We start from the raw sequence: 121896 nt of genomic DNA, 5'->3' as shown, positions 1-121896 counted from the left end.
CGTGTGAAACAGTGGGGAAAACACACCGCACACAAACGCTCTTTTCATCCCTCCCGTGTCCATCGGGTCAGTCTTGATCACAGAAATAGAGTCATATGAAAGCAATCAGCGTTTCTATTGAGTGTGGGTGAACGTGTGTGAGAAAGCAAGCGGTGGCGAGAGCGAATGTATGTCGTTCAATGCAATCAGTAGGCATTTGTGACAGTCATTAAAAGGTGTGAAATCTGTGTTCGGTTGCGGGGGTTGTGTGGGATGGTGTGTGTGTGTGTGTGTGTGTGTGTGTCAAACAAAGTGTGGTGACTGCTGGGGGGGTGGTGGATGGAGGGGGATTTCTCTTGTGTGTTTGCGGCTAGCAATGCACTGTGTGTGCCTTTGTAATAAACAGAGAGTGTGTGATGGAGAGATGCATTTCAACACAAATGTTGGCGGAGATGAGTAGCAAATCCGAAGTGTGCCACCTCATGTTGACGTTAAGTGTGACACAGTAGATGTGTCTGTGTGTGTGTGTGTGTGTGTGTGTGTGTGTGTGTGTGTGTGTGTGTGTGTGTGTGTGTGTGTGTGTGTGTGTGTGTGTGTGTGTGAGAGTGAGAGAGAGTGTGTGATGAGATCTGTCCTTTCCATGGTTAAAGTTCAAACTCCTCCAGAATCTGTTTCAGCTGTTGGCCCGTCGGCTCGGACCACTCCGTTCAAAGAAAATGTTTCTCTCCTCTACCGGACACTCTTGTCATCTGCTTTCTCCATCCTTCTTTCCTTGGGATCCTTCATCTCTCACTCCTGCCGCTTCCATCCTCCCCTCAGCTTCTTTTTCTTTAGTGTGCAATTCCTTCAGTCTTTTCTTCCCTTGTCTCCCTCCCTCTTTTTTTTTTTTTTTTTTTTAAGTTCTGCATTCAGACGCCGCTTTATTCCTCCTCCCCAGACAGCACCCTCTCTCGCCCTGTTCTTTTCCTTTATTCTTCTTTTTCATTTCATCCCCTCTCCCCCCCCCCCCCCACCATCAACCCCACCCCGCCCCTCGCTTCTTTTCACTTCTGCGTTTCAAAAAAAGCGTTTGAAAAAAAACAAAACTTTCATAGATGGTTTCTACCTCAACACTTCCACAAACGAGGTCTAAACTTCAAAACTACAGCATAGTACAAGGAGCTATAAAAATATACACAGAGTTCAGAGACCCTAGAGGGGGTGGGAGGGGGAGGAGAAAAAGGGAGGGAGGGAGTGAATGGGAGAGGGAAGAGAGGAAGAGAGACACAACCTCTGTTCGCTGGGAGAATTAAAAAAAAAAGAGATTAAATTAATATCAACGCAAAGGGAAAAGGAAGGAAACAAGGTCGTTCTAAGTTGTGAAAAACAAAAACAGCAGATAAAAAAATGTCTAGCAACAGAAGTGTAGTTTAACAGAGTGGGTAAAAATAATAAAACAATAGAAAACAGAAAAAAACATCTAGAAATTATTTACTGGATATTCATATATATAATCTATAAGTGTTGATAGCGATAAAAAATTTCACTTTTTTGATATTCGCTCACTATTTTGTGTTTTGGTATTTAAGACAAGTCTAAAGAACGCACGCGTACGCACAGTCACTCACACACAAAGCGCACACGCACACACAAACTGAACCCCACGCGCGCATATGCAAACTCATATGCAAAATTGGCTGTACTGAAGCACACTAACCGCACACACACGTCTAATGTGGAGCAGCAGCGCCATAATTATTATCCAATGTGTATGCACACTCGCACAGTCACACACACACACACATTATTAAAATATACAAGATTCTGAGTGTCACCGATTGGTCAGACCTCCTCAGGCTCAGGCCTGGGTCATGTGACCGCCGCTTGGCCTTGCTGATTGGGTGAGTCCGAGGCCCCTATTTTTCTCAGGAGAAACAATCACAAACAAACTAGAATGCTATTGGTGAGTTAGTGGCAGGGGCCGGTCTCTGGTTGGCTGATGGAGCTCTGAGGGGTGGGGCCGGTGGGCTAGGCAGGTATGGCCTCTGGGAATCAGAGTTCTCCGGCGCTAAGTGGGATCAAGGGTGTAGTTTTTCTTTTGTTGTAGTCCTATTATTTCTCTTTTTTTTTGTTTTGTAAAACATCGCAAGTCCCAACGCCAGGTCCATCCTCCTAGAAACAAAGTGTGTTGCCACACAAACTAACACACGCTGGCGTTACGGGGACGACTCTTCAATTCAGCACGTGTGGGTCTGGTTCAGCTCTGAGTTAACAAGAAGGGGGCACTCAGAGGCTCTTGCCCATTCGTGAGGGCCTTGTTAAGAAGGGCTATGTACCAATGTGCGACTCTGCCCTTAACACACACTTTGTAGCCCAGTGTGTGAGAATCGGGTGGGGAGGGATATTCAGCTAGGAACACAACTGTGGCCGGGCTGTCAGGGCAGTGAAGGGTGGTGGTGGGGGCATTATGGGACAATACTGGTAGTATTGAGGGGTTCAGGTTTTGAGCTGTGATGGCGAGCTTTGCTGTGGCTTCATTTGGAGCGGGGGATTGGTTGGTAATGGTTAGAGGGAGGTGGATGTGTCCAGTCGGCCGGAGCGGCGGCCGTCTCATACTTTGTAGTAGATGTTGGCTGGGCTCTGGGGAGGCATCTCCTGGACGATGTAGACGGGGTGTCCGTAGTCTCCGCTCACCTTCTCGTAGTGCGGGCAGTAGGCTGAGTCTGACGTCCGCAGGGGGATGATGATGTCGCTGGGCTCAGAGCCGTTGTTGTTGGAGCTGCCGAGGCCCCCGCCCCCTCCTCTCTTGGGGCTGGTGAGTGAGGACAGCGACAGCGGCGGGTGGTGGGTGTCCGAGTGCTTGGCGTGCCTCCGCCTGTAGCACACCACGCAGATCACGGCCGTCACCAGCAGCAGGAAGGCCGAGCCTCCCGCTGCGCCGGCGATGAGGGCGATGTTGGAGGGCTGAAGGGGCCCGTTCTCGCCACCGCCCTCACCCCCGAAGCTGTTCGTTCCCCGGGACTGGGTGGAGTTCCCCGCTCCGCCTGAAACAAATCACAGAACAATCTTACTCCAGTATCACAGGCTGCTTCCAGTGTTTCCCTTTGATTTATACATGCATATTAATCACCACGAATATGTCAAAGCAATAACCCAGCTTGCTTTCACAATTTACGGTTTTCATGAGCTTTTAGATAAACATACCAATCCTTATGGTTCTATCCCACAATGACATGAGTAATGGTGGTGGTTTAGTGCCGCTAGTGAAGGCTGTGGAGACTTAACCCAGGAGGAATGCAGCAAATCTCATAGACGCTCACATGTGGTCTCTTTATTGATGTAATGAAGTGGACAGCAGTGCTTGGAGAGGGAAGTCCGTATGAGTGTGAGAGTACTGCGCCGTATATGCTCATGTGGACAGCCTGGCTAAGCCGCAGTGTGTATCAAGGTAACACACTATTTCCCTAGCCTTAACAACTGTATTTACTTAGCGTTACAGCCAGCCACATGAAGAGAGCCTATGTACCGCCAGACCACACACTCCGTCTGCCTGCTGGCCCTCCTGCCTGTCCGTCTTTTTTATCTGTCTGTCTGATTATCAAACTGTCTGTCACACTATCTGTCTGTTTGTCAGCCTCTGTCTGTTGTGTGTCTGCCTGAAACCTAAGATCTTCACAGCCTCGGAGCTCACAGTTGCCTCAGCAGGAGGTTGGGTCAGAACTCAGCAGGTGAATGATGGTCTGGAGGCGTGTGTGTAAGCGTGTGCATCTGTGTGTGTGTGTTTGTGTGTGTATGGGGGGGGGGGCGGCTTAGGCTCTGGCACCTGGACCGTGTGTATGTGTGTGGCTAACTGGTTAAGGCCGGTAATGCGAGTCCCTGCTATATAGAGCCTTTGGATTGGTCTATCATTATTCTTGGCACACATCCCTTTCTTTTCTCCCTGTCTGTCTCTCTCCTGCGCCTCCTCCGCCTCCTCGCCCTCCCATCGCTCCGTGGTTCTCTCCATCTTCGGGTTATTGTAGCCGTAATGACCTACCTTGCTCTGAGCTCATTTCCTAGCAACATAAACACACGGACATACACAAGCAGGCGAGGAAATACGTGCAAACGCACCTCATCCCCCCTGCTTGCTCGGCGCCCCCCCGTCGCGCCGGACTGACTCGGAGCAAAGCACTAATGCCGGACGTCGATTACGCTCCCCTCTCCTCCTCCCGCTTTCTTCCTCCCTCCATTAACCCAACATCCCTCATTCTCCATCTCCATTATGATCGCCGCCTTTCACCGGCTCTCTTTATTATATCCTCTCCCTTCACCTCTCCTCCTTCGCCTTCTCTTCTCGCTCCCCCTATTTTCCACTTCTCACTACCTCATGTGTTTCCTTTTTTTATCACACAAGTTCAGACTTTGACACCTTTTTTCCCCCTTGGTCCCTCTTCTTTATTTCATTAGTGAATTTCACCTTGGAGAGAGACATTCAACAGGTCAAAAATGAAAGAACAGGCCAAGGTGATAACATATTCTTGTCCTTATCTTTGAGCCAGCTGTACTCCCTCTTCTATTTCTTGAGTATAACTCACATAGATGGTCTTATATATGTTTTTTTAACATATTCTTTGGAACTGTTTTATAATGCAAGAGAGTTGAGACGCTATGATTTCCCACTTAACTGTAGCACAGGTTTTATGCAAATTTCTGAAAATGTCAGAATAAAGTGTGAATCAGTGCGTGTTTCCATCAACAACCTAAATGAATACATTAAAGGAGATCCGAGAAGATTAGATAATTAATGGAGCACCAGTCACTCTGACGCATCGTGGCATTTCATTGCTGCCTCCCACATAAGACTACTTTTTTTTTTATAAAATGATTTTTCTCTATCCATGTGAATTGCATACAATCCTGACACCTGTGCTCCTTGTATTTCTTAGTTGTTGTTTTTGTTCTGGTGACAGCTTTACATGAACACCTGGTTTTACAATGGAAGATGCAGAAGCAGTGTTTTAAAAAAAACATGAAAAAAGATTATTATATATTACATATTTCTTTCCTCTTACGCGTCTACTCGTGGATGAGAGGCTCGTGTTCGTGACAGCACAAGATGTAAACATTAATGGCACCCAGCTGAGCTGTACTGTTAGCTAGCTCAGTGGCGCTAGGTGAACTAGCTGTATGGAATGAAGATGCAAGCTGTCTTTATGTCTTTATGACTGGCGGGTGTAGTTCGGCAGAAAGAAAATAGTTGCTTCAGGAAACTTTTTCACTTGAGTTACCGGGTCATGATTTCTGGAAAGAGACATTGCTGTTGAGTTTTCAAATGTAATTTATTCAGACACTATCAAGTGCTGATAAATCCAACACTCTGCAACTCACACAGAAACAATCTAGATTAATATATAGCACTGCATGTAAGAGGGAAAAAAGGGATATTTTTTAATTGTTTATTGTCCCTTTAAGAACAACTATTTTCCATGGTTTCCAAACAGATTTATGATCCATTTATCCTAATTGGACATCTGAGACCCTGCCACCACTTTAACGAGTGATTCAGCAGTGTGTGTATGATGTCTTTGCATTTTGATTTGACTCTAGACTCTGAGAGGGAGGTTCAAATAACCCAATAATGTATTAGTTTACATCCCTGGAGGGGATCAGATGAGACAAAACGATTGTGACTAACCAGCAATATTCCAGTTATTAGTTGAGATGATTCATACATTATTGTCGTGTCAGGAGTCTAAACAATCATTTCAGATAAGTGTGTGCTAATATGTCCTTTTGTGAGCTTCAAAAATGTGTAAAATCCCTCATTATGTGCGAGATGTAAATCAGTCTTGTAGTGTGTCCATTGTCATCTGTCTCATTCTAGTACAAACAATGCATAGTATTGTTGCTCACTTCACACATGCTGTTCTCACCTAGGTGAGGTATAGACAAGTGGTTGGACAATGTGTGAATGTCCTGATTGACACGTTTGGTATAGTACACATATTTACCACCAAAAGCAAAAAGCAAAAATAAAGAGAGGGAGACATGAACGCAACTGAGAGCAGATTATTTCTCTTCTGCTGAATGATTTTGAGGTAGAGTTTGAATCTAGCCCCTCTCCATTACCATCTCCTTGTTCTATTCCCTTCTCCTCTTTGCTTTTCAATTATTCTTTTCTTTTTCCTCCTTGTGTGCCTCCCTTCCTTCCACCCACCCTGCTCCATCACTCCCCCGTCTCTCCTTCTGTCTTCCCTCATCTTTCCGTAATTCTCATTTCTTTCTTTCTCCCTCTTGACGGAACTAGAGAATCCAGGCCACCTAAACTAATGACAATATAACTCTCTGAAATGTCGCCGCCGGTCTAGCCCTCTCTCCCTGCTGCCCTCTCCCCCTCTCCCCCTTCTCCTCCCTCTCTTTTTTCTCCCTTCTCCCAAGGTAGCTATTAGCCATCCATTCCCCGCCTGCAGCACTTAGCTCGGAGGGGCCGGGCGCAGAGACCGGGAGGAGAGCGATATAGAGCAGTGGAGAGAGAGAACGATGTGGAATTAAATAGAGAGATCCACACATGTCACCGCTGCACATTCTCCATCTGTCGCCTCCCTCCCTCCCTCCCTCCCTGCCTCTCCCCACTGCCTCTCCTTTTATCTACCATTCTTTTCCCTCCATCCATTTTGTGGAGAGATCTGCTGTGGATTATCGTCATTTGGTCAGCCTGCTTACCTGGATTTCTGCTGGTGGTACGTCCTGCTGGCGGCTCCTTCTTCGGGGGCAGCCCATATTGGCCTGTGGAGGAAAAAAAAGGGTGGAATATGAGCAGGGTTGGTATAAATACCAAGACTACAACAGCCAAGGCTCTCGGAATTGGAACCAATAACATCGGCAAAGAGAGAGCAAGAAAGAAAATAGAGACGGAGGAGCTGTAATAAAGGCTTCCCTCCCTTCCTTACCCATTATGAGAGAGCACGTATTGATTGGGCTTCTATGTGCCGTGTATGAGCACTTTTCCATTCGTTTGAATGAGAAACTAAGGAGAGGCCGTTTGTTGTTTTGGCCAGAATTAATTTACACAAGGCCATAACGGCTTGTAATCTGTAGTCGCTAAATCAGGCCATCTGTCTAGCAAGCCCTCAGTAATGGTGATGGCATTAAAGTGCGTTTATGTGACAAGTACACACACACACACACACACACACACACACACACACACACACACACACACACACACACACACACACACACACACACACACACACACACACACACACACACACAGCTATTGTACAAGTGCCACTCCTCAGCGCTGAAAGAGATGGTTCAGAAAATACTAATTTAGTTCGCTTTCTGAGCCATCTGGCCAACAGTAGGCTGCAAGAATAGAGTTTTATATCGGGATACATGAATACTCTGCTCTGCAGTTTATGCAACATTTTAAAAAGAAAGTCCATTATTGGTCATTGCAGCAGCAGGGGGAGAGCAAAAATTGATATGACCATGGGGGTTCTTATGGATGAAACTGTACAGTAAACCCACGCACACTGCATTACGCTCCATGTGCACAACTGGTGAATGTGTGAGTGCGTGCACAGCTGTCAACCTATACATGCTGACATTTAGAGAAGTGTAAAGCTAATGGCTGGCGGCTCCCTCATGACAGTCAACCAAACAGAAGTTAGGGGCGGTGCTGTCTGGATCAATAGAAACTGCTGTGTGGTCGGCACGGAGGGAGGTTCAGGCTGTGTGTGTGTGTGCGTGTGTGAGTGTGTGTATGTGTGTGACAGAGTGCAAGCAAGATAGATAAAGAATGAAATAAGAGAAGACAGGTCAATGTATGTGTGTGGGGCAGGGTGCAAGTGTGTGTGTGTGTGTGTGTGTGTGTGTGTGTGTGTGTGTGTGTGTGTGTGTGTGTGTGTGTGTGTGTGTGTGTGTGTGTGTGTGTGTGTGTGTGTGTGTGTGTGTGTGTGTATGATGAAGCAGAGTGGCATATCTCATCAGAGATCACCATGAGGTGGCACGCCGCTTATTTAGATGACAAACAACACAGACGTGACCTTTCAGCCACATAGCAGATAAGACAGGAAGACAAAGGAAGAGTGGAAATAACAGAGAGGGGAGACTCGGAAGGAGAGGTGGTAAGCATGCAAAGTGAAAGGGAAGTGATGAGAAATGGGAAAAAGGGAATTTGAAAAGGAAGACAGCAATGTCGCTTAAATGAAAAGGGGTTAAATAGAAGGGGAAAAAAGCTAATGCTGAGGGAATAGAGAAAGGGGTTGGAAAGATGATAAACAATAAGATGTGTGTCTTAGAACTTCATAGAGTTGTGCAAAAGTGGCTGAGGGGTTTGAATACGTTTGTGTGGGGAAGGCAGCGTTTCTGTTGCCCATGTGGTGAAAAAAGCCATGGAATAGTGTGTGGTGTTTCTATGGAGCTGAGCTGACTGTGCTGATCTTATTGGCTGATAGAGCCACATCAGCGCCACTTGGCTCATTGCAAGTGCACCTACAACACACAGGGGCCTGAAAAACGGCGTATTGTGTACGAGCAGGGGGGTCGTGTGAAGGACAGGTGCCTATTATGTGTAGGAATGCGCAGGTCAGTGAAAATGCTTTAATGGGCCTTTTTTGTTGTTTGCTAGTTTTCTGAAAAGCCTGCATGCCAGGGTCATTACCTGTGAATATTTTTTTCCAAACAAATTAAAAGTGTGTGCAGCTATGACTCATTACAAATCCCTGACTGTGTGCTTCAGCGCTGAATGGAGCCATTTTTGTTATCGTGCTCTCGCTGGCAGGTCAGCTGTGTGTGTGTCCTGCTGTGTACGTGTGTGTCCGCTCGCCTGCATGACATGTATGTGCTCATGTCCTGGCATGCATGAGCCTACTTTTATACCTGTAATGTATATGATGGGGGAGTTGCAATGTGTGCGTTTGAGTGTGTGTGCGTGTGTGTGTGTGTGTGTGTGTGTGTGTGTGTGTGTGTGTGTGTGTGTGTGTGTGTGTGTCTGTGTCTAGCTTGAGTCGGTAGTAGTAAAAAGGGAGAGTGAGAAGGGAGTCAACAGGGCTCATTAGAGCTGACTGATCCCTCACTTCTCTGCTGTTCTCACCACTTAACAAGCCCTAATATGCTCAGAGAGAACACACACGCACAGAGAAGTGAGTGCGCACGCGTTTCTGTATGTGTGTGTAAGGAAGAGGAAGATTATAAGGATGGTTTAAAAAGTGAAAGAGGCTGCAGATCATATGAGGAATGTGTATTGAAAAGTGTATTACCTACAATAGATGGCGGTCGGCACGTCTCCAGTTTGGAGAAACAGACAGGAGTACCAGCACAGTAGCAAAGCAAAGTACTGCTGTGTTCAGAGCCAAAAGACTCCTGTGTTCAGCGAGGTTGAATTTGTGTTTTTTTCAGTGAAGTCTGGTTGCTTTGAAAGGGACATGGCTAACAGCTTCAGATCCTCGTCTGAAACGTAGTCTGTATAGATGTCCGATGTAAAAGTAAAGCAGCAAAAATATTCTAAATATAGTGTACATTTAAACAGATTTTTATTTCTTTAGATGTCTAAAACATGTTTTGCTGCTGCTCCCGTCCACAGCAGTACACTGCTTTGCTCCCGTGATGGTACTCCTGTCTGTTTCTCCAAACTACATCTACTGTATGTAATACACAGACTATGGACAAGTACCTCATACAATCCCACTTCAATTCACCCGAACTATCACTTTTAAATGAGCGATTGTGTGTGATGCATGAATAACAATGCGTGTGTGTAATGAGTGAGTGTGTGAAGAAGAGTGGTTGACTCCAGGAGTTGTTCATATGAGAGAGCTTGTGTGTGTGTGTGTGTGTGTGTGTGTGTGTGAGAGAGAGAGAGAGAGAGAGAGAGAGAGAGAGAGAGAGAGAGAGAGAGAGAGAGAGAGAGAGAGAAATGTAGGACAAGAGATTTGAGAGGACTTACTCTGTCCCACTTTCAGGACCACCTTCATGCCTTGCGTGGCACACACTCCGCCTCTCATGCTATCCAGGCCTTGACGCGTCCCATCTGACGTAGCTGGAGGGATGGAAACACAAAATAACACAATTAGCTAAGTACCAGGGTGGTACACACACACACACACACACACACACACACACACACACACACACACACTCAAACACACACACTCAAACACACACGGTGAAAAAAACATTAATTAAAGCCACACAAATTTACTTTCTCCCAATCTATAGCCGACGCCAACAATGGCCTCTATTCATATGGTCAGCCTTTCCAGAGTCAGCGAGTGACATTTGCAGAGGCAGCAATTTTAAACTCCACCAGAAGCTCTGAAATGTCAAACTACACAGCGGCGGCACTTTAATAAGTCCTCATTTAGCAGTCCACTGGAATTCATTAACACCCCCGCCACACTGCATGGTCCCAACCGCTTTCTGTCCAGTGCAATTGCTGCCTTGGCTGGGGAAATATCCGGAGAGGGGGGTAATCTAGAGAGCCATAGACTGACTGATGGAAAAAAAGGGATGGTAATCCAATCAAGGGCGCATATAAAATAAAGTGGGGCCCCTAAAAACACTGTGTGTAGAGAGAAACTGGAAGAGAACAGACTATGAATGAGTTAAAGCTCCAATGTTTAATACCCCATTACTGTCACTCGTGCTCATGTTTTAATTAAGCGAATTAGAAGACTTTTTCGATTTGAAATTGCGGGACTGATGTGTTAATACAGGAAATGAGGGATTTACCATGCATTTTTAAGCCACGAATGCTTTTTGTTACACTGGAAAAGAAAAATGCAGCAAATTAAATCAGAATAACTAGAGATACAGCAACACACATCAAATCAGCCTCCTAACCTGTTCTGGAGTCAAACGCTCTACAGCGAAGCTATAGGAGGGAGGCCAAAGGAGGTCAAGCAGTGCTGACTAAGTGCACAGGCAAGAGGGTGTGTGGGCATGATTCCCTGTAACACTCTAACACTTCTTCTTACATAAAGCATGTCTGCGATGCATTAAAGATCACTGGTCTGCAGGTCACTGAGGCTGGAGGAGGAGGAGGAGGAGGAGGAGGAGGACGGAACACACAGTGAGAATCCGAATGGGGGGATCAAACAGTAAAAGTGGAGGGACAGAGACATGAAGACGCAAAGTATAAGAGGAGAGAAAAGAGAGGAGGGGGTGAGGGCTAGAGAGATGAGCATCAAAATCATTCGTACACAAATTTTCTCTCATCGCTCCAGCCTTTCCATCACATGATAAAGAGTTCTTATGCCACAGTAGCTAGTAAAAAAGACAGTAAATATATTCTTCTTCCTTCCACCAACCTGTCGTCCAACACCCCAGCACCAACCAACTGTATTTTTCCCTCTATAGCCCCCGGGGCCAACTCTCACCTTATATCCTTAAAGAAATATAAAAAAAAATAATTTCCCCCCCTCCACTCAGCTCCAGGCTATAGATTAGCCTGTCTGAAACGAGGAAGAGAGGGAGGGATGGCGGATGGCTCAAGAGAGAGAGAGAGAGAGAGGTGTGAAAAAGAGGCAGCTTTACTTCTAACACCTCCGTCACTCTCTCCCTCCATCTCTGCAGGACACAGAGTGTGAAAGCAGGAGGAGGAGAGAAGCAGGCGGGGGTCAAGGCGAACAGCAGTATGGTGGGGAAGCCAGGAGACAGGGATGGATGAGGGGATATTTAAAGAAGTGCTACGAAAAAGTTTGTATGCTACTTCAAGTTATTCTACTATTTGTTGTGTTACCAAAGCATTTTAGATCATAGTATTTTTTTTGTTTCTGTGTCATATATATCCTGTTACACTTACGTAGGAGGAAGATTGAATCTATTTCAATGAAGTTCATGTGATTGGAAATTAAGTTTGTGCTAAACTAAGTAAGCCCTAGCTTAAGTTTCTTCAGGGCTTAGTTGTGTCATTTTGTGTTGTTTATTTGTTTTCATTTAATTTGGCTGCTCAGATGTCACATTTAACCTGTTTTTGGAATTCAGATATACTATTCAGAAAAGATTGGGCCTCAAGCAAAAAACCCTCTTATGAAAAAATATGTTCTTACACGTACAACTTTAGAATTTTATCCCTAGAATGTTCTTATTTTAAATTTAGTCGGATTCAGTCATTGTGTTAATATACAATAGGAAGCAGATTATAAATGGGATTTCTGTTTGTTTCATTTAAATAAAATACGCAAAAATATTTGTGAAAATATTTCCTAATTTTACATGGGACTTTCTGCATTTTAAGTGGATAAACAATGTCAATTTTAATTTAACAAAGTAATTGAATGCAACTGAACCTAAAACACATTTTTACTTAATTAATGGTCCAGTCATTTAATAAATGATTAAATAAATTATTTGAAAAGTGAAAAGTGAGATGCTAAAAAGACATCTCAGGACACGTGATGAAGATGGTTGGAGGATGGAGTCGACTAGTCTGAGAGAGAAGGGGCGGAGGACTACGATTTCTGAGAGTAATAACTCCTGACACACGAGGGAGGATGAGAAGGTGACAGGAGACGAGGGAGGTGAGGAAGACGAGGAGAGGAGGATGAGGCCATGCAGGGAAGCGAGGCGGGGAGACTGATTGCCTGTGACAAGCTGTTGGTGATATGATGGGGACAGGAGACTTTGTGAGATGCTGGAGATGACCCATGCAGAGCCCAGTGGACACAGGGAGGAGGAGGGGGGAGGAGGGAAGAGGAGGAAGGAGGAAGACAAGATTCATGGAAAGAGGGGAAAGTTGTAGAACAGAGAAAAAGTAGAGCAGTTAAAAACAGAAACTAAGGAAGGAGTTTAAATGACATGATAGATAGCAGAGAGGTAAAAGACTCTAATGTCTCCATTATGGAAAAGTGCAGCGGTAATGGATACAAAGAAGAGGGAGACAGAGAGACTGAGAGCCAAATTGAACCAGGAGAGCGAACCACATATGTGATTTTGCAAATGCAAGTTTTTGGGTTTTTTTTACATCATAATCAACAGGTCACAAATATCACAAGGGCAATTTTTGTTAAAGCAGTGAAACGTATTACGAAAAAATCCTCTTAAATCCATCAAAAATGTTACAGGTGCACCCTATTTCTGTGAATCTCTATTACACAGGAACAAAGCGGACAAAGAGATCCAAAATATTCTCCACCACCCAATCTTGGTTGCTCAACACTGGGAATGCTGAAAGTAGATATCACCAAATCAAGGTCTAAATAATCAGGGAACACCTGTGAAATCCAGATGAGAGACGAGAGATGAGAGCGGGAAAGATGGGGAGATGTAGGAATGGCGTGCCGCAAATCTTTCCCACCTCACTTTGGGAGGACAGAGAGAGAGAGAGAGAGAGAGAGAGAGAGAGAGAGAGAGAGAGAGAGAGAGAAAATAAAGAGAGTTAGGAGGAGTGTATAGAGCAATTTGGGATGAGATAAGAGGAGAAAGGAGGAAGAGCAGCGAGAGGGATAGAGAGGCAGACAGGGGGAGGGATGAGTAATTGAGACAATGATCAGCAGTGATGGGGGGGGATGTGAAGCGCCAGAGGACGGAGGAGAGGAAGGGCGTCGCTCCGCCACCCTCGTTTCGACAGGAAGACAGGAGGGGAGAGGCGGAGGAAGTGCAAAAACTTAATTAATGAAATAATACCGCAGTCAACCTCGATCAGACTGCACAGCGCCGGGGCCCTGCACACAAGGAGGGAGGCAGCCATGCAGGTCGGGGGGGGAGTGTGTGTATGTAGTCAGTGCTGGGCCAGACCTCCTCTCTGCCGCTATTCTCACTGCTGAACGTAAAAAGTGGAATCATATCTCGCATCATTCGTTCATTCAGGGGCTGAATGCCTGACATGCTCCATGTTGACTGTCACCCACTGCAGTGGACTATGCAAAGCAACTTAATTTGCATTAAGACGCAGCCCGGACCTCAATGTTTGCCCCCCCCCCCCCACTCGATTCCTTCCCCCTCCTGTGGTGTGTTTTGCAGCCCTGGTTATATATTCCACACATGCTGAGTGACAGCCGGCCTCCCGCAGCAAAAACACTCGCTCCTGTGTGAGTGATGTGAGTTTGTGTGCACGCCGATGTTGTTATTTCCATCACGTCCTTCTGTCTACTTTGGGACACGACTCACATTTCGCTTTGCTCAAAAAGTCACAAGAAGTGCTGTTTTATTGCCTGATTTCAAGAAATCTCTGGTTGAAATGGGATTTTGACATCGCATATACATTCCAGGTTTTAGTGCAATGTGCTGTGTAAGGAAATGGAAATGGTTTGGGGTGGGGATTTAACCATTATATGCACTGCACCAGGGCTGCATTATCAACAAGGGAAAAGTGGGCAGTTTCTCCAGGGCCCCGCAACAACAGGGCCCCCAGAAATGAAAACATTGTTTAAGAATATCAACAATAAATGAGAGTATCAAAGACAAGTGGCTATAACTGGGTCATTGTCACTTAATCCTGAGGTCCTCTCTTATTGAGGGTCCCTGTCCCAACGGCACCGGTAAGTTATCAGCCTCAAGCTGGTTTGAGATTTTTAATTGAATGTTAGTCTAACAAAACAAACAAAAAAAAAAATTAAATGCCATGCACATTAATGTACTGTATTATTGGGATAACACCAATAACAAAAATCTAATTTTGTTTTCATTGATAGAGACCTCATACTTTATAATGAAAATATTTGCATATCTACTTCAAACAGCTGCGTCCTTGTGTTCAGTTAATGTTTAATACCGCAACTATTTAGAATACTGGCTGGAAATAAAATTGAATGAAATGTATTGAAAAAAATACCAAAAAAAATATGTATTTGTATTTTTCAAATTAAAAGTAGTTAGGCAGTGACCTGTATTTATCCTGAAAGGCACAACGTGGGGCAAAAAAACAAATACATTTAAATCAAGATGTTAAATCAAGATGTTTTTGACACATACTGACGCTTGGTCACTTTTTAACATGCTAACTATCACGGTCCATTAATGTCGCAGTACAAACACATGGTTAACGTTGTGAATTCAAACACTTGGTAAGGTTTAGGACTGTGGTTGGGCTTAAAATAAGTACGTAAACTAAGTAAAATGTAAGATAACAAAACATGTTGTAAGATAAGTAACATCCCATAACTAACATCTCTAATGTAACCTCCAAATAACTTAAAAACAAAGAACACCAGTCTCCTGGTTAAAAGTCCTGTGATGTTTGACACATCCATCTCCCCTCCCTCATACCCTGTGTCCGTTTTGTCAGCCTTTATATTACGTCATCACACTCCCAGAGCAGCTTCTCCTCAGAGTGTCTCATAATGATGCGGATGGGTTTACATTGTTGTTACTTGAAAGCCCGGTGCGTCTCGTACAGATGGTGCCTTGTGGGTCTGAATCAGACGCAGAGGAGCCAGACAAAGTGTCAGTATTTGACAACATGGGAACAAGACGGGCTGGTTTAATATGTTTCACTTGAAGATGACAGGATATATAATACACTGGGAGGGAGGGGGGTCACCAGGGCTCCCAGGCAGATTAATGTCACTTGAAAAGTTATGAGGCTGCAGGTTTTTTTTATGATGGATTGATGTTGACCTCTTCAAGAACAGGATGTGTGGCCAAGCTATTACAACAGTCCAAGCTTGCTACTGTACCATACACAGCTAAATTACACACACATGCTTGGAGCTTGATGTGGAAAACATCTTTACTGATGACAGCGAGATTAAAGGGAGCAAAACTGGGAATGTGGCGCGCAGCAAAAAGAGCAGATTAAACAACAAACGGAATGAATAAACAAGCAAAAAAGGGCCAGGGAGGAACAAAGCTCGCTCGCTGTGCTCTCTGACGTTCAGTGAGCACGGCGGCACCCCCGCTCGCCTCTGGCGTGTGATGGCGTGGTAGCCGCGTCATGAGTGTCAGGTTCACGAACGCGATGATCATGATTGCAAATGCAACACGAAAGACAAAAACGCAAGTGGGTGTTTTTTGCTTTATCCTCGGGCACACTGGCGCTGCATGTTAAGGCTGGAGTGGATGGAGTGTGTCTCTGTGTGCGTTTGTGTCTATGTGTGCGTTTGTGTCAGTGTGTGTGCAAAATGTTCCCATCTGTGCAAATCAACCTAAAACCAATGTGTTGCTTCACAGCCGCTTTGCCTTTAAAATCCTCCTTTTAGCGCCACTTGTTTGGCTTTTTGGACCGCATTCTGCAAGAACTGAGTCGGTCACTCGTGTGGGCTGGGAAGTGTGTGTGTGTGTGTGTGTGTGTGTGTGTGTGTGCTGTAGGGGGCCATGGGTACTTGGGGGTGGGATTTACAGTTGCCTTCCTATTAAAATTTGTAGTCCTCACTCTCCAGAGGCTCTATGAGCTCCATGTGTGTCATCGAGAAGATGAAGAGCATATAACCTGATCCCCTCTCCCTGGAGGCCAAGCTGAGGGATTCATTCCCTCCTTTTCGTCTTCTCCCAACATATAGCACTCCCCCACCCAAAAAAAAAAAAAAAAAAAAAAAAAAAAACAGAACCCTGTATCTCGGCATCGAAATTCCCTGTAACTTAAAGCGTCTTCATAAATCTACTATGGCGTTTTTATAACCTGGCTATGACGCATTAACGAAGCTATCACAAGCCATTACCTCGTTGCGGCAGCAAGGAGGGGAAAAGGCATTAAGTTGTTTACTGAAACAGAACGGGCATTATTTTAGCTCCCCCTCAAAAAAAAAAGCACACTAGGCAAGTATTATTTTCACATTCCATCTCCAAATACAAAACACACTACATTACTTCCAACATAGCATGAGGTTTTCCAAACTTTTAGTTTCCGCAAAGAGTGCAGCTTTCTTGTTCTATTGTTGCAGACAAAGGCCCACTGTGGACTGTTGTGGTGGTAGCACTTGATCCACAAAACAAGGACGACTCAAAGGCGTCTGCGTGTTTGGCGCCTCTGTTGCACACGGTTATGTGCCGGTATGCGTGTGGTTTGGAGAAAGTTGATGATGTGTTTGTTGCATAAGGTAATGCGAGAATGGGACGAGATTCGTGTTGATAAAGACTTTGAAATGTTGGCTTGTTAAATATTGAAAGCATCCACCGTTTTTCCTATTTTTCCCCATTGTGATCAAAGTAGGTCTTGTATACCATTATATGTGCTGTGCATTTAGCAGAAAGAGCACTACAATATGGCATCATTGTGGTTATTATGGTATTATACTTTTTTATTTAGTTGTTTGATTCTTTTAGAGAAGAAGACATTTATTCTGACCCATGCAATACTGAAAGGGTAAGATAAATCTAATTACTTTACTACCTAAAGTGCATGAACAAATTAAAGCCAAATTCCTGGCTGGCAACCAATTTGACTGATTCCTGATGGGAACTCTTCATTTCCATTTTCATTTGTACTCTGGAATAATGTGATTTAAAACGCACACAGGTATGACATTCGTTCTGGGGGGAACTGGGGCATTACAAGGTTTACAAAGTAAACCTTGTAATGCCATCCAGGCCTTTTTAAACTGCTTCTTAGAGGTTTGTGTGAGAGATGATGGGACCTGGACAGGCCTACATTGGGAGCCAAGTCATGGTCACAGGTTGATCTCACATGATGTGTCACATGCTGACCAAAAAGACACGCACACACACATTCACAGAGAATCTCACGCAAGCCCCCAATTTCACACATACCTCGACAGAGGACACCATTACCTCAAATCCTCGACATGTCATACAAGCATCCAGCGCACACAAAAACACACTAACACACACAAACACACACAAAATCCACCAGGGGAAAATGATCTCGGTGTCTTTGTTTGCGTGCGGTTGATCTCTCCTCTGTGCCCGATGACATTTTAATTCTCAGCAGTTATTCTCTTTCCATCCATCCTGTTCTATTACGATCAAACCACACCACCTCTTTATTTACTCCCTCCCTCTCTCTCTCCTCTACCCCTCCCTCCCTCTGTCTCTCCGTCTTTCGATGTCCCGTGCGCTTGGAGGGTGGGCGACTTGAAATCACATCGTATTAACCTCCAGCACCAAAACACACACAACAAACTGGGCCACGGCACAGCAGCCTCCACCTCCCCCTCCCCTTCTTCCTCCTCCTCCTCCTCCTCCACCCACCGTCCATCAGAGTTCCAAAAAAAGGAGGACTAGATTGTGGAACGCACCTGATCTCTACATCTGACAAACACACACACATGCACGCAACCACCGCTGAGAGGGAGTCTGATTGCTTGTGACAGATCTGCTGCCATTTCATGCTTTAGTACGGAGGCAGTGAGTAAAAAAATACTGTTGGGGGTCTGAAAAATGCTGCGGTATTCTGTCAAAGTGTTGTTTTTGCTTTGACTAAATCCATCTCATAATTCATTGAGTCACTAAACTGATAATCAAGTTGGGTATTATCATGTCCTATGTGTTTGACCTTAGATTCTTGTACATCTAAATGTTTCATGAATGTGTGCGTAGGTCATTGAGTGTGTGTGTGTGTAGGAGACATCCCCCAGTTCATAATCTGGTTTGATGTACAGCAGCGGATGACGGCTGCAACATTAACACAGTGTGGTCACTGTGTCTCTACGCATTTATAAACAATCTGCGCACAACCCCCTAAAGCTGCTTATAGTCCCTATAAGAGAACTATATACGGGGCTGAGAGGGGTCAGAGAGAGAGAGAGAGAGAAGGGGGAAGGGGGAGTCATCAGTAGGCATAAACACAGATGCAGGTTTTCTTCCCATTCATTCTCACGTTAATTAAACGACCAGAACAGAATCCTGGACAAGCAAACGTAATAAGTCTGAAAATAATCTGCGCCGAGTGAATGTCAGCGCCGGAGCATAGACACGCATAATGGACCAAACAGAAAAGAAAGAAAGACAGGCACAAAGCAAAAAAAAAAAGAGGGAGCCATTAAAAAGAGGCCCAGTGACTGGCTGGATGAGCCTTGTGTAACGTCAGTAAAGTGCTAGCCATGTAGGACAGTCACGACCAATGTTCCTTACAACTGGGTCAATGTTCCCGTCCCGGGGCAGCGAGGGCATTCTGTGTGCAGTATCTATCCGTTAACCTCTATCAACCTGCTACATACTGCTATCCCTGCAAACCCTGTCAAGTGCACCTCTGAGTGGACCTCCATGCATATTGAATGAATACTTCAATGACTACTTATCAATTCTTAATGAATGCTTATCAGTGAATCCCTCAGTGACTCTTTCAGCACTGATTTTTTTTAAAGGCTTTTAAAAAAAAAAAGGCATGCAAAGCCTTTTTTTAGATGTGTCTCTGTAGGTAACGCAGCCCGACACCGGCTGAGCGTCCCGATGAGTTCACAGGCGCGTCAGAATGTCTGAATGTGATATTATTTCACAGTGCCGGCTGAGATGATTTGCAGCTGTCGCACAGAATGAGAAGCAACGCATCGCGAGGAGGCTTCGACTGTGTCCTCCTCTGCCGGCATCAAGTGGCATGTGTCCGTCTTAAGGTTTTAGCTGTTCTGCATTATATCAGCCGCTCCATTGGAGGCCTGGAGAAATGGGTCAGCGCCAGCCTCGTCGTTCCCTCTCAATGTCTCTCCTGCTCCTTGCTCATGTTTTTTTTTCTTTTATTCCCAAGTCGCTCCCAGAATAAAAACGAAACACCTCCGGTTGTCCACTCCTCCTTGCGGCTGCCTGGATCTGGGTTAAACCAGCGAAGTCCATCACTCACTTCCCTCTTTCCCCTCCTTCCTTCCTCTTTTTTTTTTTTTTTTTCAATAACGGTGAAAGACTAGCTGTCTCCTGCCATTAAGATTGAGTCATGAGCACTTTTCGAACAATCTTATGGTGATTTTGATGAATGTATATTTGTCATGTCGCTGAGCCGTCTTCCATGTCTCAACTAAAAACATGTCACAGTGAATTTCCACCATGCGTTCTCCCTATAGCTCTCAGGTCCTGGTCATGGGGACACACACGCACACACCTGTTGTATAAGACTGGGTGAGACCTGACACAGGTAACAGGATACCATATCATGACTAATAGTACAGGAGATTTTTCCCTCTCTTACATTAATGCTCCCATCCTTCATCCTGTTTCCTTTTTTAGGCCAGTAAGGTGCCCTCAAACCCCCCAACCCCCTCCAACTAATGTACGCACACACTCCCACACAAGCACACACACACACACACACACACACACACACACACACACACACACACACAGAGACACACACCTGTGGGAGCACACACACCTGTGGGAGCACACAATCACTAAATAAAAGCCCTCAGTTTCACATTAGCCTGATTTACCGTCTCAATTTAAGCATGCATTCAGTGCAGCGAAGAGGAAAACGGGAGACAACTAACACCTAACTCGCAGTTCCTCGTCTCCTGTCACTTTGTCATACTTTCATCACAGGGGAGGAGGGAAGAAAAAAAAAAAAGCCTTCTGTTGCAGCAATCACTCTCTCTTCCAGTAGCTGTTGCTTCCCCTCCTCTCCAACATTTCCCTCTGCCTCTCCTTTCAATTATTGCCTTTATGTTTTCCAGCCTTCCTGCCGTCCCACTCTTTGTTGGGGCTTCCTCTCAGGCAGAACCTAGCTGTGACATTGTCTGTCATTGCCGGATTACAGCATTGGCAACTCGCCACAAAACATGCCGAAGACGCTGTGGAGGCGACCCTTCGCCGCGTGCGTTCTGCTCTGCCACGGGGTACAAACCCTTTGACGAGAAAAACAGCTCAAGAAACACTGTATGTATCTGAAGCCAAAACTTCCCTCTGGGACACTGAGCTGTCGGATACAATAATATAAGTGACTTTGAGTCAACTTTGTAGCTGATGGTGACTCTTAGAAAATAAAAATGATGCTGAGGAATTGGCATGATAGTGTTTAGGGAGCGATGAGAATACAGCATGACCCTCATATTTAGACTAATTTATTGGCTTATATTTTCTATCAATCAATTCCTTTTACAATCAAAAAAAATCTCAGGATGCAGTGTTGAAAAACAACGCTTCCGCTTCATGTCCATCCAATTTTTATTAAAAAAATTACAAAAAGGCATCATCATGTTGAAACATCAGAGGCCAAGTTATTTTGAGATTATACAAAACCTCTCTGAAGGACATGGCGGTCAAATGACACCGGGCCTATTTCTTGCTTTTGGGTATCTGATATCTGGGTTATGCTTTGTTTGGTGAAATAGAGAAATTGGAGGAACAGCGAGGGGAGAGAAGTTGCTCGGCTGAAGGACAAACGTCTGGTAAAACAGGAAGCTCGGAATGATGCAGGAAAGAGGGAAGTGGGTCAACGGTCTGAAGGGAGGAACGTGACAGCGATCTGTGACATGTAGCAGGAGAGAAAGAAGCCAAAGCAAGTGGGAAGATGGCGGTGGGGAGAGGGGAGAGGGGAGGTGTTTCTAAATTAAGAAGAAGGGAAGCAGAAGGGTGTGAAGGAGGAGGAGGACGACGAGTGAGGGTGGAAATGTAAGAGAAAGATGGGAGAAGACAGAGTCCATGGGCAGTGGGAGCCGTTAGAGAAAATGGCCTCGTAAATGTCACTCCTTTCTGGGTGATATTAATGGCAAATGTCAAAGACCCAGAACTTAGAGTAGGTTAGGCCTCCTTAATACGCACAAACATGTATGAACGATTTCACACAGAGTTTCTCCCTCCAGACAAAGACTTTTGAAAGAAGGCAGTGAAGGAGTGGGCCTGCCGAGGAGCTGTACATCTTAAAGACTGTAATTACACATAACTGTCAGTCTAATTAAGGCTTTTAATGAACTTCACGAGTGCCCAGAAAAGGACAAAAAGCCACTGGAACACGTGCGCGTTTGTTTGCGTGCGATAGTGATAAATGACGCGCTCAAGGAAGAACGGGTGAATAAACGGCAACACAATCAAACATTTTAATGAGCCTGAGTGCAGCTTTCAGGTCCAGCGTCTAATAAACATGCATACCTGGGTCTCTCATCTCCTATTGCAACGCACACGCACAGAACTAATTATTCCTGTCACACTTTCTCTGGTGATAAAGTGTTAAAGCCCTGCCCACTGCAGAAGCCAGACTGGACCTATAGGAAAGACCTTTGAAACAATTGGATTTGCCATTAAGGAAAACTTTATTTAGGATTGTAGCTAAAGTACTTCCCAACAGAGTGCTAATCTGCATTATACATCATTCAGCTCTTGGCTGCACTCTGTTGTTGGCTGGCCAGCTATAGGAAAATAGATTGCACTTGAAGCGTGGAAAATGTTAGGTCTTGATCTAGTGGCAGATAGAGAGCAATAACCAGAGTCAAATCTTGTTTGATTTTGGGTGGGCGAGCTAAATCATGTATAACCATGGCAAAGGGTACACTCTTTGTTGTGTTAAAGTAATATAAACCCTGGCCACAGGATTCTGAGTGCCAGCTGTATGGAACATTAAAAATCCAGGCTGGTTCAGAGATATTCTGTGCAGGAAAATCTGATTTGGACATAATTCAAAATGGCAGAAAATCACTATAGACGCAACTGGGCGTGGCTTAACTGGATGGATTTGTCTGGATCGACAAAATCCAGGAAAAAAATAATTCTGTGACTTTAGGTTCAAAAGTTAAAGGCCAAAATGTAAAGTTCATTGTGCCACCATCTGGCCAATTGAACCACATTTGACATTGCATGTCGCACTGGTTCCCTTGACAAAAAGCCAATGGGAAAATAAGCCCTGTGGCAAAAAAATGTTTCTGCTACTTATATATTTTGTTCGGCAATATCATCTTTACAAACGAACACCACTTTTATGAGTTTTCAAGATCTCATAAAAATCACATTACCGGCTTCACAACGACGTGAAACAACGGCTTCACGTCACCATCACTAAACTAAAGGTGGACTTTTGTTAGGTATGATGACATTAAATTGTCTCATTTAGCCTGTTATTAGCAACCACCTTTTTCAAGACATGTAAATCTTCAAAATCACAACGCATTTTATATCATACAACAAAACGTTAAACACCCTCTCTCAGGCATCTAACCACAAACCCAATCAAAAAGCCCTTTGACTTTGTGACAAGGAACCAAAAAATACAAAATACAAATGCAGGTTGATGCAAATACAAGATGCTGACTCATTTCTGAGTTTTAGGACTCATTCCCTCAGCACAGTACACCCAAAGTAAGCCTAGTGTGAAGTCGAACGCATGAACGATTCTTGAGATATGCTTAGAACATTCCCTCAAACCCACAGACAGACAGAGATCCGTGCTTCATGGTTAGATGACATAAAGAAGATCAGTTAAAGGCAATGACACAGTTTAACTATCACTATTATTATTAATATGTTACTCTAACTTTTCTAATTTCTTTCCATATCAGGAGCCACATGGGGCCACCATCCATTGTAAGGCCCCAACTCATAGATCAAGAAACACTGCAGACATAGAAAGCAGTCTCTCTTTTCTTTCTCCCTTAAGTTTCCTTCTTTCATTGCGTGCCATTCTTTCAACCAGCAGCTATGTCATCGTCTGTAGACACTGTGTATATACGCACACACTCACTTACACACACAGAAGCACTTTAAACCTGGCTCACTTCGAGTGTTTAAACGCACCAGCCAAGACTCAGCTATAACACAATCCTGACGAGCATGGAGGTCCTTCTAATAGATCAACAATCCAATTCAATGCTCCAGTGTGTGTATACTTGCCTTAAATGTCCTTGAACCATGACTGTAATACTTGAATACAGAGTGTGTGCTCTTCTCCTTGTAATGTATGCTTTAGCCTATACAGGTATGTACGTTGTAACACAGAAATGTTTGACTAATCTTTACCAGTACGGCCCCCTTTCCTTTTCCTCACCCCCCCCCCCCCCCCCACCGTTATTCTTGTTTCCAAAAGAGGAAACACACACACAGACACACACAGACACAGACACACACACACAGACACACACACACACACACACACAGACACAGACACACACACACACACACACACACACACACACACACACACACACACACACACACACACACACACACACACACACACAGGAGCAAGCCAGCCGAAATAATACATCCTGACATCTGCGCCTGCACACTGCTCGGGGGAGAGATTGGAGAGAGAGAAAGTGGAAAGAAGAAGGGTTAGATATGAAGGGGAAGATGATGGACAGCAGAAAGCATAGGGCAATTATATACTGTTTGTGTGTGTGTGTGTGTGTATGTGTGTGGGTGTATGCTGAATGTGTGTGCCAGAGTATATTTCTATATGTGTGCAACAGTGAGGGAAAGAGAGTGATGACAGTTGTGTTTGTTTAGCTCCTCTGTGATTAAAGCAGCCTGCTAGAAGCTGTGTGCTTAGCTGTATGGCAGTCTGTCTGTTTTATATCAAGTGTGTGTGTGTGTGTGTGTGTGTGTGTGTGTGTGTGTGTGTGTGTGTGTGTGTGTGTGTGTGTGTGTGTGTGTGTGTGTGTGTGTGTTTGTGTTTGTGTTGCATGCTTGTGCTTGTCTGCTTTTTAGAAATGTGGGTGTATTTGCTCTCCACATGTGTCAGTCTGTCTTCAGTTTTGGAGTGTGTTCATGTGAGCGTCTTAAATTTTATTTGCACGTCATGATTCTCGGGGTTGATGCATGCGAGCGTTGCAGTCCGTCTGCATCTCCTCCCCAAATGTGTGTGTTTTAACGTCTAATCTCCCGCTCTCGTTTGCTTAAGTGAAATCATCCGCGGCTGCCTGGTGCACGCGGGACTGGGAAAACCTGTGTGCTCATTAGTACAAGGTTTTTCTCTCAGTGCTGTCGCAAGGTTTGTTTTGAGCTCCTGTGTGCCTGATCTGGGGTTTATTTAATCTGACAGATGAAAGATATCTGTCAGTCTCTTTTTCTGTCACCTCAGTTTTCAAGTTCAACAAGCTTTATTAGCCCGATAAGATCATCCTCACACCGCCAAAGTAAACTTCACAACACTGCGTCTGTCAAGGTTGATAAAAACAAGTGTGGAAAAAAAAACCTGTGTTGAAGCTGTGACTGTAAATTAAACTGAAGCTGTGACTGTAAATTAAACTGAAGTTCATGTCACAAGTATTTCTACGGATACATGCTTGTTTAACCTCTTCCACTCCTTGTGGACACCAGCGTCCTTGGCTGACTTTACTGTCTTTCAGAGGCTGTAGGAAATCTAAATAATACTTTAAGGTTAGGTGAGGGGAAAAAAATATTCCCTTGACCTCTCACCTTAAGTTTTCCAAATAGGAATGGTTTCTATGGGTACCCACTAGTCTACCCTTTACAGAAATGTCCACTTTATACTAATCCAATGCTGTTTTAGGCAATAAACCATGCAATTTTGCATGCAGCATGAATGTGTTATTCTCACCTATTCCAAAAATGGTGCATTCTAATATTTTTGCATAGTAGGGTCCCTAAACAGGCTCGGAATAGCATAAATTGGGTTCGACAGGAAGGCTGATACTCTTGTGGAACCAAAGAGCCCAATTGCATTCATGTGTGATGATGTTAGTCCCCATAGTAGCCATTTCACATGGTGAAACTTTAGGTCACTCTATAAAATGACGTGTTGTGACCTCTAGGATAATCACAGCCTCATGAAACTTTACAACCACAAACTAGAAGCCTAGGGCATTAAGAGGATGTATGGCTTTCCAAGATATTTAGAAAATAAGTGTTTTAGACAAATTGTTCTTCATGCATGTGGTGTTTGAGTGGAAAAGTCATTATTATGCTCGACCTGTTATAGCAAAGGGGGAAGCATGTACTGTATCTCTTCTTCACTGCCTTTTCGAGTTACGGCAGGGAACTGGAAGAGGATAGAGAGCAACTAAAAGAGTAATGAGTGTTCCGTGTATAGAGAGAGAGTGAGAGAGAGAGAGAGAGAGAGAGAGAGTGAGAGTGACAGACATGCAGAATGACAAAAGCAGAGAACAAAAAAAGAGAAAGACCACCTGAGTGAAACTTTTAACAGGGTCAAGTATGAGGTTCTATTGTAAAAACAGCTCAGGCTTATTCATATTTTAAACGTGCCACTGACAGCACACACACACGCACACGCACACACACACACACACACACACACACACACACACACACACACACACACACACAGCTCTTGTAAGATCACAAGCCCACAACTCTTACCTCTAAGGCCTGCTAGCAGCTCTTTCAAGGCCTGGAAAAAAAAAAAAAAAAAAAAAAGGTGCCACAGCATGCCAAAACATGGCAGATGGGAGACATTTTTCTCTCGCAAACTGACAAAATCTCACATAACAAGAACTGATTTGGTGGTGTAAGGATTGATATAAGTGTGATGTACCCTCGAAACTCAGGGAGCAAAAAGAGTGCACTTCAGCGTCAGTGTCTTCAATGAGGGGTACTTAGCTAAAAATATCAGTTCCACAGGAGCACTCGGTGACAAAAAAAAAAAGGTAGCACAAATCCCAGCAAATAGGCAGAATCGTGTTAGCATCTCATGTAACGCGCCAGCCCTAAATAAGCTATGACTAATTTGTCACCCGGTGTCATATTTGTGGGTTGAGCGACCCTTTTTTTCTTCCTGAGTGCCTCCGCCAAAACTTCTTCGATTACTTTATCAGTAATCCGTTTAAAGCGGCGTGCTCCAAATGCCATAAATCTGCCCCGCTCCTCTAATCTTCAATTCATCACACATTTCCTAATCACACTCCAAAAATAACAAACCTGGAATTACTTACTCTCTTCTTTCAGTAACAACTAGAGCCGAGCCAAATATAAGCCATCAAAGGTTTATGGCGCATGTATAAATCATTAAAGATTAACAAACTACCCTGTTCACCTTGTTATATTGTGAAATAAAAGTAAAAAAATAGGACTTTATTCTTGATTAAAGCTTCAAATAATTTGAAATGGACCTGCAGTAATGTGATGGTGCTTTCTTGGCAAGGTCAGGCTTGTTAAAACAGTTCTTAAATCTTCGCAGGGACAAACCTGGATAAATAAAGGTTAAACCAATAAAACAGAGCGAGCATTCTCCATTAAACCTTGTCTTTCCACCCAGCCGGCTGGCTTCCACAGCCAATGACAGCCGAGCCGTAGCTGCAGATGAGGTAAGACGCTATTTGCCACAACAGGGCCCTCTTCTCTCGCAGCGCCACCAAGAGAGCAACGGAGCGAGGCTGGATGTGCCAATGAATTAGTTCACTGTTTTCACTCATTATACCCAACTGACTACCTCACTTTTTCTCTGTCTTTATTTACACCCTTTTCTTCATCTCCGACTTCTCTGGCACCACACACACACACGGCCAACAAAGCCCTCGCTCATAATGAGGGCATAGCGGTGTCTGAGTGTGTGTTATTCTTTGTGTACTCAGTGTGTGTGTGTGTGTGTGTTTTGTGTGGAGGGAGGGGGATTATGGCAGTTCCAAAGCTGTGAATAGGGGCCAGGCTGGGCCTCGGCCCTGGCTGAATTAATTACTCTAATTAGCTTCTTAATTGCATATATTAAACCAGTGGTTAGCAGGGCTGGAGACGTGGTCGGGGCCTGGATCTACAGCTGGAGACGGGGGTGGGCACAGGCGGACAAAAGGGTACACACAAACACACACGCACACACACACACACGCATAGACACACAGACAGACCAGCTCCACCTTCCCCCACCCACTTGAGGTAGTCTCAAGTGGAGAAACGAGACCAAGCGCTCCTCTCCATGATGAGGATATTCAATTATCCAACCCCCCCTTCATCATCAATATATAATAAGCGTATGTAGCAGAGGCAGATGTTGGGTACTAATATGGACGATAAGCCCCCCCCCCCCAGTCCCCCAGCGGGTACAGTAAGGATTAATATTAGATCTACAGGGACTACTAGAAGCAGTCTTCATCTGAAACTCTTTACTGTATCACTTACTCAGCGCTCCGCTGTGATATTCAAGATGCCAAACCCTGCCGCTGATTTGCGAGCGTGGAGCCTCGCCCCGTCTGGCCCCGCAGCACGTCACACAGACTTACAGGGACCGTGACAACATCAGAACCATTAGTTCCACTGCTCGTTCCACTTCCCAGCCTTTTTTTTTTCTTTTATTTGGCTCATGCGTTTTGCGCATTTCTAAGCGATTATCAAAACCATTGGCTCTCTGGAGCAACATGCATCAAATTAAGCTTTTTTGGCTTGAGTTGACCCTGAAATTATGAAAAAAGAAAAGCCAGGCCAAGGGAGAGAGAAAGAGATCCTCCAGCCAATAGAGGTGGAGGCTCTTTGTGTGGAGGGGAAGGATCTGGGCTCTGACAATGAGAGGCGAGGGGGAGGCGAGGAGGGGAGGAAAATTGCAGAAAACGCCTTATTGTATTTGTGAAATGCATCCAAAGTATCTCACAACAATGACGATTAGTCGAGAGCAAGTAAACAGCCAGTCTGCTAATGATCCTTTCTTCAATAAACAAGTGGAGTACACGTGCACACACGCACACAGCGCGCACGTGCACGAGCGCAGAGTGATAATGATGTTCTTTGTGGAGTTTTTGGGGTAATTAGGGCCCGCTTAAATGGTGGTTAAAAAGGATTTGCAGCCGATTGTTTGTCCCTGTGTCTTTGAGCCGTGGGCCCTCTTGCTCCACTGAGTGTCAACACTGTCTTCTTCGTCTGTCTCCTCAAAGCAGCACACACAAATCCTCATTGATGGGCCCGTCTAAAGAAGACCTCTTCCTCTGCTTCCCCTCTCTCCTTCTGCATGCTCAAATTATTCCAGCTCGTCCGTCTCCCTGTAATTTACTTTTCCTCCTCTCCATCTCCATCTTCTTCTACTGAACAGCTGCCGGGTCCAATTGGAAATCCAAGAGCACCATAATCTCCCTCACACATGGCAAAGATCACGCCTGTGACTTATAGACAAACCCATAAAAAAGCCCCAGCAGTGTGCCTCTTGAAGGAATAGTTCAACATCATTTGTTTCTTTCTAAAAGTTGGAAGATTTATATAAATTTCTTGTCTGTCTGGATGCTAGCTGTTTGCCCCTGTCATTATGCTAAGCGAGTCCAAACACAGCCTAACCCCAGCTTTCTTCTCATCTCACCTTCAGGAAAAAGCAAGCACGGATGCATTGTGTAAATAAGACAGCAAATGTTGCTTTATTTTTTATTATTTTATTTTGGATGAAGCCAGGCTAGCAGTTTTGCACCGTTTCCACTCTTTATGCTAAGCTAGGCTAAATGCCCTTACTCCAGCCATTTTCTAATTCCACTATCAGACTAAAAGAAAAAATATAAAAGGTTGAACCATTCCATGAGGACAGATGGTTCATCCAGAAACTTTCAAACACAAAGTTTGTCTGTGTGTACAGCTACGCATCTGTCTGTGTGAATGTTTTCATTGTGTTGATACGAGGTCATGTTTGCATGAACCTGGACACTAAATCAAAGCTATATTAGCGGGTTAATGTGTTCTCCTGGTTGCAGAGGTCAGCCGAGAGGTGCGCTTGTTTTAAGCTCCCCCATGTCTGATTGCCTGGTAACACATCCTTCTGCAAAAGGTTCCTCAACAGAAGGCAGCAGCACAATGATGCCTTTGTCTGTCAAGCTGCGATGGGGAACGGGAAAAGTTTGTGTATCCGTGTGTGTGTGTGTGTGTGTGTGTGTGTGTGTGTGTGTGTGTGTGTGTGTGTGTGTGTGTGTGTGTGTGTGTGCATTTGTGTGAGAAAGACAGACAGTGTAGGGAGGTTAAATGGATCATACAATGTAAACCGGGCCCAATCCAATTAGGGAGGGATTCTTCTTGTCTGACCTTTAACAGGAGAGACGTATTCACACTCACTCACGCAATCAACCCCCACCAACGCAACTACACACACGAACTCTCACAAACTCCACAGTCAGCCATCCACACAAACAGACCGACACACAAACATGGCCTCCGCGCAAGCGCACACGCCAACACCCACGAATGCACCCTCCCGCCCGCACAGAAAGCCCCCCGACCAACATCACACGCACAGCCAATCTCACAGACAGTAGCGCCGCTCTGATTGCTGACCTAAATCGGCCGGGCGATCTGTCACTTTCTCTTACTCACACTCAACACACATCTTTTTTTTTCTTCCTTTCCCTCCCCCCCTTTCTCTTCTCCCTCTCTCTTATTTTTTTCCCTTGCCCAAATATCCCTCGCTCTCTCCCCGTGTCACTTTACATCAGCTCACTCCCGTCCCTCTTCTTTCCCCCTATTATCTCTGCCGCAAAAACCTTGGCCTCATTTGTGTCCTACGAGATAGGTGTCAAAAACAGTATGTTGCATGTTTACCGTGCTCTCACAGCGGTGTGTAAACTGTATTTAAGCATGTGTACATACTCTCATGCTTATAATGAAGTTACATATGAAACAATACAGTGCAGCTCAGGGTAATCTAATCATCTAAACCACTTGAGGTCACTATCATGCTTTTAAATAGAGTCATCTATTCTACCCTCCACATCCTCATCCATTGAGAGATGCAGATAAACTTTATCTCTAGAGGGGAAATTAGTTGGGTCTGTTGCACCAAACCCCATGCTGGCCTATTCGACTCCATTTTCCACTTTTGCACTTTATTGGAGGCAATTTTCACACATGAGAGTTTAACTGAGGCGGTTCGCCCCGAGAATTCGATGTGTTTAGTGAAGTGTGAAAAATGTGTTGCCGGCTAGAAAAGCAGTCTCATGTCCACCTCGAAAATAGTTGTCAGGGGCCAGCTTGGAGTGAACTTGAGGCATGTCCCCCGAGGGCCACAACACATGTGAAAGCCTTAACGCGCTTGAAGTAGAAAAATGTGGAACACAATTTTACTCGTGTGTCACTACAAGTGCAGTAAGACTCATGGTGGTCAGAAGAGAATGAAAATGTAAAAAGTTTGGCAGAGATTTCACAGTTCAGTTCAGGCCTTGTTCACACCTGAGGAGATATAAACACCTTTGTCAGGTGAACCAATTACAAGTGGACAGCTCTAAGTCCAGGTGTGAATGCACCAGGACACACTGAGATCTGATCACTCAGACAGTTACACATTTAAAAGAACATCATATACAGAAAATGCAACAAAAAAAACAGGGGTTTTAAAAAGTGGTCAATCACAGAGGGATAAAACTAAATATATAAAAACATTTTTGAAAATATATTATACATATGCCAGTATGTTTTTCCATATTTGAAATAACCGTTAAAAGAATGGTCCTAATCCTTAAATTAAATTTTCTAACAAATGGCCACAATTTTACAATGAAAATGTGTCGGATTACTGGTTTCTTCTTAAAGATTGGATTATTAAAAAATGAATGTTCACCCTTAACGAGCATCCACCCTAAATATATGTTTCAGCATCACTTGGATTCATTAAGACTTTTTGATAGTAGACGCCAAAGAGACCATCTGTGACTGAGATCATTAATGTAAAATAAGATTAGTAACTATTTTATTTGGGGTATTTTCAAGCTAGCGTTCAAAAAAGGTGATGCTTCTTAAGAGATTTCAATACATTTAACACAATTAAATAAATGAGAGTTAGTATTACTTGATGTTTAATGAGATGTATGACCTCTTTCCCAACACGCATTCAAGTGCTTCTCTTTATCTTTGACAGAAGCAGAGATGGGATATATAGTGCTACACAAGCGTTTAGTATTCAGTGGGATTATTCTGTATAAGAGAACCCCTACCCTCGCTCTAAGCCCCTCACTGTGGTCATCTCGTTTCTACCTCCTTCCCTCTCCTCCCTGCAGCTTCCTCCCCTCTCCCCTGTGTCGGTGGCTGCTTTAGAGCCTGGCAGGAGGCTCAAATCTGAGGGCTTAAACTTGATCAAATATTCAGCAGATATAGATTTCTCACAGGCCCTGGATCATCCACCTCTTCCACCAGCTGCTTTTCCACCGCTCCCTCCGCCCGTCCTTTTCGTTGAATCTCTCAATTTGGCTCTCCTCGCCGCAGTCGCAAAGTTTTGTGTGCCGCTCAGTCACAAACATATACACACACACTCGCACACTGACAGCCACGCACGTATGCACATGGGGAATCATAAACTTACATGGAGCGGGCGGCGAGGTGCAGCTCATTTAGGCTGCAGTGCAGTGTTTCTCTCCGCTTCCTCTCCTCCATTGTCTCTTCTCTCTCCTCTATTTCACTCTCCGTTACACTAATGTTCCCCATCTTTCTCTCCCTTCATCTGGCTCTCTCTCCCTCGCTCTCTCCCCCCTCTCTCTGTCCTCCCTCCCTCTCCCCCATCTGGATTCTGTGTCATTTATTTCAGCTTAACCCTGATAAATAAACCAGTGAGTACCTTTGCATTATTGAACACTTCGACATCGCTGTCTGCACGCGCTGCGCCGGCCCCGCGCTGTCCAACAATTAGACCACCACACACGCACACGCACACGCACACACACACGCACACGCACACACACACGCACACACACACGTAGCCCCGCCCTGCCTAAAGTTGCACACAGAGACCCCGACCAAAAACTTGGCATTAAAGACCCACAAATTCATATGAATATACACACAGAGAATGAGACAGAGTGGGAGAAGAGACAGATGGATAAACAGAGAGACAGAGAAGAGGAAAAACAATACCAAGTCAAAGAGAGAGAAAATGATTTTGCAGAAAAGACACCATTATATACAGACACACACGCATCGATGCACCATTGACTTTCCACCAAAAGACTCCTACATTTAAAGACCCACACATGCAAACATGGACAAACACACAGACTTATTTTTCTAGGTGCGCAGGCCCCAGTCAGCTCTTCTATTATTCATATTAGCGGGAGGGGCTGTTTATCTTCTGCTATTGTGCGACGGCAAGCACCGGGCTCTCCGCAAAGCCCCTGGGGCCCTGCTCCCTAAACACACCACTGGGAGTCATTCATGTGCACACAAACACAGAAGAAATACCTTCATGTCCACCCTGCATACCTGCACTTGCTGGCAGTGTGGTTGCGCACAAAACAAACGCACAATTTCAAACCACTATTCGTGCACACGCTGCCATCTGCCTGACAACAAAACTTCAGTCCCACAGCGACTGACCCGTTCACTGCAACCAATCTATGTGTGTGTGTGTGTGTGTGTGTGTGTGTGTGTGTGTGTGTGTGTGTGTGTGTGTGTGTGTGTGTGTGTGTGTGTGTGTGTGCTATTTTCAGATGATTTTTGTGTTTACAACCACAAGCCTCCTTGTACGCCAATGTGTGTGGGAGTACATATATTTATGAGAAAGCCTCTGTGTACAGCGTTGTGAGCATGCATATGTAAGTGTGACCAAGAGCACCAAGGAAGATTAGTGACGTGTGTGTGTGTGTGTGTGCGTGTGCGTGTGCGTGTGTGTGCGCGTGTGAAAAGAGAGAGAGAGGTCACTCCCATATGAGGTCGTATGAATGTTAACTGTGAGCCTGCAATCATTCACTGCTGGTGTGCTCGTTGGTGTGTGTTCAAACATATATGAGCGTGTGTGTCCCCTGACAGCAGCAGCAGCAGCCGTCGTGATTGAAAGTGGCCGTGTTGTTTTAGTGTCACCCTGTAGACGAGAAGCCGGGTCTGTGCGCGTCAACTGACACTCACATCCCATTTCCATCAGACCTGTCTCTGTCTCATCTTTAATCCATCTTTCTTACTTTTGTCTCCCCCCCCTCCCTTTTTTCCTCTCTCTCTTCCCTGCACATACATGTTCTAACATCCTCCCAGTCTGTCCTCCTTATTCTGACTCAGCCTCTCTACATCTCTCCAGCCTTCACTTCCATCACTCAATCTCCAAAGAAAAAGACATTGCTTTGACTGCTAGCAAGGCCCATTACTTATAATGTTATGTTTTAGCCCATACTAGTGCACGATGGAAGTTGTTTGTATGAACTGAACATGATCAACATTTTAAAAAAGAAGACAAAAAAGGTTGATCAAGCACAATTTAATAACACTAAAATCCACAGTAAAATAGTCATCAGGTTTTATAGGGACTATTTTGTAGATAAAACAGTTCACAGTGAGGTCTTTAGTTCAGAGTAACAAGGACAGTTATTGTGTGGAATTTTGTTTATATCAGAAAACAATTTCACAGGGAAATATCTCCAAACTGGAGCAAATTAAACTTAAATTATCTGCATGACTTGCTCCCACGAGGTGTGATTGAGAAAATAATTCCTTTTTTTGTAATTTGAGTGAACTGACCCTTTAAAAATCAGCTGATCCTGGACCAGTTTAACAACAACTCCTCTATTCTCCCTATGTGTACGCTGTCCTTTAAGTTGCAGATCAGCTGCATGGCAACGCAGTTCTAATTAAGAAAACACGTCATCAAGACCACAGTCTGATTGTGAATGTGTGTGTGTGTGTGTGTGTGTGTGTGTGTGTGTGTGTGTGTGTGTGTGTGTGTGTGTGTGTGTGTGTGTGTGTGTGTGTGTGTGCTTGTACATGCATGCAAGCAGTGTGTGTTTCACAAGGCCTTGGCGCCTGCTTTCAAAGGATTCATTAAAAGCAGTGAAAGGCTTGATCTGCGGTTTTGGGCTGATGTACTGAGCTTGTCTGTGTGTCTGTCTGTGTGTGTGTGTGTGTGTGTGTGTGTGTGTGTGTGTGTGTGTGTGTGTGTGTGTGTGTGTGTGTGTGTGTGTGTGTGTGTGTGTGTGTGTGTGTGTGTGGTGGGATTTGAATGGTGAAAGAAAGGAGGAGAGAGGAGAAACTAAAAGGGTGGAAGAGACCGACGGAGACACAGACTAACCAGTTGGAGAGAGAGAGTGAGGGAGAGATGGGAGGCGGGAGGGGAGAGAGTGTGACAGAGAAATGGGTTTACATAAACTCTGACCTTGCGTTATGAATGAAAACATCAATCAACGAGTAGAACTAATCAATTTCCCCACTCTTTCGCTCCTCTCCGCAGGATACAGAAGTAAAGAATTACATTTAATGGGATTTGAGTAATCTGATTACAAAACAGTGGCATCTGTGATGCATTAGTGAGTGCAAAAACAAAGGAAACTTTGCCCAACTTTCTCTAGAAGGGATCAAACGTGCCATGTGTTGATGGTGTCGACGCAAAAATGATGGTGTGGTAACAAAAACCCTAAAGCGTTTTTAGTATCATTCACCATGCATCACGGTGGCAAACTGTGGAGGAAACAGATTACCCAGTGGACTTTAAGCAAGTTACCGGTAGTCTGTAATGGGTTTAACCTCCACTGCCCTGTTTCTTCCTGCTGTTCCGCCATCCGACCGCCACCGCATCACCACAAGCACTCTTTCCGCGTGTGCCGCCATGGTCTGCTGCAGTGTGCAAATTAAATCACGTTATGCTATAGGTTAATTAAAAACAAGATTTCCCTGAGGCTTGCGCATACATTGGTGCCCCTCGCACACATGCACAAACATACATTTACTGTAACTGAATTGAGGGACAAACCCAGTCCGCTGTGTGTTCAGCATGCACGACATATCCACTATAAAGCCGGTTGGCACACACGAGCCACTGCAGATATGTGGCTCTAAATGAGCAGTAGATAATCAATTATCTCATAGCCTCATTAAGTACACAGAAGCTCTGGTGAGAGACTGCGTGAAATTCTTCATTAAGAGCAAAGACACACTGCACACAAGCTATCTGGTTACGTTATAGATAAGTTCTCAGCACCAAACGCTCTCTATGATCAGCTACTCCCCCGTCTCATCACCTGTCCGACTCTCCCTCCCTTCAAATGTGTGAGTACACTTGTGCGTGAGTATGTGTGTGACCTTGTGTCGCAGCCGTCATTGATTGGGCTGGAGCTGTCAATCGATCAGTCTGGTCTGTGTGTGGAGATAAAGGTGTTTCTATCTCTGGACACTCCAGTTGCCAGGTGGGAGCAGAGAAGAGAGGTGTGCAAAATAGAGACTGTGGGCCACATTTGGCCTCGTTGCTTGAATATTTCCGTGTGCCTGCAAGGGTTTTATGACGGGTTTCATTAAATTCAAGTTTAAGACGGATTTTGAAAAAAACAACTTGTTTACTGGTGGAGGTTCTCAAGTGTGCACTGGCATTGTGCACGATAAGCAGTGGAGTATGAGAAGTTTGAACCCTGGTCACATTTGATTTTTTATTGAATTCAAAAGGTGGAAACTTACTGGGCCGGTCTCTTAAAGCAACAGAGCATTGTTGAAAGTGCATAACAAGTATGTTGCTGATTTCCTGTTGGCTTGACACACAGCTACAGTTTTTTTTTTCAATAACTTTTTCCTTTTACTGCTCCTATAAATATATTTTAATGTGCAGTTTATTTATACATTTTAAAAGTTTGTGACCTGGCTGCAATGTTGAAAAAACTAGAGCCAAAACCTGGCACCGCCCACCGGGTGGAGCAAACATTCTCATTTTAAAGCTAAACAGTAAAACAGTAAAACATGTTTCTGAAAACATTTGAGGCAAGAAAATAGACAATGCAGTAACAGAATCTTGATTCATATTGACGCCTGCTTAGTTTGATAGTTTGATTGGAGTTCACTAGCTTCACAAGCAGTGATTAACAGCTGCTTTAGAGACTTCTCAGCTCTGAGTGGTAGTTTTTCTTGGGATGACTTGGAATATCGCTAACTCCTTTACCGCACTTTAAGGAGGCACAGGAACTTGCTTTTTACACAGATTACCTGTCTCATGAACTACTGTCAGGATATAGTGACAGTTGGAGAAAATATGATACAATGTTTTTTTTATTGAAGATACCAAATGTAGCTTTAATACCATACGTAATGAATTTACCTCTGACACGTCATGCAACACGGCTGCAACTCATGAAATTGAGACTTTTTGTGAAATATTGTACGCTGAGTGCTTAATGGGCTTTAAAAGATACAGTATAATAGAACATGAATGTTATTAAAATGCATGTTAATATGATAAGTATCTACATTAGCACACCATAACGCAATTTGAGGTATTAGCCCACTGGAATAATGTCACAACACAGACATAAAGATACACAAAAGCCCAATCTTGTAACATGTGTTCTTCCACATAAATAGATTTTAAACAAAGATATTTAGTTTAATTTAGCCATCATTGTGTCAGTTTTATGAATCCTGTAAGTGCAGCTATATTTGATGTGGCTGTTCAACATCTGTCAGTCATTGAATTGGGGAATCAGCAGGTATCAGATTGCAATAATTTTCCTCCCTACTTATCGTGCAAAAATTCCTGTATCATTGGGTCCCTGGGCGCACATGCAGGGCAAAGATACACACACACATACATACTGTACGGTCCGTAGTGGCTGACTGTACCACTGCATGCTATCTCACCTCCTCATATCTAATCTAAGAGAAATACTTATATGTTGATAATGATGCAGGAGAGATATGCACAGTGCCTCACCTCTCTTCACAAACACGCCGCATACAAGGACTGATAGCGGAAAAACCGAGCGCACCTGAAACCGGCGAACAAATATAGAACACAAAGAGGCATGAGGGACTTCACAGACTTCGAGAGATCTTATATTCTCTTTGTCTCTTTCTGTCTCTCCATCTCTGTCCCAGCTTCCTGCTCCTCCTGGCTCTACTTGTTCTAATGTTTTTAGGGGTTTTTTTTTGTTTTTTTTCTACCCGCAGATGAAAAGTAGAGAAAAGAGCATTTGCACACCTGAGTGAATAGAGCTTGCAGGTGCGTGGGAGGAGAGCTATGGGAATCAAACAGGGTCTCTCTCTCTCTCTCTCTCTCTTTGTCGATGCTGCTCACTCTCTCACTCCTGGGGTGTTTTTTTTTTTTTAACAGTGCTTTTGTTTGTATTGGAAACTTGTGGGTGTGTGAGAATGTGTGTGTGTGTGTGTGTGTGTGTGTGTGTGTGTGTGTGTGTGTGTGTGTGTGTGTGTGTGTGTGTGTGTGTGTGTGTGTGTGTGTGCGCGTGTGTGTGTGTGTGTGTATGCATGCACATAAGTGTGTGTATTTGTGTGCATTGCTCCAATTGGGAGCGCTGAACACTCTTGGACTGTATTTCAAAAACAACCCACAGGTTTCGGTTGACACGACCTTTACTTGCAGATTGCTCCGTCCGATACAAGTGCTTGGCTCTGGCTCGCCCTGATGACCTCATAGGGTCTTCACACGGCCATAACTCCAAACAAACCCCTCGGAGTAAACCAAAACAAACTGCGCTTCGCCATTTGCGGTCACTGCAAGGCTGGCAGTAACAACAAACAGGCCCGAGGCCAGCACAGCATCAGAGCAGGACAAAGCAATGACAGACACACACACACACAAACACTTAAAAACGACCCTGAAGAACAAATGTAACCATACTTCCCTAAACACAAAATCCCACACAAGTTGCATTGAAGGACAAATCCAGGGACACACGGCAAAAAAAAGACTAAAATGTATTTTCTTCTTTTGATGAAAAAAAGAGATATAAATTGTGTTTAAGGCAAACAAGTGAAATTAATAAAATCTTGTCAAATACAAAAATAATACCCGAAAAAACATCCTGAAACCTCATCAGGTCATTTTTTGCAAGTACTGTTCTGTCTCCGCCCGTGGCCAGGATCACATAAATCTCAAACCTAATTACTCTAAACACACCCGCCCAATCATCACCATCATCACTGGAATAAACAAACACAATCAGAAATCAGCTATGCAATCATAACAACCCCCCACACACACACACACACACACACACACACACACACACACACACACACACACACACACACACACACACACACACACACACACACACACACACACACACACACACTAAACTCCGGTTCTGCTTCCTCGACTCACCGATGATGTAGTAGTCGTGCATGCTCTTGAACTCGTGGCCCCAGAGGTTGGGCGAGAACTCCTGGAACTTGATGGTGAAGCGACGCTCGCGGGTGGGCTCGTCGCAGGTCAGCACAATGTTGGGGGGGCCGGTCACCTCGCAGCGGTCCGCCTGATCCCGCACCGACACCAGGTAGAGCTTGTAGAACTCGTACTCCGGCGTGGACCTGGCCATGTCCAGCGGAGGGCAGATGAGGTCCAGCCGGTCCCCGATCTGAGGGTACAGAACGTAGCCCTTATCGTCCCTGAACCTGGAGGGAGGAAAGGAGGAAGAGAAAGATTAATTATAGTCTTTTGTTTCATGCGGTATAAACCAGCACAGAGTTATCCGTCCTTGCTGCAGAATGAGCAACAGATGGGTCCTTTTAAAGCTCTTACTTCTCTTACTTCTTTCTTATTTCTTCTACTTCACTGGGAACAGGTGCCTTTACAGAGGAACTGCAGTGAAATCAACTGCACAAATTAATTTTTATCCACAAAATATCACGCAATTCCTGGTTGACCCAATGAAGTGGTGGAGAAAAACTGAGGAAATATAACCACCAGTTGACGATCCCCATAGGGAAAATAACAACCCCCAAAAGAACTGAAAGAAGAACTGAGTTATTAGAAAAGCATTCATTGGTGCTTTTTCTTTCTACTCACCACAACTTCCCCGCAGAAATGACTTTCAAAAGCAAACGACAGGCTCTTACAAGAGGATGAACAGGAGCAATGTTTCTACTCAAGGCGAGATAGAATTCAAAACAAAAAAGACTGCAAACAAATGTGATACAAAGCCAACAAAAAAGCTAGCAATAAATACACTCATGTGAGTGTGCATAGGAAATGAAAAAGAAACATTGCAAACAACAAAACTTTTTTTCTTTTTGGCAGAACACATTTTCTTGTTTTTCAGCTCTTGTATTTGGAAGACAGAACTGAAGCATGTCAATGGAGGAAGGTACAAACAGACAACTATCGCTGCAGAACCGAGCTGTCAAATCTCAGGTATGTACAGTTAATTAGTTTGCTAATTAACTGTTTTGATGTCTGTCATCCACATCTGATATGAATGATGTGCAGTCTGTTTGTTTATGGCCTAACTGACGATTTGACACCTGCTATCTGTTAGGAAACCTGCAGTCCCGAATCGCTTTTAATGCAACAAAAATATGCTTGAAAATGGTTTATCAGCATCATCATCATCATTACACCGTGGCTTTCATTTAGTCGACAGCTTTGATGGTCTTAATGATCTTAAAGGGCTTTTCTGGGGTTAACGCTGCAGCAGGTTTTAAGGAAAATATTTCACATGGAAATTGAAATGAATTCTGCATATCAGCAAATTTGGTCAAAACCCAGTTTGTTTGTTTTTTTTGCAATATGGTGGTCTGGCTGGCTGGCTGTGGCTGCACAGCTTTCAGAGGTCGAGCAGAGAACATGAAACACAGAAGTCAGAGGGGCATAAACTCAACAAATGACTCAAAGTCTGTCACTCCTCTCACAGCGCAGGGCCAGCTCTTGCTGATAAGGCCAAATACTATGAGTTATCAACTTAGCCCCTGAGGCCTATGATGACTTTAACGCTCCACGCAAGCACACATGGCTAACAGTGGGGAATCAGAAAGTAGTCCTCGTCTATGCACACACACCCCTCGTGACTTTATCTCAGGTTAAGCTAAATGTCACCCCTGGCAGAAAGAAGGAAAGTGTTTACAGTAGTAAAATATGAAAAGGAGGAGGAGATTTGCTGTTTTTTTTCTTCACACAGAATGTTAAGTGACACTTTGATGTTCAAGTGGGAGGAAGCAAAATGCCTGTAATGTTAAGAAGCCCAGTCTTCTGTTCCCGCGGACTCACACGCTGCTTCTGTTTCCAAGAAATCCACACGAACACTTGGGAGTCACAGCACTCAAACCGGCTTCGTTATTCTCTCTGTTCTGCTGTCAGACAACTGTTTGACCATTAAAAACTAAACAACACAGAATGGACGCACCGAGAATTATGTCGCCTAACTGTACTGTTCAAAAGAGGAAAAAAAATTCCTACTAATGTCATATTAGCGACAAATTAGACTCTCATTTAATTCGTCCAAATGGGCTGAATCAGTGATGTTTTCTTTCTGGCTTCCTCTTGAGCTACCAATTAATTATTAAAAACAAATATGCAGTAAATAAAGGAGCTAAGTTGATTTTTATTGTTATAATTTCAGCTGGAAAAACATCAACTTCCTTTGCATGTTTCTCATTAGTAACACCCATTTGTGCAAATTAAAGAAGCACTCAAGAGATCTAATATTTCCCTTTAATAAAGTTGAGGGACTTGCAAGAGGCAGATTTTTCCACATAACGGTCAGAATTGAAGCAAAAGAGGGCTAAAATATATGACTTCCCTGACGTGGGACAAGCTCCAAAAACAACGGATCCTACATTTCCCATTGTGCAACTTTATAGCACTTTTTGTCAGACCCTAACTGCCTGCTAACTCTGTAAAACTCCCCTAGTTTTTAACAGGCTTTCCATTAAAATATGGAAGTCTCCAAGCCCAAACTCTGATAGCTGATGACATCACTATGACACCAGCAGGCTTATTTCCTCAGACTTTAGAAGTCTCCCTTCAGAGCCACAAAAGACATAAAACTGTTTGCACGGTCTGTGTAGCAATGTGTAAAATCGGTGGATTTTAAAAGTGCAAGTGCTGCCCAAACTGCCGTTAAAGAAACAAAGCTCTCCAAAAATGTTGACAGTGAACAAGAGAGAGCAAGATGAGCTCAATTTTGCTGTCAGAATTAGCCTTGCTTGTATCAGATCATCTTTGTTTTTGTTCCCACATTCAACTTTTGGCTCCACATTTATCCTCCTGGTCATGCAGGTTTTTGGTTGTTTCCTTAAAGCAACATTATATGCTTAAGGTGTATATCAGGTTATACAGGACACATTACAGCTCCAGTCGGAAGAAACGGAAGGATTTTACGAGTGTAATTTCTTGTACCTGCATCTTTCTGACCACATCCTCCATTTCCATGCAGGCTACATCTACCTCTTAGCACTGCCAGCTAATAGCCTTAAACCTGCTGTAAATTGAGATGTAAAGCTTTATCTGTTGGTGTGTTTGGCTGGCGGCATATACCGGAGGGGAACTTGAGAAAGCAGACTGAACGGCGGAGGAGCTTTAGCTGAGGCGGGCCCAGAGGCCTGCTGGGAAGCCACTGTTCCACTTCTCATTACCCAGGTCACTCGGGGTTATCAGGCAATACTTAAACTGGAGAGGTAGGCACTCAGCTTCACTCAACACGTACACGCATATTTCACCTTCCTGTCGGCTTCAGACAGGCGAGCCCGTGCACTCGGGCCATTTATAGAGTATGAACTGTAAACATGGTGGAGGTTCCTGAGGCGTCTGCAGCACAGCCTAAACAGAAAAATCTATTCAACACACACACACACACACACACACACACACACTCACACACACACATACACACAAGCAGGCCCATACAAATGCCCTCCTGCTAAACACAAAAGGTTTGCCCAAACACATCCACCCACGTCCAAACACACAGGTTTAGTTTTCCCTAAACATGAATGCTGAAACCCACTGACTGACACACACACACACACACACACACACACACACACACACAAAACACACACAAAAACAAAAACTCTTATAAAAACAAGCACCTTTTGCTTCCTGCATGACGCATTATGTGAGAGTATCTGATGGTTGCCTGAGTCACAGTCGAGCTGCATTGCAGAATGGCAGAGGAAACACACGAACACACACACACACACAACACACACACACACACACACACACACACACACACACACACACACACACACACACACACACACACACACACACACACACAGAGATGATATGAGTGTTAAGGTAAAATGCCATCGGGCAGGTGCAGTGCTTGAAAAAGAAAGAAAGAAAGAAAGAAAGAGGGAGGAATCAGTGAAGTGAGAGAGGGGAGTGGAAAAAAAATATTGAACATGCAGGCAAGGTATGTAGCGACCACAGAGAGGAATGGAGATGTTCCGATTAGGATTCCTGAACTCGAATATCGGCCGATACTGAGTACCAATCCCATACCAGTGCTTTAATAACAAAGAAAAGTTCAAAAGGTCATAATTTCTTCTTTAATATCTACTTTATAATGCTGTGAAAACAACTGTATTTATTAAAGTTTCTCACCAAAAATGTTTGTACAACATACCATTTAAATTCATCATGATAAAGTTATAATTTAGCATTTTTACTAAATAGAGCTTGAACATATCATCATGTAACTCATTGCAACCTCCATCAACGTTAGCTGTTAGCGCTGTTACAGGACTGTACTGCTCACCGTCTGCTAACAGCCAACGTTACCTTTGTTCACAAAGTAGCATTTTTAGGGAAAAAATAGGGTGCACGAGATTGTTAAACAGAGGTGTGTAGTACAAGTTTGCACATGTGCAGTAGCGATGGGGCAGGATGCAGGGATTGGGCAGCCATTGACACGTGATGATGTTGTTGTTCCTGTGTCACGTAAATGAGCTGATATCTTATGCGATAGCCTGATATCAGTTCGGTGCATAGACATGCTTACTAGCCGATAACCGATGCAGGATTTTAGGCTGAATCAGAGGAATTTCTGATACTGGTAACAATATCGACACCACAAAGAAATGTGGTGAATAAGCAGAAAGGAAACAGAGAAGGGATGAGAAGGAGAGAGAAAGGAAGACGGGAAGAAGGAAACTGAATTCCAGCACATTCCTGCAACAGAACTCAATTTTCTGATAGGCTCCATGTTCAAAGTGTCAGATTTGCTGAGTTAACCCAGGTTAACCTTGTGTGTGTGTGTGTGTGTGTGTGTGTGTGTGTGTGTGTGTGTGTGTGTGTGTGTGTGTGTGTGTGTGTGTGTGTGTGTGTGTGTGTGTGTGTGAGTGATAGTTGTGTGTGTGTGTGCACTGTAAACAGGATGGGGTAGGGACACCTTGTCCCAATCACATCATGTGGTAGAGCAAGCAAAAAAGAAATAGCCTGCATTTATCTCAGAATTCACACTTTCCCCGTCCTCTGTGTGACGCCCTCAGAGTCAACAAACCCGCACTGCATTCAAACAGCAAGTATGGTGAGATACAATCACTCACATTCGGTTTTGGATGTATTAAATCCACCTTAAAAGTCCAGTGTCTGAAAGTGCAGGACAGTTTGTGAAGCTTGTGAATCTTACAGTCAGACACACTGTGATGCCTCCAGATCAGAAGAGAGGAAGGAGAAGTGAAGTGAGGTGAACTTATAAACAACTTTTAGGAGTTCGTCTGTGACGTCTCATAAGGTCTAAATAAATCATCCCATTCAGTAACAGCCCTGAGCAGCATTACGTTTTCCCTGTACTCTTTTTTTATGCCACATTTTGCTGTGAGAGAGACACTCTCTCTCTCTGTCTCTGAGTGTCTGTTTTTTTCTCTGCTACTCTCCCTCATCTCTTTTTGGCTGTCCACTCTCTCCTTCTCCCCCCCCCCCCTTTTCTCAGCCGTTAACAATAGAGCCATTCATGTGGCCACACTTTGAAACATGGCGTGGGGGGTTGGAGGGGGCCAGAGGTGACACTGAGGAGGGAAGAGGAGAAAGAGGAGGAGGAGGAGGAGGAAGAAGAGTTGGGGGGGCTTTCCTTTCTTTTCTTCTACAAGGCTCTTTTATGAGCGAAGAAACATCATTTTCTCAACCCAAGCGTCGCCCCGCCGCGACCCCCGAGCTGAGCCGAGAAGACTCAAGTGTCAGTCTGCCTGACCTCCCCCCGACCTCTAACACCTCCTGCTTCTCACCCTCCACTCTCTCCTCACCCTTTCAATGCAGTTATCAACATATAAACTTTGAAAATCTTTAATATCCAATTTTCCAATAATAATTTTACAATTCCAAGAGATTTCAAAGCTTATAAAAGCCATCAATGCCGTCGTGGACTCTTTTCCTTTGCGCTTGGTTCGTGTGTTTGTTTCTGTCTTTTTTTCTTGTCCATCTGCATGTTGTCTGCAGTTGTACCTGCTCTGGGCGGCGTATCGGACGGCTCGAACATTTCACAGATTCCACAGCGGCAACCCGAGCCGTGTCCGGACCAAAGTCGGGCACACAGGTGCAGCCGGCGGGGAGGGGGGACACACACACACACAAGGGAAGGTGTGTGTGTGTGGCAGTGTGTGTCTGTGCGAACATGAGAATATGAAGGGGAGGCGGGGTTGAGGGAGGGCAGACGAGTGTGAGCACCGAGTCCGTGAGAGAAAAAAATCCTACAAAACGAACGAAGAGATGGAGAGAATGAGGAGACGAAAGAGAGAGGTGGGATTCAAAGTGATAGAAAAAAACAAACACATACGGACAAAGAGAGAGCAAGAAGTCGGACAGATTGCAACAGAACACAATGTGGGAAAAGTGCAAAAATCAGACAGAAGGAGGATGAAAACAAAGGGGAGAGGGAAGGACACTGAAGTTGGCACCAAATAAACTACAATGAAATCAGCGTGGCAGATTTACTCCAAGCTCCACATCAACTTTGACCTCCTCCATCCTCTGTGGGGGGTTTTGTCCTTGAGGTAACCACAACCTGGTGTGAGCAGGAAGCCGAGGAGAGACAGCAAAGGGCCGATCTATTAGGGAATAATAAACGACGGCGGTATTCGGTTCTGTGGCGGGGGAGATTTATGGCGGGCCCGGTGCATAAAGCTGTCTGCACTAATCTCATGGTATACACAGCGTAATCACACACACAGGGCCCGGGCCCCCCCCCACCACTCTCTTTTAATGTACACACGCTGTCAGACGCACGGCAGGGGAGCACGCACACTAAAGAGTGGCGAACCGATCGGCTACGGGAGGAGAACACACTCTATAGGACAAGCATGCACGCACACACACACACACACACACACACACACACAAACACACACACACACACACACACACACACACACACACACACACACACACTCTCACACACACACACACACACACACACACACACACACACACACACACACACACACATGCTGAGCTGCAACACCTGCAGGCCATCTAGTAGCTGTCTCAAGTAAATCCACTGGGTCTCATTTGCAGAAGAGGTGCTTTTACAAAGAATGCCCCAACGAGCAAACGAACGCACACACACAGCGGAAAACGTCCATTTTGAACATGTCATTTAAGCCCACATGGAAACCATACTGTTGAAGTTAAAGCTCTGTGCCACAATTCCCTTTATTCCAACGCACCTTCATTAGCTTTAATGAATTTCCTTTTAAACAAATGTTAAAGCCTCAAAAGAAAGAATAAAAAACAATTTAAAAAAAAACTAGCCTCCTCTGGTATGATGAAAATGATTCAAGATATTTGGAGAGGTTAAATTATCTCACTCTACTGACAGACTGTTTTACCTAACTTTAAGAAAAATATTATTCCAAGCCTCAGCGCTGGATTAAATCACATGCTGCGCTGGATTTTTTGCAGAGCAGCCACACAGAGAGGGGACTGCAGCGGCTATCATTTTCCACTGTTCTGCTGTAGCAATCAGTACCCCTATAGGCTGTGCAGCCCCGAAACACCGGCCATATATAATGTAAAACACATGGTCGGGAGTATATAAAACATTCTGTCTTTGACAAAAAAGATTCAGGAGCTTTTAAATTTGATTCATGCTGGGGTCTTTTATCTTGACCTCATCTTTGATCCGTTCGGTAATCAATGCTGGTACAAGCCAGTGTGAAGCCCATTTTGCAGGTTGAACTTGCTATTACCATCTGTAGCTGTGTGAGAGTGTGAGGTCATCCTCTGAAATATTACTGAATTAATACTTTGTTCATGTTGTTACAGAATTATTTCAGTCTGAAAGGATTAAATTGTTCATTTAACATTCATAAAGCACCTTAGATCTTAGGAAGCACACACTTAAAGGACATTTTCCAGTTCCTGTGTCATCTCTGACACAATATTTGTCATCTTAAGCTGTTCTTGTAATTAATAATCAATGATCATGATTTAGTTATTTGAAATTCAGCATCATGCACTGCAGCCTTTGCTTCCATCAGTGCACAGGGCAGACAGAGGGTTTTAAAATATCCATAATAATTATTACTGTCTTCATTAAAGAACCATATACCCTGGAGAAGAGCTGCAGAAAGTGGTCTTTGACTGTGTGTGTATAGAGCTGGAGAGGGAAAGAGATACATTTGTACGAGACCGAGGGAGACGGAGAGGGGTTAGGGAGAGACAGAGAGGGGGGGGAGAGAGAGCTATAATGCAAATTGATGAGAGTTTGAGTCTCTAGAAGGCATGGCCCAGATACCTCCGAACATTTCTATTATGGATGAAATGATGGAATGGATGCTAGTTCAACGGGGACAGATGGGGAGAAAGTCGAGTTACAAGCTAGGTTTCCATCCAAGAACTTTTGTTTTGTAAACTAGCATCCGTTTAGCTAGAAAAAGGTGGATGCAAGAAGCACATTTTGAACAAATTTCTTCAATATAAAAAAAACAAGTTTGCAAAATAACTTGAGGAATATGAGGATTTAATGGAATGGTACAGCTGCAGACAGAAACATTAGCAGCTAGCTAGTGAACATAGTGAAGCATCTAGCAGCTAAAGAGCTAAAGAAAACAGAGTTCCTCCCTTCACCCCCTGGTTGCTGGCTGCAGTAAAGGTCTGACGCCCTCCATGTTTCACGCTGATGAATGTTCAGGTGTTCATTTTCTAAACTAGTTATTTAATGAAATAAAAAAGATATGATTGACAGCTGGGATTCTCACTTTCTAACTAGCTGTGGCCGTACTCAGCTGGTGATTGGTTCAGGCGGATGTATGGGCAGGACCTTAATGCGGCTCCACTGCCTGATCACTATTGTGGACTCTCTGGCTACAAATGACATCAAAAGCAAAAGACGGCAGCTATCGTATCTGGGATACTTTGGCTTCACTTTTGTACAGTGGGAGGAAAAGGGAAAATGCATCCTCCATATTGTTGGAGGAGACCAAAAATGAGCTAACACAGCAAACATGACTCAAAACTGATCCTGAACATGGCTTAATTTACAACAGTTTGCCAATACCATAACAAGGCACTGATATTTCAATGTTTTGTTTTCACGTTGTTATTTCAAGGAGCAAAAAAAGCAATTAGTGCAACTATAAATCTACATAAATGGAAACAGAAGGGGAAAGCTGGAGGTTGAAGGGTTAAAGAGAAAAATTGGAATAGAATAAGAGATAAGCCAACAATGAGGAGCAGCGTGAACATGGGAGAGAGGAGCGCAAGGTTGATGTAAAGTCAGTGAACGCTGGAAAGCCCTCAGGAATGTTGGTGGTGAGAAACGACAACTGCGGTAATAGTTTCCATATGGTGAGAGAGGGAGGTAAAAGAGAGTGAGAGAGAGAGAGAGAGAGAGAGAAAAGGTGGTGGAGGGAAAGATGGGAGGTGGTAGTCAGCAGGTAGGGATGCAGAGGATGTTTGAATAGTTAGATGGCATCATGGGACTTTGAAGGTAACTGTGTCCTTGTCATCACACACACACACAAACACACACTCCGGTCCAGAGGCGGTCCAGGATGCTGCAGCGTCTGTGTCACATCCAGTACATATCACATCCAGCGTAGCCACGGAGACACGGAATGGAGGCAGGCTGGATGCCTTGGCATTTAAAAGGAGCACGTACACACACAGTGGGTTTGTCTCTCCTATAGACACACACACACACACACACACACACACACACACACACACACACACACACACACACACACACACACACACACACACACACACACACACACACACCTTCATCCCCCTTGTTGCTGCGCTCCTGCTGCGTTCAGTACAATCCATATGATACAATGCAGCAGATGAGCGTATCACATTATGTTGAAACTTGTGGCTGCACTGTGAAGAGAAACCAGAACTAACTAACCGACTATGGAAGAAGACTTCTCCTCTTTGAACAAAGCTGAACAATGCATCCATATTCAGGTCAACCGAAAACTTTTTCTCAAGCAAACATCTCCCTCTCTCTTTTATCTCCCTCTCTCTTTTTTCTCCTCATCTCTCTCTCATTTGCATCCTTGTTCCTGGTTTTTTTTCTGCTCCTGTATCTCCAGCTCAGAGCTTTTGTTCGTGGCTTCTTTTGACTCCTCCAAACATTCACTAGAAGTGAGTTCTAGACGCGGCTCTGTGTTCAGTCCCGTGTCTCACTGAGCCTCCCCCCCCCGCTCTACTTCTCATTCCTCCACCTCTCCGTACCTTTCTTCCTTACCGTCTTTCTTTTCTCTCCAACCAAACCTTGTCACTTTAGATGTTTGCAGCTTTGCTTTCATTCAAGTTTTTTCAAAAACACTTACAGAAATGGAATTATGAAAAAGAAAAAAACTATTAGCCAGGATGTGGGGTTTAATAATTGCATGTTCATTTCAAGCGCACTTTTGAATCTTGGTGCATTTTAGGAGCATGCTTTTAAATCTCAGTGTTTTACATTTTCTTGCTTTAGCTGAGTGGTGTCTATTTTTACATATTTTTAATATTAATATTAAAATTAATAATGTTTTGCTTTGTATTATAATCTGTATTAAACCTTGCTACTTTTACTCTCTTAAAATGCATATTACAGTATCTTTTTACATACTAGTCTCTGGGAGATCTCGAGGCTGTCACTGTCCTGTGAAAACAACGTAGCTCCAGAACAGCAACTTTACAATATTCAATAAAACATCTCTGTTTTCAGCTGTGTGAAATATTATTTTAGTTATTTTTTTACTTAGCCTTATTAGTACAATTAATCTAAAAAACACATTCTGGATTTTCATTAGACAGCAATGATATATTAATCTCTAAATCAATAGTAAAATATTGTTTTCCCATGCCTGCCACTGTCAATAATGATTACTTTCATTATTGATGAATTAATTTATTAATCTTATCTCTTAGTCAATAAAATCCCATCCAAATTCCCCAGAGCCCAATGTAATGTCTTCAAGTGCTTATTCTGTCTGACTAACAGTCCAAACCCCAAGATATTATTTTATATTCTATATTCAAGACATTGAATTGAAAATTATATCAAGCAGGGAAACCTAACATTTTACAAGGTGGATAAAGAGAATCTCTCTTGCTTTCATTCATCCATTATCAACATTGCTGTCTGGTATGTTCCTCCTGTCTGAAACTGTGACTGAATATTTTGCCATTTTTCAACAGTGACAACAGAGTTGGCAGTATTTCATGCTTCTGTCTGAAATCAACCTGATGACGTGCACTAACCAGCAGCGGAGAGAAGCCCCAGTGGAGACATTAACAGTCCTACCATGAAACCGAACCATCTCTCCGGGGATCAAACAAACCTAAAACAGTATCCTAGATCGCTTTCTCTTTCTGTTCTCTTTAACCGTCTCCAACCACCATTTCCTCCTGCTCCTGTGTTCCCCCCACACACACATTTTCAGCATGTACTCTGGATGATTTGCAGTAGTCTGGATTGGGCCCATTAAGGTCGTCTGGTGGAGGTGTGTGGTGATAGAGCACTGCAAGTCCTGACAAATTTGTGTGTGTGTGTGTGTGTGTGTGTGTGTGTGTGTGTGTGTGTGTGTGTGTGTGTGTGTGTGTGTGTGTGTGTGTGTGTGTGTGTGTGTGTGTGTGTGGGGAGAGGAAGAGATTGAGAGGGCCCCCAGTTCACAAATGGATACACCTACACATGTGAACCCCTCGACAGGGGCTGAAGGAGACCCTTGAGACGGACACGAACAAACATGCGCTCCAGACCCCCTGTAACTCCCAGTGAGGTCTGCAGCGTGTTTAAGAGTATAGCTCATGATGACATATATGCACACACATACATTGATGGTGGCAGCTGGTGTTAATGCCTGGTGTGGGAAAAGTCTTTGAGCTTCGACTCATTCACTCCAACCACCTCGCTAATTTAATTAGGTCACACAGGGCTCTGGAGGACTGAAGGTTATAATGCATGCAGTGGCTCTCATTCTCTATGCTTCACACACACACACACACACACACACACACACACACACACACACACACACACACACACACACACACACACACACACACACACACACACACACACACACACACACACACACACACACACACACAGAAAGAGAACCATCCAAGGGCCGTCCCTCTGGGAGTGAAGGAGTGAGGTGAGGCACTGACCTGCCACAGTGGGGGTCACCTACATCTCCAAAGCTATGCGTATGCGTGTGTGTGTGTGTGTGTTTCCACATGCGTTCATGCATGTAGGCGAGGGTCCCCTCTCCCCATCTGTGACCCCGAAGGATGTGTGTGTGTGATTGTGTGTAAGTGCTGGCTCAACTTTGCTCCGAAGAGGCCACAGGGTGCAGGGAGTCTGAAACTTTAGCTAAAGGCGACTCAACTTAAGCTCAGTCAGGCCACAGTGTCAGGAGAGCAGTGTAATCCATAGGGGGCCCCTAGGGGCCACCAAATATGCAGGGCTCCTGGGACATGGATTTTCTTTCTTACCAAGCTGCTGAGTGTGTGAGCATGCAAGTATTATATCCATGTTTATTTGTGTGTGTGAACCATACCTCAAAAGATAAGGCTGGTGTTAGTCTATATTTTTATTAATTTCTACAAATCACATGAAAAAATAAAACCAACAATGGGTTGTCACTCCAACTAAATGTTCCAACTCCTATACCCTGTCAACTCAAGTTCCTACACTCTTAGAAATACAAGGGCTATGTAGAACCATATTGGGTTCTTCCCTTTGTCCCCATAAGTGAACCCTTTCTGGTTCCTGGTAGAGAATTGAATAAAGGTTCCAACTGGAACCCTTTCGAAACCCACATAAAGAGTCACGTCCAAAAATCAAGAACATAGCAGCCAGCTCATCAGTGTGGCTCAATCATTTATTTCTAATAGTTTCTGGGGTCTATGGCACAGGATATTGATCCACCGACTCGTAATAGAATTAACTTATTGTGGGGATCTGTTGGTATACAAAGAAACATATTACAAAGTAATATCTATGTGTTTAGGTTCAGGATAAGGTTATGGTAAGGGACTAATTATAGTCAGAAGAAGGTTTTCATAAGGATGGAAGTCCAAGGATATGTGTGTGTTTGCTGTGTGTATCCCAACAGGGGCCTTGTGTATCTGCAGCAGTGCTTAATCCACCATTGGAAATGGGAACCTGGCTTCCATTCGGTTTTCCCCAAAGGCTCCGAGCGGCGCTACCTGACTCCCAGACTCTCAGCTACTCCGACTCCAGTGGAACGCATCTTGAAGCGATTTGGGGCTCAAACCCTCTGCTGCTGCCCCCCCCCCCTCCCCCCCTTTGGCTCTCCAACCCCACACCCTCCCCCTCCTCCCGTTCCTCGGCTGAAGGAAGCTTTAAGGGCTTAGGGGAAAGCGCTGGAGCGGCAGTCCCGGCTCGACCCAGGGGTTGCAGAGCCCCGCGGTAAAATCAACAGTTAGCCCGCCGCAACAGCAGAGAGTCCGAGCAGTCAGGGAGGGAGGGATGGATGCGTCCATGAAAGTAGGACAGGGTCCAGGGCTAGCTAGGGGCTGCCTCAATTGCAAACAGACACACATAAGTGCAATCACACGCACACACACGCGCAAACACACACACACACACACACACCTGCACACAAACATGCTGAAAGAGAAAGCCTCCAGGTCATCATAAATCCTATTCACTCACGTCAGGATATTGAAGTGTGTCATGCCAATATTTCAGTGCTGATAGCTTTGCCAGAATGTGTGTGTGTGTGTGTGTGTGTGTGTGTGTGTGTGTGTGTGTGTGTGTGTGTGTGTGTGTGTGTGTGTGTGTGTGTGTGTGTGTGTTTGAGCAAGTCCGTGCGCGCACCTCGCCACTTCTATCCCACTTTATTTTCTAAAGAGTGGCTTTTTCAAAAGTCGCCCGGGTATTTTCAAGGGGCCTGTCTAATTCATGCAGGTGAAGTGTTTTAAAGTTCCATTCCCAGTTTACCTGCGGGGCCTGGAGCACACACAACAGAGGTGTTGAAATAATACCTCTCCCCTCCCTCCCTCCCTCACTTTTATCACAACTTCTATCCTTTTGTCCTTCACTTCCCTCCACACCTGCCTCCTCCTGCTGCACTCCTCCTCTTTCTTTCCATCTTTTCCTTATCCTTCCTTCTCTTCTCTGCTCCTTCGCTCCCCACCTCCCTCTCTGCTCTCTCTCTCTTCTTTTTTAACCCACCCATCGCTCAACCTCTCTCTCTCTGCCTCTCACAGTGTTTGAAGCAGAGTGTTTGTCTCTAGGGCTGGATGATTGACAGCTGAGAGAGAGCCAGGCAGCTCTCTGGTGACAGATAAGGACTTTGGCTCTATTACTCACTGGGTCTCACAGACACACACATACATACACACACACACACACACACACACACACACACACACACACACACACACACACACGCACACAAACACACACACATAAATTCTCACCGATCCTCCCACATGCACGCATATTCGTCTGTGCGCACACACGCACACACACACACACACACACACACAGTGAAACACTCACTCCAGGTCCCATGCTGCACCCACAGTTCGGCAGGGAGCAGACAAACCTATTTGCATTAGGAAGCAGCGTGTAAAATAAATAAAGAATCGGATGAATCGAGGAATAAATAGACAGGAGGCACGGCTGGGGATGAGTGTGACTGATTTGCAGGGTGTGTGTGTGTGTGTGTGTGTGTGTGTGCATGCTCTGCTTTTCAACCTCTGGGCTCCCGAGTGAGGAAAGCAGCAGTGCAGCAGAAGAGACACCCAGCACACCCTGTTGAACACACACATTCATAAACACATGCACACAGTCGAATACACATGAAAAGCTTCTACAAAGCCCGAATCATTATGGTAATGGAATATGAAAGGGTCTAAAAATACTGTTTTATTCCTCCCCTTGTTTCGGGGGAACTCCGGAGAGACCACTGGCTAACAATGAGAGAAGGAAAGAGGGAGACAGAAAGAAAGAAAATAGTTTCTCCTCCTGTCTGCTTTTCCATGAACATCTCCCTCTGCAGCCACCCAAATCTCTGGATTGCAACCCTCTTCCTTTCTTCAAAGAGAGAAATTGGATTGAGCGCAACTGGTTCAAATTGGGTGCATGTTTATGTGTTTGGCAAAAGAAATACCTCAGTGACTAGTTGATTGACAGCTAAAAGTGAGAGTGAGATGGCGAGAAGGAGAGGCAGCAGGCGCATAAACAGGTGCAACATCAGATAGGGAGAGAAAGGAGAGCAAACGTGGAATTAGACGAAAACACGGAGAGTTATGTAAGTAGTGCAAGAGTGAAAAATAGGCTTCAAATAAAGGAGAAACGGAGCAAGGAGGAGAGAGCGGGGAAGATGAGGAGGGATGGATGAAAGCCTCCGAGATGTCATGCTGGGTTACAGGTGTGTATGTCAGGGAGTCGTAGGGGGGGAAATGAAGGGAGAGATGGAAAAAAAGGATGAGTGAGGAATAATAAGGCCGACCCCCGGCAGAGGAGCGTGGCAGGTGAAAGGACAACTGGAGGCGAAGCGAGGTTGGAGAAAATGGATGGACGGCGGGGAGATGAAGAAGAGAGAGAAAGTGTTGAAGGCAAGGACGCGGTGATATAACAGAAGGAGAGGGAGAAAGAAAAGAAATAGGCTAAAGGCATGACTAAGGAGATGGCAGGCTCAGCGTGAGAGAAAGGGGGAAGAAAGGAGAGGAGGGCGTCCGGCGGGGACAGAGGTTTAAAAGTGAGCGGAGAGAAAGAGGAGGTGGTGACAGAGATAGACGCAGAGCATGAAAATGGCCATTGTCATCTCTTCTCAAACACACAGACGGGAGACAAAGGGAGCTCGAGCGCGAGCTGCTTTTTCCAGCATCTCTGAGATGACAATAGCTATTTGTCTTCTCATCAGAGAGCGCAGAGAGGAGAAAAGTACAGAACACACCGTTCTTCATCTCCGTCCTCCTCAATCTCCCTCCTCTCCGCCCCTCCCCCCCTAATCTCCCTCCCCATGCCATGACACACAAACACCCTTAAACACAGTTTCTCTCCCTCAACATGCCATAGATCTAAACAGCTCTAACTCTCTGTTAATGGGAGGTGGGTGCCAGGGGAACCTCCGCACCCCTGTCCTCCCTTATTTGAGGTTAGAGGTTAAGGGTCACGCTTGGCTGCTGATGGTGCATCCTGCCAGACAAAGCAGATTAACACACATACACACACACACACACACATACAGGGCGAGCAGTGGTATGTCACCCCTCTGACCCTTCCCCCTCCCAGCTTGTTCCAAAGCCTCGGCCTCATTGGGTGAGATAACATCATATGTTGCAGGTTGCACCAATGAGAGGTCAAGGCCTCGATTGTGCGTGCGGTCAGCGATCAAACCGCCTCTTGCCACAGGCGCTGATGTCACTGTGGAGTTAGTATTCATAGCAGACAAATTGCGGATAAACACTGGCCGCCATTTGGTTTCGTCCTGTGTGATCTTCCACATCTCAGACGGTCATGTTTGCCAATTAGTGGGCGCTTCGACCCGCCAAAGACACATTTATCTTATTATTCACACTTAATATAGCACACCTGGAGTCTGAACCCTGTGCTGATGCCATGCTCCACTCACTCATCTATAAGATCAACTCAATTCAGTCTCTAAACTCAATAAGAATCAGAAGAATGTTATCCTGGCAGTGTTTAACTCAAAATTAATTTCATTTAGTCTTTAGCCTGACCTCGCTCTGGCTGGGAATTTAAGATAAGATTAATATGCAAACTCAATTTATGCTATCGGCTTAAATAATGTCATATTTTATATCTCCGCAGTGGGAAGTTGTCCTATGGCCTCGCCAACCCTGGACCTCCACCTCAAGGGTATTTTCCCTAGCCACAAGGACTGAATGTTGCTCCGCAGGCATTTTACAATGTTATGTAACTAAAGATCATTTCAGAAAAAAACTTTATTAAGTTATTTCTATCTAACTCTGTGTTTAAACCTTATGGTTTTAAGACAATATGTATTGCCTCCATATGGCTCTCAACATGGCAACGGCTGAGCAGGAAGATGGGCACTACTCTCAGAAATGAGAATATTCAAACCAGTTTCCAGAAGAAATCAACATTTTAAAAATGCTTCCAGAATTTTAGAAAAAAGTAAGAAAAATAAGCGAACAAGTAGATTGTTTTGGAAACCATTTGAAATAATCTTGCTGCACTGACAGATCTTTTCACTTGTACAATAAAAGAAAGACTTTAGGGACTGAATAACGAGATTGTTCGCTGCGTAAATAATTATCTTCAGCATAACAAACAACAACAGATCAGTGTTTGAGGTCCTTCACTCCCCTGTTGATCCGTGTGTGAGGTCTTCCTCCTGATCTGGAATCAGTGGGCAGCTCTTCTAGTGTGTTTAGAAGTGTTAAATGGCCCCCTGACCTGCTGCAGTCTGTTATTAGGCCCACCGAATGCCAGGCCTGCTAACTCATACTGGCATCAATGCCCACGCCTGGCAACACACACATCAGTCAGATGCACTAACTTACATGTGCAAACTCTTAGACAGACACACAAAGACACCACGGGCACGCAACAGAGGGTGAATCGCCAGTGATCCTCCTCCTCCTTATCGGTGGGTTGCGTTCCGCCTTAGCCGTGCATACTGTACAGTCATTAATCATGATTCTCATTAATTATCTATGCACCCGGCTGGCTAATTAACACATCAGCTCAAGCAGAACTAATGCTGCATGCTAGTTCACCTCCCACTCACACCCAACACTCCAAAACCCCCGACACACACACACACACACACACACACACACACACACACACACACACACACACACACACACACACACACACACACACACACACACACACACACACACACACACACACACACACACACACACACACACACACACACACACACACACCTAGAAACTGACTCCAACCCTGTTTCTTCCAGACTTCAGTTCCTGTCAGCTGCAAGGAGGAAACAAAGCTTTAATGTGACAATACAGTCTTGAAGAGGGCATGAAGACGAACCACCGGCTGCAGATTAAAGCAACATTCTGCTATACATTACCAGCTTGTGATGTTTAATGTCTTGTGTGATGTGTAATTTACGTCTTTGGTGAACCCATTTGCTCCTCTTGTAGTGTCAACCTAAGTCAGTGGTTTGTTCCGGAATGTATTTAGACAGGTCCTAATGAATGGCCATAAAAGTGTCACTTACTACAGATGAACGCAGTAAAACTACCATTACAACAGAAAAGTACAGGCTGAATGAAACTAGAAAATCCACCACCACCCTTGTTGTTTTCTCTTTCAAAGCTCACTTTTCAGCACACCTGTATGCTGTGCTGCTAAGATATTGATGCATAAATGCCAAATGACAGTAGCATTTTAAAAGAAAGGGTGAAGTAAAACCACGTCAATCTTTTGTGTTCTGCCCAACATTGGTGACACACAAGTTTATGCCAATGACCTTAAGAAATAGTATTTAATAGAGCTGACCCTTGAGGGAATGGAAAGCCAGAGAGTCCAAAAAAGAGAAAGCTAATGGAGTTTTTAGCTACGTTGTAACATCAACTTTTAAATAATCCTGCTCTGCTGGTGTGCGAGCTTCTTCACAAAAGAGGCATGAAACTATTGCGACAGGAGATGATTCCATAAATACAGTATGTCCCCTAAATAAACTCTGTAGCATTATTATCCCCGCTAGCTTGAAGAGTTGTTGTTACTATATAGCATTAGCATATTCCTGGCTGTCTAGCATTGTAGTGGTTAGCCAGGGTTGCCAACTCAGATGTGTCATATTCTCAAGGTGCCCGATGTCACACCCATTCAAAAAGAACAGGAGTAGAACAGACATTGAACTGTGGTTGTAAGATGTGCAACGGACAAAAACAAGATGGCAACGGCCAAAATGCCGAACTGAAGACTTCAAAACAGCAGTCCACAAACATCATGGGGGCTATGTCCACTTCTCAGGGCCATAGCTTAGTGTAGTTATGCATGGGTAGGATTTTCAGTGTAGAATGTCATAAATTTAAGAGAGCTCTTTGGGGTAATGTATATTAAATATTTGGGGGTTTAGTGTGTGTGGTTTATCCCACAATTGGGCATCTATTTAGCATTTCAGCACAAACTGGATCTGGATCTTTGCAGTCTGCAAAAGCTCTTGTTGTCTTCGATGTCCTGGGGTATATTCGCTGTAAACCTATAAAGTTGCCAACATTTCTCTGCAGTGATATTACGGGATATTTATACCTATTTCAGAGATTCCCTTCTAAAGGAGCCCAAAATAAGCTCCATCGGAGGAGAGGGACAGGCAGTAAATAGCATCCCAGTGAGAGGACACTGCAGTAATTGAACTGGATGAATTGGAAACACCTCCGGCCTATACTCAGTGGGAAGTGCGGGCTTGAACCGCCTGACACCAATCACAAAAAGGGGCCTGATTTTAATTTGGTTATTTCTTCTTGGTTAGGGCATGTGGGACACTTGGGAGCAGACAGAGATAACAAGCAGTGAGATGGATTCAAACCGACTCCTTTCAGAGTACAGCCGAGGTGCCACGTCCTGCTGGGATGTATGTGGTTTATATGCTGGTCCAGATTCCATAGTATTTACTTCCTTTTATCTCCCATGAGGCCTTGGGCTAGAGTGAGATATGTGCCTGGGGGTAAAACGGAGGGTAATTCACACTCAGACATGGAATTATGATGTTTCCATGCATGAAGCCTCTGAATAATTTACAGCTTTCAATGGCTTAACATTACTCATCCCGCGAACATACACACACGCACACACATACACACATACACATAGGTCTGGAAGCGCCCAAGCTGTGGTGAAGATTTAGTCATCGCCCTCGCCTCACCAATCTCTCAGTGGTGCATCACTAAATACAGCCCCCCTCATCTCATTCGTTCTGACAGCCTGTGCGGCATATAATTATGTCCCCCCTGAAACCAGGGCAGTAATCTCACACACTTGTCTGGCCATTATTATGGAGGCTCTGGCTTCTCTCTGCCCACACCCTGCCTTTCCCCTCAACCTCTTTCATCCAGCACTTGTTCTTTCAGCTGAGCTCTGAATTCTCCATCTCTACTTCTTCATATCTCTCTCTCTCTCTCTTGAATGAGAGAAAGAATGAGAGAGAAAGAGACGCTCTGACATTAACGAGATTGCTCGTTAAGAAAGGAGGGAGGGGAGAAGGAGAGAGGGAGGGAGGTGGAGAATGGAGTGGCTGTAATTGGGAGGGTTTTTGAAAAGGAGAGAAAGAAAAGACAGAATTAGGTTTCCATCCAGGGCCTGTCTGGAAGTGTGTGTATGTGTGTGTGAATCAGATACAGAGGGGACTAAATATAAGGTGAGAGAATGACTTGTTGGATTTCTCAAGAGATGTTAAAGGTCAGACACACCTATCAATCAGGTTCGTACAAAGGGCTGGGTCTGGGCTCCCCCCCACCCCATCTCTCTTCAGAGACAAAGAAACACTTTACAGTAACATGCTGCTGCCGGAGACTATTTCCTCCCTGTGCTTGTAGCTGCTGCACTGTCAGCAGGCCCAGAACAGAAATGCATTTCATTGGCATTTCACTTCTTGTTGGGCAGGGAGGCTAGAAAGCTGCTCCACAACAGCAGACACATCCTGCGGCGACAGCTCGGTTTATAGCAACATAAAGCCGCATTGACTTCCCTCTGCATGCGGATATATTTACTCTCCCTCCAACCTCAAGGAGTGATGAACACTATCTTTTGTGTCTTTATATTTTCTTTTGCAAGGGTTGAACTTCCCTTCAAACTTTTTCAGCTCATAATACTTGCAAATAAAAATTAAGAGAAACATTTGTATGAATGAGCGAGCCACCCCAAATGAGTCCGTGTGTGGCTGAAAGCGCGGGGCTTTGCATTTCTTAATGTGCAAAAATGTGCCAATAAATGTGAGTGTGTGTGTGTGTAACTCGGTGTAATCCCTCGCTGTGGGACGCCCTCCCTTCTTCCCATGCCAGATGAGGAGATATTCTGCCAATTTCAACGGGCAAGTGGGCTGCCAACTGCGAACATACACTCTCAACCGAAATCGTACGCTGGCATGTGACGCATGCATATAGGACACAGAGAGCCGTGTGTGTGTATGGATGTGTGTGCAAGAACAGACACAAACCCAATCTTGGCTGCGTGTGGGCAGGTTTATTCTAGTCTATAGGTCTGGAAGAAACGTTGGAGGATTAGGGAGAGAGCCCACAGAGAGGTAGATGGAGGAACTACGGGAGGGATGGAAGGAAGGAGACGAAGAAGACAAAAAAAATGAAAGTAAGTACGTAAAAGTAAACGAAAGAGAGACGGAAATTAGATTGAGAGGCATGATGACGGAGGAATAAAAGCAGGCCAAGCTGCTGCTATGAAACAGTTAACTCCATGGTTTATACAGAGGGATGGATTATCTACCTCTCTGTTTCCCCCCCCTCCTGCTCCAATCTCTCCATTGTGTGCCACTATAGAGCTCTATGGAAGCAGCGGTGTAGGGGGGGATTGAAAGAAATTCCCTCTCTCTTTCTCTTTCTCCAGCTAAATTAATAATATGAAGCTCTCTATCCCTCTCAGTCTGCTTTATCCTTTTATTCGCCCCCCCTCCTCCGCTTTATCTCAGAGTATTCCTTGATTCTATTATTCCCTTGGCTGTATGCTAGAGTTATAGGAGTATATGCTGCAGTGTATGTGTGTGTGTGTGTGTGTGTGTGTGTGTGTGTGTGTGTGTGTGTGTGTGTGTGTGTGTGTGTGTGTGTGTGTGTGTGTGTGTGTATTCAAAGCAAGCTTGACAGGCTGCACACCAAACTGAGCATGAGAAGTTTTTCTTTTCTTTTTTTTTTTTTTGCTGGTGAGAGACTGCAGGGTATGAAAGAGAGAACGAGTGCGAAATAGCGAGAGATAGGTACAAGTGGAGGGTGAGAATTTGAGAAGCTGGGAGGGAGAGGGAGAGTGAGAGAGAGAGAGAGCGAGAGTGACGTGCACAGGCGAAGGTGTGAGATGAGACTGAATAGATCAGAGCCACAGTTTCTAATAAGAGGTATTACACATTCTCATCTTTTACCTTGCTTCCTCTTTTTTCTTTTTTTTTTCTCCACCTTTGCTCCCTTCATCCTCAGTGCTTGAACTGGAGTAAAAAAAAGCTGCATGCACATGCGTGGGCATAAACAACGCAAATTAATTGTTAATTTAAGGGTATAAATTACTAATTCTCCATACGAAACACTAGCACAATTTACCTGCTGGGCTCTGTGCATAATATTTATAGCCAGAGGGTTTTGGAGTAGCGAGCAGAAATCTAAGCTCTCATCCAGCAGCTTACTGACTGAACCAGACCTCATATTGTCTCACACCTCCTCTCACCTCTCCCCTTTCACCTCTCTGGGCTTGTTTGAGCAGGAAACCAGCCTATTTTTTCTGATGCTTATATTGCTTTTTCCTTTTGCCATGGGCCCAGGTAAGCCCACTTTAATTGCGCCAAAGTGTGCCGCTGCTTCCCATTATAATTTTTACAGCGGCGGAACCAGTGGAAGCCCCGTATTGGAAAATGGAGTGTAGTATTTGTATTAGTGTTCTTGGGTTAGCTACATGCCTATAGTAATCCATTAGAGAGTGGTGGTCCAGGCTGACCACTAATGGCCCAGTTCAAGCCCCGCTCCTCACCATATTTTCCCGTCCCTCTCTCCATTCTTTACCCTCCTTTCTCAACTCCCTCTCTCTCTCTCTCTCTCTCCATCCCTCTGTCTCAGCCAGTGGATGTCTTTAATCAGAGCGTCAATCAGGGTGCGACGCGCGTGAGAGAATGAAGCTTAATCCAATATAAGATACACAAGATAATACAGCTGTTAAAACCATCAGCCGCCTGCTAGATAACAACCCTGTCACCCGCATTAAGTCTCACGCTATCTGCCTCGTCTCCCATCTCCGTCGCTTTCCTCTTCGTCGTTGTCGAATGGCACTTTTTTAAATGGTGAAATGAATGGTTGTTAAATGTCAGCGTCTCCTCATCAGGTTTTTTCCAAGTCTCTTTGCGTCATAGTTTCCTTCAGGGTTATTACTGTTAACAAGAAGTCTAAATCTAGCCGTGAAAACAACTGTTGGATAAATTAATTAGATTTAAAATATGGTAGGAAAAAAGTAAATCAAATCTTGCCCATGAGGATATTAAGTAAAATCACAAATATAAATGTTTCTTTGCCAAAATACAGAGATATTCCATAAATAACTGATCCCAAATAAAAAGGACTCTTTGGGAATGTTTTTAAAGGGGACATATCCCGAAGAACTCCTTTTTTCAGTTCTTGTGTACATACATTTGGATATCTGCAGTCCCTACCAACCCACAAATGAAACAACCTAATCCGTTTTTTTAGGGGCTGGCTAGATCAGAAAAGATGTGATTCCATTTAATCTCCCCTTCCTATTTCACATACAGGTTCATTAAACTATACCGCTTAAGGATTGAGAACTACCTTAGTAAAGGTGCGCCATATTTTTCTCGCAAGCCAATCAGAGCACACTGAGCTTTTCCTGGAGAGGGGCTTAAAGGGACAGGCGCTAAAACGGAGCGAGTATGACAGTATGAGAAAAAGAATGAGTTGTTTTGAACATTAAAGCATGTAAACATGTTCTAGTAGAAAGCAGAAATACAAGTATGAACCTGAAAATGAGCATGATATGTCCCCTTTAACTACAAAAATAACTTTCAATTATTACATTGAAATAGACAAAAACTAAACCTGTAAATAAATAACGGCCCTAAAAATGTTGCACCAAACTGAAATTAAACTGAATTTTAATTAAAAGTTAATGTGAAACTTTAAAAACCGTGACCCTAGTCTCTTTCACTACCAAAAGAGAGACCACTTTTCATTTCTCTGATGCAGGCTGACTGCTGGATGAAGGATTAAAGCAGTGAGAATATTCATAGGATTGTGGCCAATTAAAGAAATCTACTGGCCAAACTGGTCTCACCACCAGTGAGTGGACAAAGAGAGATAGTGCATGCAAAATAGAGAGGGAAGTTAAAAACAAAAGGTGACGGCTAGAGATTAAACAGGACCACAGGTGGGCGAACCGGTTAAAGGAGGTGAAGAGTGAAAGCTCATTGGCACACTGACAGACCTTTAAACTAAACGGACGTTTAACAGACAGACAGATGGAGTGATAGTCATTGAGGAAAACTGGGAATTAATGGAGGGTGACTGCTGGAGGAGGGGCTTCTGTCACCACCTGCAGGAGCCGGTGGAAGCCGTGGTTAGGTTTAAAAACAGCATGGTTAAGGACTGCGAGATAAGATAGGACTGCGAGCTATTCATCACATTTATGGGAGAGGTGACATTTAGCCAGACAGCAGCTGGGTGCATGTATGTTTTAAGGGTGCACAGGCCACAAAAAGGACTGAAAGTTTCAGGTGTCGATCAAGGCTTAACTGCAAAAAGAAGGAGGTGTACTGTACAGAATGCTGCATTCAAAGACTTTTGGAATGCTTAAATGTTTCTTGTAGAATGACAATGATTGTGATGATAAATTTGAATGGAAATGGTGAGAATGAGTGGATTATTTGCTCATCTCAGCTTGTTTGTCTCGTTCTTTAGGTGCTGTAACTATTTATTTAGGCTGAGTATGGGACACCTGTCACCTCCTCAAAAAAAACAAGACACACACACACACACACACACACCTGTCTCTTGTCTAGGTGAGGCATAGCGCACGGGTGGGACGAAGAGATAGAGGAAGAGCGGGACGGGCTTTAGAGAGAAAAAAACAGGGCTTATGGAGGACAGAGGGAGGACGGATGGAAAGCTGAAGATAAACTAAGCTTCAGACAGCAAAGCAGAATGTGTGTTGGGAGAAAGACGCACTTTGTTGTGAGGGGACAGTGGACAAGGGGACTGACAGGCAGGTTTGAAGGTAGAAAACAGGGGTGGGATGCAAGAGCTGGGCCTGGGTGGAAGAGGGAGGAAAAATATGAACGGAGAGAAGAAGAGAGGGGAAAAGGCAATGGGAGGAGAAAAGAGAGGGGTGAGGGAGAGGAGGGAGGGTCCGTGGGTTCATAATCCCCTTACAGACAGCTTTGTTGAGTGATTGACAGCCCAGCACGCCACATTAGAGCCCGAGCACACGGAGGCCGCTATGGCTGCAGGGATTATCTCTCCCCTGGTTTACAATCCCCCCTACACACACCACCTCATCACCACCTCGTCGTCATCCCCCCCCCCCCGCGCTCCCTCGATGGGGTCAAGTGGTACAGGCCAGTTCCTGTTGTTTCCCACTCTTTTTTCATGCTCGCCCAGAAACCTTGCTTTGTCTCACATGATTGTGTTGTTTTGCAAATAATGCTTAATGCGGTGATGAAGGGACCGGGGGTGGGGGGATGGTGGATGGTGGATGGTAAGCAGCGGGGGAGGGCGGGAGGTGTGTGCACACAAACCCACGCAGGGCATGTACACAAGTGCAAGCACCCACGCATGACGCATGCCTGACATCCACACAATCACGCTTGCGCACACACACACACACACACACACACACACACACACACACACACACACACACGCACACACACACAAGTCTATTCAGCATGCAAGGGCATCATGAGGGTGCAAGAGCACTTAAACAAGACCTTCAGTGAATTCTTTTGTTCTAGCTAAGTACCACCATAATAGAGTTAGCTCGCCCGTCACAGCAGTGATTACATTTAAGAGGAAACATAAGGAGAAAAGCAAAGGTTTAGATTCAAAGGAGATACTATTTTTGGAATTACAGCTGCTATGCATGATCGCGCCATTGTTTGGCCACTCTGAAACAGCTATGTTAAGGCTTTGATAAGTCTGATAATATGTGTGATTTACCAACTTTCAGCTAACAGACTGGATGCGTTGCAATGCTCAGCTGTGTACATACACGCCACACACACCACACACCACACAACACACACACACACACACACACACACACACACACACACACACACACACACATATATAACGGCCACCCAGGACTAAGGCTCCAGATGGGCTATAGGCCTAACTGGGACCAGTGGCTTTACTGAAAACACACAGAATGGGGAACGAAATACAAACACAGCAGCTGCGTGTGTTAGCTTGCAAGAAAGCACACACGCGCATACTTTTCAAACGCAAAGAGGACTATACAGCCAGAGTTATCAGTGCCACGCAACGGGAATATGCACGCACAAGGTACGGGAGTGCACGAGTTTCGGCACAGTGAACCACAGTCGTGCCACCCATCCATCAGCTGAAAACTAAAAGGACACAAGAGAGAGACTGTGGAAAAGTAAGGCTTTTGTCCCATTTCCCCCCTTTCCCCCCGGCTCACCAGCATTCTTCTGGCTTGATTTGCTTTGTGGGGAAGTAGGGAGAAAGCGAGGAAAGAAAGGAAGGATGAAAGAAAGGAAGAAAGGACGGCGATCCATCTGTTTTTCCCCCCACTCCTGTGGCTGGGGACCTGCAATACAGCTGCACTCCGATGGAGAGCCAGACTGATAAAGAGTAAGAACGATTTTTGGAAGGGAGGTTAGAGGACGGGGCAGCTAATGAGGAAATGGCTTCCTGATTTTGAGGGAGTGGTACATCTGCTCATATATATATGTGTGTGTGTGTGTGTGTGTGTGTGTGTGTGTGTGTGTGTGTGTGTGTGTGTGTGTGTGTGTGTGTGTGTGTGTGTGTGTGTGTGTGTGTGTGTGTGTGTGTGTGTGTGTGTGTGTGTGTGTAGGCCGAGCTCCGGCTCACAGTCCCTCCCAAATTACTTTGACACCGCAGTGATAGGCAATCACGATTATTCATCCTGTCTTCGCTACGGAGGACCTATTTACTGCTGGATAGTGATGAACGAATGAGGAGAAACAGAGATACACATCAAAAAAGCCACCCACCAAGAAGAAAAGAGTAAAGCTGGAAGCAAAAAAAAGAGAAAAAGAAGAAAGAAAATCTTTTTTTTTTTTTAAAAGGAGGGAATACATTTCTCTGTCTGCCAACTAGCTGTAACATGATAACGGCTGGATATGCAGAGAAGGAAATGTACACTGGTGGTGAGGCAGGCAACGAGAAAGAAAGTGAAACGAAAGACAAAAGAAATGAAGGGGGGATTAGTGCGGAGAAGTGGACCGGTTTTACAGACGAAGAGAGGGGTAAGAGTGCGTGTGGAAGAGTGCGAAGCTGGAGAGCTGAGTGTGTGTGAGGGCTTTCAGTGAAAGTGCTGTGGGGGGGGGGGGGGGGTCTTTTGTTCACGGGGAGCGGAGGGAGGAGGATGAAGTGAAGGAGGGAGAGTGAGAGAGTAGAAAAGGAAGGAGTGAGGGATATGCTACTGATGGGGAGAGAGAGGGGGGGGGTGTACCTCTGAAGAAACTCAACCCCTCTAGTTGGACTTTTTCCAGCACTGAGAGCAATAACATTTTTCATCTGTGCATGCATGAGTGCATGTGTGTGTGTGTGTGTGTGTGTGTGTGTGTGTGTGTGTGTGTGTGTGTGTGTGTGTGTGTGTGTGTGTGTGTGTGTGTGTGTGTGTGTATATACAAGCCCTCCACTGTGTGCATGCATGCCTGGCTGTGTGTGTATGCCAATGAAAATGAATGCTGGTGTGTGTTAACGCTGACTGCAAGTCTTGGGGACAAAGGCACGAGAGACAGAGAGAGAAAGAGGGACAGAGAAAGAGAGCAAAGGAGGGTAAAAACGCTAAAAAGCAGCTCTGTCTTGTATTAAAGCCATTGCCGGGGAATCAGATGAGGCCATGTGGACGGGGTTACAACAATCCACTTCACCCTTTTTCTATACAAGATGGATCGTGTTAGAGTCAGTTGTCCTAAACAACAAAGCACATCCCTGCACTCCATGTACTGCAAAAAAAAGAAAAAAGACCATTTGGAGGCAGTTCGCTAGTTTACTTCTGTGCTTGGCCTTAAATCATTGCTTCAAGTTGAAATTCTTTAATCGGCAAAATGCCGCTTTTCATGAAGTGGAAGAAACAGCCTGGTTTTAGTTTAAAAGCCGTGCATTTCGGAGTTTATCTGATGCAGTTTTAAAAGAGGTTCAGGAACCCAGCAGGCTGGATGTTGTTGGTCTAAAGAGGTCAATGTAATCCAACTAAAGCAGATGTCAATGGAGTCATATCTCCTTAACCTTCTCTAGTTTCTCTAACTTCTGTGGAGGCAGAGGAAACACCAGATGGTACGTAAGTGAGGGAGGAAGTCTGCAAACCACTATATTGTTTACTATTGTTCTTATTGCTCACTCAAGTGCATTTTTTCAGCCACACAGCATCAATTTTTTTCAGCAACAAAGTAGCCCTGTAAAGATCTAATTTACTGATATAATATTTCAATATCCATATGATGCTATGACAAGAGGCTCATGCCAGCCACCAAGCTAATACGCACTGTGACGTTATAACGTCACAACATCGTTAAACAAGCGTATACATTTTTTTTCAGTATGATTACGTTAATAAAACTTTTATGTATTAGTCTGTCCGTGAACATTTACATGCTTTTTTACTTTGTTGTTTATGTGCTGGATAAAACAAATAGCATACAATATGTTGATACTGAAGTTTAGGTGTGGTGGTGGGTGGATTTTTAAAAAGCCAGAATAACAGATTCCCTCTGCTTCCAATCTTTATGCTAAGCTAAGATAACTGCCTCCTGGTTCCAGCTCCATACTTTACACAAAGACATGGTATTGATATCCTCAGCAAGAATGCAAATTAGCACATTTCCTGAGTTGTGGAACTGTTAATTTAGGAGAATAATATTCTGAGGGTAATGTGGAGACTGAACTAATATTGTTGCGCTCACAGTAAACCAAGCAGGAAACCTGAAGACAAAAGTTTCCTGGGCTCAAGCGCAAGTTTTGAAATCGCAAAAGCAATTTAAATGGAAACACTTGGAATGTGCTGCCTTCCATCGCAGTATGTGATCTCTGCACACTGAGTTACACTGACAACATCCAGTCACAACTATAGCTTCCACACATGAAGCCCAAACTTTCTGCATCCAAAACTGAAGAATCCATCTCAATCATACATTTTTGTGAACGTCAATCCCACTTAAATTCTATTCAATGCAGAACCCAGAAAAATGGAGCAAAATTTTTTCCCCCGCCCAGCTAGCCAAGGTCAGTTTCCCCATAGACTGTAACAACGATTGGCTAATGCCAATGCCAGATGGACTGTACGGTATTTTACCTCCTAATTAGAACTATGCATATGTTCTCACACACACACACACACACACACACACACACACACACACCAGAAAAGAAGAAAGCGTGAAGCCTGGGAAAATAATCAAGGTGCTGGGCGTTAGAGATGGCTGATATTAAAAACGATCTGAGGTAGAAACCAGGCCGGTGCTATTATGGGGTAATACATGTGTTTGTTCAGAAGTAAGCCAAGATGACTGGTCGTTATACCCCACCGAAGCCTCTTAGCACGAGGATCATCTCTGACCCGTTCTAAGTCCATGGGTAATGACTATCTTAAAGCTAAGATGCTTTGGAGTAACAGGTCTCGCACATCTCCCACACAAGAGACCAAACATCTAGTGCAACAGCCAGAGGATCCACACCCCCTCTAACCACCCCCGACGCAAATAAAAGCCATGTACTGTTTTGTAGTTGAGCACTGAATGGTTGCTTTGCTTTGTTACCAGACTCCTTGCAGGCAGGGTGATTCATGTTAGCTTACTTTTTGCGGCTCTGTGTGTTTCTGCAAATCTCCGGGTAACAGCTTCTCGTGGCAAAAATATGAATGTAAAATGAGTTATTTAAAGAAAAACGCCACCTGTTACCACTTCATCACTTACAAAAAGCAACTCCCGGCTGTGTGCCTCGCATTTCTAGGTCCATTTTGTCATTTGACTGTGTTTTTCTTGTTATTCCTGGCATGACTTTGTGAGATTGTGTTCCACCTCAGCTACAATGGAGCACAACAAAAGGAAAGCATCGAGGCGAACGTCAGGTTTTTTTGCAGTGCGTTTTTTGGAATCAAAGAGCAAGGACTCCTAGACTCACCAACAATCGCACAGGATGAAATCCATCAAAGACGAGGCAGAGACACCGTTTGACGTTAGCCTCAATAGACTGGAACCAAAGTTGACTTTTGAATAAGACTCTTACACAAGAAATACTTGGGCGTCTTGCTATTGATGTATTACTATCTCCTCTTCTCCCCCCATACACAACACAGCACACTCTCTTTTACGATATGAAAGGTGGTAAATTACAACACTTCATCCTGGAGTGCAATGAACTTCTAATATTGATTATACAGTGGAACACTGGAGCTTTTCTTTTAAAAGCAATTGATTTAGCTTTTGGCAAATTAAGTCTATCAACACATTGTTCTGCTACGAGGCATTTGGCATCGGTTAGTCGCGCAATACTGTGTGTGAAGTTGAAGCACAAAATGTGTGTTTGCGGCATCTCATCACATGAGCTTTAGTAAATACAGAGAGGGGAAACAGCTGCCAGTCTCTTAATCGCTCCACGGCAAGTCGATCAAAGAGCCCATTCTGCCCAAAAAGTCAGTGAATTCCTTTAAGGCTTACCAGGTTTCATGCTGGACTTCACAGGGATAAATATTATGGGACGTGTCAGTAATGAGGAATGAGGGGCCAGCTCGGTTGTATGTGAGCAGGAAGCAGCTAGTCATGGTGCTGACCTATAGCTCATCAGTCACTCTCCCTGTCTGGGCTGTGTCACATCAGCCACTACCACTGTCAACCATCCATCTCTCTCTAAATAACTGGCCTTCCCTTGCCGTCTTTCATGCCTTCCGTTCCCGTCTCTGACCCTGCTCTCCTCTCTCTTTCCCTCATCTCACCCTGACGACTCCCACCACTTCCATTTCTGCCCTCTTGCTCATGTCGGTCCAAGATGTTTGCCAAAACTTCAGCTGTGACAAGGCACAGCTGTCCAACAGCGAACCCCCTCATTTGTCTCTCTTGTTTAGACACACTCTCTCTCTCTCTCTCTCTTTAGCATTCGGTTACAAAATCATTTTGGGCCGGCGTCCAGTTAAAGCGGTGCGTTGACGTCCACTACAAGACGAAGAGAGTGATGGAGTTTCAGTGCTGATGAAAGTGACCGTACACGAAGGTTAAAACTAGAATGAACTCTGGCTGCTGAAGAACAAACATTTGTCTTATGTTTTGCATTTTACAGGTTCTGTGTAAGCGTGTGTAGGGCTATGCAAAAGAGGGAAGTTAGTAGTTAGTGGGTGTTAGTGGGTTTTTTAATCCAATGGGAAAGGGACTTTATAAGAGTCTTAAAATCCTTATTTTCTTCAAATAAGAGAAAAAAAAAACATTTTGTCCTGTTTCCAGTCGGAAATCTACGTCTTTCAAGAATTTTCCAGAGCGCCTGAATCTTGAACCAAGTGAGGATAATGCAGGTTGCTGCACTGGGATTCAGACATTTTCAATTTAATCGTGGAAAATACTTGAAACAATCAGATTTTCTTATTGGAAACAGGTTGGGGAAAAAAATCTTATTAAAATGCAAGGTTTTGGCGAGAAAACAAGGCTTTATGACTCAATTACAGACAAAATAAAGAGACTTTTTCTGCACATGGCATACATCAGAAGGGCTTAGAGCCTGGAGATCCTAACACACCATTTAGTATTCATGGCACAAACACACACATACCAGCACATCCACTGTCACAAACCAGAATCCACACACACGCACACACACACACACACACACACACACAAATGAAATGACAAGAGCTTCAACTCCTTCCTGCTGCTATCCTATTTATCTGGAATGATGCCGAAGCCACGGTATAGCTTCTAAAAAACCAGCCCAAACCCATGTTGTGGATGTGCGAGGCAGCAGCGGAGCGGGGAGTCTTGTGATACGGAGCCTCAACAAAACAGAGGAGCGAGGAGGGGAGGATGGAAGAGTAAAGAGCTGCGAGTAAAAGAAAGGATAGAGGAGGTGATGAGCATAGTGACAGAGGTTTGCCTCTACATTGCACTCCTGTCTGGCCTAAAGAGTCCACACACACTTTCATACTGGCTCCTCGTGTCCGCTTCTCTGTGTCACCCGGGGGAGGAGGATTGACCTGGCCTAGTCCAAATGCTGCCAGGAGGATTGGATGATCCTGCTTAGGCAGGGTGTGCTGTGAAGCAAGCTAATGAGAGGCCAGTGTGTGTGTGCGTGTGCATGTGTGTGTGTGTGCTGTCTGGCTTTGCTGAGGGGCTCTGGGTTCAGTCACCCTGGGCAATCTGCCCAGTGATGCTGGGACACATGTGACCTCCTCAGACCTATAGGCCTGGATTACTGTTACCACCGCTGCCATTGTGAACGTGTGCGTGTCCGTGCGCGCACTTCCAGGGAAGAAAGTTGCCGCTTGTTTCTGCATGTGTTCCAACATTCTGAACTAGCTCAGCCAGCCACACGCTTTTAATCTCCTTCATCCTAATCATCAGCACTTTTAACAATTACCAAAATCCCAAAGTCACTTCTCAAGCTCCAGGGACTGGGGGAAGTAAATTAGTTCTTTAGCTAACCCCAGCATATTTACAACACCGCTTTATGGCTGTTATGATGTTGATGAATGTGCACTGCCCCCTGCCAAATAAAGTTATAATCGAGTGATAAAATAATGAATGAATTCCGAGTGAAACAACAGTCCGTGACGCCTACTAATTCCCTCACCTCTCCTTTGTGTGTTTTTGTATGTGTGTGTACGTGTGTGTGTGTGAGGGCATATCTGCCCTCCTCTTGATGTGTGTGTTTGATGCGACAAAGGAGATACATCGGGACCACACACTCTTTACACATGTGTCTGACATAGATGGGAGGGGAGGTCGAGCCCCTTGAGTCTCTTTTATGTGTAAGTGCGTGTGTGTGTGTGTGTGCAGGCGTGTGTGTGCATCTGTTGAGAACATGCAATAGATCCGTCTGTTCGTGTTTCTGGATTTTCACAGTCAGACTGCATACCTGTGTGTCCATCTGCCTGCATGCAATGCCCCAAGAAAGAAAGAATGAAAGAAAGAATAAAAAAAGGAAGAAAAGGATTCCAGCCTCTGGCCAGATTGGCTGCCTTTTCCCTTTCTCCTTCCCCCCATGGCCTTTCCATTCTGCCACATCAGCTGAAACCTCTTTTCACAGCTCCTGTTGCTCTCAGCTCGTAAACTTACACACACTCCTCTTTTTCACCGAGGGAGAAGGGGGGAGGTCGGAAGAGAAAGGGAGCTGCTGCCGGTTCGCTCTAACAGGCAGCACAATGTGGTTCATATTCCTCCCTTCTCCTCTCCACTACATTCCTGCTCTTGTTTTTACACTCCCTTGCTCTTGAAATAAAATAAAAAAAAACTACCCAGTGGATATTCTCTAATCATTTCGCCTAAGGATGCGTGTAGGCTTACCAGACTCCTGCTTACTTATCCACACAGCCCAGAAATGCCTCGGTGCATGCATGCATTATTCATGACGGGGAAACCTACGGGTGGAGTTTACGGGGGGGTGAAACTGGGTGTGGGGTTCCAAACATACAAACAATCAATAAACGGGTGGAAAGCTGCTCCTTTGATATGACACCCTGTTTGACCTACTAACACTTATTATTCCCCTCTCGGTCCCAGAATGCCCCCGCCAGGAAGATTTCCAGTGATTTTTTTTTTTTTTTTTTCTCCAGATTTTTTTGTAGTTGAAACACTTAGCCCAGTTAGCTAGTCTTTTATCCGGCGCCAATTAGCCGGCGATTAATGAATTATTGAAAACCGGGAAAGGGGGGGGGATTAAATTTTAATGTGGATCTTGGGGGAATAGTTGTATTACAAGTCACCGCGAGCGCCGAGCGAGGAGATGCCCACCCTCGGCAGCCGTTTACAATAATCTACAGCATTTTACTGAAGTATGGAGAGGGAGAGAAGAGGGAGGAAGAGAGAAGCTGTGAGCGCAGGGAGGTGGGGGGGGACAGGACAGACACTGAAATCAAACTCACTAAAGGGCCAAAGGCTACAAAACTCCATATGCTGTGATCAGAGGAGTGACCAAAGCCAAAGACGCACTGCTACCTGCATTCATTTTCTTTGTGTGTGTGTGTGTGTGTGTGTGTGTGTGTGTGTGTGTCCACCACTAGTGTGACCTCTTTGATCCCTCTGTGTGTGTGTGTGTGTGTGTGTGTGTGTGTGTGCGCGTGTGTGTGAGCAGTGATTCGATCTTTCATTAGGGCGGCCATGTAAGGCCGATAATAGGAGATGCTGAGATAAGGATAATGTATGTCTTGAGTGGGGGGTGGGGGGCTCCTCCCAAGGTGATCCTTCTGGTTCGGTTCTCTCTTCCTCAAGCAGAACCTGTATTGGCACTTGAGACTTAACTGGTATTGATTTACTTAGGGTTAGGACTGCCTCTACCCCCCTCTGCTCTCTCTACCGCTCCCTCTGTTTCTCATTCACCTCCAGGCACCTGGCTCTGCTTATACGGCTCCCTGCACACCACTGTCTCTTTTCTTTCCGGCGGGCCGTAGTAATTTCAACTGATGGAGCAGTCAATAAAAGGGTGGATGCAGCACTTGATGGTTGTAAGCATTTCGATACTATTATTTTACTGCAACTTACGTCAGCCTGATCTTTATATTTATAAACATATTCCAGGAGCTATACAGGTCTGAGGCATGCGTGTCCTCCACCCATGGGTGCCTCCTTTTCCTGTTCACCTCTGTCACTCCTAACACATCTTCAGGTCCATCGGTGGCTGCTGTAGCGCTATAATTAGTGGATGGATGTGACACATGTTTCCAATTTGCTACGTCTGGTCACTGCACCGGAGGGTGGGTGGAGTGACGGAGCGAGGAAGAGATAGAGACAGACGGAAAGTGACAGGAGGAGAAAAAAAAAAAAGGAGGAGGGGGGGAGATGGTGGAGGAAGGCGGTGGAATAGAAACATCACGAGAGGGGGAAAAATAATAAGAGGGTGAGGAGGGCGAGGAAGAGAGGGAGACAGAGATTGCTCGCAGAGGCGGAAAGGAAGATGGGTGGAGAGGTGGAGGGAGGCTGCAGGTGGACGGTCTAAACTTCAAAGCACAACAACCAGCAGAGGTCAAGAGGTTAACAACGTGACAGTCCATTTGCAACACAGACGAGACGTGAACCATACACGCCTGCACCTGATTGATACAGACTGCTGCTCCTGCTTGCTTTGCGCCTCATTTCAGAAGTACAAACTGCCTGTGTGTGGGCTCTGGACTTTGTCTTTGGAAGAAGCACACTATTTGGACAAGCATTGGGCTCTCAACATATTTCAGCCCAGGGCCAAAACCTATTTTGCCCCCAGGCAGCTGAAACTTAAGTAGTCTACTGCTCTTGTCAGGTAGGGACGAGGAGAAACAAATACATGGAAGTGTGTAAAAAAAAAAAAAAAAAAAAAAAAAGGGGGTCCAAGAAAATAAACAGGAATGACTAAGCTGATTAACTATGAATAGTCAGCTTCGCAAATAAGCTCCATAGCATACAATAGGCTTTGTATTTTGAATATATGAATGAGCAAATCTGTGGGAATGACTTTAGAGCCACCACCCCACTAATTGCCAGCCAGGCCCATTCACTAAGCCCTGACACCCACCCGACACCAAACTCCATTAGTAGACAATGGCGTAGAATCACCTGTGAGGCCTCAAAAGCCCGAGCTGTTGGCTTCTAACTGAGAACTACCCTCGCGTGTCCAACTCTACTCCCTGTTGGGTGAATCCACCCACTGCTGACAAAAAGCCCTCATTAAGGGCTTCATGCCTGGCTCCACAGCGGGGCCCACGCACAGTCACATCTGTGGAGTAACTGGGCAGGCCATGGCCTCCAGCACGTTAAAACCTGTTAGACTAAAAAAAAAAAAAAAAAAAAAAGCCCCTGGCATGGGTGTGATCTGAGGATGGCAAGGTTTGGTAGGCTGCTACAGCACGCATCAGTGAGTCTGAATCTGCTTTTGTTGCTTTTTTTTTTTGCTTTTTGCCATTATAAAGTGAGTCATGTAGGCAAATGTTGGAAGAAATTGGAGCAGTGACTGTGATTCCCTTGAAGCTGATAGTTTGGTGATCTTCATGTATTTATTAAGATAAGAAAATAGAACATGTGAAAGCTCCAGAATTGAAGCCTGGTGTAACTTTAAAAAAAAAAAAAAAAAAAAAAAAAACTCCATACATAGAAGCCGCCTTGTTATTCCTCCACCCCCACCCCCACCCCCACCCTCACCGCGCAGCCACCGGGCGTCTATTCAGACACTGGGAAATTAGCAGAGGTGTGACAAAAGTGGTGTCGGTCGTTAAGGCCCGGACGGCCAGAGGTGTTTAAAATGACATTTCCTCGGCTAATGCCTGACACCTCCTCCCGGGGACGGAGGACATGCAAATGAGGGAGACCGAGTGGGTGTTTGAGAGGCCTGCGGGCCGGGGCCTGGACTTTAAAATCAAGGTCATCCAGCAACAGCAATTAGAGCATCTCTCTCTCTCTCTCTCTCTCTCACACACACACACACTCACACACACACACACACACACACACAGCTTCTATCTTTTACAGCTGGAGCAGCCACTGTAGTCAACGCCAATGTGACAAATGAATAACAGCTGTGAAAGAGCAGAGCAGTTGGAGGTGCATATATTTATCTAACTGCACTTGTTTGGATTCCACCCGAGCTAGATAGATGCAAACAAAAAAATAATAGAATTGTGTTATTGTGGAAGTATTTGGATAAACAGTAGTGATTTGCTGACCTTATCGAACTTATTGTGCATTACTAGCAGTCACTAAAGAGTTACTTGTATTCATTAAACGGTGTCTACATCACCTCATCTCCGCACAAGTTGCATGGCACACTTGGAAACAGGCTTTTAAAGTGATTACTCGATGCGTTTAAATGCTCTTACCTTTCGTTCAGGGAATTCCAGTAGATGGGCTCCATATTGCTGGCCGTCGTCGCCAGTAAATCCAGTAAGAATATCAGCAGGATCCCCAATCCATTCCCACTTCTTCGACACGCCATTTCCACCCTGACACCCAGCAGATGCAGCCCCATTTCAGAGGAAAACGGGGCAATATTTCTATTTAGCTTATTCTGAGTATTCAATGCTGTGATCGTGGAGATTTCTCAAAACAATGGAGGTGCGACTGCAGCCGACCAGGCTTATAAGGTAGAGGCAGTTAAAGTGTGAAGTGAAAGCATGGATCCTGCGAATCCAGCAGATTGGACCGGGTCGAACCGAAAGAGGACTCTTGCAATGTGCAGGGGAAACTTGTTCAATCCAAAAAAAAAAAAAAAAAAAAAAAAAAAAAAAAAAAAAAAGCGACGGGGATTCTGCGCGTCCACGGTCGTAGTCTACTGTTTCAGTGCCAATCCCATGACTTTCCCCATCAATTTTGTCGTTAGTCCTCCCCCCACCCACCCCACCCGCCAAGCAGTGCTCCTTGGCTCAAATATAACTCCACAAAATCGAGTTTTCTGACATTTATCGCCACCCAGCAGCTATTTCTGTCGCACTAATTGTCTTTTTCCCGAACAATGTTCCCTTGTTCTCCGTGCCGACTCTGTGTGATTTCTCTCCCATTACCTTGTTCTCTCAAAAGAAGATCTAGCATCCAACATATCAGGCCGGTGCTGAGAACAAATAGTGTCGGTCCGTCAGAAGCAGAGCAGTAGTGAAGGTAAAGCGTTTAAAACGGAAAAGATGTCACTGGTGTGTCCACGGCTCCATCCTCATAAAGACATGTTGATGCTCGGTTAGTCAATGCGCACTGCAATCCGTATTCTCCTCTTTGTATGACACACGGGGCTGTGAAAATCGGAAATCCTTCAGCAACGGATCGTTGAAAATGAATATAAACAATAATAAAAAAAAATAAAAAAAAATCAAGATCCGAATTGATGAGAAGTCCAATAATTAATTCAACACAAGCAAACTGAGAGAAACAAACCAAAGAGCTAGAAAAGCATCTCCACTCTCATAGTGTCACAAAAGGCCAACGTGAAACTTGTAAAGTGATAATAAAAAATAAAAAATAAGATGTGAGTGGTGATGATCGGTCCCCGGGTTGGAAATCGACGCCTTATCTGATGTAGCGCATCATTTGGATTCGCTTCTCGGCCGGAGGACAGCGCTTCATTCGTTATCTCATCCGTCTCTCTGCCTCAAAAGCCCACTGGTTTGACTTGCCCTAATGCTCGCAGCACATTGACAGACCGACTGGCTTGTTTGAGAGGAGGAGGAGGAGGAGGAGGAGGAGGAGGAAGCAAAAAGGGGACGTGGATGAATAGAGGGGGGGGAAAATCCCCATCCTCCGACTGGCAGGCAGGGCGCACTGACGGAGCGCAATTCTTCCAGGCTTTTTCGGGGGGGGTGTGTGTGTGTGTGTGTGTGTGTGTGTGTGTGTGTGGGGGGGGGGGGGGGGGGGTATCGAGTCCCTCTGAGCGCCTCCTCTCTGCTCCTCCTCTCTGAGTTTCAGGCCCCCCCCCCCCCGACTCGGACCTCTGGACTCCCTGGCGCTCTATTCTGCCTCCTTTCAAACGCTAAAGAAGGAACCCCCTCCCTCCCCACACCACACACACACACACACACACACACACACACACACACACACACACACACACACACACACACACACACACACACCTCTGTAGAAGCTCACCAAAGTGCGTGATGGAAGAGCAAGAGCGCCCTCAACGCATTCAGTGGGCATCACATGTGGCACTGCAAGAGGATTGTTTTTGGAAAGATCCCTCTGGACTTTTCTAAGGATATTATACAAATGTCACAGCAAAGCTATGAGTTCCTATAGGAGACTTTTAAAGTTGACTAAAGATAGAGATATACCTCAATGTACAGCATGAGCTCATAATAGATGATATGACAATATATATATATTTTAAATAAAGTAGAAGTTTGCTTTTGTATGAGTAACATGCATATTTTTGGAAAATGTTGCTACAAAAAATACTCCCATGAGAGGAGTGATGTCACGCATGATCACCTCATAAGTCTGCAGCCCAGTCTAAACAAAAAGAACACCCTCTCTCTCTCTCTCTGTGTGGAGGATGTGCTGCCCCCCCCCCTCCCTTTCTCTCTCCCTCTCCGTCCTCCCGTTGACAGCAGGGGAAGAGTCCCAGCGTCCAGAGGCAACGCTTCTAAGTGGTCCCTTCAGCTTGATGTGGTACAGGACGAGCCGGGTAACAGACCCCACTTAGGGCCCCACACACACACACACACACACACACACACACACACACACACACACACACACACACACACACACACACACACGTATGTATTTACACTGAGGAAAGAACACTGACACTTTTACACTGTTACACACACAGTAACATGTGTATGATGGGGAACAGAGGAGTGTCAAAACTGTGACTGTACTGCCCCCATGTGGTAGATTCAGAGTGTGACATGACTGCACTGTAAGTCAGTGATAATGTACTCTGCCAGGGCCACTATTATTAAATCAAATAATGTTATCTTACAGTGTTACAGTTCAACATACTCTCTATCAATCTCACACTTTATGATTTTAAATCGTTCCACAGCTGCACATGAGAACAAATGTGTTATATTGCTTACACACACTGTTGTGCTGAATTAAGACATAAACCAAAATGTCCTTGAAGGAGCACTCCACCAGTTTTACAAATACAGTTCAGTACTAATCATTCTCTACAAGCATTTATATAATGTCTTTTGAAGCTCTGAAGGGAACTTAAAAAAGATATATATATATATATATTACATCATAGTGACAGAGCTATCTTGGCTTTTGATTTGAGATTTAAAAGTGTGTTCATTTTCAGGTTCATACTTGTATTCAGGTTTCTATTAGAACATGTTTCGATGCTTTAAAGTTAAAAAAATGTTTTTTTTCCTCATACAGTCGGTCTGAATTTACCTCCATTTAAGCACCTGTGTCTTTAACCCCCACCCCCTCCCAAAAAGTCTTAATCTGCTGTGCTCGGTGCACAAATATGGCAGTAGTTCTCAAACTGTGGGGGTGACATACTCATTACATTACATTACAGTCATTTAGCAGACGCTTTTATCCAAAGCGACTTACAATCAGTAGTATATTACATATCATTCACCCATTCACACACTGATGACAGGCTACCATGCAAGGTGCCACCATCAGACTCTAACTAACATTCATGCAACATCCAGTCCACACCGATGGCAAGCCTTCGGGAGCAACTTGGGGTTAAGCGTCTTGCCCAAGGACACATCGACTGCCGAGGCTGGGTATCGAACCACCGATCCTCTGATTGGAGAACTACCTTGCTCTCCACTACGCCACAGCTGCCCTCAGATGGGGGGTTTCTTCATATGTCCCCTTAAAACTTTTAATAGCACGTCTGCTTTAGTAATTTGGAGGAGTGGAGTTTGAAAGAAGTTGGCATTTAGGAGGTTATTAACCCAACGTCCGAGTTTGACCACTGCTAAGAAAAACAGGATATGTTGTCTTTGCTTTTCTGATTTTGACCACTTTTTTTATCTGCTTTGAAAGTCCTGAAAATATGTAAAAGAGCAATTCCAAAAAAATTTGAGTACCCCTTTAAGAATTATAAGGGCCATTGGCTCCTTTTTTTCTGCACTCATTTATAAAGTGAGTTTTAAACTGACACAACACTATTTGTGTGCCATGTTAAGGTAAAACATTTTTTTCAGACTTTGCAATTTTACTGTCTAAATAGTGCCCACATGGTAGGAAATTCATCCTGTGTAAAAGCTCAGCACCCAGTCCTGCCCGCAAGGCTTCATTGTAGAAATCCACGAGTTCCTCAAACTGTGGCTGAAATACAACACAGATCCAGACACAAACACAAAGAGAGAAACAAAGAGGAGAAAAAACCTTTAATACATTTCATTGAAAATATTTCACTCAAAAACAAGAGAGGGAGGGAAAACTCAATGCACCATGAACACCTCCTGCTGTTCCCACCACCCAGGGAGAGAAAGGAAAAGAAAGTGAGACAGAGATAGAGGAGAGCAGACGGAGGGGGGGAAGCAAAAATGATAGAAAAGTCTGGCCTGCCTGAGCGGCAGAAGCTGGCAAGGATTTAGGGTCTTGCTCAAGGGCACCTCAGAAGAGCAGATGAGTGATCTTACAAGGGCTCAAAGCAGGTCTGCAGGCTGAAAGATAATCTGCAAGTAAACATGAATGTGCAGGCATTTCCTCTGCAACGCAAAATTACAGCATGCTTTCAAGGAGAAATGTAATTGCAGGTTCTGAGATCCAAACAAGAAACAAATGCAGCGGGGAGGTTTTATATAGATGGTCAGAGGGAGAAGGACAGAAAATGGGAAAAAGATGAGACGTCTCTGTTGCGCTGACCTCTTGAGACCTTGGCAGGTCAGATGACAGAGCCAAATGTAGTGGAGGAAGACAGAACGGTTTAGAGACAACAGTAGTTCAGAGGTGGAGCTGGCATGAAAAACAAACCTTCTGCTCTGTCTGGGAATCTATCTGTGTGGGGAAAACTGGCCGGTTTGTGGCTCTCGCTCCCTCACGTTTGTGTCGAAAGTGACTCAGTTTTAAAAAAGTGCAGAGCCATACCACCTACATCCGATCTGCCATGGTGCTGAATAACTGAATGTACTTTCTGTGGCGATATGTGAGCTGAAGGAAGGAGTCGGATGGTGTATTTGTATTCTTCATTTACACCCATAAATGGACTGTCAGTGTGTATGAGGGCTTATTTATTCATGCTGACCTCATTTACTGCACCGACCTTCAACTCTTCTTCATAACCTCTCCCTGGTGACTCTGGCTACAGTCTGCTCCAGCTGCCAGACCTCACCACACATATTATGTACTATAAATACAAACACACACACACACACACACACACACACACACACACACACACACACACACACACACACACACACACACACACACACACACACACACACACACACACACACACACACACACACACACACACACAATCAAGCAACACTTTCACACAGCATGTATAGCTGCAAACATAAGCAATTACAGTGAGGGCATGGGTAACAGTATGCATGTCGCGGTAAGGGTTAAGGGTTAAGGTTTAAGGACAGACGCATACACAGGCACCCATGGTGGCGGCAATACAGAGACCTCAGACAGGAAAACATGCACCCTGGTGGGAGTGAAATTCACACTGAGGGTGGTACAGAAATGTGTGTATGTGCATGAGGATGTGGGTCGGTGTCGGAACACCCTCGCCCACCTCGCAGTTGATAGATCTCAGCTGCACGTCTTTATCCTTCAGCATCTGTCTGTCCCTGTGAGCCTCCTCCTCCTCCTCCTCCTCATCCTCCTCCTCCTCCTCCTCCTCCTCATCCTCCTCATCCTCCTCCTCCTCACACACGCACAGCTGCAGCAAACACTTATCCGCTGCCAACACACACACACACCGTCGTATCTTCCTGTTACAGAGAGATGGGGGGATGGAGGGGATTAAATGAGTGGAGGTGATGGGTTGAGCAGCATGTGATGAGCAGATCACACATAAAGATAAGGACGGAGAGACTCGCTGATTCTGCATCAGTAAACAATTAGTACCTGAGAGCTGATCGCGCCCCCACATACACCTACAGTTGCATACTTAAGTAGTCTGTGTGTGTTTGTGCTTCTTCAGCAATACTTCTGAGGGCTTTTCCAATGTCAGCCCTTCTCCTAAATTACTGAAATGTTGTTGTTCTATCCTTAACCTCAGATCTGAACCTGACAATGATTACCTTTACCTTGCAGCTGCACATTGCAGGATTACACTGTGTGATGCAGGTGCAACTGAATGTGTTTCCATAGTCACAGGTCAGAAATCCTCTGTACAGGAAGGGATCAATCTCTTTATCTCAACCTTCCTTCAGCTACTAAGAAAAATAAGTTTGGATTTAAGATAAGAGTGCAGCTCAGTTTAGTGGCATCATGACTCATAGTAGGTCATTTAAAGTTCATTCTATATAGCAAACTTTTGGCTGGCAACCCTCTTAAAAAAGATGTGTGCGCTTGCAACCATTCCATTTGTTTCATCTGAATAATTGCTAGATGCCTAAAGAGATTAAATGAGAAACAAAACATCCAGTATTTCACAAGAGCAAAGGAAAATAATCTAAATTGAATTAGCATAATTTTCCTCATGTCCTGTTCAATTGATCTTCTTGTAATCCCTTAGATATATCATGTGATCTTGTATCCACTGCTGCATATGATAAGTAGTATGGAACTCAGACACAGCATGGCTTTTCTGTCCTGCCAGACATAAAGAGTGATAACAGTAACCAGTCAACAGGCTTGACGTAAAGATAGATTTCAGGATTTCAACCCTGTCTCTCACAAAACTGCATTCTCGTTTCAAGGGAAATGCATTTAGGTATCAATGTACTTGTGGTATGTCAAAAACAAACGGGAGAAAAAAAATAAAAAATCCAAACATAATTAACAATGTAGTTTCGTTGCATGTGAACATATTTTTTGGGAGACCAGGCTGAGGATTTAGGGGGATCTAATAGCAGAAATGGAATATAATTAGGTTACCCAACTAGGTTTTCATGATAGTAAAATTATGGAAACTTCAGAATCATTGTGTTTTTGTTAGCTTAGAATGAGCCCTTCATAGCGGGAAGCAGATCATGTTCACGGGGTACCGTAGTTCTCAAACAGACTTGGAAAGGGAGGGGTGTTCAGTTGGTTGCAATCTTCAACCCCACCACTAGATGCCACTAAATCCTACACACTAGACCTTTAACCCCAATACTTGCTTTAATCCCTAAATTCTAACACTAAATAATCCCCTCATGAAGTGCAGGCTATTTCATGCAAGAACACACTCGCACACAAATCCACACTTGGACTTTTGGCTTTCATATCCTCTGCGTGTCTTCATCCACCCTCCTCTGCCTCCCTTTTCAGTGGATCAACAGGGCGCCTCCCTGCTCCTCCTAATCTCCTCCTCCATCTGTCTCCACAGCCCCGAGCAGAGTTCCTCTGACCCGGCCCACTGCTCCACCTGCTCCCCCTGACACCACTCCGCCTCCAACCTTCTAAACCACTGACTCCTCCATAAACCTCCCCCTCCAGCCACTGCACAGTGGAGGGAATGAGGGAGGGAGTGCGGTTGTGGAAAGGTGTGAAGAACGGCCAGGCGCTGGGACGAGAGTTGTCCATGCAGCCTGAGGGCATGGTAGAGGGATGAATTTAGGCCTTACTGCTTCACCTTTCCCCAGAGTGCAATTATGCAAGCAATTACTCTCCCTGGGCATCATACACCCCACTAAACCGCCAAGATCACATCCAATCTGCCCGGGCGGGCCGGGATACTAGATGCTTAATGTACTTCAATAGGCTCGCCCTCATGAGAACTAGCTACAGGGATCGCCAGAGGGAATGTGTGGAGAGCAGGAAGAGGAGATTGGGAGAGGATGAGTTGATGAGAAGAGGATGAGGTGAAGGATAGAGGGACGGTAGAGGCACACATGCGAGTACATATCTTAAAGTTGATATTCCAAGCATACACATCCGTGAGGGAAATAACAATGCAGAGCTACTCGTTTTCTACCTGTCAGCAACAGTGGAATATGATGATACAACACGTCTTTACTCTGTATTAATCTTCACAGCTATTTCAGATAGATATCTGTGTGCGTGCCTCCACATCTGGAGTGAATAGGGGGATCAGACTCCGGAGTGAAATGAAACCTCACGGTGCTGTGCTTTTTCCCTGGCTTCAGAGCATGTGGAGGGAATACAGGTGCCAATTATTTTTCACATCTAATGTAAACCAGAGAACAAGGACGCGTCAATCACCGCTGCCGCCTCTTGGAATGGAAATGGGATGTATTCATAGGAATTCGGCTATTTTGGCAGCTGATGAAATAGGTCGGTTGGGGCTTATAAAAATATCCCTGCAGAATCAAGCTTTGGAAGGTAAAACCTCAAGTCATCTGAACTTCAGACTGGTCCGTGTATAATGAGCAGAGAATGTGGCTGTGTGAAAATTGGATTCGACTCCTGGCTGAGAACAGTAAGGGGTTTCATTTTTGATACCTGCTCATAAAGACATTCACTATTTGGAGATTTAGCTTCTATCCTAACTAGTGTTAAAAATAAGAATCCATTGATCATCAGCAGGTAGGAAAGTAGCTCGACACTAGAGAAATGCAAAGGACAACAAGACAATCCTAACACAAGAATGTCTACAGCTGTGCTAGCACCTCTGTGAGGCTGCACAGTGGTGCTTTGAGGTAAATGCTAACGTCAGAATGCTAACATACTCACATTGACAATGCTAACACTACAATAAGCAAGAAAGTTACGGGAGTATAACAGTAAGCATACTTAAGTTTTTTCTAACTAACTTTAACATGCTAACATTTAGTCATTAGCACAAAACACAAACAGCAACAGCTAAGGCTTATGTTCCTAAACAAAATAATTTGATGGCGCTTGATGAAATGTTATGGGGTCACCAAAACTATCACGACATACTGAGGGGATCATTATTGTCTGTACCAAATGTCATGGTAATCCATCCTATAGTTGTCTGACATTTCACTGACAATACCTCATGTCGGCTGAGGAAAAGGATCAACAGTAGGATTCATCCTCTGGGCACCACGCATGTCTGTACAAAATATCATGCTTGCGGGGCAACAATTTTACACTACGAGTTAAAGTCCTACATTTATAATTAGAGATACTATCAGCAAAGGGAACTCAAAGTATGATCAGAGAGTCATATATATTTCAGGAATAATATTACAGTTGCATCACTCTATAAAGGAACATATCCATTTTGTAGCTGGTCGAGGTGGAATACATTTTAACTAACCTGTACTGTAAAAGTATATCACATTTTTTAATGTAATGCCAATTTCCATGTTTTTGATGTAAAATCTAGGAGCCTAATTGCTTTGAATTCCACCATTACCATACTTTTTATCAGACACCACAGGCCTGTAGTAAAGTGATACTTTTAAAAGTTTGGGTGGCATTTCGGCCCTCTGAACCGCCAACTCCTTCAAATACGCCACGTTCCACTTCACCAAACCACAGGCTGAATGAGTTGTAGCTCCTGGAGTAGTGGGCTAATCTCACGTCGCATTAATCAAAGATCGCTTGCGGTGATTGGAAAACAATGACACATAAAGTCATTTTTTTCCTAGTTCTGGATACAAGAACTATCTAATGCAGGTATTTTTTTAAGTGGAGTTTTGAGACTACTTATTACTGGGTTATTTGGTCTATGACTTAAAAGGTATTGATGAGTAGACCTAGTAAAATCTGAGAAGTGTAACTACAGAAGTCAAGCAAATGCAGGGCAGTAAAAAGTACAGTATTTTCTTCTGAAATGCAAATACTCACGCAAAGTACAAATACCTCAACACCTTATTTAAGTGCAGTACTTGAGAAGTTACTTTCAATCACTGGACTCAAAATCAGGCTGATGCCTGGGATTCTCAGGAGACAGCACTAGAAGATAATCCTTCCTTGTTTTGGTGTAGCTAACAGGCCGATGACTAGGATGAATGATTAAGTGATAGCTAAATATTAACAGCCAGGGGCCTCTTCATTACTTGTAACCACTGGACGCGAGGATTCAACAAGGCACTATTGGTGTGTCATGAGTCAAAGATTTATTTTGATGGTACATCTTGTCCCACAGCAGCCCAAGTGTGATCAGGTTGAGATCTGCATGATTAACACTTAATTTGCGTGACGCAAGTGGCAGCTGTGTACATGCTGCACACAACCTATTAAGTCTGAACGAAAACTGGATGTCACATCTCTACTCGACTGGTGTCTCTGGGTCACAAGTGCTTAGCGCCTGCCAAACACATTCAAAGTCTCTTCGGAGATAAAGGAGCCGTTCCTCTGACATTTTCAGAAATGCCATGTATGACAACCTCTAAAAACCTACAGCAAATCCGTTCGCTCTGCTTCATGTTCTAAAAAGCCTCTGCCTTTCAAAGACAGCGCGAGAGTGTCAAACCAGAGAGCAGTCTAGACATTTTAGCATCTTCGGCTTCAGAGCTGTGTTCCTCTTTTCCTCCATGCTAATTCAGCCGGGGTCACGGCGCTGAGTGTTTGCTTGAGTGCTTCACTGTGGGATTAGGAGATTCAACAGGCAGACAGTCATTTGAATAATTGTTTTCAAATGTCTTTCTTAATATCAAGATCCCATTACTTACTATTCCGCACACTCTCTGGTGATGAGCGCTGGGACTGTTAAGTTTGTGTGTGCACGCCTGTCTAATGGAAGGCACTTATGCAAGGCCATGGAGACTCACTCAGGATGCGACGTAAATGGAAGCAGAGAACACAGAAACACAGAACACTTGATGTGGATTGGCTCATTAACTGCACAAGTGGAAAGACTACACTGCAGCCACCTTGGGATGAAGATAATGGCTTCGCTGTCATCTGTGTGACAGCACTGAGGCTTGGCCGACATGACTTCCTGAAGGCACCACGGATACCATTTTCTATACAAACAACATGCAGATGGATGTTTAAAAAAAAAAAAAAAAAAGACAATCGCCCAAAGTTATCTCTAGAATTTCATTGTTGGCAAGGGGACTCTAATGAATCTTGTGTTTTTAGCCTGGAGGGAAATGTTTTGACAAGCTTCATTTAACACTAGGCATAGTGCTTGAACAACGTTGCTTAAGCACAATTTCCTGTCATGTTTTGTCATGAGATTTAACCAACTTTGTGGCAAAAAAACCAGCATGCAATCTAGAGGAGTGGAGTAAAGATAATAAAAGGCAAAATTTAGATGCAAGGAATCCGATTACAGCTGGAAGCCCCGACTCGATGAATGCCCAGATTTGTATTCAGGACAATAAACACGCCTTCCCCACAACGCATCTAGCAGAGGCTGCAGTTTATAAACAACTGAATACCTCCGCTCCCCCCTACCGATCTAAACGTATAGAGAAGGAAGGTGGCCTTCAGGTAATGTAAAAATGCAAAAGATCCTCTCTGGAGCAAGTGTTTGTTTTTTCCGTTCTGGGCTACTGTTGATATAAAAGGCTCATCAAAAGTTTTCAATGAACTACTAAAGCTGCATTGATTGATATTTTTGGCCATGACAAGCTGTAAACATTGACATGACCTTATAAAATAAATATGGCGAACATGTCACAGAGCAACGTTTAGGTCCTACACTGACTCTTCTAAAGCCTTAGTAGAAATACAGTGTCTTTTTAGCTGCTAAATGTTCCACTATGTTCACCAGCTAATCGCTTCCATTGTTTGTCGTTTCGTGCTGGGAATGTAGCATGCGGTGCGTTTATTATTACAACTTGAGAGTGGTGAGAGTGAAACAAAAAGTGAAGTAATGTTTTGGGCCATAAAACTCAAACGAGTTAAGCAATCTATAGAGCTATGGGGAACTGCAGAGTTGGTCATTATCTGTATTTGATCACTGGGAAATTCTATTGACTCGATATGATACAGTCCAGCTGACATTACATCCAGAAAGTAAACATCAAACTCAAGGAGGTGCCAATAGATCGACTTGAATCACAGTGACCTAATCACTTCCTGTTTCTACTCTATCACAACCCACTTCACTCTCTGGTAGGGTTGAGATGAAGCTAAATCCAGTCCATCAGACAAACCAGTAGCAATCACTAACCCACTGGATTATTTATCACACCTGTTGGGCTTTCTTTTTCTCTGTGGCCCCAATTTTCATTCTCGTCAGCTCTCTATCTACTTTCCTCTCCCAAGGCGGAAACGGTCGCTAAGCAACCTGCACAACACAACAGTGCAGCTCTCCAACTTGGCTCTCTGCCACTGTGGTTTAAGACAATCAAATACATGAGTGTGTGAGCATTCATACAGAATGTGTGTGGGTAAAGGTGAAAGCTATGAATAGTTTCCATCTCATAAGCGAAAGCCAATAGTCCCTTTGGCTTTTAAGAGCTGCCTCTTGACTCGAGTAGAGCATCATCTTGCATTCATCGGGGATTTATTACAGGGCATCCAACTCTGAACTGCTTTAAACAGAAAGGACAAAAAACGAATAAGAGAACGTAAAGAGATATGCTTTTAATTCAGTGCAGCTTGAATAAAAACACCAGAAAGCCACCTGTAGCAGACACAGCCATCCATCTAGAGAGGTAAGTCATATCATTGAGGTCTACATGGTTCCCAATGCTTCCTGGTAATTCAAATCTCTAGTATTGTGTTATAGCAGCTACACAATCGTACCTGCTATTGCTTGGCAACAAATTTGAGTTCCAAGAAGTGAAACCTGGATCAGCAGAGGCTTGAACATTGATTGACTCGTCAGTGTCAAAGACACAAGGCTTTAGCTGGAGCATGTTGTGCTTCCTCTGAACTACCTGCAAAAAAAATAAAATAAAGCAAAGCACACCCCGTGATGGCAACACAAGCATTGACCAAATCACTGCAGTACATTATTAATGCAATTATACAAAAAAATGGGTTTTGTGCTGCCACATCACCACTCACACAGGTACAAATGTAATCCTAGCCCAATCTGTAGAAAACTACTTACTACTTACAGACTTTCACAGATTGTTATGAGGTTACGGTAATCAAGCTAGCTGCTTACAGAGTATACATTTGAAAAATTTGAATGATCATCACGGCTTTACAAAAATATACATTTGTGGGCATGCACAGAGAGACACAACACTTGGTGCGTCTAATAGTTTAAAAAAGAAGGTAAAAACAGAAGATCCCATCAGTTTACAAAAGCAAAGCTCAACAACAAATGGCACTTACTGTAACTATAGCAGTTAGGAATCTCCGGGGCAGCATTACAGCCACACACGTAAACAAACACTCCCACAGATACAACTCAGATCGGAGGCGCAGTCAGTAGACCGACACTGGGCCGTTTCACGCCAGGGAAGGCCCTCAAAATTCTTCCAAATTCAGGAAGCACATTCACCGTGAAAAAAAAGTTGCGCTAAGGATTCATTATATCTAAACATTTAAACATTCTTCCACTCATTAAATAACTAAATTGAGAAAAATCAGGTCCTCATCCAATTTTTTTTGTACTCCACATCTGGTCTCAACCTGCTTGCTTTTAGCATTGACCAGTTCTGGCAGATTCTTATTTACCAAACTGGCATTACAACAATGAAGTCTTCACACACAGAACCCTGAAAATCTGTACTGCAGTAACCTGATCCTTTAATTTGATCTCTGCAAGTGGGAGTAGAGTGCCAGTAAATGTTGTAAACTTGCAGATAATATGTTAGGATTCAATTTCAGAAAGTTACTGTGACTGTAAATGTTTATGGTAACCAGATGTTTAAAAATGATCCAGAAATACTTTCCCAATCCAGGACTTCATGTTGCTGATGGCTGAAATACTTGCTAAAGCTTTATCCATAGCAAAGCATTCTAAAAATAAATATCACATGACAGGTGTAACTCAATTTTTGTCAGCTGGCTGAACTAATAGAGCTTCAGGCCTCCACCACCTCTGTAGTCTGCTCTTGGCTCCCCTCGGCAGCAGGGCCCAGAGGCCCGGCCCACCACAGAGACAGGGCGTTGTCCTGCCGGGTCTCCTGAGGCGACATCACAGCTTCACCTCCCTCGCCCTCAGAGGCCGAGTCCCCCTCACTCTCGCCGGGCGACGGGAACTGCCGTTGCCCGCTGGATGTTGCCAACAGTGGCATGAAGGGATGAATACTGTGGAAGAGGAGGATGGAGGATGAGGAGAATATGAGGAAAGGGAAATGAATATGTGAAAATAAAATGTAATGTGTTTTTTTGTATGGGATTTAAGAAAACTGATATGTCTGGTATTTTGCACTGCAGTGCTGCACTTGTTATGCATTTAAAGTACATTAAAATGTAAAGTCTACGAGGAACTAAGTGATGCATTTCACAGTCCTAAAACAACTGAACTAATTGAGGTCCACATTCTATACATAATAATAGAACATTCACAGATACATCATTTGTAATTGACCAGTTACTTCATCTCTTCTACACAGAATGTAGAGCAGTGGATTTTTTATGAATGCACACAGAAGCTGTGGTTATTGGTTATTATAGAACTCAAAATTGGACGCCGTTTCTTCTCTTATCTAAAATATTTTGAATGATTTGTTTGCATTTCCTATGCTTTTGTATGAATAATAATTGGGGACCCAAACAGTAACAGCATCACAGTCACTGAACATAATTGATGGACCTAAATTTGATCATTGCTGACTTTCTCTCTCCTATTAACAGTTGTCCGTTTGTATAGAAGTCCAATTAGATTTTTCATCAGGATTCAAAAATATTTACAACCAAGAAAAAACAAGCAAGGCTGAATCGAATCAATGTGTTCTGTCTCTCCTCCACTCTGTTTAGTACCATGAACAGTACTGCATTGATACTGATACTTCATACTGTTTCATTTTTAATCATATTTAGTTAAGGACTATTGGGCTTCCTGTGTGGCTGTATTTGATATCCCATAAACTGGATAAAGCTTATATTTCTACATTTAATTTTGCAGATTTATTTTCTACAGTTACAATTAATCTTAACAACTAATGCTAATAGCCTCTTTTAATCCTTTTATTCCATGGCAAGTATAGTCAACTTCAATCTGATATTTTATATCTCCCATCGTTATTGAACCTGAAACAGGAACTACACAGTGGCGTTATAATTCATCGCCCAATGGAATAGGTTTGATTCTTTTTTTTAAATCAATCATACCTGATGCCGTTGGTGCAGTCCCAATGGGCCTTGAACCTGAGCTGAGGTTGCAGTAGCTCCTCGTTACCCTCAGGTGGAGCTGTCTTGGTGTCCAACACCGACACCACTCCCTCTGTGTCGCCACTCAGCAGGTACCTGCCTGACCTTTGCAGAATAACAACAACAAAAACATTTGTACATGATCAATATAATGCAAGTACCAGGTGATATATTGTTCATTTATATGTTATGAAGTCATCAGGGCAGTTTCACCACTTTGTCACAGCCATAACTTATAGAGTTCTATTTAGCGAAGTAAACTTACAGGTCCAGATCAAAGTAGATGCGTTGGTTAGTGGCCACATTTCTCTTGAGTGAAAACAAAACCTTTCCTGGGTCTCTGAGGTCCCAGCACAGGATCTCTGGATCCTACACACACAAACAAATACACACAAACGATGTTGATACAGGGCTACAGGTGGATATCAAAAGGTATTATTTTTGATTAAAAAATGATTAAAGAAAAAATGCTCTTGACCGCGTTGCTAAATTGTAGATGCATTTCCTGGCAGAGTAATTTACAGAATAACTTTATAGACTCTGGAAGGCTTAACTAGTGTACATTTAATCTGAACAGGGTGACATACATTAACAGGAAGGCACTGAATCACACAGAGGTTGATAGTTATGGAGTCTCTACATTGCAAGTTGTTAATAGAACATTCAGGAGAATTTGTGCAATGTCAAACCTGGAGAAGCCTCCAGACACTGTCTAGAAGGAAAATAAAAACGGCAACAGAGCAGAGTTGGGCACTATTACCCTCAGGTCTAAAATCTGCACGCTGCTGTATGCATGAGTGTGTGTGCTTGTGTTCACCTTGCGCCCGCCGGTGTACAGGTAGTTGCCGTCGGGGGAGAAGAGCAGATGGGTGAGGCCTCCGTGGTGGCGGGTCGGCAGCAGAGCCAGCTGGGTGCCGTCTTGGCAGCAGTAGAGGCCAGCGCAGCGGGAGTAAGAGCCACAGGCGTAAACAGACTGGCAGGGGCTGAAGCCAAAGCAGGAGATGATGCCACTTTGGCCCTGCTTCTTCACTGCAGAGAGGACAACAGAGTGACATTTGGCAGGTCAGCCTTTTAAAAAGGTTCACAAAAAGACACAACTCCCAATCACTTCGACTCAAAGTTGACTCTAAAAATGGCTTTTAACACGTTTTTCTGCACAAACAGCAGAGGAGAGAGTTCAGCACAGTCCTCACGTGTCTCCTAACTTGTTATTGAGATTAACCATACATCTCTGCAGCGATTAATTATCAGGCCAAGTTGATGGAGTCAAATAGAAAAGACACAATAAACAGCAATAATCTATTAGAGCGAGGTGGTGAGTTCACTCATGACATAAAAAACCTTATTCCAGGCATTTTGCATTTGTTATCAAGTTTGTTTGTTGCCATCTGAAAAGAAACTTCTCATCCTGCATATCTCGCCACTTTATGTAATCAATAATAAAAAGAAGTCGTGAAGGACATGAAGACTCAAAAATAAATCTATTCAAAATAAATTTGTTGACATTTTCAAGGATTATTTCAGTGGTTTAGAACACTTCAGCCCGTAAACTACAAGGCAGACATTGGTTCAGTTCATTGGGTTACAAAAGACTGCCAGCGAGCTGAAAGTTGTTTGAAGTGTGTGACAGAGATTAGGAAGTCCTCACAGTAAACATTTAGTCAGAAGCACATAATAAAAACTGTCCTTGTTGATTTGTTCAAGGAGACTCTAGATTGTTAGATGTGACAGCCAGCTGTCAAACAGGAACTTTTTGAATACAAGAAAAACAACTGACTTCACATTCTCTTTTTCACATCGTCCCTGCTTACGTATTGTTTGTCTTGTGGGTTTGATTTTCTCAGAGTAAGCGCCCTTGAACAACCGGGAGAGTTTTCAAAACAGTCCCTGCATTTAAGTCTATACATAATGTGAGCGCCCTGAATAGAACAAACTGTTGTAAAGGCTATTAACTTTTGATGTAAAGCAACCACAATTAACCTTTCTGTAAGATTGAACCATGTACTGTGAAGCATACATGAATTGTAGATAATAGCTAAATCGTGCAAACCACCAGTGTGATGCTTTAAGCTGAAACTGTGTGAGAGCGGTTGATAACTGACCGATGGTGGGCCGCTCCTCACAGTCTCTTCCAGGACGGTCAGTGTAGAAGACCCTGACCATTTTGTCAAAGCCGCAGTAGAGCTGCGTTCCATCGGGCGAGAAGCAGAGGGAGTGGGCTGCTGTCAGCTCGTCCAGGTGATTGTAGGGTCGGAAACTGGCTCGCACCTCCCCGTAAAATGCATCCCACAAGTGGACTGGGTTGTCACGGCTACTGCTGGCTAGACTGCAGAAGAGGAGAGAGAGGCCCAACCAAAAGGATGGCAAAGAGTGAGTTTTTAAGACATATTGGAAAAAGACTCAAAGACAGGCAGGGAATAGAGAGCGAGCGATGCAAGAACATAATTAATGAGCAGTGAGTGAACAGTGACACATCAGTATTTGACTATAAAAGCACAACAAAGTAATTAGTGGTATCAAATGTAGTTGTACAGGCATCTCAGAGGATAAAAAAACAGATTCAAATGAAATAAGCTGCAGAGATTCTTTTGAAATATAAATTATTTATGACCACAAAACATATTTTTGATTCTTTTCCAGACCTCTACTGCAACGCCTCCATCTCAATGTATTAATGCATCAAAACAAATACACAGCATTGTGCTATGCCTCATTATGGAGACCAGACCACAGCCCATTCTTATTGATTCAAATCAGGGCCAAAGACTGAGCCATGCCTTTTTAACTCTAATTACTGGGCGCTGCACAAATGCCGAGACATCGCTGCGGCTCAATTAGACAAAGGAAATTAGCCCCTACCACTGCTGCCGTGTTCCGTTATGGCCCCTCTGAGCCGCAGCTTTATTCCAGAGCAGGGAAATGCCCAATTATAATGCTAGACTGCTGCTAGCTTGGAGCAATGCCTGGAACTCAGTGCAACTTAACCGTGCCATAACGGGGGCCCTTATTCCCTCTCTACAGGAGGGGCATCAACAACACACAGCTTTTGGCAGACAGAAGTTCAAGAGCGCAGGGGGAGAAACAAAATGGGAGATGTGAGGAGAGGGGGAGGAGGAGGGAGGAGAGAAACAGAAAAGGCCCTCGAAAAACAGGTTTGCTGTAAATGCGTTCAATAATCACAACCATAACCTTTGATCTGCTTCCCTTGGCCCTTAACGACTCGGAGCCTGTCAGACCACCTAGCGGTGCCCTACAGGAGCTCCCCTGTTATATGTGGTAGTGATCTGAAGAAGATGAAGAGTATCGGCTGTCAGCTCCTGCTGGCATCCTCATCCTCATGACAGACAGGCTTTTGCACGTCTTTGGCAGATACACACACACACACAGGCCTCTCAAGTGGTTCATTGTCCACATGAGTCGTTTGTTGATGCTTGTGCTGTTTACACAACTCTCATCATTGGACATACAGCTCCTGACCCCCCCCTCCTATTACACAGTGAAGGCTGTCTGGTGTACGGGTGGAGCGGTGCCAACGCTGGGCCTTGATCAGAGGGACCTTTCGGAGGGTGGAGGCAGTAACTGGAGGATGATGGGAGCTGGGGGCGGAGGGGTATACACAGTGAAAACTGTTAGCAACTTGACCTCAGCTTGTTAGCACTGCCCTACCTCTCTCGCCACAGACGACATGCAGTCTCCACGGTGATGGCAGGGTGTTACTTATGTTTGCTCTGTTTAACAGCGCACGCACAGACGCACCGTGATGTCATAATTAGCACTTTTCAAAAGCCCGCTAGAGCGCGCGCCTGCACTCACACATGGCGAAAAAAGAAAAGGAAAAAAAGAGAATGAGATGAAAAGAGATGCCCCAAGTCAGTGAATCATCAGGGCCCTTTAGGTATTGTCTGGACCCCGGGGAGCTGTTAGTGGGCTGAATTATGCTGAAAAGCACCGTGGGCCTCAAACAGCCGAGCCCACTGCTGCAGAGGCAGACAAGACGAAGGCCAACCCTTCACTCATAATGAGAGACATCAGAAAGCTTTTACAGCCATCACCACGCTGGCAGCCGGCTCCCACAACCAGAGGAAATACCACGGGGATCAAAGGATGAGTCACAAGCGTACAATGATAATCTGTGTATTCGGATCGTCTATTAGACAGGCTCAAGTAAACCGTACAAACAAACACCGACGTCCAACCTCGAAAGCATCCAAGATCTAGATTCAAAAACACCGATCACTGACTGACACCAGCCCCGATAAACAACATCGTGCCTTTTCTGTGTATCCACTCTTCACCGTCTGACAGGCTGACCTTCAAAGGGAACTATAAAATGTCTCATCTATCCTGCTGTTAAGAGCTGAGGATCAGGGCAAGCTCTGGCAGAGATCTAGTTGAACTCACAAGCAAGTGTCTGCGTCCAGAGAGGTCATCTTGGGGTACCAGCAGTAGTCGTAGATGGTGTCTCCCTCTGCCATCCTCAGCACTGGACTCTGCCACATAAAACAAAGGAAAGGAAACCATCAGGACTGTAAAGACTAAAACGCACAGTGTGAACAAATTGCAATGGCCGATGGGATCTAACAGTTCTGATGTTGGTACTGAACATCTGGCTACAACGGCTTTTCCTTGCAGCAAAATGTAAAAGCCAGTGGCAGCATGCGAGAAATAAAGCAATAAAAGCTCAGTTTTACAACATTTTTCACAAGCAGTGAGAGATCTCTGTAATGTGGGAAAATGGATTATATTTCAATTATTTTTGTTCAGTGATCCCAATCTACCAGCCTGTAACACCATTAAGAGACTGGCTTGCCACTTCATATTTCCCAAAACCTAAAGGACAGAATGTCTTTTCTATTCAAACTGTTAGATCTTAAGTGATACATTTGGTTAGTTAATGTGTACTAGAATATATATAAATATGTAAGTGTGGATTAATCCTTTAAGAAGTTAAATACGTTATCGTTTCCTCTCTGCTATCCATTTCATATTGCTATTAACTAGATTTCAGTCCAACAAACAATATATGAATTTTCAATGATGTACTGTGGTCAGTAAAACTAAATAAATATGGTGTGTTCTCCGTGTGTTTGTCTTATAACATAAACTGCAACTAAACCTAGAGGTATTGATTGATTATGTGGGAACAGAAATATGAGTTTGAATCCTACAACCAATAGGGCGAAGTTTGACTGATCCAATATTGTGACTAGATGGTTTGGAAACGTGCCAAAACTCTCGCCAGACTCAATACCAAACAACCTATCCTAACCTTAATCATTCAAGAGCGATGTCCAACCTCAACTGTTTCCCCAGTTTCTCAACCTTTCGTTACCTTCTAGAAATGACCGAGATGATGGCTTTTCCAACTGAGAAGCAAAGGGTTCCCTTTTTGTTCATAATGTTGGTTAATTAAATTGAGGTAAAACCCTTCTTATTTATAATGGACTTTAAAGATGCAAAATCTGTGATTGGGTGCACTTTAAATGCCTATTAAAGGCTCTCAACATGTCGACAGCGAGACGTTGGCTCACAGCTAACGGTGCTAACAGTGCAAACTACGGCGTATGTTCTGACAGAGCTAACAGTGTTTACCTTAGAGGGAACCAAAGGGTGGGTGCTACGCTTCCGCAACGACACTGTCAGCAGTGCATTGATGCGAGCTAACCAGTGCGGCACAATCACATGCACTAAAAGCATGAGCAACAGCAATATCTGTTGAGTCGTCCTACATTAATTTGGAGGTAAAACAATTAACGTTAGTGAGAAATAATTTGGGTGTACAGGTATGTAGCCTATATTATTTTAGTTTGCACACACATAAGTCATGACAATGATTAAACTAGAGAGGATGTAACATTTCCTATCACTCAGCAACAATGCAGCTCCCTGTGTGTTTGTTTTGCACCTTCATAAGGATTATATCTCCAAATGAATGTAGGACGTCTCAGAGATATTGCTGGCTAATACGTTAACAACAAAGAAAAGTGCAAATGTTAACTAAGGTCATTGAAACTTGGCACCAATGTGTGTTCACACTCTACACTGTTGTAATGACTCTTCCTTCTTTTATAGTTTCCTTGCATCAACACCCCTTATGGTATATCTGTTTGTTTACCATCTCACTGAGCAAGTCCCAGTTGTAGCTGTAAATCTCTGGAGGCAGGTTGTACACACGGAGCACATTGTCTGCACTGTTGGTCAGGATACAGGAACCATCAGGAGCCCTAGTTTAGAAAAATAGGAAGGATGAGAAAAAGATGGTGTCTTAGCAGCAGTGAACTGAGAACAACATGTACACAGGTTTGTTTTATGTTCCTGTATGGGCTATAAAGGTGCTTTTTAATTGCATTTTTAGACATAAATGTCACAATTGTACTCTATTGAGATATTGATTTTATCTTGAACATGAGATTTTTAGGTTTGTTACTAGTAGCTTCATTAGCACAGAAAAGAACATCATTTTCACGGTAATCCAGGACATCAATATCTGCACATGATATCTGCTTGTGGGCACAATATTAGAGATGCACCAATCTCGGCCGATTCAGATTTCAGTCATTTTAAAAGGGCTGACCTGCGGATTCTGATTTTCTTTCTAAGAACTATACTTGACAGCAATGCTCCAGACTAACTTTTTTCACTACAGTTCCGAATAATTATTATAACCTTTCTGAAGTCAGTGTGAACCGTAAAGAATTCTTAATGTTATGTTGCTGAAAACATCTTTAAAAACAACTTTATTTATTCAAGTTTTATGCCAAAACTTAATTTTACAAAATTACAACTTAACCCATCATGATGGCTTTATATTTTACCAATGCGCAATAGTCATTTTTCTGAGTAGACCTTTAACGCATCATAATACAAGTCAATGCAACCTCTTAACTTTTGCTGTTAGCTCTTATATAACCAATACTGTGATAGGGAGAACCAATTGTTTTTAAGGTTGTTCCGCCACTGCTTATTTTGGAATTGAAACTTGATGTATTTTTTAGTACAACTAAACTTCAACATCACGGACATTATGTGTGCGTTTGTGTGGCTGTGACTTTACTGTCTGCGCTGCTGTGTGCCAATGTAAATCAATCATGTGTTGGCGACACACAGGTGTAAATGTCACTGGCAAAATATGGAAGCATGAGAAATATGATCTGCATGTCACTTGTTGTGGCCAAACTGCTGAAAACCGGCCGATCGGCTGCTGGTCCATCAGTGCATATCTACACAAAATGTACTAATATAATGATTTTATTCTTTACCGTTACCATACAAATGATGACTCATGAATTCCATTACGATGACCTACACGTTTTATACTTAGCAGCTTCTAAACCTAGTCCACATGGAAGGTGTCATGGTAATTCTAGAAGAGATTACCATTTGCAGCCTTTGAGGTAATTTTCTGGAACGTTGGAGTACTCCGTCCAGGAACCAGTCAGCATCTGGGGGTTTTGGGTAAAATCTAGGCCAAGGCTGGAAGCAAAAAAGAGAGAAAGGCAAGTCTTCAGTTAATGAGTTTAACAGAGGGGAATAGGAACTAAACACAACAAACTGAAAGATTACATTCCCACATTCCTTATTAATGCCAAGGACATTAAGTTACCAGAATGAATGCAACCACAACCTTGAATTGTAGTTCTGCTAAGAATTGTTTTACTTAAGTTATATATCATCAAATGACTTTCCTAGCCCGGGAAAAAACTGTTGCTGTATATAAAACACAATGTGAAATTGCACAAAGCAAATCAAGATTAAGACACATTGTCACCACACAGTGGAGGGGGTTGTTCATTACATTTCACACATCTACAGTTTAATTAATCAATTTTCTTGTCCCATTACATCCTGTGCAAATTTTGCCATTGTGATGACTGACAGTGTTAAATATTATATAGTATTTATATATGTATCAATTAATGCTGCGGTGCATTTAGTGCTGCTCTTCAACATTAGTGCCATCATAACATCTTACCTCACAGGCAGTGACACATGTTCAAATCACTGCGACTGTGCAATTATCATAATATGTCGATAACAACAAGTCCCTCACTCACCTACTCACTGCTTCCTGCTAGGATTTGGCTGAGGAAACTGAAGACTGGGTCTAGTTGCTTTTAGATTGACAGTATTTTTTACACGTTTTAAGGCCCACAACAGCAACTTTTTGTCATTATTGTAAGTATGGTTAATGGTATTAATGAAAATAAAACTTAATTTCATTTTTCTGAAACTTGATTTGTCATTGTTGGAGAGTGTGCTAAATGAACTGCTCTGTTGACACTGATGCCAGGTGGCAGACATTTTTATAAACATTAGATTATGGTGCATGGGCTGTCTCACTAATTAATACTAAAATAACATATTGAATACTTGATATCATTTTATTTGTATACATTATACCGATAGCATATATATGAATACAGTCAGTACCTTCTCCCTCAATTTCTGACACGTGTTCAACACATCTTCATTATTACATAACACCTTCACCCACCCCACATATCCCTCCTTTAAATAGCTCACTTGTTGGTGTATCTGCTATGCCGTATCTTTACCCTTAGTTATGTGGAAAGAGAGGTTAAAAATAAACCTGACTTCTTTCCTCCACTTACCGCTGTCCTTCACTGGGGCTGTCTGCAGATAGGTTACCGTTGTGCTCCTCCTCAGGTTTGGCCTCTCCATCGTCTAAGTGGGCATCATGGCCTCCGTCTCCATTCTGATGGCATTCTTCTTCACCTCCCCCACTTACTGGTTCCTCTTCCCCTACTCGCCCGTCCTCACATTGTAGTGGTTCTCCTGTTACTAGCATCAGAGAGTACATTTGTGAAGGTTAACTCATTAATCTCCAAGGTAATCCTGAATCATAATCTCTGACAGACATCCAACATTTAAAATTGATACGTGCAAGCTGCATTAACTCTACTTTGTGCTGGCGGGGCCGGATCTTCCTGCAGCAAGCTGGTGTATGACGGTGTTTCTTCATGCAGAATGACAGACTTTGCCACCTGCTCCAGTCCTTGTTCCTCCTCGCTCATCCTGGGTCGCTTGGCAGACGATGGTACCCCTTCCTCTGAGGTCACCTCCACCTCTAAATCGTCACCTTTGTGCAAAGCTGGTGCCTGATGAGGTGGCTCATTATCCGCTTCTGCCTCCTGCGTTGCGCCTGCCACACCACCGCTCTCACCACTTCCAGCTGAGTCAGACATCTCTCTTGGTTTCTCAATCTGTCCTGTCAAGTCCTCTGCCTGGCTTACGAATGCCTTGAGCCCGGTGGTTGGCTGTCAGACGTGGGTGAGGTAGGTGCTACTAGGATAGTGCTTCTTCCTGCAGTGTGGGTGTTTGAGTCTGCTGGGGGTCGAGGACATCACAGCACCGACTATCCTAGAAAACAGAGGCGGGCCAGGACGAAGGCAGGGGGACAGGGAAGTTGAGGACAACAATACAAGGAGATGGAAAGCACATGTCAAAACAATGCACAGTAGGAGAGCAATTTGCAAAAAGTCCAAACACATTCTTGGATTAAGGGAAGTAAACGTGACGCTTCTTGTTGAGAGGAATAAATAACGGACTCCAAACTGTTAGTGCAAACAATCTACAGACACCTGTGGCTAGTCGTGACAACCACTCTAGACTAGCATTAATGATCATTTTGCCAATCACAAACCCGTACACGCTCTACTCCATTCATGCCCTGCTTCCATCAAATAACTTGAATGAAGTTGGCAAATGAGGCAAGAGGTTATTATTATTAAACAGTCATTCCATAACAGAAACACGACAACCACCTCACGTTAGCTCATGATAGCATTAGCCTATGCTAGCAGTCTGATGCTACCTACCTGTGTTGTGGCCTGCTTGCAATTTGGCTATGCACACTTTTCCCCTCGATGGTTTTAAAGTTTCTCCGTGAGCCGGAGACTACGAATGGTTCACAGAAATATTCAACGGTCTTCTTCTTCTTCTGGTCTTAAGGGCTTTTTTCATCAGTTCATTGCGAGAAGTTGTAAACACTGGGGACGGCCATGTGTTTCAAAATATCGCGAGAGTTGCGCTGATGACGGTATCGCGCTCATGTAAGGCTCAGACAGTTATGCTCATAAGCAAAATGATGTGACACTGTTTCACACACACACACACACACACACACACACACACACACACACACACACACACACACACACACACACACACACACACACACACACACACACACACACACACACACACACACACACACACACACACACACACACACACACACACACACACACACACACACACACACACACACACACACACACACACACACACACACACAGAGAGAGAGAAATACAAAGTCAGTCACTGCTAAATGCTATTTATTTAGTATTTATTTTGTTCTTCAAACAAAAAATAGCCAAACTATATACACATCTTTCAGTTGTTCTTTTCCTAAACAGTTTCATTACAAGTATGCTGTTATTTTAACAACATTCAAAGACTTATTAGGCAAAGGAGCTGAGCTGACAGGGATACAAATCACATTTATAGCATTTAGGATAATATTGTTGGAACTACAGTTACCAGAGCTAAAATAAACCAGATGATGGACTTCATACTGTTAAGTGGACAGGCCGTGACAAACTCTTTTCTAAGACTGCAACCAAACATCCAGGGCTTTTTAACAAAACGATATTGCAGGTTATCAAATCATAAAAGTATATGTAGTAGAGTAAAATGTAACTGCAAACAACCCTGTTTTACTCTTCTAAGACTGACCAACCAACAACTAACACCATGCAATATCAGCTTTTAAAAATGTCAAACAGGTATTTTTAAAGATATTCACCGATAAGAGACTCGATAGTATATTCATGGTTTTGGCAACTGATCACAACAACATTAAACTTAGTCACTTTTTAGCACAATTCCACAGTTATGGCCTACTGTTGCTACTTCAGTGTACATAGTTAGCTGTAGCTGTTAACTATCCACCAAAACTTCGGCTAAACATATGTACAAGTGTATTATAAGTCTAAGCTGAAGATATTCATTGAATATCAGTTGTTATTTGGATTAAAAACTGCATATTGATTAGATATCGACGATACAAAAAAAACTGATTGACTAAAAGCATTCATCTCTCAAATCCAATTACATATACATACTTGGAACAAGACACTTTCCAAATTTCCAGGACAGAGTTTCCTTTAAGATAACACACAACCCAGACTGGTCAATTCCTTATCTATTCAGTGCTACCAGAAATGGTCAGCAGCACTGCCCGCTGCACGGACAAAGCTGCAGCAATCTGGGCCGAGTTGTGACCCACCTCAAGGTTTAGTGTCAAAACCCACAAATATGACAAATCACGCAAGCTTGCTCATACAATCATGCTTCCGACAAGCCTGATCTGACAAGTCAAAACTGTAAAAAGTACCTAGTTGCTATCAGGACATTAAGGTTGCCCGGAGTGTAAAAAAAAAATAACCCAAAAGCCCCAACTTGCATCTGAATTTTCAGGAGGACCTGTCACTCTGGTTTAGTTTTAGCCTAGAGCAGTATATCCAACAGTAGTTCGCACACAACAACAAGTCTGTACTTTAAGCCAATCTGTGCATCCTTCCCAGTCAGCTCAGCTCCAGACAGTACAGACTCCAGCCCTTTAGTAAGCCTGCACCTTCAGCAATAATCTAAACAGGAAATCTGAACAAAACCACTCTTCGTTTTAAGGAAACCAAAAGTCAACAAAAGCTAACCAGCAAAATCAGATTAATCAAACATCGCTTGCTGCTCTATTCTGTAGCTAAATAGCAACTGACATGGTGCTCAGATGTAGCAAATTAATACAGAATAGACTGTCCTGCTTGCCAACAGTAAACAGACTTGTAGAAAGCTCCTATCTTTCTTTGACTTAAGAGGACAGTTAAGGAGGTGGTTTCCAACTTAAATTCATCATTTAGAGAACATTTTCAGTTAGCCATTCAGGACTGAACTATACAATTTAAGGCATGTTTAACAGAAATAAAGCAAAACCACTATGAGAGAAAAATCAAAACACAAACTTTTACATTATTTACAAAGCTCAGCGTTTATATTGATGAGCGATGACGCTTGTGTGTGTCTGTATGATTTGATATTGATGTAGCCCTGTTATGTATGCAGACGTGGTTCCAGAGGAGAGCCACTGTAACTGAGTGTAAGTTGCTTTTGGTGTGCATGTAGTGTGTCTTTAACTCCTTTGAACTCTAGAATCTATGTGACATGTAGCTACGTGTTTGTGTTTTGTCATGTTTCAAAGTCTTTTTGTACAATTCTTTTCAGTTCATCCAGTTCAACAGCTGAAGGGATTTCTGGTGACTTCGATGTAATCCAGCCACGTCCATCGAAACCCAATCCAGCTCTCAAATCTCTGACGTCTGGGAGAGTCTTCTGTCCCGCTGGTTAGAAAACCTCCACACAACCACCTGAGAGTTTCAGGCCGAGGTGGGGGATGACATCTGGGCAATACGAGCCTCTTTATCCTCTTCCTCGCCGTAGAGAGCGCCTGATGAAATCCCAAACCTAACACTTCCAACACAGATGGGATCCATGGTCGATACACCTGAAACTTCATCTGGTAAATGTCCAACTGATAATGCCGATGGCCTGCCAAGTCCGAGGTCAAGACAGAAAAGTTTCTTAGGGTTTAAGTTCAATTGACAGGTTTAGGGTCAACTGGTTCATGGGTTGGCTGTAGATTAGATCCTCCTTGTAGAGGGCAGCAAATAAAGCACAGCCAGACTCCTGAGAGAAGACAGAAAGAAAGACTTACCAAACTCTCCAAACAACTCCCTTAGTGCCACAAAATTAACCACGAGTAAATGGATCAAATGAAATCCTAAGTACAAAATGCCAAGAAGAACTAAAGAAAATGATCTTACCATTGCCAAAGCTTTTTTTCTCCTGCTGCAGTAACTCAAGGCAGTCATCAGGTTGGGAGAGGAAGTGGAAGCCTCCTTGCCAAAATCTCTTCAAACCCATGTCTGCCTCTTCACTGTGCATGTTGATCAAACACTCTTGGTGGGGCTCTTTGTAGCGACCGCAGCATCCATTTTTGATAATTATTTATCAGTCAGTCTTGGAGCCACTGTAGCATGTCCAACACCTTAGTCCATGTTTTTTTTTTTTTCCCTTCCATCCCCAATAATTTCAGGGTTACTGGCAAACTAAGGGAAACTCACAGCGAGTCTATCTCAAACTATATTCAAAAAGATTGGTTTTCTTGAAGAACATTCACTCCGTATAATCAACATCTCATGAATTTTCCTTCATCCATTTGCAAATTTTCTTTCTGCTCTGAAAGATAATACAAAAATATGGTTATATACACAGGAGGTGGGAGAAGACGTGCTTCTCGAGTCTCTTATTTCAGTTTTGGGAATATCTTTTCTGTGACTTTGTCAAAGTCGTAGCAATCCTCCTGTTGTAATTTGTGCTCCCATCCCCAAAATGGTACCTCACAGCTTGAATGAACAAAAGTGCATAGGTGAGTTGGTGAGTGGGCAGGGTGAGTGCTTATGAGGGTTGAGGTGAAGACAAGCACACTAACAAGGTGTACTCATATCACCATCTCAGTTCCCTCTAGGGTTATGCAGCCCTGCACTCTCCTCAAAAACAGAGCCCATCCTTGATTTTCCCGCCTTCGCTCCATGGTTGATCATCAAGCCTCAGGATCCACAACCAAACACAAGGTCCAGTTAGAGGATCATGTCCATGTTCTTGTGATACCTGCCACTCTTCCCCAAAAAACAAAAAAAACACCACTCAATGTCCATATGGCAGAAGCGCACTTGCAAACCCCACCCATCTTATGTGGGAAAAAAACGAAAATAAAAAACAAAAACTGCACCCACAGAAATCCATGTGGTTTGTAAACAACCAAAGCTCCAGTATGGAATAGAAAGAGTCCTTTCTTTTAATTCTTAGTCACTATTTGTACGACCAGGATTGTAGAGGCAGTGTGTTCAACTGTATCCATCCCGAGTTTTTTTTCTTCTTCTTCTCCACAAAAAAAAAAAAAGTTCTCGCTAAATTCTTTGAAGCTTTTTTGTATTTTGTTTCCGTTTTGAAATCTTCTGAGGAAAAAAAATCTGGTATCAGCACGGGTTTCTTGTCATTTTTTTGGAATACATTCAATATTTTCTTAAGAAATAATACACACACTTCACATGGCGATAATGAAAAAGAAAAAGAAATTAAGGAAAAAAAAAAATTAAAACACACAACAAAAAATAGCAGCCCCAAGTGCTCATTATCTTAGTCCAAATACTTTTTAAACTTTGTATATAATGTATATATTCATATATATTTTTCATAAAAAAAGAAAACTCGTCATTATCAAATTGCAACAACGAATAAGTAACACAATATGCTAACATTTCATGCACCGTTCTGTGCACTTGCACATTAAGATGCTGTTTTTTTTTTTTTTTCAGAGTCAGCAACTCGACACCTTTCATTCACAAGTTCGAGAGCTGACAAAAGGCAACGTGATCACACCCCAGGACAACAGACTGGACTAACCTTCCGATGGATCACCCCTAGACTGAACTAGAAATATTTACGATATATAAACTGACATACTTTACATACACTGTGCTGAGCACTGACGCACATCACACTCGCTCTCAAAAAAGAGTTAATGTCTCAATGGCCACGCACCCTATCCAAGTTCTTAGGCACAAATGTGCATTCATACGCATACAAAAACAGCACATGTATTCAAAAATGAGTACCTGTAGTCTTAACTCATTTCTATGAACAGAAAATGAACATGCACACACGCACACACATACAAATTCTCAATCTGATGCACACACAGTAATGTCCCTCATGATTCGCCCTGCCTGCTAGTCCTCATAGGTCTAGAGACAGCTCCCAATGGGGAGAGGCTAAGGGGAAATAAACAAGTGGTGGTCATCATGTGATGAGCGCAAAGCTAACATTTACAAATGTATGCATTTCTATTTCGTCTATTTGGGGATGAAGAGCTGGTGAGAGAAAGGATGTGTTGTGCAATTGCCCTCTCTCTCTCTCTCTCTGTGTCTCATTCATTCATTCAAAATGTCTCTCTCGTCACTCTCTCATGACATACAGATCAAGTCCCTGTTTGGAGAAGGGACATAAACACACTCTCTTAACATGAGAATACAAAATTACCATTTGAACAAAAAAAAAAGACAAAAATGGCCTCTTATGTTTCATACATCTTGGTAAGCAACAAAAGAATGAAGAAAAAAAAACAACATTGTGCAGACTGGTATATTACTGACACAAACCAACCATCACACATCAGTCACTCTCAGTCATACAAACACATTCACAAAAATATTCACTTCTAGAACTAACCCCATTTGTTTGATTTTTTTTGTTGTTTTTGTTATTTCTTTTTTTAGGCAAGTGCAAATCTTCAAGTTTTTTTATAATCCATTTTTCAATAGCTTTACTTTTTATATAAACGTAAAAAAATGCTAAACAAGAGAAATATCAACAGTGTTTGTCTTTCGAGAAAGGATTTGCTCTCTGATAAGGTTTCAACTAAAGGTCCCCCTGACTTTGAAAACCTAACAGCCCGACCATTCGCCCCACCGACTGCTTCACCGCCCCCTTCCAGTTCTGACACACAGGCACACAGATAATGTGTATGTACACATACTGTATGCGCACTGATTCCCAACACACTCACATTCACACACATGAAAAAAAAAAACTATTCAAATCCCATCTCAATAAAGTGCATTAGTTCAGTATAAGGTGCTTAATCTTTTGAGTGCCAGAGGATACCCATCTTCCTTTTTAACATCCCCCCCCCTCTCCCCTGCTCAAGTGATCAACTGGTGCAGCAGGGAGCCCTTTTTTTTTTTTTCCAGAGGGAAGGAAGAGTGGGAGGCGCAGATCCAGGCGCCTCCTCCCTGTACCTCCCCTCACACGCTCGCTCCCTTCCTATCCCCACCCCCTCCCCCAGGTTCCCCCAGCAGTGCACATTCGTCATCAGGTTTGTCTGATTAAAAGACAGAAGGCCTCAGGTAGCTATTGCTGCTGCGCTGCGTCACATCAGTAATCCTCCACCATCTCCATCTCATTCAGGCTCAGACAATCGCCCGTGTTGTGGAATGAGTACCCTGCAGGGATGGAGGGGGGGAGGGTGGGCAAGGAGAGAAAGGGTAGAGGGAAGAGGCAGAGAGAGCAGAGTAAGATCAGAGGAGGATGAGACATGGTGGACTTAGAAGGGCTGGCAGGGGATAAAGAAGATGCAAGCCAGAAAACATTTGATAAGAAGAGCCCTCTGTTCTAGAAAGGTTAAACCTTAATTGTAAATGTAAGAAGAAACAAACTCATTACATGCCATAAAAATTACATTTACATTACATTTATGTACGGTTGTCTAATAATCAACTGTAGATAGTAGTCACATCCAAGCCAAGGTAATATAAATGTTACCTCCTTGTTCAAAATGAGTGTACTGATGCAATGTTTTAATCCGCACAATCTCTTTTCCCTCTACAGAATAAGAAGGCTGAAACTATATAGATTCCAATATTCATTTTTAGCTATATCACATTTGTTTGGCCACCTGTTTTCATCTACTAACAGCGAGCCACGTCCCATCCCTAGGTCTACGCTCAAACAGCTCATGGGTAAATAAATAAGCCTCAGACATAAGCCTACCCTACGAGCACGTCCTACTCACCACCTGGAGCGAGTGCAAACAAGTCATCAAGAAGAAGCAATACTCTCTGCTGCTTCTTCCTTGGTCGCTTTGGTTAGACCCCATTGATTCCAGATGATGGATACATTATTTCCCATTTTGGCTTATTTTGGGTATCAATTATAACTTTGATGTACAAGTGTCGCTGGTGTATTTGTTGGCAGGTTGTGTGTTGTATAATCACAATGCTAACTTGGGGTCAAGAGATTCAAAGCCATCTATTTATAGATTCTGACCATTTACAGATGAATGAGGTCAAAAGGAAGCAATATTAAATGCTGTTGAGGTCACACACCTAAGATGCTGGGATCAGAGTGCAGCATCATGGGCGGTTTCTTCTTCATCTTTCCCCCCTGGTTGTCATAGAGACCAGCCTTGCTCATGTGGTTGGCTTGAAACATGGACTGCAGGGTGCTTGGATTCATACCTCGCATTGAGTCCTAAAAAAAAAAAAAAAAAAAAAAAAAAGGAAAATAAAAATAAAGACAATCATACAAATGCTAGTCATGACATTCTCAATGGCCCAAGTGTTTGCCCAAGTGAATCCATTTGTACCATATTTTCAATCAAATTATCCACCCCTTGGTTAAGAAATGCATGCCCTTTCCTGTTGTAGCCTTCATTTGTCAAAGATTACATTTTAATTTGAGTCTTCCACTTAGACAGTGACGATGTCTTGTTGTCATGTGTGCATATTGGGAGTACTCCCAGTTTTCTATGAAGGACCTTGTTTCCCCATAAATGATGGCCAATATATGGACAATTGTAAAATATATTCTTGAGGAGCCTTATAGTCTCATCAAGTGGTTCATTAGTTACATTAGGCAACATTCTAGTTAGTAGTAGCAGCAGTGGAAGACATAAAAAGACACAATCACAACAACTCAGCTACATCTTTGTTTGCATGAAAAGTACAAAAGCATATCTGCATTTACCTGCAGAGGGAAGTTCATGTTCAATCCAGCCACTTCCTTTGATAACTGAGATACATAAAGAGGGGAAGAGGAGGGATTTATACATTTAAATAGCACACTTTAAAGGCTCCTCCATCTTATTTCCCATAGCCTGTTATTGGTTGTTTTAAACCTGACCTTCATATGAGAACATTCACAATTATGTATATGCTCTTTTCTTCTCTTTATTGATAGTCAGTATAACAGGAACCATTTCCCAGATTTGTCACTCAAAATGTACCAGGAATTCAGCACATCCTAGTCATGGTTAAAAATATTTTTTGTTGATATAATTTGTATGTCCGGGCAGCAAATGAGAAGTTAGCCAAACGGTTATGTTTTTGACATATGCTGTTCTCATTTTAAAAAGAGTTTTGGAGCTCAGGCCTACCTGCTGCTGCTGTCTCTGTTGGTTGGCTTTCTGTTTGGCACGTCGCTCCAAAAACTGTTTGGCGAACTCTTTGGCTTCCACTGTGTCCCCTAGGTAGGACCGGATGAAGTCCAGTACTGCATAGGGAGACTCCACCTCCTTCAGGTATGCCACAATTGTGGCCACTTAATAAAGAAATACAGTTGAAATGATTAGCAATGCTAAAAATGTGGGGAAGTGTGTTAAAATCTGTTTACTTGGAAGTACTTTTCAGTACATAAATACTAAAATGAGTTGTTATACAACACAGAATAATCACCTATCGAAGTTTAGGGTGAATTTACCTCACCCTTGACATTGCTAAATACATAAAAGCCTACCATCTAGAGAGGAGGAGGAGTTGTTGGCAGAGGTGTTGAGAGCGTGCAACATCTGTTCACACCAGGTAGTGAAGCCATCTTGAGGCTTCATGCCCTGCAGCAGCTTCAGCAGCTTCTCCTCCTCCTCCGTCCGCTTACGACGCATCATGTACTGATCACTGCAGAGGGCATACAGGGTTCAGTGCATATTAACTATGTTCATCATGAAAAACATGCACATATAAATACAATACTATATGCCATATTAGGTGTGAAAAATTAATTTTCATCTGAGTTTATTCAATCTGGTCTATGTACCTGAGAGAAGGGCTGCTGCGGCTGTTCTTCAAGCCCATGTTGTTGTTGCTGTTGCCACGGAGGCCGGCCTGGTTCTTCACAGCCTCGTCCCACATGCCCATGCTGCCCGAAGAGCTCACACTGCCACCCTTACCCTCCATACTTCCTGGGCTGCCCCACATGCCAACTCCATCAGCCCACTGCCCTCCCATGGAGGAGCTCCCCATTGACAAGCCAGAGTGCTGGAAAAAAGGATAGAGAAATCATTGTGACGGGTAACATAGCATTTTATATTTGCATTCCCTACAATGGACTTTCTGTTAAAACTTTAGAAACATTCAATTTACTCACGCGGTCTCTCTGCTGCTGCGCTCTCTGTTGCTGCTGCTGCTTCAGGAGCCTCTCTGCCTCCTGCTGCATTTCCAGCAGAGCCAGAGCTTGTGGCTTCCCGGCCTTGGATAGCCCAGAGGAGGGAGACCCGCTCCAGCCTGAGCCACTTGCCCCAGGACCCTGCTGCTGGGGGGTCTGCTGGAGCAACTTCATGATCAGTTCCTGCTGCTGACGACACTACAGGAACACGTGACGGAGGAAAACAGTTTAAAGACGTAATTTATAACTCGGTGAACAGCAATTAAAGCCTCTTAACAGCCATTTTTATTGCACTTAATCTATCTTAAATATAAAAAGTTAAACCTTTCATGTTACCAAAAATAATAATTCAATTTAGATTTTATAAAATCTAAATTTTATAAAATTTTATAAAATCACTGTCTAGTGCCTTGTAGCCCAAGGCACTAGACAGTGATAAGAGAAATATGTCATTCCTTCAACTCACCTGCTTGCGTCTGAAGAGCTCCTCCTCCTCCCTCCTCTTCTGCTCCTCCTGTTGCCTCCTCTTTTCCTCCCTCCTCTTACGCTGCTCCTCCTCTTCACGCTTCGCCCTGAGATCAGCGTCTCGCCTCTCCTGCTGGAGCTGAAGGGAAAACATCGGGAGTCAAACGAGTAAAAAGGCACAGATTAAAATATGCAGCAAAAGCTGAAATCTGGTTTTGCACAATCCATTTTGTTTACAGATTTTGTGCCAGCTAGTAATAAAAAAAACTTTTAATTGAAAGTTTTTTTGCCCTTGAAAGTAAAGACAATGAGATACAACACAACAGATGACTGGCCACCCAAAACATATGCAATAGATGTGAATCTGCATTGTATGGCTGAACAACTCACAGCTGAACACACCTTTTGAAGCTGTTCGAGAGTTGGACCCTGAGTAGAGGGATTCATTGTTATGTCCCAAAGACTGGCTTCACCGCCTACAAGGAAATAAAATTGGATTAATTTAGCATAATTAGTTACATGTGTTGTGGTTCACAACCAGGTTGCAGTCTGGAATGTACCTGACGGCTGTGAAGCTGAGGTATGCATGTCCCACATGGACCCTGTATCTGGCACTGACATCGACCTGTTCATCGAAGGCATCATACCCTGCTCACTGCACCTATAGTAAACAAAGCAAAGTCAAACACTGAAAGTAAAGGCCAAATTAAGAAACGCCTCTGTAAAATTACAGAAACTTGGACCCAACACACTAGTCTGGACAGGTAAGGGAAACCGTTCCCCCCCACCTCTAGATTCCCACCTGTTAATGAGCTGGAATAGCTGCTGCTGTTGGAGCTGCTGATAAAGAGCTGCTGCTGCCAGCTCCTGTTGCTTTTTCAGGCGGTCCTGGTCTAGGTTTCCCTGCAAAAATGAGAATCACAAGTCAATAAAAAGGCATACTCAAACACTCGACACCAAAACACAGCTATCCATATAGAGTGGGATAAGGCTAAGAGAGAATTGCTTGTGGGACATTTTCCATTATTTACATCCACAGACTGTGCTCTACAAACTAGTCTGGGTGTCTTTAAAATACAAATATAAAAAAAAAAAAAACAGTAATTGTGCATATCCTAAATATGATGTAAAAAGTAACATGTTGTAAAAGATGCTCAAACATCTGATCAACTGTGTCACGTTCAAAGGTAATCAGGAAAACCTGTGACATTATCTGTAGTGTTATATGACAGCATTAAATGCAGGTATTGAACCCGCCATGTGCTGCTCCACGAATTTGAAGCTTAAATGCAAACAGTGATTTTACTGAAGGCCACTGCATAAAATGGTTTTATGACTGTGGTTTCAATATTTATATCCCTTTCCCGATTCCTACTGGGGGAAATTAAGATATTGGGTGTAACACAGTTAAAATGACAAATCTTAAAATCAAGTGGGGGCAATTTCACAAATCTTTCAAGTTATTTTTTGAATGAATCATTGGTGTTTTACCGTAACCTGTCTATCAATCTTTCCTCTCCTCTGCATCCTCCCCTCCCCATCCTCAGCGTTGGCTGAGCTCTGACTCACAGTCCCGGCGGGCCCCCGGGTAGGCTGCGGGCGCTGCGTTGGTGGTGGCTGTCTCACCAGCAGGGGCGGCGGGGAGGGCCCTGGGGCGAAGGGCACGCGGCCCCACATCTTGATGACGTCGCCCAGGGGCTGGAAGCCCTCATCGCAGCCCCGCTTCACCAGCAGGGTCATGGTGAAGTAACCAGCCTGGAACCACTCACACATCTCCACGGTGGTGAACGGACCTGGTAGTGGGTAAGAAAGGGAGACGAAGAGATGAGTTTACAGAGCAAACCCTGTCACTATGTAACTGATGTAATTTGCCTCCTTTCAATTAGTTCAGACAATATCAATATCCATGAATCCATATGCTATGCTTGGCTGGATCAGTGTACAAGTAACTATTAATGCCACAGTGTGCCAGTATACCCTGGATCTCTCCCTGTGGGTCCTTGTAGAACCACTTCATGGCGGCCTCATGTGACAGCGGCAGAGCGGCTGCTGTGTTCCTGCTCTCTTGCTGCTGCAGAGCTTGGGTGAAACACTCCTCTTCCAAAGAAGTGTCCTGCAGGGATGCCACCATCTTCTCCGCCTCCTATGTGCACAAACACACAAACACAGGCATGTGATAACACCACCACATACATTGACCTTGCAAGTTTTGAATAGAATGAATATGGATACATTTCATAGATTAGATTTATTAATTATTCTACATAATGACTTTTGAATATTCTGCAGCAAAATAATCCTTAGTTGATTAGAGTTAAACGTGCTTCCCGTTTCAAAGACAGCATTTTGAAATGTGCCTTCTGTTGTTCCTACCTGCTGCAAGTGCTTCATGCCCTCATCGTCCTCTGCGTCTCCTCCAGGTGGAGGGTGGAGAGGAGCAGCAGAGGAAGGGGGTGGGGGAGGCAGAATGGAGGAGGTGGGGGCGCCGGGGCTTAGCTGGACCTTGGAGCCCCCTACAGGAGCCATGTCTGTCACAAAAACAAAAAGAAGATTTTGGATGTGAGGGGTAGAGCCACCTACTGGCTCTGTATCTGATACAGCAGGAACAGCAGGTTCAGTAAACAAGATATTATATGACCAGGGCTAAACATATTGTGTATCAAACCAAAATATCAACGTGGCTGAGTTTCCTCCAACACACTCAAGAGTCCAGAGACTTAAAGAGCTTGGCTGAACGCAAGAATCCAAAAGCTCTAAAGTTCCTGAGCCAGGACTCTCAACGCTTCAAGTTTAAGTTTAAGTATGAATAGCTAAATGTTTGGATAGTGATGGTCTGAAGCTAACTCTTTGAAATCGTATTGGTAGCTCCAGGGCTTCCAGAGAGATTTAAGGGTTAAGAATACATTTTCAACTTGTATTTTATTGGTGAGAATCAGTCAATATGAGATTCATAAAAGAACCAGTTCCAGCCAATGTTTTCATGGCATTTACTCTTCCCTTTAAAATTTTCAAACTGATCCACTGACAGAAAGTGAAAAAAATGTTTACACATGCTGTACTTTTTGACACAGTTTTGTCAAGTTCTTACTTTCCAGTAGTTAATTCAACATTGTGTCAATGTGGCTGTTTCACAGTTGAAACCTTAACCTGAAGATAATCTGACTAAAGTAAGGTGTTAATAATAATGGCATTCCTGTAAAGCAAATGCATGACTTGCTCAATGAAAAGCTGGTCTAAATCTGGATTGGGATCAGAACATGGAGCTATTTAAATCCTAAAAATACTAGATAATTGTAATAAGTTTGACATAATACCAAAATTATTTATTTAATAGTTGATAGTTTCAGTAAATACTAAAAAACTAAATATATATTTAACTTGTTGCATTAAGGTGTACCTTCACTGGGTGTGCTGCTGGCCTTGACGAGGTGGCTGTGATTCAGCTGAGGGTTATCCACCACTGGGCAAGAGTTGCTGGGCCGAGGCTCCAGGGATGGAGGGGCACAGTGTAGGAGAGCGGGAGGAGAGGAGGAGGGAGATGCTCGCTTTGTCTCGCCATCCGATACAGCCTGGCCAGCTTCTTTATTATCTGTGAGGTAAAAGTGGAGGAAAGGAAGTAAGATCCCACAATCGTTAATAATTGTGTTCAACTAGGAAAAAATGTATGGACAAAATGAAAACGATTTGGTGTTTTGCACATTTAGGATGCAGAAGGCTCATTTATTGTCTATTTCATCAAGTTTTATTTACATAAAATGTTTGCTTTTAACTCATTTGGTCACTGAAACAATCGGCTGGCATATAAAAAAGTATTTCCTTACCCTTGTCTTTATCTCCTTCAGCACCGTTCCTCTCCATGTCAGCATAGCTCTCCTCCTCATCCTCCTCCTCTATGCCCTTAAACTCAAACTCTTCCTCCAGGATTATATCCTTTCCGCCCTTCTGACAGAGGATGTTCAGTAGAAGTAGTGGAAATGAAAGAGTAAAACAAATATTCATTAGTGCGGACTATAAAAGAAATACACGATCTGAAATACAAGATGTCAGTGTTTTACACCGATAATGTATAAAAACCTATTGTGAATATGTAAATTATACCAGGGTCTGAAAATAAATGACAAACCCACCTTCAAAGGCATGAAAGCTCCAGAGGAGTCAAACGTGCCCATCTCCCCGTCCTCCTCGTCTGTACACCACTCGGGCAGGCCGTCCCTGTCATCCTCTAGTCCCTCACTGCCTGCACGCCGCCGGCCACCACCATGGCCCTCAGAGTCCCGGAAATCGAAATCAAACTTCCTCCGACGACTCTCACCTGGACCGGTATGGTCCCGCCAGCCTGCTGAGCGAGGACCACCATCTGACAAAAGAAATGGCCCGCCATCAATGTCAAACTTAAGTTACAAATATCAAGTAGTCTGTTACTACTACAAAAAAAAAGAAAAAAGGGACAAAAACAAGGTTTCAGGAGAACCACATTGCCAAGTTACAGCAGAGATCTGTTATATGTCACCTCCGGTTTAGAGTCTAAGAAGAGTTTAGAAAAAGGTCATGTGGTCTTTAACCTGACTGTGCTCAGAAACTGTGGCAGCATTAGAGTGCAGCTCTGTTTCAGCTAAAACCTGACTGTGTCATTATGAATCACTTTACTGCCGCTAGATGTCACTATATCTACTGCTAAGTTAAATCTGCTGCACACATTGTCACAACTTAAGATTTGTCTAAACTCATGCTTGCCGCTGTAGTGCCAGAGTATGTAGGGAGGCGTTTATACTCTATGTGCTGTGCACTGAATTATTCTCCGAATTGCCATAGGGCGTATAACAAAATGGACTGTGAAGAATCAAAAAGACAAGGAGTGTATCCCATAGATATGCCCATAGACTGTAGGTGTCGCCGGCAAAAAGCCATCAACCAACCTCCACAAAACAGAGGAAGGATTGTAATTATCTGTAAACTCATATCTCATATTCATGGACTACTGTATTGCCTTTATACAAGCCCTGTAAAGAAAGAAGTCAAGTATTGGATGCATTAGAAAGAAAAGAAGGTTGAATATGCTGTCAACAATACGATTTGGCTGGAAAATACAAACTATACTGAAGATTTTTCAGACCTCTCTCTTAAGTATTTAAAAAGCAAATTGTTCAATTTTGTATAATCCCCAGACATGTAAAGAGTGTTTTTTATCAGTGAACCATTTGTGACAGTCATGAGATGCCGAGCGCCAAGTTACAAAAAAATCTGAGGTGCTCGAGCTAGTGCCAAACCACTTGCGGGGCCCACACGGACCACATGCCAGCATCACTACGGCGAGTATAAACTTAGCTTCAGCTCTGACGTCAGTGAGGAGTAATATAAATCATTTTCTTCTACCCAGGACATTAATATGTAAAATCTTATCAGCTGTCCCCATTTTTGTTACACAACCTACACTAACTTAACAGTGAACCAAAAGGTTACACATTGTGCACTTACACAGATTTAACTGGTCACACTTGTTTTTTTAAATTGATTTAATCCACAGAGTATTACTGACTACTTAAAGAACCAAACAGGCCTGTGTACGGGGATACCTGATTTTTTCAAGGAATAATGTAGGCTTGAGCAAGAAAGGTCTTTGGTCTAATGTGGTTTAAAGCTGTTCAATACAAAGTGGTCATTTAACCATCATATGAATTATTAAGCCACCTGAAGCTGTATAATTTGAGAAAAAAAACACATAAAAATGATTATGATGGGATTTTTCCAGGAATCTGTACCAAACTAAAAGGGTTTTCTTAAGTCTTTAGAATATAATGGGTAGGCCAGGACATATTTCCAGCTCAAAAATCTTTCATTAAAAATTGCATTTTGACACACGTTTTGCCTTATAGCGATATTGCGCATCCTGCGGTAGGCCATATTGTGATTTCCCAAATATTCCTATGAACTGTGCAGCCCAAAATCATAAGTAATATTCATATTATATACTTAAGTCAGTAAGTAAGTAATTAGTTAAGAGTAAAATTGAAAATTTTACTTGCATTTCAGCTGAGTCCATGCTTGTTTTGATAGAGCAAGTGCATTGAAGCTAAACTAAGCTAACAGCAAGAGGTCCTTCATACTGGTGAATGAAATCATATCAAGGGGTGTGCCCATCATGCATTTAAAAAAGAAAAAAAAAATGAGGCCTTTGTTTTCTTGTGTTTAGCTTTCATTTTCAACACTAACAAGGCAGTTTGAGGCAGCGCTACAATAAATAAATAAATGTTTGTATTTCTCATACCATCCCTGCGGAGTCCAGTAAGTCTCCAGTTGGTGCCCGGCTCCGCCTCCTCCTCCTCCTGCTGCTGCTGCTGCTGCTGCTGCTCCTCCCGCAGGATGCGCCAGTTATCGCTGTCAGCCCTTGTGTACTCCTTCCTACCCGGCACCACGGGCCCTACGGCCTCTTCAAAGCCGGGACGGCCAACCTCCCGCCGCAGCGGCTTCTCAAATCGTCGCTCACCCCTGAGGAAAGGAGGGAAACAGAGAGGAATCAGTTAAGTGATAAAGAGAGGAAAACAATCCCAAAACATGAAGTCGTTTTTATCTTAGAGAAATATTTCCAGCTAAACTTGCATCTCATCACCACTGATACCGATACACAAACTTTAACTAGCCTCAAGAAGAAAAACTGGTGAAGATATACAACAGATACTTTTGTTTAGCCTCAGCAGATACAAGAATATGTCTGTAAAAGTGATAATTCATCCCACGAAAGCAAAAATCTACAAAAATGATATCCTACAAAAGGATTGAGTATATTACACTGGATGACAGCGTCTCTCAGCTGTTAAGATATATGCCTTTTCTATGCCACGGAGAACTTGGAGCCATGATTTATTTAACCTTTAGGTAGTGTGTGCTGGGTTTTTCTTACCGGTCATCCCAGCTCTGGCTGCGGTGTATCTCTCGGACGCTGCGTCCAAAACCCACCTCCACATCTTCAATACTTCTTTGGTAGAATCCACCTTCACCACGACCTCGTCCTGATTGTAAACACACGGAAAATAAGTTATTTATATTTAATATCATCATCATTTGAATAAGAGAACTTGTGATCAGAAAGTTGGGATTTTTTCACTCACTCTGTGCAGTCGAATGTGCTCTCTCAACTATGTTTTGTTTTGTATCAGCCCAACATTTTTTATTTTTTCAAATAATTCAACAAACACTATATTACAAAATTAAGAGTGTAAGTACCGAAAAAGCTTCAAGCTTCAGACAGAAACAAACACCAGCACATGCACACAAATCATGAAAACCACACAGCATCATTCTTCCAAGTTGTTTCCTTGGATGTCCTGAACCAGACGGCTTGTGTTTACGTTGGCCATTCATATGCGCAGAGTGCGGTGAGTCACAAGGTGATTTCATAAGCCCAGCCGTTTTAGACAGGTGTGGCTGGACAAAAAGGGGGACTATTTAGACAGGCTAAGAGGAAGTGTGCTGCATCAAGATGGTGGAAGAAAAGGGGGAAATAAACACTTCAGGGGTTGGCTTGAATAAGCTGTTACTTTTCCTGGATAACAGCCATTGTAGTTCCAGCCAAGGGTTTTGGAAATCGTTTCTGTTGCTGTTGGACTGGTGTTAGTTTCAGCATAAGTGGCTGTGGATTTATCATGAGTGTACTTAGGTCTAATCAATGCTGTTCTATATTTGTTGCTGTTTCTCTTGTAATGGTTGTCTGGGAGGTTTTCTTTTGCCGTGTTACCTCGACCGCCTCGTGTGGCCCCTCGTCCTCGGACCACTCCAGCGGGGGCGGCCCCGCCCACCCCTTTTCCCATGAGCCTCAGCACGGCCACACTGTTCACAGACATGGAGAAGTTCCTCTGCAGAGAGAAAATGGAAAGAGCAAAGGGGAGGAATGTGAGGAATGTGAGCTTACAGCCATATTTGTCAGCTAGAAGAACAGCCCACTTTCAAACTGAGGTCGTATCGCTATGAGACATGACATGGCGAGCTGAAACTCTTCGACATTTGCAGGTATCAGTGTATTTGTGACAGACCTGTTCCTCCTCAGTGAGAGGCACCAGTGCCAGGGGCTGCATGGGCTCATCTTGCAGAATAGCAGCAAACTCCTTATCCTGCATGTCCTCTGGGACCTAAAACAACAACAATAGGCACTTGAAAAAACATCTTAAAACCATTTATTTTCATGACTTCTAAAAGCAACTGACCTCCAAACAGGTCTTCTTTTTTGAGGATGGGGAAGTCAGTGGAGTTTTATAAAGCGATATACATGTGTTGATAACGTGCATGATCACTTTTAGAACCAATGACTTCCTCAACATTGCTAAACATTCAAGATAATTCTTCATATTCTGTGATTCTTACAGTCGTGAGAGAAACTTTCAGAGCTTTGTGACGAACCTTGTTGTCTTTGATATAAAGTGCTAACATCTCCTCTCGGCCGTAGCGGTACTCGGCCAGCTTGTACTTTGGCATGGCGGGGGAAGGAGGGGGGGAAGTCACACTCCCCCCACTGGACAGTGCACGGAGCCTGCGTGAAGAAGAAAAATGTCTTATAAATAACTTGGTGTAAATTCCCCTGTCCACACAGAATACATAAAAATGACAGATTTTGTGTAAGGATGATTGAATTGATTTTTATCTGAGCAGGAGAACAACTTCTAATAGAATCCATCTTGCAGCAGGAAAACATTTTTTTTTTTACCAAATGTTTTGTAAAAAGTCAACCAATCTACTATACAGGTCCCGCTGAATACACTTGGCTCAACACAGATGATGTTAGCTTTCCAATCTCAAGATTTCTTTTTAAAAAGCTATTACGAGCAGCCCAGATTCCAAGGCCTGCCGTTTAACAATGGCTCCATTCACATGCCTCGACAAAACAGGTCATTGACTCACAGCCACACATCAAAACCACATGGAACTCTCAAAAGGTGTGGAGGGGGCTGTGGGGTGTAAGAGGTAAAGGAAGACATCAGAGAAGACCAGTCGGTGGCATGTGGCATGTCAAAGACGGTAAAAATAAGTAGTGCAGCAACCAAAATGAACAATAAGAGGAGAACTCAGGAAACATGCCAGTGGTTGAGATACTAAGAAATATTTTTGCATCCACTTCTACCTTAGAAAAATGTTGCTTCCTCTCAAATACGACAAACATGTAGTCCAACAGGATGCTAAACACTTCCATCAATACATTCACAGTCCTTGGTGCTCTTATAGAGCAACGGTTGGCCTAATAACGGTTGCATAAATACAAATGCGAGGCATAATGTTTTGGGTTTGAATTCTAACACGATGACTAGAATTTTGCAGACCCTACTGCCAACAAAACCGCAAATGGTCTGCATCATTTTGCAATGCCAAAAGGCATTAAAAGTCTTGTAAACATGCTGGCCAGACAGCTGGATGTGCTGAGCACTTGAACTGGCCACTGGATAAAAGTGTGCGAGAAGGGCCACTGAGAGGAAAGCAGCTGCAGATGTGTAAAGAGCGATATATTGTGCAAAGCTGGCACTGCACCAAGAATGCACAGAGCAGTCACAGGCTGTTAAGAGATTGAGTGCTACAAAACTGAAGACTACGCCCCCCATTAATCGCAACACAAGCATTCATTGAAGAGGCGGAGGAGAAACATCAGAGAGACAGACAGAGATGGACAGAAGACCACTGAACAATACCCACATTTTGAGGTAAAAAGCTGCTTTCCCACAGTTAGTGATAACAAGAGAAAACCCATCTTTAAAATGTACCACTAATAACATTTAATTACATTTACCAACTTTAGACTATTATTGATGCTGGCATGTAGATAGTTATAGTGATTTTCTAGATAGATAGATCAGCATTCTATATATCCCTAGGTAAAAAAAATCACAAGTACACATTACTTGCCCCTAAGGACATTGATGTTGGTTAAAATGATTATTTTCATTATCTATTCAACTGCCCATTATTTTCTTGGTTAATGACTGTTCACATTTTCGTAAAATGTCAATTTTACACCCAAAAATGCTTTATCACATTAGCAAATTGCCATTTAATGGAATGGACACATTCAAAAAGGCCATTTACCATCTAGACATTATAGCAGAATGTGTAGATTTAAGTCAAGATTCTTTTTAAGCTCAGAGAAAAAATAATGACACAATAATGTCATTTTGAACATCTACAGTACGATGACTTTGAAAAATATCTGCTGATGAAGACTAGGTGATAAGGTCAAAAGCTCCACAACAAGCAGTTAAGTACATATTGAGTTGTGTCAGTCATATATCACATTAAACTTAATTAAATCTTCAAATGCCTACAGTGCTGCGAAGAATTTATATATTCATGATTAGAAACGATCATGAATATATTCTACAGGAGATACTTAACTATGATTTCAGTGTGACTTCAAACATTTGCTAAAATAATGTAGAGAAACCAGATCAGTTACCATTCTGGGCCGAAGTTAAGAGTCTCAGCAGTCATATTCCTCACGTCCACACAGAACTGAGTATCTGAGAGAAAAACAAATTTCAGTTTAAATTAATGAAGAAAAAAAAAAAAAACACAACTTGGAGGAAATGTTTGAACAAAAGAGTAAATGTGGCCTTTTTTGCCTTACCCTGTCCAGATGATCGGAGCAGGCTGGGCTGGACCAGGCTAGGGCTGGCTGGCTTTAGTTAGGCTTAGGTGACTAGAAGGCTGAGTGGTGCTTAAGCTGTGGTCACAGAGCTCCCCAAACACACAGACACAAAGAGAATAGCTGCCAGTTTCAGGTGCTTGAGGAATACCAGGTTGTCAGGTCCTAACTAGATAAGGAAGGGGGTTCGACTATAGTTTGGAGAATGGAAGCTCCTGCTACTCACAGCCGAAAAGGGTTGAACATAAAAAAAGAAACAAAATAAGAACCTTGGGAATTAACGATGGAACAAAATAAAACACTCTTGCTAGTAATAATGTTTTCTTTTTTTTTTTTCTTCTTTTTTTTTTTTTTTTTTTTTTACAGCAGTTATATCTCACATTAAAGTTAAAAATATCAGTTGATTCATCAAAAAAGTAACGCAGGAACGAAATAACAGCCAAAACACTGGAACAGGCTGCTGGAACAGCTGCCAAGAGCAGATGCGACTCGCACTCCTCTTTTCTTTTCTCCCTCTCTCCCTCCGTGCCTTTTTCTCTGGCTCCAACTGAAATGTGGATTGACGGAGACCCTCCAGGTAACTCCTTTATTTCCTGTCCTCCTCCCTTTGCACCACTGAAAATTAAGCAGAGTTTGAGAGAGGAGATCAGAGAAATCAAATAATGACATAGAATGAATAATGTTAGCTCTGTACACTTAATAAATTAGCTGTTGGTAAGATGCATTTTCACAGCCTGGCAGTCTGCCAGCATTTTGATAGAAAACAAATGGAATTTGATTTTCCATAGTGTAGCCTTGACACACTATTTTCACAGCATGCCTTAGACCCACTGAAAGGTAACGGCGCAAACCGATCGATCAATCCATTACAGCACACTGAGCTGGGAGAAAAACACTGTGGTATGCCTACACGGAACAAATGAAACTAGTAAACTATTTCTAGTGCAGCGCTCAATTATGGCCCCATGTTTCTGCTGCTCACAGGAGATTTTTCCATCCAGAAATCTAGGGAGTATATTTCAGTGATGTCGTAAACAGGGCAGTTGTTTGGGGATAGTTCCTTAAAATGTCATGGCAACTACACCAATATCCAAGCAACCAAATTTCAACTGTTAATGCCCATATATGGTTAGCACGTCTGTATGACAAAACATATACCTAGCATCCTCTTATTCAAACATTTACATATTCTTTGCTGTTGTATTAACATGAATAAGCCATGTCACTTTAAGAAATGTTCACAGTGACGATGTAGAACTGGGGCTGGAAGAGGG

General features: G+C 43.7%; 3 protein-coding genes across 7 annotated transcripts; all 3 read right to left on the bottom strand.

Annotated features, from left to right (window-relative positions):
* Nucleotides 1-1020: 1020 nt before the first annotated feature.
* Nucleotides 1021-75968, bottom strand: efnb3b (ephrin-B3b). Its single transcript, XM_054601587.1, has 5 exons — nucleotides 75606-75968; nucleotides 38636-38925; nucleotides 9893-9985; nucleotides 6664-6726; nucleotides 1021-3002 (listed from the first exon to the last, which is right to left on the bottom strand). The coding sequence occupies exons 1-5, from the start codon at nucleotides 75752-75754 to the stop codon at nucleotides 2569-2571; spliced, it is 1029 nt and encodes a 342-aa protein (XP_054457562.1). The 5' UTR covers nucleotides 75755-75968; the 3' UTR covers nucleotides 1021-2568.
* Nucleotides 75969-87773: 11805 nt separating this feature from the next.
* Nucleotides 87774-100513, bottom strand: wrap53 (WD repeat containing, antisense to TP53). 2 transcript variants are annotated; one of them, XM_054601472.1, is made up of 11 exons: nucleotides 100302-100513; nucleotides 99386-99843; nucleotides 99075-99264; nucleotides 97840-97935; nucleotides 96578-96686; nucleotides 94864-94952; nucleotides 92565-92788; nucleotides 91280-91491; nucleotides 90728-90831; nucleotides 90424-90567; nucleotides 87774-89397 (listed from the first exon to the last, which is right to left on the bottom strand). In XM_054601472.1, the coding sequence occupies exons 2-11, from the start codon at nucleotides 99666-99668 to the stop codon at nucleotides 89172-89174; spliced, it is 1677 nt and encodes a 558-aa protein (XP_054457447.1). In that variant the 5' UTR covers nucleotides 99669-99843; nucleotides 100302-100513; the 3' UTR covers nucleotides 87774-89171. The 2 variants fall into 2 exon arrangements, with proteins under 2 accessions (XP_054457447.1, XP_054457448.1); XM_054601473.1 differs by having other exon boundaries at nucleotides 99386-99838.
* Nucleotides 100514-100814: 301 nt separating this feature from the next.
* On the bottom strand, nucleotides 100815-120969 carry gigyf1a (GRB10 interacting GYF protein 1a). 4 transcript variants are annotated; one of them, XM_054601044.1, is made up of 25 exons: nucleotides 120605-120969; nucleotides 120434-120497; nucleotides 118396-118525; nucleotides 118032-118127; nucleotides 117737-117854; nucleotides 116903-117011; nucleotides 116270-116490; nucleotides 114132-114361; nucleotides 113826-113946; nucleotides 113402-113593; nucleotides 112378-112532; nucleotides 111982-112147; nucleotides 111496-111797; nucleotides 110807-110907; nucleotides 110565-110665; nucleotides 110395-110480; nucleotides 110006-110143; nucleotides 109522-109737; nucleotides 109192-109412; nucleotides 108895-109052; nucleotides 108536-108699; nucleotides 108127-108171; nucleotides 107487-107631; nucleotides 103365-106604; nucleotides 100815-103227 (listed from the first exon to the last, which is right to left on the bottom strand). In XM_054601044.1, the coding sequence occupies exons 2-24, from the start codon at nucleotides 120466-120468 to the stop codon at nucleotides 106537-106539; spliced, it is 3318 nt and encodes a 1105-aa protein (XP_054457019.1). In that variant the 5' UTR covers nucleotides 120469-120497; nucleotides 120605-120969; the 3' UTR covers nucleotides 100815-103227; nucleotides 103365-106536. The 4 variants fall into 4 exon arrangements, with proteins under 4 accessions (XP_054457019.1, XP_054457022.1, XP_054457021.1 ...); XM_054601047.1 differs by having other exon boundaries at nucleotides 110407-110480; XM_054601046.1 differs by having other exon boundaries at nucleotides 111502-111797.
* Between the last annotated feature and the right edge of the window lie 927 nt (nucleotides 120970-121896).

The sequence above is a fragment of the Anoplopoma fimbria genome, chromosome 7, assembly GCF_027596085.1.
Source record: "Anoplopoma fimbria isolate UVic2021 breed Golden Eagle Sablefish chromosome 7, Afim_UVic_2022, whole genome shotgun sequence".
NCBI lineage: Eukaryota > Metazoa > Chordata > Actinopteri > Perciformes > Anoplopomatidae > Anoplopoma > Anoplopoma fimbria.
Note: the sequence above shows the minus strand (reverse complement) of the source record. Positions and strands in the feature narration are given on the sequence as shown.

Excerpts from the sequence above, each read along its gene's own strand:
- gigyf1a (XM_054601044.1), bottom strand. The coding sequence starts at position 120,468 with ATGACTGCTGAGACTCTTAACTTCGGCCCAGAATG. Across the intron at positions 109,413-109,521 it reads CGCAGCAGCAGAGAGACCGC|CACTCTGGCTTGTCAATGGG; the intron begins GTGAGTAAATTG and ends CCTTTTTTCCAG. Across the intron at positions 107,632-108,126 it reads ACATGAACTTCCCTCTGCAG|GACTCAATGCGAGGTATGAA; the intron begins GTAAATGCAGAT and ends TTTTTTTTTTAG.
- wrap53 (XM_054601472.1), bottom strand. The coding sequence starts at position 99,668 with ATGTCTGACTCAGCTGGAAGTGGTGAGAGCGGTGGTGTGGCAGGCGCA. Across the intron at positions 91,492-92,564 it reads TGAGGAGCGGCCCACCATCG|TGAAGAAGCAGGGCCAAAGT; the intron begins GTCAGTTATCAA and ends TCCTCTCTGCAG. Across the intron at positions 90,568-90,727 it reads ATCTACTTTGATCTGGACCT|GTCAGGCAGGTACCTGCTGA; the intron begins GTAAGTTTACTT and ends TATTCTGCAAAG.
- efnb3b (XM_054601587.1), bottom strand. The coding sequence starts at position 75,754 with ATGGGGCTGCATCTGCTGGGTGTCAGGGTGGAAATGGCGTGTCGAAGA. Across the intron at positions 38,926-75,605 it reads TGGAATTCCCTGAACGAAAG|GTTCAGGGACGATAAGGGCT; the intron begins GTAAGAGCATTT and ends TCCTCCCTCCAG. Across the intron at positions 6,727-9,892 it reads GGTCCTGAAAGTGGGACAGA|GCCAATATGGGCTGCCCCCG; the intron begins GTAAGTCCTCTC and ends TTTCCTCCACAG.